This window comes from Podarcis erhardii (genome assembly GCF_964252035.2).
Source record: "Podarcis erhardii genome assembly, chromosome: 1".
Lineage (NCBI taxonomy): Eukaryota > Metazoa > Chordata > Lepidosauria > Squamata > Lacertidae > Podarcis > Podarcis erhardii.
Genome location: NC_138497.1, coordinates 84846393 through 84955118, shown reverse-complemented (window position 1 = coordinate 84955118; position 108726 = coordinate 84846393). Strand labels below are relative to the sequence as shown.

Below are 108726 nucleotides of genomic sequence, written 5' to 3'. Positions count from 1 at the left end.
GTAAACATATCCTCATGCTCCACATTTCCCTGAAAGCCACATAAATATAAGATTCACACGTCTCACCTGATTTTTCGGCCTCCTCTCCCTTTTCTCTCTGTAATCTGCTTGCAATCAACAAATTTGCTTTGCATGCATCTGCCCTATTTCTTTTGCAGTCTCAGTCAAAGTGTTCAGGTGCACATTAATCTCTGTCAGCTGTCCCTTCCATTGGAGTCATTAATTGCTTTCATGTTTCTTTTACTATTTCCCTCATGAAGAACAACCAAGCTGCACATTCACTGCAAGTTGTAGTCTATTTCCTTCTACCTCTGAGCAACAGCAGCTTGAGCAGGCAACGTATTGGACTTGGCCTTAGACAAAGTCTCCGTGTTCAGCCTGTCTTTCTCCTGCAGGTGGAAAAAATAGGAGAAATCCACCCGTTTTTGACAAGTTTGTTTTACTGACATTCCTTTATTTCAGAGACACATGCCCTGGGGAGATTAATTCCCTGAAGCTCCTGAATGATGGAAATGGTTCCAGGCACTGGAGCTCTGGAGTCAAACAGCCATTTTCTGCCTTGCTAAGCCATGTCCCCTTCTGAAAGCTGAAGATTTAGTTTTAAATGGTACCTAGTAATATCAGTATTTTTTTAGAACCCATAAATCTTGTCCTTTTGTTTTAGCCTTCAGGATGATATCCAATGAAGTTGTAGTGTAGATACTTGCCCATTGATTTCAGTGAATGTCTATTCAGAGTATAACTTTAGTCAACTAGCACCCTCAACATTTAAGTGGTGAGTTCATTAATGAAAATGCATTTTATGTTTATTCTGAAAAAAATGTAGGTCCTGTTCTTTCTTGAATAAACCTTATCTCAGTTAAAAATGTTTCCAGTGTTTCTCTGGGGATTCAGAAGTTGCAGCCAAGGCCCTCCTTCTGTAACTGGGTAATATTTGAACATGCAAATAGGGAAGTTCTTGCATTAACTGCAAGAATGGCAGTTCACCTTCTGTCAGTGCTGCTGAAGTGAACTAAAAATGTATGTCACGAACAGAAATTGCCTTCTGCAGAAAGGCCTTTGTTATCTTGTACTACAAAATAATAGCAGAAATAATACATTTCTGAGTGCAACTGTTATGTTCCTGAAATATTTGATAAAATAGTAAGAACCACAATGAATAAAGTGCCAGTATGAAAATGGGCTAGCTTATTCTTGTTCTTGTATAGTAAATCATCACTAAGTGTTAGGGGTTGGCAGAACAAGACCAGGGACTCAGCTATATAGCTGCAAATAAAATGTTTTAAGTGTGTTGTAAAGTACAATATACAAATGTCACAATAGATGGCGATGATGAGCTATGACAAATTCAAAATATTTTTCCAAAACATTTTTTTTTTTTATTTCACAGCATTTTTTATGTGTGTGTAGATTCCACCCAGGATTTGGGTCCAAGGCACTGTTGTAATACTCTCCAGAGAACAATTCTAAAGAAAAGTTGTTAGTTATTCAAGATTGCCTTGAACAACAATTTGCTTTTCAGATATGATGTGCAGAAATAAGCAGAATATGAAACACTAGGATCTACATCAGTGATGACCAAACTTGGCCCTCCAGCTGTTTTGGGACCACAGTTCCCATCATCCCTGACCACTTGTTAGCTAGGGATGATGGGAGTTGTAGTCCCAAAACAGCTGGAGCGCCAAGTTTGGCCATCATTGATCTACACAGTATCTCTGGCTTCTCTTTTATCTTTTTCTACCAAGGAGCACAGTTATTACTCCATAGGGAGAAACAAAGAAATTAGCGGCCCATTCAGTAATGTCACACACTCATGGCTTCCTGCAAAGAACCTTAGGATCTGTAGTTTTTTTAGGGTGCTGAGAGTTGTTAAGAGACCCCCCCCCCGAGAGAAAAAAAATGAGAGGCACAAATACAAGATGGGTGACACCTGGCTTGAGAGCAGTACATGTGAAAAGGATCTAGGAGTCTTGGTTGACCACAAACTTGACATGAGCCAACAGTGTGACGCGGCAGCTAAAAAAGCCAATGCAATTCTGGGCTGCATCAATAGGAGTATTGCATCTAGATCAAGGGAAGTAATAGTGCCACTGTATTCTGCTCTGGTCAGACCTCACCTTGAGTACTGTGTCCAGTTCTGGGCACCACAGTTCAAGAAGGACACGGACAAACTGGAACGTGTCCAGAGGAGGGCAACCAAAATGGTCAAAGGCCTGGAAACGATGCCTTATGAAGAACGGCTAAGGGAGCTGGGCATGTTTAGCCTGGAGAAGAGGAGGTTAAGGGGTGATATGATAGCCATGTTCAAATATATAAAAGGATGTCACATAGAGGAGGGAGAAAGGTTGTTTTCTGCTGCTCCAGAGAAGCGGACACGGAGCAATGGTTCCAAACTACAAGAAAAAAGATTCCACCTAAACATTAGGAAGAACTTCCTGACAGTAAGAGCTGTTCGACAGTGGAATTTGCTGCCAAGGAGTGTGGTGGAGTCTCCTTCTTTGGAGGTCTTTAAGCAGAGGCTTGACAACCATATGTCAGGAGTGCTCTGATGGTGTTTCCTGCTTGGCAGGGGGTTGGACTCGATGGCCCTTGTGGTCTGTTCCAACTCTATGATTCTATGATTCTATGATTCTATGAGATACAATTCTCTGCACCCTTAACTAACTACAGTTCCCAGCATTCTTTGCAGAAAGCCATGACTGTTATAGTGGTATAAGAGCGCTTTAAATGTATAGTGTGAATATAACCTAAGACAAACTATTTATCCTCACCTGTAGGTTTACACAGGAGCATGTGCCTTTGAAAAGTCAGCGAGGTCCTCATTGCCCATTCTCCATGGTGCCATAGAATATAGTGGATGTCTTCTATTGCATAATTCTGTACACTTACGGAGCTAATGCTACAGTTTTGTACATCTGCTTCTGAAGTTTTGAACTGGCTGAACTGCTAAGCTCCAATCTTAACTTCACATGCATGCAACTGGTGTGTGTTTTTAAACATCTCTTTCTCCCTCCTTTTGGAATAAATTGTTTTTTGGAAAGCCATCATCATCATCATCATAGCTTCTGCACCCAAATAACTCCCATACCATCACCTGTGAGGTTAATGATTGAGTGCATTTTTTCTTTGCACAAGTATTTATTGTTTGTTATGCTCTACCTCTGTCTCAGTAAGCATACAATCTTCTCATTTTTTTTTAACCAGAGGGCCTAGTAACAAGGCTTTCGTCTCACTGTCTATAAATGTGTCTTTGTTCCTGGCATTCTGCACTCAAGCATAAAAAGACCCTCTCATCACAAGGCTCAAAAAAACACCAGTCTTTTAACTTTTGTACTGAGCCTTAGAGTTGCTGGATCTTCTTCCAAATTGTGCTCCCCCCTTTCTCTCTGCTGCTCCCCTCAAAGGTTGCCTCCCTCTCAGTGTCATTGGCTGATCTGCTCTGATGTCACAATGGCTCTGTATTAACAAGAGTCATGGCCCCTTTAGCTACTAATCAACTTAGGCGCTGTACTGCTGCTAAGCTCAATTCTAGCTAAGAAGATCCCTAGAGACTTTAGCATCTGAATTCTATTATCTACAAAAAATAATATGCATATTGGAAGTAAATACCATAAGAGCTATTTTTTAATCCCTTTTCATTTTTCCTGTACTGTATAACAATATAAAAATTACAATCTATAGAAGCCCTGTTTGTTTGGTGTTACTATATTCATCAAGAGAATGTGAAGAGTGATGCATTGCTCCATCTCAACCAATCAAGTCTCTCCAGGAAGGTTCTTGTGAATTGGTGTCGCAGTCCCAGTTTTTGGCCATAAAATGAGGGTTTATTAATCTGGGATCCATGAATGGGCTTCAGAGGATCCATAAACTGGGCACACACATACAATTTTTTTCCAATAATAATAATAATAATAATAATTTATTATTTATACCCCGCCCATCTGGCTGAGTTTCCCCAGCCACTCTGGGCGGCTCCCAATCAGTATTAAAAACAATACAGCATTACATATTAAAAACATCCCTGAACAGGGCTGCCTTAAGATGTCTTCTGAACGTCAGGTAATTCTTTATCTCTTTGACATCTGATGGGAGGGCGTTCCACAGGGCGGGCGCCACTACCGAGAAGGCCCTCTGTCTGGTTCCCTGTAGCCTCACTTCTCGCAATGAGGGAACCGCCAGAAGGCCCTCGGCGCTGGATCTCAGTGTCCGGGCTGAACGATGGGGGTGGAGACGCTCCTTCAGGTATACAGGTATACAATGCATACATAAATTGTATGCAAAACTTTGTGTGTGTTTATGTGCATAGCTTTCTTCAGATTCTTGAAGGGGTCTGTGATCCCAAAAAAGGTAAAGAACCTCTACCACAGAATTAACCCATAACTTTGTCCTATGAAATCATCTTTCCTATTTGTTTGTCTCATCATTGCCTGTACTTTGAATGGAATGAGATTCAAACCCAATGTACACCTGCATACAAAAATCTCCACTTAAAACAGCTGCAGAAGCTTCCTGGAGCAAGGCTGGGTGATTCTTTGTGATTTTAAGTCACTATTTTTCCTTTAAAGAGCAGTTTTTAAAATCCTTATAGTAAGGGAGAAACATTTGTGAATATAATCAGATGAGGTCATTTTGTATTCAGGAAAGGTGATACAAACCATCAGCACCTTGTTTTGTTCAAGAATAATATAAAATGCTTTGAAAGCTCAAAATATATTAAAAAATAAAGAACTTGTCCAGTAGCACCTCAGAGACCTACTAAGTTTGTTCTTGGTATTAGCTTTTGTGTGCATGCACACTTCTTCAGATACCGTGCATGCACTCGAAAGCTTATACCAAGAACAAACTTAGTTGGTCTCTAAGGTACTACTGAACAATTTATTTATTTATTTTAATATATATTTCGACTGCGTCAGACCAACACTTACCTGAATCTAGTTTTGAAAGCTGCAGTTCTGGCAGTGTCCTTAAAGTCATCTTAAAGATTTCTGAACTGTTTTCTAACTCCCCCACCACAAGATACACATTGCAAGAGGATTTCACTTTAAAACACTGTTCAATTTCAAAGCCAAAAGAGTATTCTCAGATGCCTTAAAAGAGTAAAACAGCAATTCTGTGCACCCATTTACATGAGATACAGTGGGATTTGTTGTTGTTGTTTAGTCGTTTAGTTGTGTCCGACTCTTCGTGACCCTATGGACCAGAGCAGATCAGAACAGTGGGATTTACTTTCAAGTATACATGCATAGGATTTCACAGTACTTCATGAATGGCATCATTACTTCTGGTAAGCCAGACCTTACCCTTTCAGCAGATGCAAGCCTGTTTACTGGCTTAAAAAAAAATCCTGCACTAATAAATTAACCTGAAAGGTACCACAGGACTCCACTGTGACCTACTGTTTCACATCTTCCAAGTGCATGTATTTCTCCTGCTTTTATTTATATCAATAATACTGAAAATAAATAAAATAGAGGCCTATTTCTGAGCCATTCAGACTTTGAGATCAGAGCAGCACACACATTTGGGAGACTTAGCGTGGATAATTCCAGGGTACGTTTCCAAGGAGGATTCTGTGAGGCATTTACATTCCAGTCCTTGGAATTATTACTCTCCCCTACCTTTGCTCTTGCAGCTCTGTTTTTCATCAGCAGGCCACTACACAGTATAGTAAATGTCTGTTGCTCCAGCAGGAAAACCTAAAAATAACATTGCTTCAACGAACATTTTATCTGAATACAACAAGAAAAGTTTAATGAAGTTTAGAGTTGCCATATATCTGGATTTTCCTGAAGATATATGAAATACTGCAGTCGGCAAGAGTGTCCAGGTGGAAATTGGGTAAATGTCCAGGAAAATCCGGATGTTTGGTGGTAGCCCAAAAAGCTCAACAACTTTGGCCAAACAGCAACAAAAGCTCAACAACTTTTCTGTCCGGATTTTCACTGTTTGAAATATGGCAGTCCTGATGTAGTTAGGCTTCTGATCCTACACCCATATATGCACAGACTAAGCGACAGAAAGGGGCCACAAAGTTAACAAAGGTCTACCCACTCCTACTCCAGAGCAGAATTCGGAATTGTTCACACCAGCTTATTCACCTAGGGCCAGGAGGAGGAAGAGCAACTACTGTTGATCATCCTCACCCAAGTGAGACCAGCACCGCCATACAACAGAAACCGCTCTCCACCCTGGGGAAGAAGACCAATTTTTCCTGTGGAGGAGAAGCCGGCAAAATGCCATATATGTGGCCAGGAAATAATATGTTTAAAGTGATGTAAGTACTGTAGGGCTCCAGGGGAAGCCAACACACATTTCCTTATTAGGCCCTGCATAACTAGGACAGTGGTTTTCAAACTTTCTGCCTTGACTTTCCATATCAAAAGACTACTGTAGAATTCAGCCAGGTCATCATGGAAACCCTGTGTGTTGTAGAGGATATATAGGGTGGGCACACACACATGCTGAGCACTAGCAGGACCCTTTTGGTTCAGACGATGCCACTCCTCCCAAATTTAGCTTTGGGGTTGGGAGCGATGGGAAAGCTGCATTTCGGAAGATAGGAATCTGCTTTCTACCAAGTCAGACTCTCCAGCCACCTAGCACAATCCACTACACTGACTAGCACCAGCTCTTTGCAAGAGGCTCTTCCCCCATCACCCACTGCCTGATATTTTCAGGACAGCAGCAAGGAACCTTTGGTCCTCCAGATGTTGCTGCACTACAAATCCCATCAGCCCCAACAAGCTGGCCAATGGCCAGGATTGCTGGGCATTGTAGTGCAGCAGCATCTGGAGGGCCAACGGTTCCCCATGCCTGCTTTTGGAGAAGGTCCAAGGACTGATCTGGGACTCTTGCCTGCACAGCATGTGCTGTATCACCTACCAAACGCTATGGCCTTTTCACTTTCAGGTACATTTGTCTGTTGGTACTGATCTCATGGAGGAAGCTTCTGAACAGCTTCTTGAGAAGTCTTGCTAGAAAATCTCTGAACCAGAGGTTATGAACTAACCAAATGACAATGGAAGGCAGGGAGTGGAATTTCTGTCTTGCTGTATGTATCCCCTTGCTGTATATTTAAAGTATTCTGAACTGGAAAGGAATATTACCTGCTAGGCAGAAATAGAAGGGATCTGAGTAGGGGGAGAGGCCCTATACTGTAATCATGTAGCAACTTCCCCTCAATTCCGGTCTACACTGTTAAAGCTATTACCTTACTGTGAGATACAAATTACTTTGCGTCTTCAAAGTTGTAGAGGCAAAATTCATTACGAGCAACAGATAAAATCTGATAAATCTTTGAAGCATTTTACATACTATTGACAAAAGAAGAAATAAGTCTGAAGCAAAGGTGATGTAGATAAGGTGCTATTTTTAAAAAACCAATGAAATAACAATTGTTTGGGTTTTGAACACCGTTCCATGGCAAGGAAATGCTTGGGCAACTTTTTAAGCTGCAACCTCTCTTGGCTTCAGCTTTTTGGCGCTGCAGATGTGTGCACTGTTACTTGAATTCAGCTCTGTGGGGCAGAAGATAAGCTTGACTGAGAAATCAGTGGAAGATAGAACTAGGATCTTTATGACAACTTGATTGGGTTATTTCTGAAGCTGCCATTCTGACTTTTTCTAGAAAATGGCTCACTGCCCTTCTCTGGATCAAAAACCCATCTCCCCAGTCACACAGCTGCTTGTTGAACACCAGGTACCTCTTTGAGAGAAGATAGCTTAAAGCCTTCAGTCCCCTGCATGCTTGAGGATGTTTGCATGGATAGATGGCTTGACACACTCCACTCAGCTTTTATTAATGGGATCACTATGACCTTACTTGGCAGGGAAAACATTTGGTGACTGTAGCTTCCACTTTTGAAAAGCAGCATTGTGGATGAAAAAAACAACCCTCTGGAACCTCCTAGAATAGCTATTCAAGATCACTTGAATTAGGTGGTTTATTATTACATTGTAACACCACATAGGAGGGCTAGGAATGGAGAAAACACAGAATAGAGATCTTTTGAAACAGCTTATTAAAAATTAGAACCAAGCTGGTTCAGGATTTCAGGCTTAGTTCCAATAAAGACTATTGGGTTCAGGTTGGAAAATTGCTGCTTAGCTTCAGTTTAACTTGTGAGTCATCAACATAATACGAATGCCCAAGATTTTGTGACCATTTCCATATGTTAAGTTGGAAGCCAACAACAGAGTAAAACAGCAAAATTCAATCCTGTCTCCGACACTCAAGTCAAAATGTGCAAGCAAAAATCCAGATTTGTCAGCCAAATTCCACAAGTTAGTCACAAGCAGAAGTGTTTCGCAGATTATTAGATGAAGCCCACTAGTAATAACTCATATTTAATTTCTTAATACACAAAATAGCAGTCAATATCAGGAGCTGTAAGTTTGGCTCATGCCATCCATGGTGAGTCAGGTATATGACTGGTTTTTGAGCCTTTTAGCAGACTCTCCATGTGTGTGTTTCTGTGCATGCACATAACAAATTAATCTTTACCAACGAAGTGCCATTCAAAACCCGCAGTGTCTTCAGAGTACCTCTGTTAAAGACATCAACAAGTGGGGCAAGCAGAAGTCAAGGCAAAGTTGTAGGAGGTTAAGGGATGAAGAAAGACAGCAGGACAATAAGGAAAATGAAACATTTACAGCTAACCGAACAGAACAGTCCTGTAGGACAGTGGGCTCTAGGTCAGGAATCAGAGATTGCATTTTATAAGGAGGGCCATGGGATTGTGACCAAGTCCCAGTGAGGTCCTTGTCCTGGATGCTTTTATAGATGCGGTATCATTTTAAATCATCCCTCTGTATCTAGGTAGAACTATAAATTTTTTTATTTTTTTAAAATGGCAGCTAGGATATTCAGGCCTCCAGTGCACATTAGAACTTTAGTCTGGTTTGATATATGAGCTTAGATCAGGGGTCAGCAAACTTTTTCATCAGGGGGCCAGTCCACTCTCCCTCAGACCTTGTGGGGATGGATGGACTATATTTTGAAAAATATAAATACCCTGCAAGCCAGTCCTGCAGCTGCCTCCAGACCTGGAGGAACGTACTCTGCATGTGCTCAGGAGCGCGTTTCGGTGCCCCCCGCTCACTGGTGTTGTTGACAAGCAGCAGCCGCTCCATCAGCCCGTCCCTGCAGAGCTCCCAGGTGGCATGCACCATGTGCTGTGGCCAATGCATGCGGAACGCCGGGCAGGTGGCGCGCAGCTCACCCTCCAGCTGTTCCGGCGCAGCCGCCGAGCGCACCACCAGCAGGTGTGCTGAGCTGGGCGACAGGCACGGGGCCAACAGGCATGCCAAGCTCTGGCTGAAGCCCTGTCATGATGCCCATGGCGCGGCCCAGACCCGCTGCCCACCCGCCAGCCTCTCTGTTCATGGCTGCGCCAGGTTTACCTCTGCATGTGGGTGGCGAGGCTTCAGACTGGCTGCAGGAACTTCCTGCAGCCAATCCGAAGCCATGCCAGTGTCACAGAAGTCATTTCCAGTGCGGTGAGGCATCTGCGGCTTCTTTTCAAAGAAATGCCATGCTGCACCGCTTTAGCTCAGCACAGGGACTGACTGAGCAGGCGGCAGGTTCCGTGGGCTGGATTTATGAGCCTGGTGGGCCGTATCTGGGCCCTGGACCGTAGTTTGCCTGGCTTAGACCAAGAGAAAACAGCCTTTGCTGAAGGGTTTTCAAATTCTCCCAAGGGGCTTTCTCTGCTTTGTAACAATTAGAGAAGTAATATTGGGTTAAACCTCATCTGAAAAATGGTTTTTGCAGGAATGGGGACTGACAACCTTATGGAAAAGTAAGAGACAATACTAATACTACAAATGTACTCCGGAAAGCCCATTTCAAGATCTGACCCCCTTTTCCCACTATTTAATTTTCCCCACAATTTAATTTTCCCCATCCCACAGATTTCAAGCTTTCTCATGTTATGTATGTTACATCATAGAGCATTTGTAAATATAAAATTATGCAACAATGCCCTCTCTGCCTGTAAAAGCCTTGTACCAACTCACTCTACAGTTTGAGCAACTAAAATATTCTCTTAGCTACCTACAAGAAGGTTCAAGCTTGAGTAGTAAATCTATGTGGATAGAAATCTAACAGATGGTGTATGTCTATACTATCTAGTAACTTAGATCCCAAGCTATTTGCCATGCACACACAAGGTAAGTCCCATTGAATTTGCTCCCAGGTAGAGAGGATTGTAGACTTAATTATTTTCCCTCACTGGCTTGATTCAGGCATCTTAGGATACTTCGGTGGAAGAACAAAACAAAGCTAACAAATGACTAGTAAGTAAATACATAAATAAGGTAATAAAGTAAATAGAGCAAATTAACATTGTTTTAATATAGAACCTCAATACCATTCTACACCTGACCCAGGTAAGATGTTCCTTGTGTGCTCACACAGGGTGGCCAACTTTTGATATCATGGCTTTACTAATTAGGCCAGGAAAATACTGGCCAACTGGTACCAATAACTACATGGTGAACAGCATGAATATTTGAAGGGGAGATGCACATTTGCAAATAAATATGTAGAGACATATGGCCTAGCACAGCCCCCTGGTATATGGATTTATTTTTCATCCTCCAGTGACCTGGTTGTGCCAGCGTCTGCAGAGTTGTTCACCTCTTGCACTGAATGTGCTTACATGTTGTCTATACATGTGTAGAATTGCTTGTATGAAAGACTGTACTCATGTTGGTTTTTAAAATACATTGCTATTTTGCAGATACACCAAAACATATCCATGAGCGAGGGTGCAGGAGCCTTCTGTATTTTACATCAGGATGCTTCAAAATTCAAAATCTAGAACCTTGTGGGCATTTAAGTGTTAATCTTATGATCTGATCTTTCCTTAAAAACTTCCTCAGAGAACACTCAACTTCTTCCAGACCAAGCACACAGATTAAGAGGTACACAGTACATATCCTTCTCTTGTGATAAAGGGACCCCAAACATCAATTAATCTAAATCAAAAATATTTTGCCCACCTCATGGTTTGTGGATATACACAAAGAAATTGTCTGCAGAGTATCAGAACATCCAAAAGCTGCTGTTGGCTCAAGTAGCAATTTTCTGGTTTTAATCAATCCATGAATGAGGAAGAGGGTGGTATGGATTTAGGAAATTGGACTCTAGGGAGATGTTTAAAGGCCCCAAATATGGAGATTATAAATTAAGCTCAGCAGATGGTACTTTTCCTCCAAGAGGGAGGAAGCAATTTGTAGCCACAAACATTGCCCAAATTTGAGGCTTTAAGTTAAACGGTGGCAACATACACCAATGCTTGCTTTTGAAGGGTGGTGGTTGGGGTACGGGGAGTTGGGGCAATAAAAAGCACAGTTTAAATGATGCTAAAGAGAGAGAAATTAATATTTTCACAAACAGAAGTATAAAGATTTTAAAAAATCAAAGGAAATTAATTTGCTATTAATCTCGACTGTTGGTGCTCTATTATCTGACAGTTGTGCAACCAATGAGAGACAGTGTTTTCAAAGTAGCAAAGATGCTGGTGCATATAAAATATTGCCTTATATGGAGTCGGAAAACTGGTCAATTTAGGCCAGAGCTGGTGGTGGATCTGCTAGGCCACACACAGACGTCTTACTTCTGGAGATCCTTTTAACTGGGAGATGCCAGGGATTAAACCTAGGGCTGCTCAAGACAGTCCAAATGCATCACTGCATGACAGCTGCAGTCTTTGATGTTTGCTTCCACCTTCTAACATTTCTTTCGGTTTCAGTTATAAAGGATATACCATTAGCATTAACTTTTGACAGAATGAACACAAAGTATACCTCATTTCCTAAGAGAAGCTTGCAAACCAACCTGCAGAAGACACTTAGTTAATTCAATTTCTTACAAAGACTCTTTAGTTGGCTTTCATATACATACGCTAAGGAAGTGACATGTTTAACACTCTTTTACAGATCTCTGAGTATGAGCTCACATGATCTTTGCTTTCCTTATAGGCCAGCATATTTCATGCTGCATTTCCTGCATTCTCTCAGTCACTTGTTAGACTGTCAGGGCATCTTCAACAAGTGCCCCAAACACTATTCAGTAAAGGGCTCCAACGAGTTGGCCTTGCTATTATGAACTTTTTGTCTTCATGAACTAGATTTACCCGATTTGTTTTCAGCTAGCAGCTGTCATATACGTCTGCTAGATTAGCACTTGCTCCTATCAGAAGCCAATACGTAGAATGAAAACTTGTTTTTATTTGACAGCTTTATCCTATATCCTCATCACTACAGTGTTCCCAGGGCAGCTTATAATTAGAGATCTTTCCCCCATCCCCCAGGTATCTACAGTACTCATTTTCCCGAGCCTTTTCCGATTTTTTCAACGTGTTTTGAAAATTGAGTCCAGCAATTTTGGCCACAGTGCCCTGAAGTTACATTTATACCAACAGGTTGTAGCATGTGAGCCAGAAGGGACTGGATAAATAGTTCAGATATCACAGAATCTTGGAGTTGGAAGGGATCCAAGGGTCATCTAGTCTAACCCCCTGCAATGCAGGAATCTCAGCTAAAGCATCCATGACAGATGGCCATCCAACCTGTTTAAGAACCTCCAAGGAAGGAGAGTCCACCACCTCTCATTGTTGATATTCATATAGTTTGAAGAGTACCAATATATTTAGTAATATTAAGAAAGTATAAGGCGAGATATAGATGCTATAGCCTGTTAAAAATAAATGTCTGATTTTTTTAAAAAAATTTTTTGATAGCCCCTCACAACAGCCCTGAGATCTACAGGTACAGGGTGGTCTACAAATAGAATTAATTAACAAGAACAGCCAACTTAAATGACCTTGATACACCTGTACCTTGCATACAAAACAGATAAGAACTTTATGTGTTACTTTTACATTAAATTATGATAAAAACATACTCTCGTTTAGGAAAGGATTACAGTACGTTGTATCTCAGGTAGGAGCAATGCAAGAAGCCAGTAAAATTAAAAAGCTGACAGGGAAAGGGATTGGAGAAAATAAAGCACTAATTGGGCATGAGAGGAAAATGTAACAAATTGTGAATGCAAAAGAATGCCAGAAGATTGGGATATCAGTATTTGGGAGGTGGCTGTGCCTTACAAATTTGCTTAGCCAGATGTACCCAATGTGCTAGGTAAGAGTGCAAAACTAATAGCAAAACACATGATTCCTGGAAGATGGCGTTGGGAGTTTGAATCACGCGGCTATTGCAATGGAATTCTATCTCAATGTTATTTTGCTCAGTTTTTGTTATTCTGCTCTACAAGGAAATAAAGTTTCATGCCTTAGTTATCTCATAAATTTATCTTGAAACTCAATTACCATCTTGAAGTGCAACAATATCACTATCTTTTACAAATTACCAATGAGCTTACAGCCCAAAATGTCATTACAATGTTCCATCTAAGACCAAACAAGCTTAAGGGCTTCAACTATAGTAATGGGTCCTTTGACCTAGAATTGTGTGGTGGTCCTGGAAACACTCCTCTATTTGATATAAGCAGGGCTATTTATATGCTGCAATACTCTTGGCATGCAGAAAATGGTAGACAATGCAGAATTTAGCATAATTTTTAAAGAAAACTTCCTAGTCCTCGTGACTTTTAAGGTATGCTTGAAAATGTAGGTGTAATGCTTGCCAAAGTCATAAGCAGTATTTCCAAGGTTTGAGAATAGGGCTTCAAGTACCCAGTTTAGTTCAATGTCCATCTCCCATGTCTACCTAAGTTGGCATAATTATATCTTTTTTTAAAACCTACAAAGCTATGCAAAATGAACAAGGTTGTGTAACTGATGCAAGTTAAGAGAATTCAGTTTTTCTGGACACAGAATTTGGATTGCCCGAGTACAAAATTTTAATAGCATGGGATACACAATCCCTATATATAGGGAGGATAAATTACCCACTGGGTTCTCTCATTCAGACTGTAGTTACCCTTGGATATGAGCTCACATTGCAATCAATATGCAGACCCGCATGTTTTTTCTTGAAATTTTTATTCCAAAATCCACCCCATGAAACAAGGTCTCCCTTCAGAGGCTGGTATCTTCTCTTCCCCCTTTCACTTGTCTCTCATTCCTGTGGTAATATGTTTGAGGAAAGATTCTCTAAAACCATTATTGGCAAATGATTAGAAAATGAAAAAATCCCAACTAGCTCCCCTCCCTTTAGCCCCAAATATCCCCCAACCCTAAACATGTCAACCGAGAGAGCGCAAGACTTGGTTTCTTTTACCCTTAATGTTTACATTTAATTTTAAAGCACAACATTGGAGATTGACTCTAAGTTAGCAACAAAAAATATATATTTACAATTTCTTCAAAAAAACAAAAACAAAAGAACACAAAAGAACAACCAAACCCTTTTAGACAATAGTGACTTTCTTTAGGGAGATTTATTTAGGGAGCATGTTTTTGTTTTAAATCACTAAGTGATTTCATATATAATTTCTCTTTCCTTTATGTCATCACTTGCCCTCTGAGGTGGGGGCCAGTTTAGGCATTGAAGTATCACAATTTGCTTTGAAGTTTAAGCCACAGTCATTTGAGGGCCACATTTGAGAAGGCTGTAGGACAGCGAAGCCAATACCCCACCCAATCAGTCTGCTACTTGTTTTATCCCTCTTGCCGCAGGACGAGATTCTTCCCAGACTAATGCTCCTGACATGCCAACTTGCTGCATTTCAGCACTTCTCCGGCTGACCAATGCATATGGAGAGTTGTGAAGGTGCTCCCACTTTGGAAAAACAAAACAAAACACAAAATATCCAGAGCCTAGAGATCTCCGTGGGAGTTATCTGGGCTGATGCACTTGAACCTCCTATTTATGGCTATTCTCACCTTCCTCTTTTGAAAGAAAACAAAAGCAAGAGATTGATTCTACAATATTTTTTTTTCCACAGGAGCCAACACAACAAGGCAGAAGGTTTCCACTTCTAGAAGAAGATCAGTGGGCGTTTTCTGTAGAAAAATTCAATTTGCAGCAAAGCTCCTGTGTACTGAGGCACTCTGGAACTCATCACACTAGCATTGTCCTCTCGGCAAAGAAGCCTGCTCCTCATGTGGAAGTGAGGGGGAACCTCTGGGATTCAGTAGATCTAGATATTTATCCCCCACCCCCATCAGTGCAGGGGAAGCTGCTCTTCCCTGAGGCTCAGGTGCCGCAGCATTCAATGCAATCGGGCTGGGCAATTGAGAGAGCTATGGGGTGGATTCCTCCCCCTCCCTTATTGCTTCAGAAGCAGCGAGGGTGGATTGGGCTTTCCTCCAGATTCCTCCTTTCCCTTGCTGCGCAGACACTGGAGAGCTCTTTTTTGCCATGCGAGGCTCAGAGGGGGAGGCGGGGTGAAGGGCAGTCTAATTTGTGCTATCGCTATGGGGAAGAGAGCAGAGTGCAAAGTGTGCATTCAAACCCTGACAAGCTCAGACAGCTGGAAGGAGTGTCCAGTCACTCGGGCAGGGGGAAATAAAATAGGGTTCCAAAATATTACCTTTCTTTCTAAAGTGCAAAAAGCTCTCTGCTGCCCAAGAGAGAAGTTCTTTGGACCGGCCATTCATTGCAAAGAAAGAGAGGCAGCTAATGGGGCATTGACCCGTCTCCCAGCTCAAGAGCCAACAGCTATGCACCTCAAGATGGAGGCATTTCTTCGTCGGCCAGCATCTCCCAAGAATGCTCCTTTCCACAGACTATGGGACAGAGACCACTTCCGCTGGTGTAAGAAATCCCACTAGGTGCCTCCCAAGCCTCCAAGCTCTGTTGCAGCTTTCCCTCTACAAACGCCGCCATCTTTTCAGAGGATGAGCATGCTCGCTTAACTCCCCTTCTTGGGAAAGTTGACGGCAAGAACATGGTTCCCTCCGTATGAACACTTAGCCACCCCCGCTCTAGTCTCATGTTGGAAGGTGCCTGCAGGCTGACCTGGGGGCACATGGAGAGTCCCTTACCAGACAAGAGGCACTGCTGCTGTAGACATTACACTACTGCTCTGCGTAATCAGCCCAGAGCAGTTGCTGCCTGTTCAGCTGCTGAAGGGCAAGGAAAGAAAGCTTAGCAGAGTGTGGAAGGGCAGGAGAAGTGACTCCCAAGCTCAATGACATATTAAGAAATTGCATACCAAGACAGCAGGAAAACCAGGTGCAAAAGTGCACCTGTTCTACACCATCCAGGTCTGATCCTCCCCCCACAATCTGATGGGTAAGTATAGTTGTTTCTTGTGGGATATAATGGTAGAGGGGGAAGGGTTGAGAAGAAAGGAAAGGGGCACGTCCCCCTTGAAAATGCTGCTACAAAACATCAAGTTAGAGCATGTAGCTGATGAGCAAGCACCCCACAAGAGCACCCGTCCAGCAATCTCGCCACTTCCTCAAATGCCTGGTGAGATTTTCTGGTCTGCAGAAGTCCCAAGGAGAGGAGGGACATTACAGTCACAGTCAGACAGGCATCTTCCCTGCCTGTGGATGTGGGGGAAATGGGGGAGGGGAGGAAAGGGTCTGCTCTCCAAGAGGGGTTTGTCTGGGATCTTTCCTTCTCTTCAGTCTGTGTGTGGCAAATCTCTAGCTGATTTTCTGGATCAGCTTTTCATCAGACAGGCAATAGAGGCTGTTGATTGACAGGTCTGAGATGAAGTGCTCACAGGCCTTGCGGGTGATCTGCTTGCAACCACGCAGGTCTATCAGGGTGACGTTAGAGATGCGCCGCAGGTACAGCAGGGACTGGTCTGTGAGCTTATTGCAGCCTGTGGAGAAGATGACAAGTGCCATTATTTGCATAATGCCTAGCGCCACAAAGGTGTTCAGAGAACAAATGCACTGGTATAAACACTCAGAAAATACAAAGTGTCCAGACTCTTACATTACACAAATGATTCTTATGGTTTGCAAGTGTGATTCTTCTATTCAAACTCTGACTTAAGAGCACTTGCTTGTTTGAATACCAACACACCTCAACCTGATAAGCCTCGCAACTTTTGACAGCTTAATATGAACAAGTCTGACTTTTGTATTGACAAGACACACATAGGCAGCCACTCTTTGTGAATCAGGCAACAATGAACCATTAGACCCTTAGTAGCAGTTTCTTATGCTAGAGGGAGACAGAAAAGCTGGAACATGATTATTTCCCTTAAGGCTCATTTTCCATCTGGCATGATCTGTCAGCCTGTATTGCATATTGAGGTGGTATGTGTTTCTGCTACATAGGGATACTAGCTTCAAATATGTCACTACAAATACTTTTAAAGAATACAGTATTGTAGTATATCCAGATCTGAATACTTGAAGATTAAGTACAGCCTCAGATTACTATTTTGTTAACCCCACAAACAATGAGAGCTGCAGGGCGGGGAAGGCCTGTAAAAAAAGGGAAATAACACCTGCCTCATTATGAGGCTCCTGGGACTAAATCCTTCATTTATCCCTCTGGTCTGGAGCAAAAACTTCTTGGATAAATTTAGATGTATTTTCTCTTTCTTCCAGCAAAAGAGAAACCTTGGTGAGGCAAGAGGGAATACAGCCTTTACATTAGGGGTAAACTTGTAAGGTGGGCGGAATTGCCCACCTGTCAAAATCCCTTGTGCAGCTGTGCCCAATAGCCAGCTGGCTGTTGGGTGGGGTGGTGGGGTGAGGACCTCTGCACCAAGAGCTTTGCAAGCCCCTCACAGTGATGGAACAGACAGGCAGACAGCTGCCTGCTGGATCACTGCACAGGGCTTCCAAAGCTCCAGTTGAGGGGTGGTTGAGTCAAAGCCCACTTTCCCTTGCAAATGCACAATTGGGAGCACACCCTGGCAGCCACATCTTTACCTGCTTCACAGCTGAACCGCTGGTGGATCAAATGCGGCCAACAGATCAGAGGTTCCCCACCCATTTTACATGGTCCACAGCCCTTAGCATGTCGGGGGAAACGATCAAAGATGCACAAACCTGCCATGTTGATTTCAGTGAGTGAGTTTCGCGTGGAAGACCCCACAGCTGTTAATAGGTTGGTTGACTGGTCCGTAAGGTGATTGCAGTGACTAAGATCAAGTCGTGAGAGCAGAGGCATGTGGCGAATGATGAGCCGGAGTGTGGCATCAGTTATGTCCAGCCCAGCCAACCGGAAGTCTATCATGTTACGGAGTTTGCTGCGATTGTCTTGGCCTGTAGGAAGATATGCAAGTAAGTTGGAAGGCACAGTCTCGTTTCTCTAGAGCATGCAAGTAGAAATTACACCCTCTGGTCTGAATTTTTCCCTTTTAAGACCTGCATTGCATCCAACTCTTGTCAGCTTTCTCCCTTCCCCACCTGACTAGCAAGCACAACGCACTGGTATATCCAGAAGGCAAAACATACTGGGTTTATCTGATGGAGGTGTGAGCAAGTCCCGAATCTGAGGGTCCTTGATTCCTACTGCCCACCGAAGATCAAGTGTCCTGAGAAGGGGGCAGGTGGAGGTACTGAGAGCAGACACTGCTGACCAGGAGCAGCCTGCCAAGATGAGGTCTTTGAGGCCTGTAGCACAGCAAAAGATGGAAAATATTAGTGCCTTCTACTTCAGAACAGTTATGTTTCATGCAGTTAACAGCATTGAACTACCCCCAATCCATCAGAGAGTAAAACAAAACCAATGATCTATTTTGAGCCCTCATTTCAGGTTAAGTAGGAGTGACTTCTCCACCCTAAGTTTAAGAGATGTATTTGGCCCCCAAGCCAATTTTTGAGGCTCGTCAAGACTCCACTGCAGAGCTTTCCAAACTTTTCATGTTCGTGACAAACTTTTTAGACATGCATCATTTTGTGACACAGTAATTCAGTTTTACTAGCAAACCTGAGGTTAAACTAACCCCTTTCCTGCCCTGGGAGAAGCGCGGGGAGCGTTTGCACGACACACCGACACACTAACGTGTTGCAACACAGTTTGGAAAGCTCTGTTTTACTGATTCTGCTGGCAGCGGGAAAAATAAATTTAAAGAGTAGACACAGCACTGGGGGGTGGGGGTGTCCATTGCTATTACAAGGATGCAAGTTGTTCCCACCTCAGTCATCATATCAATCAACTGATGAACTGAGAGGAGTGATAACCCCCTTCCTCAGCTGACCTGCACAGGTTAGCTGAGAGGGCACTGTGGTTTCTCCTGTGTGTGGCAAGTATGTGGGTAACTATACCCACTGCTGGCAAGTGGACCCAGGAGAGTATAAGCATGTACTATTTGCTTTTCCAGGGAACCTGCATAAAAGTCTGTTTCGATAGAACATGGATGTCCAGCCAGTAGATTGTGATCTATCGGTAGATCCCCAGCTGATCCTGGTAGATCGCGGGATCCTTATCCCTCCAATGACAATGGGTAGATCACTGCCAGTTTTTTTATACTGGGAGTAGATCACAGTTTCTTGGGAGTTGGATATGCCTACAATAGAACTAATCTGTGCATTGAAAAGCACACAGAGCTGGAAGTTGAAGTGGGAGTCACTCTGCCATCTTCTGTCTTTATGCACTTTTCTGGGGGGGGGGTGTAACCACTTTCACTACCAGTAAGCTGGGGTTCAGGTAGTGGGTGCCAGGGGGGAACTTCAAGGGTACCACTGCACTCACAGGCACCACAAAGTTGACCTGTATAGTGGAATGTTCAGTTTAACTCAATAATTTTGAAACTAAAGCAAATAGTGAAGATGTACCCACCCAGCTGCCTAAAACACAAACCTGGTAGTCTGTTGATGAGCCAGGTGAGCTGTTTTCTGGAAATATTGGTCCAGCTGAGGTCAAGGCTGACTGGCTGCCTCCTGATTATGCCACCCAGTGCCAGAGGTGTGATGGACTTGTACCTGCTTAAGTCAATCTTCGTCCACAATCTCCTGTCACCACACCTAATTGAAACACACTGTATTAGACTAGAAATACACCTTTCCACAAACACTTTATACTTATTGGTTTTTGACCAATTATTTGTGACAGGATCTTTTACTGAGCAGTAGTACTTATGTCTTTTGAAACCAAGGAGAACAGAAAAGCCCCCCCTCCCCAGTCTGTGATGGGTAGGTAACCCCAATTCTTTTCTCTTGGACTTAGTCAACTCCCCTCAGCCCTTCAACAGGTGTATCTGGTACAATATTGTGTTTCCTTTGAGACACTTAAATTTATTCTTTCCACAGGGATAATAGAAATATGGTTCTTGAAGATCACTGAAAAATACCTAAGGTAACTGACTATGAAGGCTACTGCTAGACACACCTTCAAGTCTATTCTTTTCCATCTATGAAGCTTTATAGAACCAAAGAACACTTACTACACATTATATATCTAACAAAGAAAATCGGAATTAAGGTAGTAGGATGGATATATGTTCACCTTCCTAACATCATCATCCTAGATATTCTCTGTGTAAACATATTCAAGGCAGAGGTAACCCGCAAAATCTTATTTGGGAAATGAAAAAACTTGTAAGACACTTTAAAGCTATTTCATTATTCGCAGTCGTAAACGAAAATCGGGTGGAAAAGAAAACTTTTGTTGATAATAAAAAAACTTACAATATTTTCTAATTGATCCAAGACAAAATTTATTGCATTCCTTTGTGACCGAGAATTTATATTAAGGGATTCTACATCCTCACCTTTAAAAAAATGTGTGCTTTTGAGAAGTTGTTGATGAATGAATAAAGTAATGTCTTTCTGATATGTATGTTTCTCTGACTCTCACACTGCTGGTCGGAAAACACATGGGGTAAGACTGTCTTGCTGTAGGGGTGAGCAATGCCCAATGTCCTTGGAGTCCTAAGCTTCTAATTTTGAAACACCTGAGATGCTATCCTATTTATTACATTTATACCTCACCCTTCCTCCCAAACGATCCCAGGGTAGCAACATTATTTCATACCTTGAAATCTGAGGGGCTCAACTACTGATTTAAATATCTACTCCTCATAGTAGTAGGGCTCTTGCTTACCCTTGAGGGCTGGAATACTCCTCCTACGTTAAGTTATATCCAGGTATGACATTTGCATATTAATATTGGGGGGGAAATTATAATCTGGCTCGTAAAAGGCTTCCTGAATTATGAGGTTGCCATCTAAGTTTTTCTGTATCAGATTTAGGATGCCTCTGGTCTATCAGCAGAATATCCTTGAAGTTTTCAGCTTTGATTCTGTGTTCATTGCAGGTAACATGTCTTTTCTAATACAATTAATTGGCTTGAGACAGGATACTATGCCGATAACTCATAAGGCTAAGAGTTACATTTGTGTATATTGGCTGACTGAGAATAGCTATATCTTGCTCTACCTCTCCACTGCGGAATTTTTTGAATTGGGTATGCTTCATTTTTCTGACTTTTAGCCTTTGAATCACTCTTCATCTTAGAAAGTTTTTGGGGGGTGGGAGCAAGGAGTCTGAGGTTTTCTGCTCATGCTTGAAGACAGGTCCTCCTTAAAGATGGCAGCATTTAGGGAAACTGAAGCTGGGAGTTGAACTAGTATCTCTCCCTTTTTCAGAGATGGGCTTCTTAAGACACAGAGGGAGAAAGTATAATTCTGCCCAATTGTAAAATATGGCCATGTCCTCCATCTGAGGATTTTGCATCTAATCTAGGTCCGATTGTTGTATAGAATAAGTATAGAACTAGCAACTCGGGTGCATAGAGTTGCTTAAGCAAGTTCTTAGGATTTAATAGCCCCAGGCCATCATTTTGATTCCTATTGGTTACACACAGCTTTACCAGAAAGGAGCAACACATGGAGTTTGGTCAGACAATACCCAAATGATGAAAGACTAGTAGGATAATTATGTAAGAATGGCTGCACTAGATCAGATCAAGATCCCTCTACCCCATTTTGTTTTCAGCAGTGACTAGGCATGGGAACTCAAAAGCAAGATAAGAATGAGAAATCAAAAGCTTCTTTGTCTACAACATTTTCCTGGTACTTAGACATTATACTGGTACTGAAGGTGGAGATTCAATTTTTAGTAACTGTTACAATCCACCAATAGCCTTGTGTAATCCTCTTTAAAAGCCACCTGAGCTTGCAACTAACACTACATCCTGTGACGTGAATTCCACAAGTTTATGCACTGTATTATTAAATACAGTTGCTTTCTGCCTTTTGCCCAAATTGCCCCTTTTACATTTGCATATTACATATAAATTTGCAATATATAGTCCAGCACCCAGAATTGGATCTAAGAGGCTTAGGGATTCAATAAAAACATTCTGAAAAAGAGAGAACTACTATTAAAACAGGCGGCGGATCCAGTTCCGCAGTCACTTACCATTTGTACCAGGTTTTGCATACACGCATACATTCACAAAGCTCCTTGCGAGTGAGATAACGGAAGACAGACATCCACACCTCTTTTTGCATCCAGATTTCCTCACTATCTGGAGCCCTGCCTCCTTGGCCATTCAGTCTGGCTGCCCCACTCTCCTCTGCACTTTCCTCTTCCTCCTCTGCACTTTCCTCCTCCTCTTCATCCTCAGCTGCTTCTTCATCTCCACCCCGCTGGGGTGCTCTGGCTGAACTTTGGCGCATGACCACACGAGGAGAGTGCCGCAGATTAGTGGAGGAGGCAGTGATTGCCTGCAGCTTGGGCACAATGGAAGTGCCATGCATGTCTTTGGTAGGTCTTTGTAATGTGACTGTAAGATAGGAACCATGGAGCTTGGCCTTTTCTACTTCTGACAGCTCTTTCTTGCCACTAGGGTTGTTCTCTTTTTCCCGCACCACTGTGCGCTCTGTGCCTTGCAGCCGAAGTAGCTGGCGTCTCTTAAAGCGTTCATCCCGGCTAGGCCCGTGATGGTCACTAGGACCGGCCCCCGGAGAGGACCGTGTCACTATGCTTCGTGGTGACACAGGGTCATGTATTAGCTGCAGCATTGGGGTAGGCGAATGTGGTGGTGGAGTCAAAGGTTCCTCACAGCTTCGCAAAGGACGCAGAACTTTGGCTTGGACTGTGTCATCATCGCCATCATCCATTTTCCGCTTCTGCGAAGTGAGTGGCAACAAGTTACCATTTTAAAGACCAGAACAGGAGGGAGTTAGATTTTGAAATTTATATGGTAGAATGCATTCCATTTAAAAGTATAATGCATCAGGGTGGGTGATGCTCATTATTATAAGCTCTTTTACTTTCACACTGGTGTCAGTGAAGGAAGTGAAATTTACACTCTTTGCTGTCATTCCATTTATCCAATAGCCAACTCTATTAAAGTGCAGGACACCTGCATTTAAAACTGTGCTTGCTCTCCATTTGCTTCTGGACACAATGTGAAGTGCTTGTTTTGGCCTATAAAGCTCTAAGCAGCTTGGGCTGCTTAAGTATACTTCACACAGAAGCCAGCTTCCCCAGACTCACTACTGAGATGAACATGGACAGCCCTGCTCTCAATCTCATTTCCAAAAAATGATACAAAGAGAACAGTGTATCCAGCTTTATTGGCATTTAGAAGGCAAGCTTAAAACCAAAACCAACCCAACAAAAAATGAACGGTGCTTCTGTATCTTTAGGGCTGATAAAAATATTTATAAAAATATTTATGGGGTTGATTTAAAGGAAAGCAAGACAAAACTTTAAAATAAATTTAGCATGTCTTCATTTTCTTAGTTAATAAACACTATTACAGTCCTAATGTAAATAAGCTCTTCTAGTGATGGCAACAGCTTTACTAATTTTCCTACTTCAGAGATTTTAGGTTAGAAACATTGGGGTGGAGAGTAATTCAGCTAAGTTTTACTCCGAATAGACCTATTGAAATTAACGAACCTAACTTTGAAATTAATGAACATGACTAAGTTAGGTCCATTAATTTCACCAAGTCTATTCTGAGTAAAACTGAGTTGAATGCCACCCATTAATTCCCCTTTGTCTAGTCAATACAGTGTCCTGCTGGTGTTTGACTACAGTTCCCAGCATCCTTGACCACTGGCCACGCTGACTGGGGTTGATGGATGTTCAAAAACATATGGATCATATGCCTGATCTAGTTGGTATGTTAAAAGATCAGATAAAAGAATTGTAAATTTTCACCACTCCTGTAGACAAATGAACTTGCAGAAGCCAAGGAAGAACACAAACTGGGCTAACCTAAAGGCCACTTTTCTCTTAAGAAAACTCTTTAGGATGATACCATTGTTGTACTTTAGTTTATGGATTAGCTACAGCAGAGGGACAGGAAACAAAGTTTACAGTGATACAGATCAAAGACAATGTTACTCTACCACTGCAGAAGATGTCTGAAAGAAATGCTTAATGCATTATTAAAATTGTGGCTCTTTCCAAGTTGTATCCTTTTGTAAACCTCAGGCTTATCCTTTTCCCTTTGAAGCAAAATTTACATAAAATGCAGCAGCTGCACACAATCTACTGACATCAGGGTCTACAGATGTAATGCAAACACATTCTTGTCACTACATATGAACACAGATTTTCTGGCATTTATAGTTAAGCTGAATTCCTAAAATAACTGTTGAAAGCCAATGGGAGCCTGCACTGACATGAATGGAAATGATAATCATCCCCAGGGAGTCTCAAGTCCTTGGAGGAAGTATGCTCTATGTATGGCACCTACTGTCTCAAAGCAAAGTTTTCTGAAAGCAATATATCAGGGTAGCCATATTACTGTACAATTCTACAGATGATGACTCAAAAGTAAACTCCACTGAGTTCAATGGGGTTCACTCCCAGGCAAATAAAAATAGGACACCAGTCTTAATCATGACGGAGTTCCTCCCCACACTGGTCTCCTAAAACCAAAATGACAGAAGAACTACTTTGTTTTCTGTATCAGTAAAAAAAAAAGTGAACAGTATAGTGTTTTTGAAGGGACAGATTATTGCAACCAGGTTACATGAGACAAGCTAGTGGTGATGCTGTGGTTAGGAAGTTAAAGGCTGTCTTTTGCCCTTTGTTAGTACCGTGTTTTTCCATGTACCATATTGGCCTGAATATAAGCTGCCCTTTTGTTTCCAAATTCCGACTGTGAAAAGTTAAAGTGCGGCATGACTTTGTGACCTTACAAAAATTGGCTTTTACGATATCGCTATTGAAACAGACATACGGTAAAACGGAGCAGGTGTGAGTGCCTGTGGAATTTTAAGGGAGTGGCTTATATTTGGATATTGTCTTTTTTTCTCCCCCCCCCCACCGAATTTTAAAGGTGCAGCTTATATTAGGGTGCGGCTTATATTTGGGCCAATACAGTATAAGACGCTGCCATGTATAAAACAACCCCTATTTTCTTGAACACAAAATTAAGAAATTGGGCCTGAGCCCAGGCCACTTGCACCAGAGCCCGATCCTGATCCCAGGCCACCCCACCAGAGCCAGAGCGCATACACCATCCGTGTATAAGAAGACCCCTAGTTTTTGACTCAAAACAATTAGCAAAAAAGATGGACTTATATATGGAAAAATATGGTAAATTGAACCCATCTTACTTAATTTTCCTCGCTTCCCACCAGTAAAAACACACACAACCATTTTCAATAATGGGGCTAGCAAAGTAGAGAGGTGACCTGAGTATATTTTTGGATGATTTAATTAGGCTCCATTAAAAAGAATGGTGTGTCTCTTCTTTACCTAACTAGGCTATAGCCATTTATCTGGGAGTAAGTCCCACTGAACTTAATGGGACCTCTCAGTAGAAACTATGCCTGGCTAGTGGTCAAACAAAAAGTTTAGTCTAGAAAATAATTAGGTAGCAATATACTGCATGAAAGCTTGCAATTCTACAATTACTTAAAGTACGTATATAGGTAGCAGGTTGTCAGCTTATGGGTAGGCAAAAGGTCCCAACCTACATACAGTGAGTGTACTGGGCCCAGAAAATCCTATTGGCATTCCAGAGCACCTGCAAGTGAAGTTACTGGAAGTACAGTCTCTCTTCCCAGATGACTTGCTTGAAGGACATGCTGGGCCCATACCATTTGAATCCATTCATTTGGCTATAGTATGAGCTCTGTTCCAAACTGCCCGCACGTTAGCAACATTAAGGTTGAAGAAATTGGACTTTGTCACTTAGTGAAAGCTGAAGGGTTATGTAGATCTAATAAAATGTCACCAAGCAGCAGAATACAAGTGAGAACACTAGATGCACACATGCACCCAACTTTGAAGATAAGTAGCTGATGTGAGGAACAAGTCAATTGTTATACTAGACTTGAACCATGTAGTGTTTATTTGTATCCGCATCTTAATTTGCCTATTCAAGAATGTGCTGTTAAATTCAATTTTCAAACAGATGTTAAGGGAAGGGTTCAGCCAATTTCTTCACTCTGCTAGGCTATGGCTTATTTAAAAGCAGATCTCCATCACAAAACATGTAGGAGAAACATGCCCCTGACTGCCATGGTCCAAGTTCCCCAAGGCTGGAATGAAGTGCTGCAGAGCACTATTCTAACAGAATGCCAGATCGTAATAACTCCTGTGATGGTAATAAGAGATTACCAGTCCCTTGCCCCCACCCCTGCTTGCCTTCACTGGGATGCTCTTTGCTGGGGCAGCAGGTACAACTCTACGCAGGATCTTGCAATTGTATTTCTCCCAGGGCAGTCTTGTCAGTTTCTGCCATTGATAACATGTCCACTGCTTGGTTGATGGAAGTTGATTTTGCTGCCCTTCCAGGAACTGTTTCTCCAGCAGTATGTTACAGTTCATGTGCTGATGAGCTCTCTGTAGATGCCAAGAAGGTGGCGGTGGAAAAGCTGTAAAGTGGCTCCATCATGTAGTTAACATTGTATGGTGTCACCAGTGCTCATTTCCAGGTGGAACTCTTTTACTCAACAGAAGAGGCTCTCCTAGTGCTCACCTCACACTCGTGTGGCTCCTACTAAGCCTTCCCAAAGCGCACAAAGATAAACACCCAGGATACCCAAAGAACCTTCTCTCCCCAATGCCTTAGGTACAGGCTAGGTGCAAACAGTGTGCCTCTTCATTACCCAAGAGTAGCATGCAACACAGAAGGCATGTGCCAATGTTTGAAAATCCATTTCTTACCTGGCCTTTCTCCGACTCATCTCCCTTGTAGCACTTCGGACACTCCCAGCAGTTGGGCAATTCATCGTTCAGTAGCCCTTCCCCATCCATCTGCAGAGGAAAAATACACAAAGGTGATTTCCAGCAATGCATCTGTTCCTGACACTCCTGTATTGAGATGAGTCAAGTAAACCTTCTTACCTGTAGACAACCTGGGTGAACAATCTCATTGCAGATGCAGCACTCCATTAGCTTCTTCTCAAAGTCCTGCGAATCCTCATTCTTATCTACCTCCCCACAAAGTGAACATGTAACAGAGTGAGGCAGTCTGGGCTACAAAGCAAACGAAGAGTGAAACAGGAAGTTATATCACAGGCTTGTTTCTAAGCTTCAGGGGATGGTTATCCCACTTCCCCAACCCCATTTGCCTATATAGAATGCACTGAAGGACATGAACTACTTTCCAGTGCCAACCACATTTGTTCCCAAGGCTTTTCAATCAACCTCATTAGTTGCTCTTTTGCCTTTTGAGACGTACGACAGGTTTCATCCCCTACTGTTAGAACCTTCCACAGAGATAAGCAATTTTCCCACCCAATATACCACAGGACTCACCGCCAAGCACTGCCGTAGTACACAGGACTGCTTCATACGACCAGGCCCCCCAAACTTCTTCATATCCCTGCAGTAGTGGCACATGCCACATTCACCTTGCAAGCAGGCCTTGCATTTACGACATCGCACCCGCCTTCTGCGGGCACCAGACACTATAGGAGAGACTGTAGGTCTCACAGTTGCTGGCCGTGGCGCGGGTTTCATGGTGTGTGGCTTGGTGATAGGGATGGTAGGTAATCTTAACTTTGGCCGAGCCTGAAGCTTGAGCTGTCATTGGTGGGGGGGAAAAGACAGCAAATTAGGAGGCTCATATAATCAACCAAGGAAATAATAATCTGTCAGAAGAGATCCAGATGACAGATGCATGAAGTTTAAAGTCAGGAATTTGGAAAAGATTGTGTATGGAAAGAATTAGGACTTTGATCTCAGAGGCACAATGCCTAAATAATGAACTTGTGTTTTATCATTAACCAATTCTGGATCTGGGCAATCACATCTCCTAGAAAGTGAAACCATGATCATGATCCTCCTGGTTTCTTTATCCTCATATTTATACTGCACTTCATTTTAATACCTGTGATTTGTGCCCAGACCTACTCTGCTACTGCCCTTATACCTTATACTGATGTAAGGTTCTTTGGTTTAAATTATGAGGCTATTCTTGTCAACTGACAACACTTTCCAGCACAGAACTCCTGTTCCCTCCACCAAGTCTCCAAGCTATTTGAGTTAAGTCATGGATACATTATTTACCTTATCCCTCTTTGGCCACTGGACAATAGGAATTCCAGTAAGTGCCAGTTTGGGATCGCTGTTTGCGTACTCCTCCAGCAGCAGCTATAGCAGGGTTAAGAAAATAAAAATCAGTTTTTATACTTATATGGTATTTCAGAATAATTCAGTACATTTTCTTAGTAATCCTAACAACAATTCTGGAAGGCAGATCAGTGTTCTTGTCCCCATGTTACTGATGAGGGTCAAGAGATGTGGTTTGCCTAAGGATACCTAACAGAGATTAGATTTGACCAGAGACCCCTTGCCTCATGACTCACACACTTAAAGTCATTGTGTTAGGGAAAATAAAATGATGAAACATGGTCAGAAATGAAGGTCTGGGTTAAGTGTGGTCTCTTCCACAATGTAGCAAAGCCCTCCACCCAACCAGTATGTCCATATTTATCCCCGAAGTTACACTTCTCAAAACAGCACAGAAACACAGTATTCTCAGCCATACTGTTTTCTATCTCACACATGGGCTAGACAATTTCTATGCCACCAACCAATGACCAGGTTCTAGCAAATGTGGTTGCCATCCTGAGACAGCATCTCCTCCCGCCTGGCTCTTTTAGCCTTGTTCCTGATTCTGTCGTCCACCTTACCCACCCACTCTTGAATGCCATTTCAGATGTGCTTTATTTACTTGAGGTTACTATGGTTACGTTGCTGGCATCCCCGTGTGCAGGGAGTGCAGTGTCTCTAGCTGCCAAGAGGCAAAGAACACTGCATGGGCTGGGCTCACTCTCCCTGGCACTTACCAGAGAAAGGGGATGCATATTCCCATCTGAAGCTGCCTATACAGGGAAGTTGCTTTCCAGTAGGACAGATTAATTTAAAGTCACCAAGATAGGTGTCCAATTCACAATAACAATTTAAAATGAAGTTTCCAACTGTCCAATTAATGGTTCCTAAATAAGCAATGTTAGTTGGTTGCTACAAACAATTAAAACATCTGTCTACAACTAAATACAACCCAGGGAACACAGTCCAAAATACCTGGTCATGCAGCATACATGCTTTTTCTGCTGCAAACTGTATCTGCTTAAAGAAATGCATTATGATAAAGAATGTTTGGCTCTCTACCAGCATGTAAGAACACCAAGCAAAAGCATTTAAGATTAAATGTCCAGAGCTTTCCATAATCAAGGAAATCAGCCAGAATGTTTAAAAATGTGGGGGGAAAGTCAGGCATTAATAAACTGGATCATTATTTTACATAGAACAGCACCTCAATTTAAGTAAAAGGGGGGGGGGGGAGAAAGCAACTCAATGTGTTTGACTCAGGATAGATGCTAATATAATACTTATCTACCTACTGAAAAGCAAGTCCACAAAATGCAGTGGGGTCTACTCTCAAGTAAATGGGTGTGGGATTGCAGTTTAAATGTTTGTTAAGTAATTGGATTTTCCAAAAAATAAAAAAACTTAAATCCGGTTTAATTTAAAAAGAAGCACCATCAGTTTTTATCCACTCCGCTTTACAGCTGCTTCTCCACCCTTCAAGAGAAGGTTGTGGGAGGAAGGAAGTGGCTGTTCGGCTAGCCCAGCAGAATGTGCAGTCCCCAAGCCCCACCCTCTCCCTTACAGCGTCTACTTATGAGGAAAGGTCGGCATTTGAGGGCATGAAGACACATGCTTCACGGGGCAGAAGGGGAAACGCACTATATGCATCAGCCTGGGGCACTTTAGGGGTGGCTGCACAGACGTGCAAACTCCGGGGGTGGGAACACCCAGCTTCACCGACTCACGCGGATATTAGGAAAGAGTAGCCCCCCCCCCGGCCCCAAGAGTAAGAAGTCTATCACTGATCCGAAGTAGAAAACGTGCCGTTCCCAAACACCCAAAGAATGCAAACGAACTTGGGAAGGGAAGACGCGGGCTCCGACCCTGTAACAACCGATAAAAGGGAGTCCCTGCATTCCAAGCTTGTGAACTCCTCCCATGGAAAGTACCCTTCAAACAAATGCAGAGAGGAACCGTGGGAGGGGAGTCCCGGGTGATCCTATCCTGCACGGATGTGGGAAGCAGCTCTCTCCCTCCCCCACCCGCCGGCGGAACCCTGCTGAACCCCCCCAGGTTCGTGTCTGCCTGACCTTGCGTGCTTCGTTCCACGGAAGGTGCCGAGAGTCTCGGAGGAAGTTTCCGAGTCCCTTTGTTTTCTATTCTGCCAAGTTGCAGGGCTTCGGTTTCGATCCTCCCCCCACTATGTAATTTTAACTCCAGCACAATCCTCCTCCTTCACACGAGCGGCTCAGGAAGCGCGATCCCAACTCCGCCAGCACCAGCGGCTGCCCGGCGCCAGCAGCATGTTCCTTCCAGAACCCTTCAGCGGAAGCTTCCTGCGCCCGCAAACAATGCTGCTGCGTCACCCACATGCAGTTCCCAGCAATGCTTTGCAACGGAAGATGGCAGAAGAGAAAGGAGACCGAGAAAACCAAGCCAGGAACAGGACGGCAAAGCCGTTCTGCTGCAGAGTTGGGAGGGGGCCGGGCCAAGCCGCTGGCTGCTTGCTGATTGGTCGAGGCGGCAGCCGAGGCAGCCTCTCCCCCCCTCCCCCACCACTACTGCAATTGGAGAATCCGGGGCCAGCACCCGAGGGCTGGCTGGGGCAGGCTTTATAGAGAACAGCACAGAAAGCTTTTCATCCGCCCGGTGCGCTGCAGCTACGTCCCCGTTTTCCATGTCCCCCTACCTCGCTAAGCCCTCAGAAGCAACTGCCGCTTAACGACGACGCCCTCTCAACACCCACAATGACGTTTTAACTCCGAAGAAGGCATATGCCCAAGGTGTCCATGCCGTTCCTCATCAGAGAGGTGGAAATAGATACTTGGTTGCAACATATTAACCCCCTAGCTATTCAATCTATTTGAAATCTTAAGACCGCCTCCTCCAACCTAGACACCGCAACGTTCTATTTAAGCAAGACGTCTGAATTACCCTCTTCAATGCTGCAAGATCTCTAAAACACACACACACACACACACACACACACACACACACACACACCCAACATTTTTGTAGGTTTCAGAATTCAACGTGTTAGCAAACTTGAGACGGCAACTAGCAAGATAAGCAGGTGCTAGACCTGTCAAACAGGTATTACTAGGTGAACTGGCATAACTGACTAGTTGAGTACTATCTAGTTATAACCTCCGCCTACACATTAAAAGCTGAAATAAAAGTAGTTAAGCTAGATGTCAAGTATTTGTATAGCTTCTACCACAAATGGTAGAATGGTAGAGATTACACTAGATAGAATGCACTAGATTACAAGCTCTCTGGGTCTTAAAAGTGCCAGTCTCAGACATTAAAAGTGCTCACATTCACAGCTGCAATCTTCTGTGTATCACAGCTCCCAAATGGTACATCACCTTGCACCATGCCAATATGAAATATACATATATTCTTTGATATGCCTTTTCCCTCCATTTTATCCTTAAGGCCAGTTTGGAGCAGATTTCAGAGCCTACATAAATGAAATGTATGATAGGAATAGCTGTGGAACAGTGGAACAGACTCCCATGAGAGGTGGCAGGCTCTCCTTTCTTAGAGGTTTTTAAGCAGAAGTTGGATGGATATCTGTTATATATGATCTAGTTGAGAATCCTGCATTGCACGGGGTTGAACTAGATGCCCTCAGGGGCCCTTCCTGCTCTACAATTTTATGATTCTGTGAATCTGTAAAATGGTGTCCAAGCGCATTTATCTTCAAAATGGTGTTCAAGTATATCTACATTCAGAATCAGAGTCCAGCTCCTGTGTAATTTGCTGGCAAGATACGAAGTTTATACATGTGTGCACTGCTTATATGTGATGATATTTGCATGTATTTATACTTTGGAATTAAGTACCCAAGTACAAAGGGTACCTTACCTACAAAGGGTAATGTATGAAGTGGCCCCAAGTCTCATAAGTATCAGTAATTGACTGAATTCAAGGGGACATCCTATAGAAGCTATGGAGAAGTGAAATGCCTGTACATAGTATTGCCAATGAAAATGTTCAAAACTTTTCCTGCTCTAGTCTAGACATTGCTTTATCAGGCTAGAGAATTGTCATAAATGCACAAGATCAAGAAAGCAATTTTTTTTTTTACAGTCAGGTCTCAATTTTCTTACTTCTGGTGGCATTTTGAAACAGGTGGATGGGTTTCTATAACAAAGCAAGCTGTAGCAAAGTGAACAGAAGTGAAACAGTGCTGCCATGTGAGCACACAAGCTATCTGTCCTAGGCTTTTTATGACCCCAGTCAAGTTTGAGTGCTCCCTTTTCATTGGGAACCTTGGGGTTAATCACCTTTTTTCTACAGACAGGTCAGACAACAGTGTATGTACTATAGTGAAACGAAAGGTGAATAAGTGACAACTTTTATTCCCTCCAGGGAGGTAAGCAGCTCATGGTTCTACCATTTTTAGCCTTATCTATTTCTTCCAGCAAGTCTCCAATAAAGAGAACTGCATTCAATCCTGATGCCTTTTGAGTTGGATAAAGCTGTTTTGCTAGCCCATTTGGCCAAGTAAGCCCATCTTTTCCTCAATGCCACCACACCTGATAGAGAAGCGCAAGGAGAAAGAAGAGTGTGTAAACAGACTAAAGGAAGAAGATACTTATTAAAAAATGAAGCTGTGGATATACTGCTTGCCTTCTGCTTTCTTGAAGAATAAACAAACCCTTGGACAGATAGTGATTACTACCACTTCTTCTGTCAAGTTCTTTTGTGCATACTTTTGGAAATTTTGATTTAGTGAGATGTTTATGCAAGTGTGTTAGGTGTGTGTACACCTTTCTGGTACCATGGAAACAAACAAGGTCAGGAACAAATCATAGCCAAAGAAGCCATAACAAGAGGCCCAAGTTTCAGGAGAGCTTTTCAGAGCCATTTTCAAAGCACCTCATTACCATTCAGGGATTCACACAGAGAAAGCGACAAGAGGCCATATAATTACACTGTTGATCAACGTACACTGTTTCATATGGATAAAGCTTGGGAGGGCAAGTCTTTCTTCAACTCCCAATGGCATGAAACAACTTCGTATGGCCCAGGACCAGAAGTGAAGCACTAGCAAAAAATGTAATCCAGTTGATGACTGTGCTCACACACTACAGAGGTGGCAGAGCCCAACACACCCACAGAGCCATGCTAGATAACTTTACAATATTAACAGATGCATAAGCAGCTGATCAACTCTAATAGAGAAACTGGCCACAGCAACAAATCACTTAGGCTTGCACACAGCCTATGTAAACAAAAATTGGTGGGTTGTCACAGGTGCTGGGGGAAAAGTGCTACACACAAAAATGAGATAACTCTTGACTTTACAACATACCTTAACATCTGCAATAAGGGCGTCCTCATCCTCTATGCCTGTGGGTACACACTTCTTGTGTAGGGGTAAAGACTCCAGCTTGTCTACAAGACAACGCAGACCTTCAAGCTCAAATTGGGTCAGATGCACCTTGTTGCCCTTATGAGGGCTGTTGCTATGAGTGTCCCAGGCTTGGCCATTGTGAGAGCCTCGACTGGACTCTGAGTCCATGGAGAGAGTTCTCTTGAGATCTGGCAAACTCCGGCAGCCTTTATTTAGTTCTTCATAGTCTAGATTAGCACCATTGGCTACAGGGCTAGTGAGGACCGACCGCCTAGTGACAGGGCGGTGCGATTCCTTTTCTGCTGCTGCATCATCTTCATCCACAGTGCCTGACTCCAAGCCGCATAACTCCATATCTGTATGTAAAGGGTAGAACAGTGATAATTGAGCAGATCTGCCTGTGGACCAGCTTTGGAGAGAATTAAGGTGTTTCAGTATTTGTACTATTCACTCAGCCACCACAGCGGCCTGGGGAAAATGGAGTACAGCTCCCTAGCTGTTGTGCACACACACTTTGCAAGAGTGAGCATGCAAGTGTATCAGCCAATACCCTGCTGCGTTTCAAAGTTGGTAAAATACAGCACACAGCAGCTGTGACCCATTTGCCACTTGCCTATCAATGGGGAACACAAACCACTACAAATTGTAGAAATATGTAATCTGTATTCTGGCATATTCCACCAATCTTGGAGAAAACACTTAATTAAGAGGTTACTTTTGCTGAAGCCAGAAGGCATCAAAACAAGTGATTCTTTTTATTCTAATGTCAACCCAGATTAGAGTTTAGCTTGGAAGCAAAGTGTTTTTAGAAATTCACAGAAGAATGACAGCCAAATAACACGGAAATAACTCTTACCCATGCTGAGTGACTCTTTCTGAAAGTCCTTGGTTAGGTGGGAACGGTTGGTGATGCAGAAGACATAGCGTTCTAGTACGTACCAGCACATTTCATAATAAAAGGGATAGCGAAATTTATTTGGAACCTGTCAATGTGTAAGAAGTGAGAAGGCTGAGTCTAGAAAATGCTACCAGTTGCACACCCTTGTAAACCATCCCATTACCATTCACTCCCTTTTAGGGAAATAAAAATACTACTTCTCCCCTCTCAATAATGAAGTTCATCAGTTAGTTTATTATTTACTGCTGAGCGAAGCACCCCCATTCCAACCAGAAAAGCTAATCAATTTCTCAAAGTTGCCAACCTTCAATTAAGTTATCTGTTTATGTTGCCTCTCTATCATCTGCCATGGATTGCTTCGGCTTCCTCAGATGCCTGACAGAGAAATACGTTCTCTCCTGATTGTCCAAACTGCTGCTGGCTACAAGGCTTACTATAGCTTTATGAGCTGATCTTGCAAGCATCATAGCCTGATACTCCATAGCTGCATGGCAATGAACAGTGGAAAAAGCAGCTGTAGAAACCTGCTGATTTGGTGAGTGAGGATTGGACTCAAACACCAGAGACTAACTGTGGGGCACTCAAATGCCAGAAACACAAAAGGTGGAATATGGTGGAATTTTCAGCCTATTGCATTGGTGATACAACCAACAAATCAAGGTGGGGGGTCTCTGTAGGCCACAAAAAACTTTCCAGGGGCAATATGTAGTCCATGGGCTGATTATCCCTGCTATAGACACTCATTTAGATCTTCCCTTCCCTTCTACAAACAGAAGAGCCTTTATTTATTCTTTATTTACCAAAATGTATATACTGCTTGATTGCAGTTAAACTTCTCAGTGGTTTGCAAGAAATATTAAACTTATCAATAAAAACAGCCAAAACATTTAAAATTAACAGTAAAATAAAAGAGGTTTAAACATGTCCACATCTACGTGTCTGGATAAAAGGTAAAGGTACCCCTGCCCGTACAGGCCAGTCTTGACAGACTCTAGGGTTGTGCGCTTATCTCATCTAGAGGCCGGGAGCCAGCGCTGTCCGCAGACACTTCCGGATCACGTGGCCAGCGTGACGAAGCTGCTCCGGCGAACCGGCACCAGAGCAGCACATGGAATGCCATTTACCTTCCCGCTATAAAGCGGTACCTATTTATCTACTTGCACTTAAGGGTGCTTTCGAACTGCTAGGTGGGCAGGAGCTGGGACCGAACGACGGGAGCTCACCCTGCCGCGGGGATTCGAACCGCCGACCATGCGATCGGCAAGTCCTAAGCGCTGAGCTTTTACCCACAGCACCACCCGCGTCCCACGTGTCTGGATAGGCTTTCCTAAACAATTTCCTTAAAGCAGGCACCGACAAGAGTACAGTGAAGCCCCCACCTGATGTCAAAAGGCACGGAATTCCAAAGTGTCGATGCCACCACACTAAAAGATAGAATTCTTACAACTGTGGAACAAATATTATGTGCCACCTGTAACAGTACCAGCTCAGACCCTGCTCTTTCTGTTGGTGAGAGCATCCCATAAATGGAACTCTGCTTGCAGGACACTCTGCCAGTGAAAGGAGATTCAGGATCCAAGCCTATATATGTTGTCAAAAATCTTTCCTCACCAAGGCACCTAAGAAAATTTAGCAGTCATGGAATTACAAAGATGGGTCCTCTTATGGATTGAGCAAGATAGCAGCGTCAGAATAAACTGCCAGTTTTCACAGCAGAGGGGAAAAAATACTGCATATGCTCCCCAGAGATAAAAATTGCCAATTTCATTTACCAGTGAGCAAAGAAAATTCTGCGGGGAGCTAGTAGTATTGCTACTGAAATTCCTATGTTATCCAGGTTTGAAAACTTTTGGAAACCGCTTACCCGTGTGCGGTCTTCAATGCTATAGATCCGCAGCTGCATAGGGATGTTGAAGCTGTGCAGAAAGTTACCCCCAAAGACCAGGGTGTCCATAGGAGTGTACACTGCATGGATCCAACCTGATAGCGAAAAGCCCATAGGTTAATATTTTCTGGTGTTGCATAATGGAGAACCTTGTGCTACTAAAGCTGATTTCTGTATTATCCTAAGAGTTGTGCTTTTTGAAAAACAGGCCTGCTCTTAATCTCAGCTCCTGCTACTAAAAGCTACAAGATTCTTCCTCTTTTTCAGCAATGCATGCAATCTTATTTTCAAAGGAAGGATAAAAAAGGAATCGATTCCAATTGACTTGGAAAAGGGAATACTGTTTTTGGGGTCTCTGATCTACTGTTTATTCTTCTCAAGTCCTCTCCCATACATAAGATTTGCCCATGTAGCTGATAGTCTTATTGGGTCTAAGGAGCAACAATAGTTAAAGCTCAAGACCACATGGCTAACAAACAAACTGCAAGAAATAACTCTTCCAATGCTTCAATAGACACATTTATTTTTGGCAACAGAAAATTAGTTTAAGCTCTGTTCACATTACCCTACCTGAGGGTATGACAAAGGTATAGCCTTGTTTGAGCTCAATACGCTGACAATTTGACACCCTGTCACCAAGAAAGATATCCCCTTGTTTTCCCGACAGCAGCCAGTTTTCATACAACTCCAGGTTCTGGGGAGTGGGTGGAATTAACCAAAAGACCTACAAGTGGAAAAAGATAGATTTAACAAACCTTCTCTTTTGAAAACCTACTGTTTGCTGAGATCCATTTGTTGCTTTGTTATATGAGCCAGACTTAAAAGAAACCCAAGAGCAGTGCTATATAAACCATGCAACAATTGGCCGACAAAGCCCACCTTCCCAAATAAAAGCACTTCACGCTTTACTCAGTAGCTTAGGTACACTGGTGCTTACCCTGATAAATACATCAATTGTGATGGGAGAAATTCAGCACTATCTGGCGTATATTCAAACATGCAGTGAAGGCTAACCATGGATCCTTGATTTTAAGTGCAGTTCTTGGCAGGGGTGGGAAATGGGGGAAAGTATGGGTCACTCCTTGAGACTGCAGCAAATGTTGCTGGAGCAACATGGACAAAAATAACTGAAGAGGTATATTAAAACTACTTGTCCCAGAGTTGTTTCATCCTACCTTTCATCTGTGCCTTGTTGCATGCTGATTACTCTACCTAAAAACCTTTCCTCCCTAATTTTTCAGCACTCTTTCTCCAAGTAGTAGATCCTTAAGGTTAGGTTTTTGGCAAAATCTTTCAGCACTATCTGTCTTGTATGTACCACAGACTAACCTCCCCCTACATCTCTACTCTATAGCGCAGAACACATCATTTATTTTCTATATGTGCCTTCCTTGCTGCGAATGCGAATGGTTTAATGGCCAGCAGTATTCATTACCGTAAGAGGCAGCCTTAATATTTTGCATTATGTGGAAATTGCTTTTCATGTGTAGTTTAGTACGCCTGGATTGAGTGGTTAGTATTAACACACAAACTAGAATGAAACTTCAATTGCACAAACAGTGCACAGCCAACACTGCTCAGAAAAATGAGAGTCATTGCAGCAATAAGATGTGCCAAGAGCAGGCAGTGCACAAATCAGAAGGTTAAAAACCCCAAATCATAATGAAGGCTGTGAGTTGGTGAATCTTTATGGCTTGCATTTTGTAGTAGTAACCACACTATGCTTTCAGTATTAAATGAATAGAACAGGAAGTTGCAATTACAATTCAGAATCAAGTAATTTATTTTCATGCCTACAGAGACAATTTCTACTTCAGGATTCAAGAGTTCTAACAAATCACCTGCCTTTTGTACTTATTTCCACCAAAGCAAAGGTTTGTTTATATAAAGTGAATGAGGAATATTTAGTAGTCACACTTACAGAATTAGAATTATTGGAGAGCTCAGTGTTGTAGTTTTCCTCAAATTTCTTTAAAAGGTAGGAAGTTGTATGTACACAAACACTAACCACTCAAGTACACAGCACACGCCCTACTGAATATTATGAGATATAAGGTACCTAAACCACTTTGTTGTTTCTAAAAGTAATCCGTATGTATAATCCTCAGCAATGCCTCAGTTTGTGAGAGAGACCAGATTAAGCTACTGATAATTTGTCTCTATGCCTTATTTGCAACAAAAACCAAAGAATACTTCTCTAAACTGGTGAAGCTAGAGAAACAAGTACCTGTTGTCTACAAAGAAGCAGAGGTGCCAAAAATTGTATTTCTCACTACAGGGAGAAAAGGGTGGGTGGGTGGAAACATGGATTGTCTAGAAATGTGTGTTTAAATGTTCACAGCTTTTGAATGTTTTCACAGACAGGCTTGTCTCTCTCTCTCTGTGTGTGTGTGTGTGCGCGCGTGTGTGCGCGTGTGCGTGTGTGTCCATGTACACACACGTTAATTAATTCCTCATACAAGGCTGGATGGAAGGCCTGTAACCACTAATGGAAGAGAAATAGGAAGAAAAGACTATATGGACTAGGAATCTTGCAAGCTCTCCTTCCCTTTCAAGATCCCTAAATTTGCTCTGTTTGGAAACCCCTAGAGCAGATTGGAGGGTACACAAGGAGATGAAAGGGAGAGGAAGTTCAGAGAGGAAGTTCAGTTGCCTACACAGCAATTGTTACGTGCATGCAGTGATTTAGTTGGACACAACCTCCCAAATTTTAAAGCATACTAACGAATACAGTGAGCGCTTATATTTTCAATGTTATTTTTTTTAAAAAAAGATTGGATGTTATTTGATTCAAAGTATGTATATCCTGCTTTTCCAGTATAATGTTTTCAAGTTTGTTTAGCAGCGCAAATGATTTAATATACATCTGTTTCACTAATCACTCATACATCTCCCTTTCAATTTGTTCATGTTCCGTTAGTTACACACTGTATCCACCTGGGAATCTTATTCAACAGTACATTAAGCTTAGTTGTCCTGATTCTAAAGCACAGTGACCAAACACAAGCTAATGAGCTGCATGTGGCTCCCTGGGTGGTTCAAGAAAGTGAAGCAATTAATGATACAGCAGCTCTGCAGTGGGCAAGTGTTCTAGAAGCACAACAGAACCTTTCCCATGTCTCCTTCACCCTCCCTGCCCTTCCTTTTTTTTTTTTTTTTTTTTTTAGTCAGAAGCCAGACTGAAGGATTTCTGAACAAAGCAGACACAGCTTCATGATTCACAGGGTCCAGTGTTTGGGGATACCTCAGCAGGCAAATGAGAAATGGAATTCCAATTTTACTCAGTTAAGCATTTAAAAAATATATCCTTCTGCACAATCTCCCACACAAAACAGAGCAACTTGCTGGGATTGTCACAATACCTTCCCCCCTCTGTGGATGTGATACCACACTGAAGTGCCACCGAAGTCTACATGGAAGTCTGTATAGCAGCCCTTGACACTCATCAGACAGTACCTGAAATGAAATCAGCAATATGAAACTGCAACTCAAGTCCAATCAATCTTGCATTTCTATGCAGATGGAATAAATGCTTGGTATTAGAGTGCTTGCTGACAGTATTTTATGGGTGACTGGCACTTTGAATCAAAGCACTAATCACCCAGAATTTACACATTCAGGATGCTGACCCCCATGCCAATTGCTGTTGATCTAAATGACCACCATGGGGCACAGCTACTATTGCATCAGAACAGGGGCAACAGGAACTACATCCCAACAATGTTGTAACAGGAACCACCTCCACTTTATTTTTGCAATTCCTGATATTTTCAATCAAATAAAGATAACCTTTTGACAATATAGTGTGCAAGGCTGTTCTGTATCACTGTCATGTTAGGAAAAACAACCTTTAGGTTTCTGGCTTGGATGACTGAAAACAGAGTTTGGGCATTATATTAAGGAGAGGCAGCTTTAGCAGAGACCTCATTCTGAAATCTCGCCCTAGTAGATAGGTGGTTACACACAACATCTGAAACTACTTACTTCTGCACCTTGGGATACTGCATATCCAGAATAGCATTTGTTGATTCTGTCTGACTTTCCTTCAGATGCCTTGGCCACATATTATCAACCCAATCAATCAAATCCACCTGAAACCATACAGGTATTAGAGCAAAGTTTAGACAGCAGAAATACTAGGGGGCATCATTGCTACAGAACATAATTGCTAATGGTAGCCAAAATAACTTAATGAACTGAATATAAAATGCTATACTTACTTTGAGGTACATTATCAGAAATACTTACCTCATACTCTCTAGCTACAAATACAGTATTGCACTATGATCTCCATATAGTTTGCATTCCTGAAGTATCAGATATGAAATGAGTACTCAGCTTATTAATGTCTCAATTAATTATGCAACCATGGCCCTGATTCTGTAATAGCTTTCCATAGCAAAGTTGTTACTGACAGAATTTTCCAGTTGGATGACCAAGATGACAGTTTGGAATGAAGAAAATTGAGTAGACATCATGTGCTGGTCGACATAAGTCTGTGAAAGCCATTTCCCAAAGTGGGATGCTGCCAGCCATCCTCCAGCAATCTATTTCTCATGAATTATGACATCTACATCCATAAAATTTGTCAAGCTACATGTTTTGAGATGTCTCAGTTCTTCACAAGTTATATGTACATTAGTTTTATTATATTATAATGCCAATAGTAGAGGGGAAAGCAAGAATAAAGAATTAGGATTGTGCATCTCAAAATAAGCGTTGGGCCAACACAAATTATATGCCAACATCTCCAAATGAGGGTTCTCTACAAGATGACAATTGGAGGAGTGTAGTTCAGTGGTAGAGCATCTGATTGGCATACAGAAGGTGCCATGTTCTATATCTGCCAGGTATGGCTAGGAGAGTTCCCTCTCTCAAACCTTGAAGAACTGTGGTCAGTCAGCGTAGCAAATACCAAGCATGACAAGGTCTGACTTTGTATAAGACAACTTTCTATGTCCCTGTGTTATAGTGGACACTCTCCTGGAGGTGGGGATACATCATGCTAATTCATCATCTTATTGTGGAGGAACAGGCTGACCAGGGATGCATCACCAACACCTGGGTGGGCCAGATTTGGTTCAGCTTTGCCCACCTGGGTACTTGGGGCAACATCAGCCCAGACAGGTGTAGTGGGTGGGGAGCTGTTGCTGTAGTCCACAGGAATTTACTTACCACTACTGGGAAAGCCTTCTTTCTTGGAGTGGGACTGGAGGGCCTGCAATCTGGTGTTGGGCCAAAGGACAGGGATGCTGCTCATCAGCCTCCGTAGCTGAGCTGGCCAATGGTGTCTTGGGCGTGATGTTGGAGGAACCCACAACTGTGGTTTTGGGTGACTTCAACATTCATGCTGAGGATGCCTCAAGTCTTGCTTGGGAGTGCATGGCCTTCATGGCAACCATGGGCCTGTCTCAAATGATCATCGGTGCAATGCACAGAGAAGGACATACCCTTGATTTAGTCTTTGCTTCATGCTGAGCGGGGTGGTCTGGAAAAGGGGGTGGGGCATGTCATTCTCAGACCACTTCCTGGTGAGATTTGGACCTGCAGCAATGATTCTCCCCTGCAAGGGTGGGGGACCAGTTAGGGTGATCTGCCCCCTGATACTAATGGAATCTGTTGAATTCCTCACTGCTTTGGGGGTTTTCCAGTGGATAAAGTGCGTGACCCTGTTTATGTCCTAGTTTCAATAGGAAACTGAGACTCATACAGCCATTGACACAATTACTCTGGTGCTGTGGAGTCTGTTTTGCCCCTTGATATACTAAGGAGCTGCAGATGATGAAATGGACTGGGCAAGGACTGGAGTGTAAGTGACATAAATCTCGCTTTGGAGGGCTCCTAACTGGTTTACCATGTGGTTTGGGCTCCATGTGTTCAGGCTCCTAACTGGTCTACCATGAGGCAGTGAGGGCAGCAAAGACATCCTACTCCACTGCCTCAGAGTTGTTCCGTGTGGTCTGGAGGCTACTTACTTCTGAACAGAGAGTACACCTCTGGAGTACATGGTGTCTAGCTATAACTGGATGGCTGAACACTTTGAGGATAAAGTCACTTGACTCGGTAGCAATTTAGATGCCTACTGAGATGTCCAATGTAATGTCTAGCCAGTCTTTTGGTATCAGGTCTAGTAAATGCAGTCAGAGGATGTGGACAGGATACTTGCAGTGATGTGCTGATCACATGCTCATTAACTCCGTGTCCATCTTGGCTTATTAAAGCTAGCCAAGTTGGGGTGACTGAATGGGTCAGAGGTGTGGTAAATGCGCCTTTGAATGATGGAGTGGTGCTGCAAGAGCATGGCTTGTGGCCATTTTGTAAAACGGCTTCTGCAGATTTATTTCTACTTGTGTACGATGTCTATCCAATGTTTCATTCCAAGAAGTATTCTATGTCACCCAAGTTGCAATTGCCATCAGCAATAACTTTCCTATGGAAGTTTATTACAAAATCTAGACTACAACCATGACTAGAAGATGGAATCATGGTGAATGGCCTTGCATCTAAGTAGTTATTCAGGAATGAAAAAGTTCTGCTCCAGCTGCCCTTAATGTTTACATGTTTGTAAGAATCCATACCATTCTAAAAATAATAAGCCATTTCCCTCACATTTGCTAACTGCGTAACTACGACTTACTCAAGGAGCTTGGTTTGCTCTCCCTTCTTCACATCACAAAACCTGCAACATTTATATTCAATTAGGGCAGCTAGCTGAGATACTGCTAAACACTAATTTGTATTTAGATGTGTAAGCCCTTGCAAGAACCTGTGCACTGACAGCATGCAGCTTTAAAATGTTCAAAATGACTATGCAGAACTACATTATCCAATGTATACAGAACTTTGCTACTGAGCTAATGAAGGGACAAGATTCAAGTAATTAAGGCTTGGCTAGAAATTAGCCAGCACTACTTGAATTCTTCTCACAAAATTCACACTACTATAAAGTATCATCCTTAAAGTTAACTTACGCTGCCACATAGATGATTCATACTACACAAACTTAACTTCACTCACCACTGTAAACAGCATCTTTATTTCTCATTAGCACTAATGATTTTATTGAAAGTATGTGTTACATCTTGGATTCCTCTCTTACATTGATGGCTATTGGTAAATATGAGAATCTAAGTCACCCTATATGATTATGAGTATTTGAAGTGTAGTGTTACAGGTACATTTAGTTAGGAACCAGAAGGTATCTGTAAAAACTAATTGGCATCAATCAGCTGACTGGAATTTACCCAAATGGATGTGAAGTAATTCCCTTCTTCAAACAATTCAAATTAAAACTTATGAAGCCCCATATCTATTCAAATGAAATGGAAAAAGCAGGGAAATGTTGGCAGGGCAAGGGTCTCTGCTTACTGTATTTGGCCTCTGCACCAGGTTCTCGAGCCGCGTGTGGCTGAATTCCAGGCTGATGACATTATACAGCTTCTCTCGCTCCTCCTCTCGAGTTTCATAATAGCGTGCCCACTGTGCCATGGTCATCTCAATATCCCTTTGTGTGTTTACATCCATGACGTCCACCATCCTTCGACTCCCTATCAGTACACAGAAATATGTGGCTACTTGGGCTAGAAATTGTAGTAGGAAAGGTGGGAGGAACACCAGAGTATAGAAAACAGATTAAAGAATGTATGGGAGGACAGGGTATAGGTTATCCGCTCAAAGCCCCCTGATTTTCTTTTGAGGGGTGCCTTGAAGAAGTTTCAGCTATTTCCCCACAAAGTCAAGTTTTTTTTAATAAAAAAATTATGTGTAACGAAAACCAAATTCCATGTCAGATTTCAGATTGTTCATATGTTACACACAGCTGATACTCTGAGCTACTAAAAAACAGGAGTGCATAATTACCTACGTAGAGTCGTACATCATTCACACTGAAGTCTGGATCTGGCATCCTGTAAAATGGAAAAAAAAAAAAAAATTAATGCAATAAACACCCAATAGCCTTTCACCATGCAATTTTATCCTGGCCACTTCAGACACGAACTACAAAAACTTCATAGGTTTGCTTCAGCCTTCAAAGAGTAAATGTGGAAACATACAAATCCTGTGCTCCCATCTTTGTTTGCTGTCACTGCAAGTGTGGCTCACTTTCTAAAGGGCAATAATTCTCAAGCAGACAGATGGGAGAGAGCGCTATACTTACTGCCTAACATGGTCTTAGCCAGTTCTAGGGCTTATTTTCTCCAACTATAGGTGCATCTGTTTCGGTACTGCTCTAAACTGAAAAAAAATGTGCCAGCTGTAGCCCCTCCCTGATAGCCTGTCCTCAATCTGTCCACTGGCTAGCAACCTACAGATTAGACTACTGGAACGCACTGCACAAGGGCTGGACCTCTGGCTGGGAACAGTTGGTGGGAACATCTCTCACAGGTGATTAAACATCTTTGCTGGATATTGGTCCATTTCGAAGCAGAATTTAGAGTACTAGAACATACCTTTAAAGCCCCACATGAGTTAGTTCCCTAGATACACATACCTTCACATAACCCTGCCCCAGAACTGCTGTCTGGCTCTCCTAAAGAGAGGCAAGGTGAGTGGTATCTGAGAGGACCTCTCAGTTGTGGCACCCAAGCTGTGCAATTATCACCAAGTAGGTTTGCCTGGTGCATATTTTGCTGTTGTTCAGACACCAGAACTTTTTATTTTCCCCGGGCTTTTCTGCCATCTTTACTCAGTGTTTTATCTGCACTTTCCCCACACTATTGTGTGCATTTTATTGTTTTAACTCATTGTAGTTAGCCACTGTAGTAAGCAGCAGTAATATTTTATATTGGATAGCAGTGTGTATATATGTAATTGAAAAACACCTTTGCAAATGGAAAATTGCTGCAGCCATGCCAGCATCAGTGCAAGGCAGGCTGGCATCTTTGTACCAATTACTTGTGCCAGATTATCTTGGGAGGCAAATGAAGCAAGGAAGGTGCTTGTGGTCCTTGGTATCTGTTGTGTTTTAGAAATGTTGTTAGCCACTTTGAGGACTCTAGTTGAGAAGTAGGATATAAATCTAATGAATGAATGAATGAATGTTCTTTGAAAGCAGAACAAACCATGGATGTATTCTGTCCCATGATTAAAGCAGCAAGAGGGAACATTTCGGGCCCACAGCTTATGTCAATGGTTTTCAACCAGTGTGCTGTGGCACCCTGGGGTACCTTGAATGATAGTCAGTGGGCAACACTGGCCTCTGTCCCTCTTTCCTTCCCTCCTTGCGTCTCTGCCTCTCAAAAGCTTGCATAGCTGTTTGTTGCAGCAGCCCTGGCTACAAGCTCCTCTGGCAAATGGGGCCTCTGGGGCTGGCCAGGGGGTGCTTCCCAGGCCCTGTGGGGCAGTGTGAGGAGACACCTCTCTTTGGGGAAGTGGGGGCAGCAGCTCAGAGACCAGAGGCAGCAGCAGCTGCCCCTGTAACTCCCAAGGAGACGGGAGAGAAGGCTGAGGGAACATCCCACGAGGGAGGGTGTTCGAAAAAGGGTGAGAGGCTCCCAGCTCCGCAGGCAAGGGGTGACATAACTGGGTTCCTGAGCCCCACAGGGGTGCCGCAGAAAGAATGTAGCTGGTCAAGGGAGCCATGGACCGAAAAAGGTTGAAAACCTCCGGCTTAGGTCCTTATGGAAGGTACAACTTCAGAAGACTCACTACACATGCTGCGAGTCAAGGACCTTGCTGCACTATCTTTCAGTGAGTCAGAAGATTATTACTGTAGTGGGGATTAAACAAGGATGAAAATGCCAGCAAACAGGACTGGATACAATATTACTGCAGCTTCTGAGATTCAATATTTAACCCACTGGCTGGGATGGAATCCTGAATTTGAATTAGAAGCTTCACATTTAGGAGACACATTCTGAGAAATTTGCTGCATACTGAGGTCAAGCTCTGCACAGAAGGGACTGCTCTGAGGTAGGCTGGTACCCCACTGCTTTTTGCAGTGCTGGTCGTGCTGGCTTCTTCCCTCTCACTTTCCTCCTCCCTGCCTTCTCATACATTTTTAAATTTTATTTTTCTTTGCTGCTGCATTTGCAGTGCCAGCAGTTTCTCCACCCCCTTCCTATCTTGTTCAGAAGAAGAGCTGTGGGGGGGGGGGGGGCTTTTTCAGAGTGAGGCCTTCTGAGCAAGATTGCCAGGAGACTACTTGAGCTCAGTTTGTGTTGTCATCTAGAAAGACAGTTTTAAACTTAGGTTTTGATTTTTGTTCTAAAGTTACAAGCAACTTTACATTTCCGCCCAAATTTTAAAACAGCCACTGCCGCCAGCTGATGTAGGTGTCAGGCATTCTTCTGGCCATAACACCCAGAAGGCCTCACACCTTCATCCTTTCTCAGAGCAAGGCAAGGCAGGGAAGATGTGGCAGAAGAGGTGGTAAAGAGCCATGCTGGGTTGGCAGCTGGCTGCCCAAGCCAATAATTAATCAAATAAGGGGCCTGTGAGATGCCAATTAGCTATCCCTTGTGCCCACTGCCTGAGGCAATTGTCCCATTATACCTCATCATTTCACCAGTCCCGATTAGGGTTACTTTACTAGCATCAGTGAACAACTTAACTAATGGCAAACACTTTGCATCAACACTCACTTTATTCCAAGTCCATCACAATTTTTGAAGATCAATGGATCTCTTAAGCCACCACGCTGAATATATTCCACATTGAAGTCTGTTGGGAGGAGAGAAGACAACATTCGTTAAGAGGCTAGCAGCTGACAAGAAGGTACCAGGGAAAAGCTGTATTTTAAAAGGGGAGACAAAGTATAAAGGATGCTAGTGACACTGTCCAGAGCAATAGATTATTCACTTGCAACCACATGACCCTTAATTTGGCAGACATCTATGAGTATTCAGATTCATGCATACATATATAATACTGGTTAATCAAAGGGTTGAGATTGACACAAAAAGCTTTATGTTGATTCTCCGCCCAAATTATCCACTCTAGCTTTCAGATGGTCTTATGCAAGGATTTCGGCCAATTGCTACTTCAAAGTTGAAAGGCAAAACAGTATTCCAATCCTTCTCTATTCCCTTGCTCATTCACTTAAAGACATTTCAATCAGCTGCGTTCCAAAGTGGTACACTTCCAAGGAGCAGATTCAGAACTATTCCAAATCTTGGCTCCTATCTACAGCTGAGGAAATGACCAATTAAAACAAAAAACAAAAAACATTTCCATACAGAATTTCCCACAGTAATGCAAGTCATTAAGTGATAGCTGATGCTATTTTTCAAGGACAACATTGTCCAGCAGGTGCCTCAAGAAGGGACAACAAAGGAGATGCACAAGTAGTAAAAATGCAAAATTAGGTGCAATGAATTCTCTCAGAGTTAAGTCCACTTGAGTTCAGAAAGGGACATTTCTAGTTCTAAAAAGCTTTTCCTTCTATATGCTACCCTTCCCTTCTACATTCACAACAGCAGTATTCACTATGCAGCCCATTCACAGGTAACCTACTGAACACAAAAAGTTTAAAACACTCACATGAATCAAATGTTCCTCAACCCCAGGGGAATCCACCTTGTATGCAGAACTGTCTTGTCTGTGGGTGGCCCCATTTTGCTGTCTGGCTGATAGAGGTCCCATGACTAAGCCCAATATTAGAAAGGATCACAATGGGTCCGTCACAGAAAGATGCATAAAAAATGGTATCATTGCCTTTGGCTGGCTACAGTTCCTTGAGAAAATAACATCTGTACCCTACACTGCACTGGTGGGCACAATGTCAATTAGGATCACAAGGTATACTACTGACAGACCTCTAGGAGACCACCAGCTTCCTGCTCCCAGAATCTATAGCTTTTCATTTAGATGATAAATAGCTAGCAGATTTTCCCCAAGCCGCCTTATTAATATCACATAATAATCAGGATCACCATTTAGTATGGATAGTGCGTTTCAGAAGTACCTATATTTCTGGTTACTGTGAGAATAAGTGACCACAATAAATGTTTCTTAAAGGGCACTGTCTTTTTACAATATAATCTTGAATGAATATATATATATACTATCTATCTATCTATCTATCTATCTATCTATCTATGATTTTGCCTGTGGCTGACATGACTGTGGCTCCTGTTTCCTACCTGGAACCCTAAAAATTGTGATTTATTTCACAAGGCACTCTTATATTTCAAATAATGAAATGCAACTACAGTAAAAGTTCTTAAAATGCAATTTTGTAATTGTTCTTCATGCTGGGCAGGCCATGGAGTTTTGCTTAAAAACAAGGTAACACAAGCCTAAAGGAAGTCCGCCTCACCGTATTGCCATGCTTTAGTGTGAAACATGAGAGGTAGAACAACTTATTTTCAAATACTCTATGCAATCATGATGCATATCAATTTGGTTCTTTTAAAATAGGAAGCTGGAGTTCTAATACACATGGTGCTTAAGCACATCTAGAGAGTCAAAACACACTTGTTGCTTATTACTGCAATAGAAAAAAAGAGCTCACAGACATCTGAATCTTTGAAAGGTAGCTTGGCATGATGCTTACCTTTGCCTTCCATGAAGACCACAAAATCGGCATTAAATTTGTTGGTGGTAAGTTTCTCTTCGAGGTCAAATGTTCGTTTCCCCTCAATTTCATCGTCTGAGATGCCATCATCCTCATAACGCCGTCTCATAGCACCACGCTGTGGAAATAGTGACAGGTGAGAACTGGAGGAGCCATTGTATTGGATGGCAGCTAGTTTCCTGAGATATGCTCACGTGTTCTTCTTAAGCATAGGTGATTAAACCAATACAACCTTCCATAAAGAGATCCTGTTTACAATTGTATCAGTTTTAACAAACATGCAATTACTTATCTGAATACTCTTTCCATGTGACTTCATATTGATGTTGAATGATAGTCCTTTCCTACTACTAGAGTGAGCCAATGGCTATGTCTCAAGTTCCACCCTGATGCATGGCTCTCTGCAGTACCACTATCTACATATTAAAGTGGAGGCCTGAAATGGGAAGTCTACATACATCGTGTTCCCTGCCTCAGACGTCCATGCTAATGTGTGGACAGAGAAGGTAGGGTCAAAAAAAGCCATGTGTCATCAGGGTGAGCCCAGAGGAAAGGCGGCACAGCCCTTTTATTCACACAATGCCCCTTCGAGGAAAGCATGATGGGGGCTAATGGCAACACAAGATGGTAACATTCTGGTATTATACTTCCTGCTCATATCTACAGATTTTTGATAGTTCCAAAGAAATTGGATTCTTTCTATATTTCCCTTAAATTCTGCAAACACTGTACTAGAATCTGGTGCTCCCCTAAGATGTACAAGGTGAGTCTTTTAAAAGAGGCCCCGTGGAACATGTGTACTCTGTATTCATGGGGCCTCTTTTAAAGGACTCACCCTGTATTAACCAATTGCATTTCTGGAAGCACATCATTCGCTAAGTGTACCAAATCAAGCTCGGAGCTGAAAATGTAGTAAAATGAAAATTAACTATAATCCAGAAATGCCTATGTTTGCGATGAAGTCAGTCTGTTGCTGGGATGAGAAACCTATGGATCTTTAGGTTATGATGGATTACAACTCCCATCATCCCTCATCCTTGGTCATGCTGGCAGGGACTGATGGAAGTTTAGTCCAACAAAATCTGGAGTGCCACAGCTTCTCCACCCCAAGTCTATTGTCTTAGGAAGATTTGAGACACGGAAATAATTTGAGCAATTTTTGGATGAGGGTTTCCTGAAGAGGGCCTCATTTGTGTGAAGGTACAAACACTTCAACTGAAGCCGTTTATTTCCTGCAAATACCCAGTCTGGACTCAACTGTATAATATTAAAAAACAAGTGACTAATTAAGTCATAGCACCCCTTCTTGATATTCCCAGCCTAAGCCATACTCCTGCTGAAACACTGCCTTAGGCACTACCTTCCTTCCAGCAGTGCTAGACAGATACTTTACTATGTCAGCCTTGTCCATATAGGTATGTTTCCTTATTTATTTATTTCAAGTTGGGCTGTAAAAGCATTTGCTCAGTACAGTATTGTGTTGCTACTGGACCCCCTAGTGGCCACATTTATCCACAATGGCTGTACAGTGGTACCTCTAGTTATGAACTTAATTTGTTCCGGAGGTCCGTTCTTAACCTGAAACAGTTCTTAACTAGAGGCGTGCTTTCCCCTATGGGGCCTCTTGCTGCCGCTGCGCTGCTGGCACATGATTTCCGTTCTCATCCTGGAGCAAAGTTCTCAATTTGAGGTAATTCTTCCAGGTTAGCGGAGTTTGTAACCTGAAGCATTTGTAACCTGAGACGTTTGTAACTCAAGGTACCACTGTATTTTACACTGCAGTCACCTAGTTTTCCCTGAAACTTTAAAAGCTCAACATATTTTATATTAACCAAAAGGCTAATATTCGTTGGATTCTAAAGTCCAAACTAATGGAAAAATGTAGCCATCCTGGGCAACTGGTTATTTGCACACTTGTGTTTAAATGAGCATGGATCTATTTAAATATGAATTTATGTCTCCTGCAGGATTTATCAGCTTGTTAAATCATGTTTCTAATATTACCACACACTAATTTTATTTATTATATTTATTATATACCACCTTTCCCTCCAAGCAGTTCAACGTGATGTACATGGTTCTCCCCATTTTATCATCACAACTCTTTGAGATAGGTTAGGCTGAGGGACAGTGACTGGCGGTAGGTCACTCAATAAGATTCATGGTTAAGTAGGGACTCAAACCCTGGTCTCCTAGGACAATGGGCATAGTCCAAAACTAATACTTACCCCTCACTGGTTCTCATGATATACACCTTGAAATGCAAGTTTTACTACAGTTTTTGGATGTTTTCCAGATAAAACCAGGATTAGTAATTTCACATGGTAAGAGATAAAGAGGGTGAAGCTACTTCTGTGCATAAAAAGCAAAAGTAGCTGTGATGGTCTAGATGGGGGTGCAGACACGTGGTGGAGCGGCAGAGGTGGAGAAAAGGCATCTCTCGCCCCGCACTGCTGGTCGCTTAAAGGCTGCCTTCCCTCACTTGGGCGGCAGCCCCAAGTGACTTCCGGGCAGTAGTCCCGAGCAAGGGCAGGTCTATTTATTTATTTATTTATGACCTGCGTAAGCACAGTCACACATGAGTGGGATACATGTAAGCCCCCCCCCTTTCTTACAGGATGGGGAAGTCATTCCAGTTTGAAAATCTACACAGACCAGTGCTAGAAACAGATATATGAAAGCTAGGAGCTAAATGGCACCTTAAAACTAGGTTATGGGTGCAACAATGGAATGTCTAGGCGTGCCTTTTTATAACAAGAATACAAGCTGAAAATGAATGAACTGCAGCTAAAATATTATGTTCATTTTTCACATGGTCTAGTCCTTCCCCTACCCACCCACATAATATTCTTAAGAGGGTTTCTTCTCCAGTCTTCAGAGAGTAGCTAGAAGTGAGGAGGCAGAAAAGGGTCCTCCTTTCCTTCCACTCTGCAGTTTTAATCTGAAATTTTGGGCACAGTACTGCACCTGGAGCTCAGAAACTGTTCACCATTAATGATTCCCTGTCGCAAAATGCACCTAGAACAATGGGAGTTTCAAACACTCACACAGACATATCTGAAGATGCTAAGACTGAACCAGGTACTGAGGTATTTAGCAATTCTGGCCCAGAAAAGAATTGGTCAGCTCATTCTATTTTTGACAGAATTAACTGTGTCTATCTAGTATACTGCTGAGCAAAATTTCTCCTGCAGGGGAAAACTGACTAACTCCTCTGTTGCATCATCAGTTCAATTATAAACTTGCTAGGCTATTTTGAAAGAGCTGGAAATGGAAGGTTAGCAACTCAAAGCTGACCAGCCCATCCAGCTTCACGTCTCTGCAAGTCACTGTGGTGAATGGCTATTATTCAGCCAGGAAAAAAATTGCTCCAAAAAATCCACTAAATACAAGATTGGATGCAAAAGATCTTTTGCAAATTGTTATATTCTGTTTTGCATAGTCAGACATTTACTGATTTCACATACATGCAGTAATTTTAACAAAGCCAACAATGTGGAAACAAAAAAACAAAACAAGTTACAAAGCCAAATAAGCAGTCACTCCCTTGCTTAGAAGCTACGCAGGAAATGACATGGCCATTTAAAAACTGACTTGTGAACTGTAGCTTAGCTTATTGTGGCATTAAGATGTACTGGTGGGCAAAGCTTCATCTCCCAGTTTTCTGCTATTAAGAGCATTGTCCATCGCGAAAAGCTGACAAACTACACTACACGCTTAATTTCAAGTTTATCCTATTTATGGATTCTCCATACTAAATGAGGCAAAGGATATACTTGTTTGCCTGCAAACCTCTTGGTATGTCATCAAATGCTTCACCTTCTACAGTGCTTTGTATATACACAAAGTGGGACAGTCAGAAGATCGACTGACTTGCCCCATTCTACTGAAGGGTACATTCTTTATGATCAAAATGCTTTTACAACTTTTCTGCCTTCTTGGGACCCAAACAAGCAAAGTACTCTTAAAGAATAGAATGAAATGAAAAGACCTCAGGTTCACATCCGATGCTGCTGTCCTGTTAGCACAATCTTGCTTGCACAATCTTGCTTAGGCAACCCCCTGTGCAACCTCAAAATCTGCTCCAGAGGGTAGGAGGACCCTCCAGAGGAAGCCCTGTTGCATAAATAGACCTCTGTATACATAGAATCTAGAACTGTAGGACTGGAAGAGACCCCAAGGCTCCTCTAGTCCAATCCCCTGCAATACATAGCATTCGAAACAACATACAGTCATACCTCGGGTTACAGACGCTTCAAGTTGCCTTTTTTTCGTGTTACGGACTGCCGAAACCTGGAAGTACCGGAAAGGGTTACTTCCGGGTTTCGCGGTTGCGCATGAGCAGAAGCGCTAAATCGTGCTTTGCACATGCGCAGAAGCACCGAATCGCAACCCACGCGTGTGTAGATGTGCTGCTGCGGGTTGCGAACTCTGCGGATTAGAAACATGCATCCCACACGGATCACGTTCGCAACCCGAGCATCCACTGTATCTGTAAGAGTTGTACATACTAACCCAAATGACCTCTCACACATGCTTCAGTTACTTCAGAACCTATGTCAGGATTACCAGGATAAATAACATATTATCTCTGTGTGTGCGTGTGCGCGCACGTGCGCACACACACACACACACACACATATCCATGTTATATACCTATATTACCCTTGACACAGAGAGTAATATGGCACACGCAACCTAAAGCTAGAAATTACACGCCTATATTAAGACACTAGTAAGGAAGCAGTTTTCCTAAGAGAAGTTAACTGAAGGATTAGCAATCATTTCCACTGCTTGTCTTGACTTTAAGAAACACCTGCATGTCATTTCTGCATTCAAGACCTGTTCCTGATTAGGTCTGATACAGTTTAAGCAGGATTCATGCCACATTCTTGGGTCAGACTATCATCTTAGCTGCCAGCTTTCACACCTAGATAAAATAACAGGTGGCTAATTTGAGCAGACCTGTTTAATATACAATAACCACCAGTAATTAACTAAGCTTGAATACTGTCTAGGGCTTCAAGATAGACAGCATGACCTGAAAAATGAATGCTTCTACTGACAAAATTGTTCATTCCAAAAACTATCAAGTGCACCAGAATAGCATGGAATTGACAGGCCCATCTTAAAAAGGAAATTAAAACCCATGACATTTCCCCATGACAGTTCAATGCTTTCAAATAAGACATGAGACATACTTTGATTTTGCAAAGTGACCAATGTATGAAATCCTCTGTAAGTGAGACTAGCACAGTGTCCTGGCATTGGTCAAGGTAAATATAATATTTTTTACCTATTTATGGAAGTACAAATCTTTGTTGTAGACACCACATCACACTGCCTAGCATACATGAAGAGTTCAGAACTCTGCTTGGATGATTCAAACAGTATTCCTCAGCACTTTTCTGTTCACTCCATTTTCTACTGAACCTTCCTCCCCCAAATCTTTAGGTTAAGATAAGATCAGTAAAGTTTTCCAATTGTGTTCTGCTTCCAGAAAGCCCACAAACGTATTTCATTACATTAGTATGGTTTTTGCATCCTTTAAGCCCAAGCTTTTAATCAAGAATTTCGAAGTCATCTTGTTTTTGTCAAGATCTTGCAGATTCCTTAGAGATTCAAAGAATCCCTGGATAGAGAACATTTCCTTTTTTGCTATGTGGGTGCATGTTGTTGCTGTAGAAACATAACTGGATGTAAACAAAAGACCTTTAACTAAGATCTACTTTCAGCATCACACCTGAGAAAGTTTTACAAGGAGGTCCAAAAGACAGGGGACGCATTGGATTTCATCTGGTTTCGTCCTTTGAGAAATTTCCCCAAATTAAAAGTAAACAGGAATACACACATTAAGCACTCAAATCGTCTATGCTTCCAGACTTCTAGATTCTGTTTCTGAACTCCTATTTCTACAATTCTTGTGCCTAGCAATTTGAGCTTTTTATGGCAGTATAAACTGGCATAGAAAAGCTAGGAGCCAAATGGCTCCTGGGACCTGGGTTGTGGATGCCAAAACAATGTCTAGTTGCCACTGGGTGTGTGTGTCAGCAACCCTTTTTAGTTATTATTTTGATAAGCGTAAACTAATATGCAGTTCACATAAGTGACTCATTGTTAATATCACATTTTAGCAGAAATTGTTAATACATGTTTAAGTTGGTTTTTACAATAAAAATATTTGTACCAAACTTCAGTTTTCAACACACTCTACTCTTCATTATTAAACTCCTTAACAAACTCCTTACCTCCTTTATTGTCTATCCTTAACATATACGTTGAGGCTTCAAAGCACATACATTTCAGTAATGTTTGAGTGCCAGCCTCGTACAAATGACACCCAGACTTGTGGAGGGGATCGCAAATGGAGAATCTTTAGGTGCAAAATGCACCTGGCGCCCTGCTAATTATGAACCCCGAGTATAAAAGATGACATTCAGCAAGAAGACTAGATATTTTTTAGTGCCATAAACTTTAGGGGGCAATCTAAACCCCATTTGCACTGGACTGGAGGTAAGGGAATTAGGTGGTGTCCCTCTGCCGAGACCTGCCAGCCTTTGCCTGCAAAGTGCTGCCAGCATCACTTTGATGATGTGAAGTTTCCGGCTTTGTAGGTAGACAGAACTGCTGCTGCTGCTGAGATCCCCATCAACAGCAGCCAGCAGAAAGCTCCAAAATGAGCCTACCAAGACAGCCACACTGCTGACACCAAGCCCAACTGCTGCACCAGTTCCATGCTGGCCCATTGATTTGCCTTGTTCCCACCTTCTGCCATGGCTGGTGTGTGCAATAGCGATTCAAATGCACCAGTGGTAGGTAATGTTGGTTCATTAAGCCCCTCCAGGCAGCTGTCAGTTTGGATTATGCCTTTAATTGATTAATAAATGCAAATATTCAACTCCTCATTTAATCTCAGATTATCGTTTACCCACCAATTAAATGAAAGAACAGCAAAGGAAGTCTTTAGGACTTGAAACTCTTGAAAAGTCTCCACCACTTTGATCAGCTGTTTGAGAAAACTTTATGGAAAAGAAACCTTTAGGTGGTTTCTCTTATATTTTGTATTTGATGCTAGCACATAATCTTTGTTTAAACACAAAAGTTCTATTGTTTCCATACTAAAAGCTTCAGGCAAGTAAAGCTAGGACTCCTCAGCTGATAGAAAGTCAGTGGGTTGCATCCAGAGTGTCCCATTTGTGAAAGAGACTGAGATTCAGAAGAGGCTGAAGGAGAGAGGGTGACTTAAACTAATCCCCCTTTGCTCTTCAGATTGTTGTACCACCACTCACACTGTTCTTTTGAGGTTCCTTCAACCAAACTTTTCAGGGAGCATGAAGCAAAAATCACACTTCCTCTTCCTCCAGCAGGAGTGTCCTATGAGTGGAGTTCTGCTCATTGGTTGTGTTACTGAACAGAAAATATCATGCATTAGTAGTTTTTAATTCTAAAATCTAAAGACACGTCTTTCTTTTAACAGCAGTGATTAGGGTTTTCCTGAAAATTTTGAAGGACATCAGTATGTGAATGCAAACTAAATTAGCTACATTTACACCAACAGAAGAAAAAAAAAAGGGTGGGGTCCTCAATCAGGGCAGCTGAATCTTTCAGATGGAAATGCCTATGATCAAAGTTAAAGACATGTAAGACCAGTACTTGTGACCTAGGAAGCTCTGCAAGGTCCACCAATGATAAATAAGAGACTGTATCAGTAACTAAAAATGAATACATTCACTTCACCGGTGAAAGAGAATTTCCAATTCAGTTATCAAGTAGAAATGTAAAAGAAATACAAGACAATGCAGTCTCCTGCTTCTTCTATTCCACACAAAAATCTATTGTGTATAATGGAAAGGCCATAGCTCTATTTAGCGCAGTACTTTTAAATTTGACTGGCAGTTGGGTCTCAAAACCAATTCTTCAAGATGTCTGCCTATTATCCCAAACATGTATTCACTATTTCTCATCTTAGTAAGCTCAGAACTCTGACAACTGCAGTGTGTGTGTGTGTGTGTGTGTGTGTGTGTGTGTGTGTGTGGCATGTCTCAGTGATGTTGAGTGCAAAATTTTCTATTTCTAAACAGCACTGTTTCAGAAAATTAGTATTGTAACGTGATTAATGCATACATTCCCAGTAAAGAAGATCCAAAGAAAAGAAAAGAAAAGAAAAGAAAAGAAAAGAAAAGAAAAGAAAAGAAAAGAAAAGAAAAGAGAAAACCCAACCTCAAAAGTGCAAATTAGGCACAAAATTGGGTATGGTTTTTTTAAAGGGGGGCGGGCGGAGTGAATTGCCAGATGGACTAGATGGCTGACATTTGCCAAGTAGAGATCCTGTTGAAAGCCCCAGAAATATATTTGATTGAGCACTAGAAATATACCACCTTCCACATTAAACTATACAGCGGGGTCCCTCATAGAGCTTCAGTATGCTGATGACAATATAGTGTGCGCACGCTCAGAGGATGACCTCCAAACCATCCTAAATATCTTTGCAGATGCTTACGAAAAGCTTGGCCTATCACTCAACATCCAAAAAACCAAAGTGCTGCGCCAACAAGTACAACATAACCCCTCTGCAGCACCACAAATCCAACTCAATGGTGTAACGTTGGAAAATGTTGATCACTTCTTCTACCTAGGCAATTATCTTTCCACAAGGGCCAACATTGATGCTGAAACCCAGCATTGCCTGAGCTCTGCGAGTGCGGCTTTCTCCCGATTGAAGTGCAGAGTGTTTGAGGACCAGGACATTCACAGGGAAACCAAAATGCTTGTTTACAAAGCTACTGTACTACTAACCTTCCTATATACTTGTGAAACATGGACCACTTATAAACACCATCTCCAACTCCTCAAAAGATTCCATCAACAGTGTCTCCAAAAATTTTTACACATCACTTGGGAAGACAGGCGAACTAATAGTGTACTGGAGGAAGCAAAGATCACCAGTGTTGAAGCAATGATTCTTCAACATCAACTTTGTTGGGAGTGGTCATGTTGTGCGGATGCCTGATGATAGTCTTCCAAAGCAACTACTCTATTCCAAACTTAAAAATGGAAAGTGTAATGCTGGTAGTCTACATAAGAGGTTTAAAGACTGTCTCAAGACAAATCTTAAAAAATGTAGCATAAACACTGACAAATGGGAAACACTGGCCTGCGAGCGCTCCAGTTGGAGAACAGCCTTTACCAAAGGCGTCATGGGCTTTGAAGACACTCGAACTCAGGACACAAGGGAGACACTTGCTAAGAGGAAGGCATGCTTGGCAAATCCACATCGTGATCAACTCCCGCCCGGAAACCAATGTCCCCACTGTGGAAGGATGTGTGGATCCAGAATCAGCCTCCACAGTCACTTATGAACTCATTGTTCAAACTGTATTTATGGAAGACAATCTTACTCGGCTACGAGTGATCGTCAAAGAAGAAGAAGATACAGCAGGGACTGGCAGTGATCTACCCATTTGGGGGGGGTTCAGGTCAAAGTCGTTGAGTTTTTTGGGGGGAGGAAAGTCAAAATTGTTGAGCTTTTTAAGGGAGGAAAGTAAAAGGTATTAACCTTTTTTTAGAGGGGCAAGTCAAAAATGTTGGGTTTACTTTTGGGGGATAAGGAAAAAAATCGCCCATGGTCAACCCAAAGCTACCCGGTGGCCAACCAGTTAGACATCCCTGCTATACAGCTTGCGACTTAATTGTATAAAAATTCTAAGGATGAGGTAGGTCAGCTGTTTATATAAATCAGCCATATGATTTCTTTCTGGTGACAACACTGAAATTTGTACATTTATTGACCAGTAAGAAAGACCCCTTGTGGATTGAAATGCGCCTGGCCTTCAGTATTATTGCTGGTCACATGAAGCTGAAGTTCAGACATCACTTTATATGGTAGTGTCCATTATTACTGCATTCTAGTAACTTCACTTATATCTCTTATGCATATATTGTTGGAAAAATTAAATACATTCTTTATCTTTCTTTCTTTTACTTGCACAATTTTATCTCTTAGTCTACAATTCCAGTCAAACTGGCCAGTTTGAAAGTTGTAATTACCCTTTTTCAGGTGAAACATAGATAGCCAGCCATGTTGGTCCAATAAAAAGCACATATATAATGTTATACTTTTGCAGTCCCAAAGATTCGTGAGAATATTTTCAAAGAGTTTGGAGTAGGGGAGGGGAACCTTTTTGATCCAGCAAGCAAGAGCCTTATTGCCCGACTTTGACATGTCAACAGGACAACCCATTGTGAAACCAAGTGATTGATAGTTGGGTTGTCCCCCGACCTGTCCCTCACATAGTGCTTCCCAAACACCCAACAGCCAGCTGGTTGGCAAGCACTTGGGATCCATTGAGCACAGAGCTTGCAAAGTGTTTTGTGCAGTGCTTCCCATGCATTGAGCATTGACCTGCCAAAGCTGCTTTCTGCAGACATCAGCTATGCTAGTCCAGCTGCATCTCTACCTGCCCCATAACTGATGCCACATTCAATGGCAGATGGGTGTTGTTTGTGGAAAACGGCAACACTGGTAGGAACTGTGTTGGGTCAGATATGGTCCATGGGCCAAAGATATCCTTAACATGGTTTGGAGGGCTAAAAAGCAAGAGCATTTGGGGGGAGGGGCACAGGGGAAGAAAAATCACAAGGTTGGTGGGGAGGCATGGACACCTGACCAAAAAAAAAAGTAGAGGCATTTAGTAAGAATACTATAATCCATTCCATATAAAAACCAATTTCACATACTCGAAGCAAAATTGGTTCCAAGGCCAAACATGTTGAGCAAACCAAAGTTGGATTCTTTCTTCTACAGTGGTACCTCGTGTTACGTACTTACTACATTCTGGACGTCCGTTCGTAACAGGACACTGCTCGTATCATGAGGCGCGCTTTCTCTAATGGCGCCTCCCGCTGCTGCAGCGCAGCCGGAGCGCGACTTCCGCTCACATCCCGGGGCAAAGGTCGCAACAAGGGGCATCCAGGTTAGAGAAGCGCGTAACCCGCAGCATTCGTAAGGGGGACGGTACGTAATACGAGGTACCACTGCATTATCTGAAGAGCTAGGCACAACATTATTGTATGTAGCTAACTAGGTACATACTTTTCTATTTGAAAGCAGGTAAGTATTAAAAATGAGAGTCCAATTTTGCAGAAACTCAAAATTTATCTACATATTTGAAACCATCAGCTAGCTACAGTTACAAAGACCTCAACAAATGAACCTCAACTTTACAATAGTTCGACTATATCCATTACAACAATTTTATCTCTGCTGGCTAACCACTTAACAATATTCCTAACGCACACACAAAAGGATAGCTCCACTTGGTATTTGTGGAAGACAGTTTTTAGTTTCTGGCACAACTGAATGCTGAAATAAACCCTTCTTGAAAGTTATATGGAAAACTCGTCAACAACAAGTATAAAATCTAATCCCATCAATCGTCTACAGATACAAGTATTTTGACAGATACGATCAATACATTTTAATTTGCTTTCTCTAGCCTATCCTGGAGGTTCAGGACAACTTAATTTCCTTTTTCTTATTTTACCACAATACTTTTTTGAATGGTTTTCAAATGCAATGCTATGAAATTTTGTAGTTCCTAGATACATGCTAAGGATTCTTACTAAAGGACAACTAGATTACCAAAGGACAACACTCACCAAAAGAAAAGCTTGCTCAGTACTATCAATGTACTTCTTTAATGCCATGGTGCAAGTTTATGCAGCGATGTCAAATTCATTCCACAATACAATTGGTGTGGTTTGACCACTAGGGCTAACAGGAGAAACCAGTATATCAAGTGAACTAAGCTGAGCACACTAAACATATTCAGAGTGCACTAAACATATTCAGGAGTCCTTTGCCATGTATATGCTTTGTGGCATTGCTAAAGGACACCTCAGCAGACAAACCAATATAAAAAGGATTCCCTGAAGTTAGAATGTTTCAAAATTGCTGTACAGCCATCCCGTCCACTCTTTTTTTAAAAAAGGAAATGTTTGCTACCAGATCTTATTCTCATTTCTTCTTTCCTAATATGAACCCATCTCCCATAACTTGTACAATTAACACTTCCATCTCTTAATTCCACTCCTCCAGCCTACACAAACCCAGCTTTACAAACCCATAAAGACTGAGCACATATAGTTTCCCACCACCACACACATATCATAATCACAAATATGGGTGTTGAAGGTAATATAATTTGCCTATACACAAACAATGAAAGATGCCAAGAAACAAAATGCCCGATTACATTTGTAAGCTTAAACAACCAAGACAGACTTAAATACGTTACACATCAGTAAACTAAGAGTGTCTTTGAATATCTCTCAGAAGTAATTAGGTCAAATTCCAGTTCTGTAATTTCAATAATAGCTATGATGCGTTGGTTTCAGCCAAGCACCAAGTACTTCCAATTCAATTATTCTCCATTTACACTTCTTCCTTCCTATTTATACTGCATGGGGACGGTCATCCCATGTTCTTGAAGTAACAGATTATGTAGAATTTGGTATGGTGCAACCCTGCATAGAGTGCATTACAATAACCAATAACCAAGATTACCAATGCATGCATGGACCAATGTGAACCTATAACCCCTAACAGGGACGTCCTTATCTAGCCTACCAAAGCTGGTAGAATGTACTCTTAGCCAATGAGGATTCTTGTGACAAAGACTACAAATCTTCAAAGGGAGGGAAACATCCATAACCTTGTCAGGATTCAGTCAAGGTCTACTGGCATCCATTCAGCACACAACTGCATTTAGATATCAGAACTTGCCACCAGATTCAGATGTAAGAGAGAAGGAGAGTCAATTGTCATGAGCCTTACACAGCTCAAGACTGCAATACAGGCAATCCTCATTTTGCATGGGGGTTACCATTCCAGACCCCCGCATACACCGGAACATGTGTAAATCTGTTCTACCCTGCCCCTTTTTGTGTCATTTTTATGACATGTGGGGGCTACTTCGAGGTTCTGTGTACAATCACGCATCATTTGGACATGCCTAAATCAGTCATTGAATGTATCTTAAGGACCACCTTTCCCCATACGAATTGATCTGGACTCTGCATTTGTCATCAGAGGCCCTTCTCTATGCCCCTCTCCATGAGAGGTTTGGAGGATGACGACATAAGAACTGACCTTTTCTGTGGTGGCTCCCCATCTGTGGAATGCTCTCCCCAGAATGGCTCACCTGGTGTTATCACTACATGTCTTTAGATGCCAGCCTAAAACATTTGTCTTTACCAAGACCTTAGGCCATTAAATAATCTATGGCCTGTTAAAGTTGTGGGAACAGAGGGACTGTTGTTGTTGTTGTTGTTATTTTATTATGCTGCCTATAACTATGCTTTGTTTTATGTTTTCAATCTTATGCTCCATAAAATAGGTTTGTAATGTTGTACACTGCCCTGGGACCTTTTGATAAAGGGTAGTATATAAACTTAATAATTAATGATGATGATGATGATAATAAATATAATAAATATAATAATACTGAAGACATTGTGCTCTAAATCCCACGGGCTTTACTTAGATGTTAAATAGCATTGAGAACAAAGTACTGCACAGTGGTATCCAAGAGAATAACTGCTAGGGGTCAGACACAGTCTCCCAGTACTACTCTGCAATCAAGCTGGGCAGATATGCTGAACAACACCTCCAACCCCCAAACCATAGAGCTGATCCAGAAAGATACTAAGCTTAATATCAAAAGCTGCTGAGATCAAGAAAGAATAACTGGGTTGCAACCCTACTTTCCCTCACCTTATAAAGGTCACCCATCAGTGCAATTAAGGCCAACTCAGTCCCTAGGCCAGGTTGGAACCCAGACTGGTAAGGCTAAATATAATATATTTCACACAGATACACCTGTATTTAAACCACTACTACCCTCTCAAGCAAGCACCTTCCTCTGAAATAGGGTATTTTGCAATTAGGCCCAAGTTGCCACATACCATTGGATCCAAGGCAAGATTTTTCAGGAAAGACCACACCACGACCACCACCTTCAAGCAGCCGGGCAGCACCATATCACATAACTATGCATTACTCCAGGGGACTGGATCCAGCTGACAGGCCAGATCCTTACCTTCACCCCCACAGTCCAAATCTGACAGGTGCATGAGGATGTCCACCTGCCAGTAATCCTTCACAATTGCTTCTGGAGCACTGCTGGTCAGCTGATCCTCAGTACTTCAAAGCACAACACAGAGCTCTTTGCAAGGGCCTTGTGAAGGGCCCTGCTTTGAACTCCTGCTGATCAGGTGACTCTCTGCACTTCAGTAACCAGCCCTGTTTGGATGCACTGCTTCAAACACTTTGTTCATATCATCAGGCTCTCACAACTGAAACTGATCCCACAAAACCCCTCATATGGTATGTTGGACACTAATAGATTCTGCAGTAACAAGCACTGAAGCATTAGGTATACTATGCTCTATAAAACCTACTCTTCTCAGGAAATGAGCTGCAGCACAGTATACCATTTGAGAAGCTTCTGACTCATCCTCAAGGTAAGCTCCACAAAATACATTATGGTGAACTAGCCTTAAGGGTACAAACATGAACAACTCACCAGGTCCAAATTGGACTAAATACCCAAGCTTTCACATCAGATGTAGTCAATTAAAGCACTTTAACACCACCACAACCTGAGCTTCTGGACACAGTGTTAAATTCAAGATAGCACACCTGTGATAATCCAAAACTGCAAAACTGAAAGCACAATGGAGGCCAAACATGTGTGTCCACATTCTTGCTCAGTCACCTCCAGCTTTGCTAACCATCATCACCTCAGCCTTTGCTGTATTCAACTGTAGGAAACTTTTAGTAGACGTACTACACTCCTCTTCTGGAAGCACAATTTTAAAATTTATGACTAGCTTGAAGTGGCTACTAAATCACAAACTTTGAAATTGAGCCTATTAACATTACTGGGCAATTATTTACATTTTTGTTTGTTTGTTTCTTTTAGTTAGAGTGGATATAAAAAGTTATGGATAGAAACACTATGAATAAGAGTATATACTGACCAGCCTTTTGCTATAACGGACCCGCTCTTCTTCAGGTTCCATCTCAGACTCTTCTGATGAGAGCGAGAATGAGATATCAGAACTGCTGTCTTCCTCTTCTTCCTCCTAAAGATACCAGAATAAGGAAGTAGAACAGATTAGAAATTCCACTTTAACTCTTTATTGCCTTGGTTTTATCAACAATATGAAATGTCATGAATCAAGAATGGAAAATTAACAATGACTATGAAGTAACAGGATGACTAAATTTTTAGGACCTGATTAAGCCACGGCCATTTTTGAAAACTAGGGTCAATTCAAATAAAACAAAAATCCCAAGTGGTGATATGGATATTCCACAATGGAATCAGTCTCATAGTATCCACACTTTAACATCAAGCAATACTTTCATAGTTTTGTCAAGTACCCAAGTAAATATACATGCTAGGTGGCGACAGAGTATTCTATGTGGTGTCTGCTTTTTAAATGAATTGGAAAGTCAGTTAAAGAACAAACATGCTCAGTTTGGTCAGCAAATACCTATAGGAATTTTCCCAGGAAATGTTTCAAAACAATAGAGATACCATGGAATCAATACAGAGGGCTCAGTTTACTATATTACTGCATCCCACAACCAAGGACCCCTCTCAGCATTTGTTGAAACTGCAGTTTGGCTCTATGCAGAGAAGATAAAAGTATGCAATCCATTGTTAATTTGAATACTGTAAGAGTTACCCACCATTACAGAGGCAGAATTCTGCTACTGATTATGGCATAACCTAGATCTAGTCTTACCAAATGCAGTCAGACACCAACTACAGCAGTTCAACAGCATAATGTTTTAATTGGCTAGTGTAGGCACAATATATGACAGCAAGCCATCATATATGCTGTAGTCCATTCACACCTTTACTACCACTGTATCTCAGTCAGGACGTGTGTGTCAGTGTGTCACAACTATTTTATTGCTCAGTTAAGGAGAAGTTAGTGAATGGAACATTTAATTCTAGAGAAGCCTGTGTAAAGGTACTTTATGCATCAAGCAAATAAAAGAAATGATATGGATCCTGAGCATACCCCAAAATGGTGTATATAAGTTATGGTGGTACTGTTTTAGTGGTAGACGCATTACAAGACTGGGTCAGCAGTCAATCACCAGAAAACAGTCATTTCAGCACCCACTTAACATTTGCATGGGCTAAGCAAGTAGTATAAGATACAGAACACAACATAACTCGATTTCAAGCCAATACAAAATTGCCTAAATGGTCTCTGTTTACATTTTCAAGTACAGTAAGCCTGCAACTTACGAGGGGTTACATTCTGGGAATTATGCCTAAAGCCAAAATCATGTACAGTATAGTCAAAACACACTGAGTTCAATGACATGTGGGACTGCCAAAGTCAATTTCCTGGAACCCGGCCCCCTTTTAATTTTTATTTAATATTTTTGCCACACGCATAAAGCTGAATGTGCACAAGTTAAATGCGCGTAAGTTGCGGGCTTCCTGTATACAGTAGCAGGAGGGTTTTGGGTGGGGTAAGTGAAACTCAGAAGCTCCTACTTGCCACCTCCTATCCCAAATCAGCCTTGTGTGTGCCTCTCTCTTTCCAAACAGCCTCAAAAGTCCCCAAGTCAGTAAAACGCAGAGGATCGGCACCCCACACGCCAGTTCAACTCCATTCCAGCAGAAGAGAGACACAAATCAGAGCAAGCAGAAACTTTGTCTGCATTTTAAGCACTAGAATATCACTCATTGTTTGTAGTGACATAAACGCAATGAGGCACCCTGGCTCGCACAGGGCAAGAGGGAAAGAACGAGATACTGTATAGGACTGTTTGCAAAACAAAATAATAGAAATATCGCTATATCTTACCAGGTCTCTGGTTTTCCTTTGCCCCTTCCTAGGGCAGGAGAAAAGAGAAGCCGGAAAGTCAATTAATTCCCAAGTGCATTACTCTTCGACCCTGAAGGCTGGAGAACGTTAGCATCCAAAATGGGCTATAAGCCCCTCAGAAAGAAGGGACCCCGATCCCACTGTTGGGGGAAAGGGGGCGTCATCAGGTAGGCTCTGGAGGGCGCTCAGTTCCTCAGCTCCTCTCAGCGAGGCCAGCCTTGGGCGGGAGGGGGTTGCCCTGAGAACTACAGTCTCTCTTCACCCTACCCTCCAAGTTGGGAACCCAGAGCCATAACTCCTCAGGAGGGAAAGCAACTCTCTCTCCAGCTCCTGCCCTTACAGAAAGTCTCCCCCACCTCCATCCAGTCACGAAACAAATCAGCTCTCTGTCGCTGTTCTTGGGCTGCAGGTCCTGGACCCCTGTGCCCCAAATCCAGACCAGTCTCACCTACATGTCCAGCCTTCCCAGTCCCACAACTTGCCTTTCTAGGGCATCCACACACCCCTCAGCTCAGCCCACTCGGCTCACCTCAGATGCCCCCACCCAGCCCAGCCCAGCCCCCCGCTCCACCCGGGCTCAGTAACGCCGGCCCCACGCGAAGCTCCTCGCGCATTCCCCGAACTCGAACCCGAGCCCAAGCCCTAACACCCCCCTGGGACGCGACCGCAGCCTCTCAAGGCGCTGGGCCAGCAAGCACCGCCGCGCCGCCTCTTGGGGCCAAGGAGCTGCGACCCAGCACCGCGCAGCTGGGCCCCCCAACCCACCGGCGCCCGTCCGACACCGCCACCCGATCCCTCCCCACAACCCCCAGACTCTTCCCCTCACATAGAAGCAGCCGCCGCCATTTTGAACCCGTCAGACTCTCACATACACACATACAAGGCCGCCATACTGCGCCTGCGCGGCATATCCTTCTCTCGCTGACCCCCCTCCCTAAGGGCAGGCGCCTACCATGCGCAGGCGTAATTTTCCCCACCCAGAAACAAGAGCAGCCTAACTGCGCAAGCGCGAGAGCGCAGACTACCTCTTTTTGGCCTAGAGTCAGGCAGCGGAGACGCATGCGCCTTTGTGTGGGGTTTTTTTTTTTTTTTGTCACCCTTCTGGCTTGATCGGAGTCTTACGTAAAACTGTAGTTTTCTGTTGCTTTGCCTATTGGAAATACTAATACGGTTTCTGGCGCGTGCGCAGTAACGGCAGCTGTCTGCCCGGCGCTAGCGACTGTAGGCAGCGGTCCCCCTTCATGTGCTGAGAGTCAGACTGGATTAGGGCTATTGATCTCAATGGAACTAATCCAGAGTAAGAAGTTTAAGGGCCGGATTTCTTCAAAGTGTGTAGATAAAGAGGCCTCCACACTCTGTTTTGTTTTAAAGGGGACACAGGGAGTTCCCAGTTCTAGGCCCATTTAGCGATATGAGGCTTTTGGGGGGACATGCCCTGCTCAGAGTGGCTCTGCAGGGAACGGCGGGCATCAAACATCCCAAGGCTTTGTCTTTGTGTCGGCTGCAGAGAGAACAAATAGCAGATCGGCTGCAAGAATAGTTGCTTTATCTTTTATTTTTTTGCAGGGGGTGGAATGTCCTCTTATCATTTCTGGAAACGGCATCCCCACCCACCAAGCCCACAATTGCCAGAGGCTATGTTTATGCCTCTGTTTCGGACAAGGGAGTGAGTGACTTAAAAAAACTGGGTATCTGGTTTGGAGACCTGTCCGGTTTGCTGAGACTGAAGTTTTTAAACGAATCTCGCAGCAGTTCAGTTGGGCTGACCACGTGTAGGGATGTTTAGGATAGGATAGTAAAAAAAAAATCCTTCCCCGCCTTCCTCCGAGCTCACTCTGTTGCATCTAACATAACCTGCCCTGAGAATATTCTTTTTCGGCGTCTCGCCGCGGTGGTAAACAGTAAAGTGGTGCAGAAAAGGGACACAGTACTCTTATTTTCCAGAAACCGCGCGGAAAGCCCCTAAAAAAACTGAATCAAAGGGCCATGCACACTGTGAACTAAATATCAGAAACTCAATGCATCCTGGCGGCTGGCTGTTGTTAGTATATAATTACTTCAGCGTCAAAACAAAATAAAAAAATTCCTTCCAGTAGCACCTTAAAGACCAACTGAGTTAGTTCTAGGTATGAGCTTTCGTGTGCATGCACACTTCTTCAGATAGTGTGCATGCACACTTCTTCAGATTCTTCAGATACACTTCTTCAGATACAGAATTCTTCAGTATCTGAAGAAGTGTGCATGCACACGAAAGCTCATACCTAGAACTAACTCAGTTGGTCTTTAAGGTGCTACTGGAAGGAATTTTTTTATTTTGTTTTGACCATGGCAGACCAACACGGCTACCTATCTGTAACTGGTACTTCAGCGTCAGTTAATGTTGAGATAAATTTCCTCAAAGGTGTGGAGTTAACCTAATCTTTTGGAGGTTTTTCCCCCCGGCAGAAGTCAGGGGAGGAGCTGTTCAGTTTGGATTAAATCAGGCTTTTGTTAGTTTGATTAGATTACGTTTACGAAACGTAAAATATGTTGAAAAGCACAGGGGCGTGGATCTAAATTTTGAAGAAGACTGAGTATACATTAGTTTATACAATAAATAGAGTTCGGTAAAACAACAAATTATGACGACCTATTTTGTACGGAGCAAACCTCATCCTACCTGTATCTAAGTAGAAGCACGTCCCGGTGGAACTTGCTCTGGAGTAAAAGATTTTTCTTAAAAAAACCAAAAACTTTTAGACATGTGCAGATTGCACCCTACTTAAACTATGATACGCTCTATTGTTTAGTATCCCGATTTTGATCGCAATCCGTAGACTTTTGTGAAAAACATGACGACTCGGGGTTTCAGTGTGGTTGAAATGCATGAATTGACAGACGATCCCTGCGGTAATATAGAATTAACACCTCCCTCCCAACCGCAACAGAAGAAACTTTCTGTCGAAACTAACCAATGCGTTTAGGACTGTGATATAATCAATCAAATCTCATGCCCACTTAGAAAACGAGGGTCCTCGTTCGTTGAAACATTGTTTAGGTTGATCATATAACAGAATTGTTTAAAATTAACCTGGAATGTATGTCTAACGACATTTGGTTGTCTGTGCAATTCACAAATAAAGAAATTAAACGGACAGATCTCAACAGTGCCCTGTTCTTTGTGTAGAATTTCAGGTTGATGAGAAGGGCTCTTAGCATCACAAGAATGTTTAATTTGACTCTCCTTACAGTTAGTATTCTGTGAAACAATTGCCAGATTAGTATAAAGCCATTTTTGCTTTTGCCTTTAGTATCTTGGGTTCAGTGAAACTTGTAAGAAACTGGAGATACAGGTTAACTTTTTTTTTTTTAGTTTATACTGCAATCAATGTATTAATTTTTAAGATTCCCTTAAACAATTTTGGTCATTTGTGTTTTCAGAGTCTACATTTCTTTGCCACTGCTTGACTTTCAAAGGCGAATTCAGCTCTTAGGTGTGCCTACAGCCAAATGAGCTTAAATGCATCACAGGAGGCACTCCTTGGTTCTCCAGTCTGACAGGTTATGTAAAAACCAGATCCATCTTTCTGTTTCCCATTTTGTCTCCAATACCTATGCATTATTTTTTTTAAGCCCATCTGGCAGTGTTTTAGATGGATGTTGCTTCAAGTTAACATATTGCATCTATAGTGCTTAGGTTTTTCTCTTTTTAAAAAGAGTAAATAATGCTGGGTTTTAAGACTGCCTATCTCGTACACTGGGACGCGGGTGGCGCTGTGGGTAAAACCTCAGCGCCTAGGGCTTGCCGATCACATGGTTGGTGGTTCGAATCCCCGCGGCGGGGTGAGCTCCCGTCGTTCGGTCCCAGCTCCTGCCCACCTAGCAGTTCAAAAGCACTCCTCAGTGCAAGTAGATAAATAGGTACCGCTTTATAGCGGGAAGATAAACGGCGTTTCCGTGTGCTGCGCTGGTGCCGGCTCGCCAGAGCAGCTTCGTCACGCTGGCCACGTGACCCGGAAGTGTCTCCGGATAGCGCTGGCCCCCGGCCTCTTAAGTGAGATGGGCGCACAACCCTAGAGTCGGACACGACTGGCCCGTACGGGCAGGGGTACCTTTACCTTTTTATCTCATACACTGGGCCATCCAGCTCAGCCTATACTGACTAGCAGTGACTCTCCAGGCTTTCAAAGAGAGATCTCTTCTAGCCCCACCTGGAGATGCAGGGGAGTGAAATGGGGACCTTCTGCAAGCTACACAGAATCTCAGCCACTGAGCTCTGGACCTTCCCAAGCTGTAGTGCTGTTTCATTAAAAAATTTCTCTGCCTTATTCCACAGGAATGTGGGAATGACTAGGTCAGTTTACCCAGAAACAAAGGACATTGTGCACATGCTCAGATATGTTATGGGTCTCCAGGGGACAAGGATCCCCTAAAATTCCTGGGTGCCAGGTCCTCCCCATAATTTATGGCATTAAGTAAATGTGGGGTTTGATCAATGGATTTAGCAAGGCCTAAAAGATTAACATAAATCAAGCCAGGTTCCTCAGGAGATTGGCTGAGAGAGGTGCTATCAGAGAACAAAGACAGGTGATGGCGGGGTCATTACCCTGACAAAGGGTGAGCTATTCAGCGTCAGACAAAGTGGAGTGGAGTTCGTCCTCCAGCTATGTGTTAGGAAGTACTGTAAAGGACAATAGCAGTTGTGTTTGGAGCGAAACTTTTTTAGGAAGAGGAAGAGAGGGCCAGAAATTCCATGAAGCACTGGCTGAAAACAGGAGCGGACTTTGGTGATCATTTGTAATATGGTGATAGAGAACTTCTCTGTTATGGATCTTCTCAGTTTTGCACTCCCTCAGCTCAGCGCCCTGTGCAGGGGAACTGCGTGCACAGCAATGCCCTCGGTCTGGTGCTGCTAGGAGAGGCTGCACCCAGAGTCTGGGGGGCATGGCTGGCTTCTGCTCTGGAACCAAGCTTGCGTAAGGTATGAAGGGAGCGACAAGAGACATCCTTGGAGTATATTGTTCTGCACTCCCATTATAAAACTCAGGTGTACATATTTGTGAATAAACCATATTTCTTAAAGACACAACAGACTCCACCTTGCCTTGCTCCAAAGCAACAAAAACCCTGCTGAAGTGCCAAGATCCTGGAAAACTTGCTCCTGCTTAGCAAAGATTGGGGTGGCCTGTAGCAATGCCAATCCAATTAACAGATAGGTAGCCGTGTTGGTCTGCCATAGTCAAAACAAAATAAAAAAATTCCTTCCAGTAGCACCTTAAAGACCAACTAAGTTAGTTCTTGGTATGAGCTTTCGTGTGCATGCACACGTGTGTATCTGAAGAAGTGTGCATGCACACGAAAGCTCATACCAAGAACTAACTTAGTTGGTCTTTAAGGTGCTACTGGAAGGAATTTTTTTATTTTGTTTAATCCAATTAACATCACTGTTTCTACCTATTCCCAGCACTAGTATTATGTTTCCGAGCACAATGCAAAGTGCTGATGCTGACCTTTAATGCCCTAAATGGCCTCACCTGCATCGTTCAACCCGAACACTGAGGTCCAGCTTTGAGAGCCTTCTGGCAGTTCCCTCACTGCAAAGTTACAGGGAACCAGGCAGAGGGCCTTCTCGGTGGTGGCGCTTGCCTTGTGGAGCACCCTCCCATCAGATATCAAGGAAATAAGCAGCTATCTGACTTTTAGAAGATATCTGAAGGCAGTCCTGTTTAGGGAAGTTTTTAATGTTTGATGTTTTATTGTGTTTTTAATATTCAGTTGGGAGCCACAGGGTATAAATAATAAATTATTATTATTATTATTATCATCACTTTTATTATTACTAGTATTACTCTTTGTGTGTGTCTGTATAAAATGCGCCTATGTATTTGTGCATGTGGATGCAGGGGAGCCGCATCTTGCAGTCCCATCAATGTGCATGGCTTGGAATGTAGTAATGTGGCATAGGGCTTCCTCTGTGGTGGCTTCCTGCTTGTGGAATTCGTTCCCCATGAAGATAAAGCTGTTTCCCTCACTGATGCCTTTTTTTTACCTTGAAACACATCTTCAGGCAACTCTCCATTTACATGTGCTCTATTTTTGCACAACAACACACACACGTGCAGTGCCGGGAACCTGGAAGTGAATCCCAGAAATGGAGGGTTATATCTCCTTTTGCATGAATGGAAGCACTTTCCATGTGGTTTGTGTATGGTTCTATTCTCTCTGTCAATTAGAAATGATTGCAGCCTAACAAAATATATACTTAAGATAGCAGTTCCAGGCATGCAGGACCGTCTTAAGCATATCTGGCGCTGTGGTGCAAAGCTCCCTCTGGTCCCCCCCCCCCGTTTCCTAGAGTTTTTTTAGGAAGGATGACGCTGCCGGTGGGGCTGGAGGATGCAGGCAGCAGCTGGAGGGCGGCTCCTCTGGCGGGGAACGGGTGGAGGCTGGATGTGGTGTGTCCTAGCTCAACTGGCTGCTTCGTGCCATGGTGGCCACGGCAGACAGAGGCTCCGGGCGCAGTGCTGCTTCGACGCAGCATGGCGGAGGCAGGCAAGAGCGGCGAGCTGATGCCGGGACGCGCCGCGTCCAGCCTCCACGTCTTCCCTGGCACCCTCCAGAACTTGGTGCCCTGGCGCCCTGCACCACTAGCCTCTGTGGGTAAGATGCCCCTGCAGGCACGCTTTTTTAATCCATGGGACTAATTGATGACTCCTGTGCTGTTTGGACAGGATGCGGCTTGGATGCACTGTTTTGTGATGACTGCAGTCCTAACTAGGTGGGCAGGGCCCAGAAGGTGGTTTTGGGGGGCACCTGTTTGGCATGGGGTGCTATCAATAATATGCAGGAGACACTCAGGCCTATCTCTCTTTTCTATGTCATTCTAGAGATGCTGTGGAAACCAATGTCTGAGCATGGTGAGGTGCTGTTGGTCAACAGGGAAATCAGTGCAAGGTTACACGTGCAGCAGATAGAGTTGCAAAGTATTCACACTGAATGACATTTGCAGTTTGAATGTGCCCCTGTATTGTATACTCCTGGACTGTTGGGCGTGGGCTGTGGCCAGCACTACTTTTGCCCAGTTTAAGTGAGTGTGCCAACTATGCTCTTTCCTGCAAAAAAGCAGGCTTCACCACTGTGACTTATAGTGTAGCACCCTGCTTGTGGTTAACGCTTAGCTGGAATGAAATATTCAACGCAGCAATAGAGAAATTAAAATAGTAATTTATTTGTCAGACAAATAAATAAGAGGCTCAGTGGTACGTGGTTACCAAGCTCTGGCCTGGCCTCCTGCCATTCTGGCCAGCACTTATATTCCCTTAATCCAGCCCCCTTTGCTCCTCCTGTGGCTGCCTCTGTCCAATCAGCCTGGTTGAAATTCCTATTGGCTGTTTGCTAGAGCCAATCACAAAAGATACACCCACAAAAGATACACCCATTTCCTTGCCCTTATATGGGAGACAAAGAGCTATATATAAATGACAAATAAGTAATAATATATCTTACATGGAATCTTAATTACCAGCTCACCTCTTGCCCTTCTTGCCCTATTGCCTTCTAAAACAAATGTTTAATCTTACATTTTATGTTCAACAGATGTCAAGGATCTTGAGTTTCACATCAACATTGAAAGATTTCCTTCATTTAATGTTTCTAAACAAAATGCCTGACAACTATATATCAAGACTGCCCGGATGGCGTCTTCTGTCCGGCAGGGGGGCTAGGCTGGTGGCTGACTTAATTTCAGGATAAATACAACTCTTACAACCATATGAAATAAGAATCTAGCATTCCTTAAATCCTTTGCATAATTACATTTAAGCCAATATATTTAAGCTAATATATTTCATACATTTATCATAGGTAGCCTCTTAAAAGAATAAAGCTTTTCAAAGTAAAAAGGAAGGAACTCAATAAAACACAGCTTTTAAAAGAAGCCTCTTCAGTTTGCACCTCCCCCTTTCCCCCTCCTCTCCAGCCTCAAAATAAAATAGGAAGAAGCTGCTTCTTCTGCCAAGCCAGTTGCCTTTCCAACATTTAACACATTTTAACCTTTTTTAACTCTCTTAGTTTAAGAAACAGCTTTAGAAAAAGACTTCCCCCAAAAATGTTCTCTTTCCAGCTAAATGTTTCTCCCCATTGCTCCTGGCCTTTTAACCTTAGAAAGAAGATCTGGCTCATTTTACTGGGAGGCACATTGGTATTATCTTCCCCATTCCTAATGGTGTTTTCTCAGCCTTGGGGCAGCATATGTAATTCTCCCTTTTTATGACTTTGAGAATTGTTTTTCTACTATAAATCAATGGGGCCCTTCTTGTCTTAGGAGGAAAAACATCTTGCCAAGGTTCTTTTAGGCAGCTGGTCTTTTGCCTGGCATGAAACATTTGAAAATCCTTTTTTAAGCTCATTTTTAAATACAAGCCTTGATTGAAATATATAGAAGCTTTGATAAAAATGCAGGCTTATGGTTAGGTGCCTCAATAGAGCCATAGAATCACAGAATTCCAGAGTTGGAAGGGACCCCGAGAGTCATCTAGTCCAACCCCCTGCAATGCAGGAATTCTGCCCACAACTGCCCACTAACCTTCTGGTTAACAGCCAGACACACTGACTCATTGCGCCTCATGTCGTGATCATATTCAGATTAGATTAACGCAATGTGCTTTAGGTGGGGCTGCCCCTGAAAAGTGTTTGAAACTTCAGTTGGTGCAAAATGATGCAGCCAAAGTGTTGCCTGGGGTTTGCTTTTGGGAACATATTAATCTGTTTTTGTTGAATCTGCACTGGGTTCCAGTAGTAGATTAGTATCCCAGTTCCAAAACTGGGCTCAGGGTGTCTAACAACAAATTTAAAACACTTAATTGTAAAAGTAGCATAAAATACAGTATAAAAACATTAATAACAATAAAATTCAAAATTCAGAAATCAATCTAGGGGAAATAAGTATTAGATAATGCCCAGGGCAAAAACAAAGTAGTGTACAAAAACAAAGTAGTGACTTTAAAAAACAGTAACCCAGAAAAGACACACTTTTTGGTCAATATCTAGTGAAACCTTATAAGTAGCAGAGAAAACCTGTTATTTGGGTGACTTGAAATACTATCACTCATTGTGGCCAGGTGCTTGTAGTTGTTGCCAGCTACTCTGTCTGAGGATTATAGATCCCTAAATTGACTAAAGGCAAAATCAGGTCCCAGAAAGGATGAAAAAAAATGTGTGAAATTAACAACCTCTTCTGCAGCTTCTCAGGAAACATAATTTTCTGGAAAGGACAGTGTTGACAATCAACAACATGGAAGACATAAGCACTTGGGTGGATATAGTGGACAACAAATTTAGAAGGTGGGAGCCAGTGTGATGCAGTGGTTAAGAGCGGTAGACTCGTAATCTGTGGAATTGGGTTCACATCTCTGCTCCTCCACATGCAGCTGCTGGGTGACCTTGGGCTAGTCACACTTCTTTGAAGTCTCTCAGCCTCGCTTACCTCACAGAGTGTTTGTTGTCGGGGAGGAAGGGAAAGGAGAACGTTAGCCGCTTTGAGACTCCTTCGGGTAGTGATAAAGTGGGATATCAAATCCAAACTCTTCTTCTTCTTTTAAGGTTTGGTGTAAACCTGTCCTAAAGAAGCTGGTTGCAGCCTGCTTGCTACCTGTGGCATGCCAGGCACTTGACAACTCCTCCATTTGCAATCTTAGGCAGACAGCAAAAACAGGAGGCTTATTGAGTGGCTGGTAGGCTGCATTTGGCTGGTGGGGTTTACATATTTTAGGCCTGGTATAAACACAAATGGAATATGTGGAGGGAGGTCTTTACCTGATTCTCATGACATTTAGATCCAGAAGCTAAGACCATCTACTAATCTTCTCCACTTAAGCCAGCTGCTAAAAGCAAGCAGATATCGAGTCACTAGATCTTGGAGGCTTGATTTTAAGCTGGTACATTCTGGTGCCCCTAAGGTTTGGGGGGCCCTGGGCAAGAAGGTCATTTGGGGCCCCTTAAAGGAATGAAAGCAAGTCAGGCATAAAATTTCACTTGATTCTTTACATGAAACTGCAATGGAAATACAATTGTATCGTAATACATTCATTGTGGTCAATTTTTAATACAACTGGAGTGGAGAATATTATGAGTTTGTGGGTGCTAGACATCTCTAATTTGCTGGGTCTAGTAGCTGTTAGAATTTAATTAAAGCTAGGGTGTTAAAACTAGATGCCAGACACGTATGAAGTTGTGTACGAGATACTTCTAATTCCCCTAGAATTAGCAAGTGTCCAAAGCTAATTAAGCCAGGCTATTCTCCTGTGTTGAGGTGGTAGCATGGTGGATGAGCCATTAATACGACAAAGGATCAAAAGGTGCTTGGTGTGAGATGGGAAATGAGTGGGACCTTTCCCCCAACAGATAAAGCCAAAGCTTGGGAGTAGCAGTGTTGGGAGTTATGTGACCAGGAGAAGTGAAGTAGCAGGCAGGGCATTATGTCTGATGTCTGCTTGGATCCAAGGCTGCACCTATAGGAGAAGCAAGACCCTCTTGGAGTGTTAATGCTGTGAACCCCTCCATCGTAGGCTCAGTTTGTATATATGTATAAATATACTATATATCATAAAGACACCACAGTCTCTTATGTGCCTTGTTCCCAAAATGAAACATGGACCCTGGACAAAGCACCTGGAACCCCTGGAATTTTGCACAGCTCAGAGATTGGGGTGGTGTGCAACACTGGTGTCAGAAGTCAGGATTTGTGTTTTCTGGAAGAGGGCCCCTGAGTGAGGTATGCCTGAATCAAAATGGAGGGAGACTGTGTGCAAGAATACATTATCTAATACTACACTGTAAATACACAGATGCAAGTCATAAACAAAAAGAAACAAATTGCTATGTCGAGGAAACCCTAAAAATCTAAAAAAATCTAAAAGCTTATTATATAATATCATGGTATTATATAAGGAGGAACATATGGTAGTCAGATCACTGATAAATAATGGTATAATGATTGATCACTTAAAAGTAGATTCTCTAGTACCCTGTTTAATGAAATGAGCTGTTTTGAGCCTCCTTGGAAGCAAAGTCCTCAATCAATCCACTGTAATTGCAGCCTCTCCCAAGTTTATGTTCAACTGAAATCCTGCTGAGAATGACTGACCATAAAGGAGGCAAGCAGGATTTTGTACAAGACTTAGGGGCTCCCTAAAGTGTGGGGTGCTGGGCAGTTGCCAAACACCCCACCAAGCCTCCACTGTTGGTTCCATCCATCTGCTGACATGTTGATCTACTCTGGCTATCAGGAAAGCAGGCAAGTCCTTTTGGGTTTGCGCCTGCGTTTCTTCTTCTTCATGGTACTCAAGGCTGCTCTGGAAGCCTCTGTGAATATGTCGATGATGTTCTCATGGAAACGAGCTGAGCACTCAAGGTAGGCAACTGCATGGAGATTCCGGGCCAAAGTCTCTCCCTATAAAGGTGTGTGTGGAGGGGGGAAGAGGAGAATAAGAGAATGTCATCAGCATCAGCATCATAAATTTATATTTATACCCCAGCCACTCTGGGTGGCTCCCAACAGATGATGATGATGATGGTTATTATTATTACTACTACTACTATGATAAAACATCAAACATTAAAAACTTCCCTAAATAGGGCTGCCTTCAGATGTCTTCTAAAAGTCAGATAGTTGCTTTCCCCCTTGACATCTGATGGGAGAGCGTTCCACGGGGCAGGTGTCACTACCCAGAAGTCCCTCTGCCTGGTTCCCTGTAGCTTCACTTCTCGCAGTGAAGGAACTGCCAGAAGACCCTCAGAGCTGGACCTCAGTGTCTGGGCTGAACAATGCGGATAGAGATGCTCCTTCAGGTATACTGGGCCGAGGCCATTTAGGGCTTTAAAGGTCAGCATCAACACTTTGAATTGTACGTCATAGATCTTGTTAGGGAAAGGGAGGAGAGTGAAGACCCTACCAAAAGGAAAATAAGGGGTGGTCCATGACATTTTACTTCCTGAAACAGAAAATCTGCACTGAATCCCAGAGTAAGAAATTTTCTGCCCTTTTGTGACAAGACAAAAGCTGGTGCCTGGATTTGACCATCTCAGTGGTGGGGCTGCTCCTGCTCAATAAACTTCTATTAGGAAGAAATTCCTTTGCATTGCAAACACATACTTTAACTAATATTTGATTGCAACTCCTCATTACCAGCACCTGGCAAGGATGGGGCTCTGGCAAGAATGACCATGTGGGCAGAAGTAAAAACAACAACATGTCTGCTGTGTCCCAGAGACATGTCTGTGGGATTCATATTGTTTAGTGTGGAAGTCCATCGGTGCTGACTCTTGCCCGTGTGAGGCTGGTGCAGAAGAGCTATCTGCTGATTGTATTACCTTCTGATATGTGATGGGCTCTAGATGGTCCTGATGCAACCTCCTTAGCAGAACCTTGTCCTTTCTTAGGTCTGTCTTGCATCCAACAAGCAGGAGTGGAATCCCTCTGCAGAAATGGTTCACTTCAGGGTACCACTAAAAGGGGACACACACACACACACACATGCACACACAGAGAGAGAGAGAGAGAGAGAGAGAGTAAGTAAGTAAGTAACATGGTGGTGAGGGGCTGGATCCTGATATATAAATGAGCAGAGAAATTAATAGAGGTTTTTCTGAAGAACCACAACTTAAAATGTTTAGTTTGTTCACTATATTAACGAAAATGAATTGTTTCCTTAAATAAGGCACCCACATCTGCTAAATGATGCCTTTCCTATTTACTACTTCCCCTCTTTCAATGCTTCAGGAATGCTGTAGTGACCTTCTCTGGTAATGTTTGTGTGTGTGCATGCCAACTTGGCATACCAATTTGATTATACCACACACACACAGGAAATTTGTGTGCTTAATCGATGCTAGGGTACAACTGGACGCCATTTTGAATCAAGATGGTGGACTGGAGTTTTCAAGACGACACTGATTTTTTTGGTATCTTAAAATTCCTGAGCAATGTTGGGTGCAAATCTGCAGATTATATCTACATCTATCTATCTATCATATCACATTATTCTTATATCACCTATTCCATAGACTCCAGAGGCAGCTATTCTTACCGAGTTCATAGATAGCCTTGACTTAGTTACTGCATAGCCTTTTTTTTTACCTTTGTGAGAATGTTGTTGAAGCTGGCAGGGCTGGTGACATCATAGCACATGATAACAGCATGAGCCCCATTATAGGAGAGGGGGCGGAGCCTGTCGTAATCGTCCTGCCCTAGGTGGAGTGGAGACAAAGTTGTACGCATTGCTTTCACCTCTGTAGCGCAATATGCAAATGCTCCTTGCCGAGGACAAATGCTTTTTAATAAATATCCCCCTTTCATGTTGCATTTCACTGTCCAAAATATTAACAACTATGTTGGTGTAATTTTTTTTTTGGGGGGGGGAATGGGTGAAATTGCACTAAATGCTTGGGCCGTGTTCTGAACTGCACATCCTCTATGACTGGGTTCTGCTTCGGGAAGGAGCCAGGTGGTTAGAAACAGTCCTAGGATAAATGCCTAAAGCACAACTCACCCACCGTCCCTTTCTCTAAGGATTGTGTGAATGTGCAGTGGGGTGGTGTTGGTGGTATAAAGCCAAGACTGCTTTTGCTAGTGTGAGGTGTTCACTGCTCAGTGCAAAGCATCAATGTCGTGAAACTGAAGGTTACATGCTATAGCATGGTGAGCTAGCATGGCAAAGTGCTAGTGGATCTCTCTGTCAATTTGTATCTTTGAAATGCTTATTTCTAAGACCAGAATAATTGTATTTTATAGTAGATTAGTTCATGATGTACCAGCATCAGTTAACGTAGCTAGCATGTTTATGCTTGTCTTGTGCCATGAGACAATAAATGCTTTATACAGTGGTACCTCAGGTTACATACACCTCAGGTTACATACGCTTCAGGTTATAGACTCCGCTAACCCAGAAATAGTGCTTCAGGTTAAGAACTTTGCTTCAGGATGAGAACAGAAATCGGGCTCCGGCGGCGCGGCGGCAGCAGGAGGCCCCATTAGCTAAAGTGGTGCTTCAGGTTAAGAACAGTTTCAGGTTAAGTACAGACCTCTGGAAGGAATTAAGTACTTAACCTGAGGTACCACTGTACTTTGAACTGAACTGAGTGAGAAAGGAGTTGTCTTAACCGGGAACTCTGGACATGGCCGTCTACTGGAAAGCAGGAAGACTCTGAATGTTGCGCTGGAAGAATCTGCTGGAGCTGCGCATACTCTGCCGATCACACTAGTCAAAGTGTGGTGTTGTATCAACAACAGATGGTTGGACCCGAGTCTAACAGGTTAAGGGCCAACTGGCTTCTACAAGTCCATCAGGTTAGACCTTTTTTAATCAGAGGATTTCAATTCAGCCTTTCTACTGCAAGATTGCATGGTTAGCATGGAGACAGGTTCCTACTGAAAATGAAATTTTAAATGGAATGTTTGAGCCATTAACATCTGATTAATTTATATTTAAGCAAGCCAAAAAATGCCACCACTTGCATTTCCTTAGGGGAATATTGCTGCATTGCATTCTAACTTGTTAATCTTATCATCCTTATCACTTAAAAGATACCTTCATAATAAGAACATGTGCCTGAGGGCAGGGAGTGGAGTGAGGGAGGCTTTCCCTTTTGTCTTCCCTCAGAAACCTGTCTCAGATAACCCACTTAAGCACTATCAGGACCCTGCTTGGCAACTCTGGGAATTCAGAAGTTTTAAAATACGACTTCTAACAGAACAGATTTACAGTATTCACAGGAAAGTTCTCTTCCTCATATTGGGGCTGTGTACGCACTATACTTTGAAAGCACAGCCGAAGCACATTCTTTCTTTCAAAAAGTTTCAGCCGCTGTAGTTTACCCCTCGCAGAACTACAATTTCCAGCAGCTCTAAACCAACTACAATACCTAGAATTCTTTGCGGGTGTGTGTGTGTGTGTGTGTGTGTGTGTGTGTGTGTGTGTGTGTGCGTGTGTGTGTGCGCGCGCGCTTTCAATTAACAGGAGAGGTATTGTGTGTGCAAATTTGGTTGGGCTGCCACCTACTGGAAGGAAACATTTTAGTCACAAACCAGGATCCAGTCATATACAGTATTGGCACATTCAGGTTGTGCTGTTACAGCTGATTGGGAGCTCTTGCTCAAGAAACCAACTTCTCCAAAAGATTGACATTTTTGCAAGAAGAAAAGTGATCAGAAAATGCACTGGAAAGTGGGGGTGGGTGAGGTGGTGACATCTGCTTTGATGCAATGTTATTTAACCTCCCTACAAAGGAATCAGAACTGGTTGGCATCAATGGAGGGTCGAAGGCTCCTTAAATAGCCAAGGTCATCTAACCTCCCTGCAACAAATCAGGAAAATGCTCAGTAAGGTTTCCAGGAGGTTGTACCATGAAAATATGGACTTTTGGTGGTAAGTAAGTAAGTAAGTAAGTAAATAAGCCCTCCAAATATTAAGATATGTTTTATTTACAGGTTTAAGTTCAACTTCTGTTCTGTTTTCTACTCCACATTAAAAAATAGAGAATTTCTTTTGAAGAAATATTCCACATACTGTATTCTTTAACCAGAGTTTTCATCCTTATTTTCCCAATGCAGTTTCCACCTAAGTGAGTAATACTTACTACCTGTGTGACATTTTGGGGAAGGGGGTTCCACCCAAGCATTTTAACAATCTATTGATACTGCCTCTTTGAACAAAAATCTCTATCAGGGAGCTTGTAGCATCTGTAACACCCCACTCAAGTTTAATTTAGGTTTAGTTTGTTTGATGTATGTATCGCTTCACACAACCAAAAGGAGTCTCATCAGCAACACAGAAAATGTAGCGTATGATCATTTAAAAGAATGCAAATACACTGAAAGCAGGGATTTTCTGGCTGCTATGACTGGCGCTCCTATTAAAGCCCTGGCCAATCACTGGAACATCCAAATGGCTTGGGCTGTCGACACAAGTGCTTTACAGAGCTCGCTTGGCACCTTGGTATGCTCCTAAGTCGGGGTCAGGGCTTATGCCCTAAGCCCTGCCCACCCCTGTCCCCCATCTAGCCCATGGTAAGAAATGTACTATTGCAAAAGGGAAAGCACATTTTGATATAATTGTACAGTGGTACCTCGGGTTAAGTACTTAATTCGTTCCGGAGGTCTGTACTTAACCTGAAACTGTTCTTAACCTGAAGTACCACTTTAGTTAATGGGGCCTGCTGCCACCGTCGTGCCGCCGGAGCCCGATTTCTGTTCTCATCCTGAAGCAAAGTTCTTAACCTGAAGCACTATTTCTGGGTTAGCGGAGTCTGTAACCTGAAGCGTATGTAACCTGAGGTGTATGTAACCTGAGGTACCACTGTATAGTTGGCATAGCAAAATCAGTTTTTCCTTATGAAAGTGCAACCCTACTTTCCAGCCGACAGATCTCAGTGGCCACAATGAATATGCAGAAATCTGTGTCACACCTAGCTTTCTTCTGGTTGATGATGCCTCTATGACTTGACAGCATACCCATTCTCAGCATAATATGACCCGATAATATGACACCTTCCAATGTGACTGTCCGTAATCCTCCCCTTCAGCTACCCTGACGCACACACCTGCTGTATCCCAGAGACTGATATTCACTTGCTTGTCGTTGATGTGGAAGGGGGCTGAATATTTCTCAAATACTGTTGGGATGTAAACCTAGAAGAAGAGGAAGGTGAGAAAGAGATGTTTTTGCCTTGTCTGTGAGAAAGGACCGTTTTGTATTCTATCTCCATTCCAACATTTTTTCTTCAAGATGCTATTGTGCATCCTTTTCCTCAACATTTTGCTCAAATGAGCCTTTGCTCAATGTCAGGAGCAGATGGCCTGGTGGGGCACTGCCACTCACCTGACTTCTGGCCAGCCACATTGTTGCTGCTCATTGGGAGGTGCAGAGGTTAGATTGGTGCAGTGCAAATGCGCCAGCAGGCACACAAGATTGTCTCTGCTTCTGTGTTTGCACCACACTGGCTTCACTCCTCTCTTTCTACTTCCCAGTAAGCAGCATGAAAAGTCTGGTGGTCAGGTGAGCGCAGCCATCCCACCCCATCATCTGCTACCGATCCATGTACTGTGTTTGCTGCCAGGTGGTACTATGTTTGCTACCTTTTGAGAACACCAGAGGTGACTGCTCCATTAGGAAGAATGTGGCAGTGACCCATCACCCTCAGTCTCCTCTCAGTCAGTTCCCACCTGCCTCCCACCTGTGCTTACAAACAACCATCGGGGTGGACCTGGTTATCAGATTTCTCCTCCTTAGCCTCAGGGTTGCTCAGGTGCAACTCAGCAAAGAGGAGGATGGGGGCAGAACTAGAATCAGTCAGGTCTCCTGTCCTTGATTCTGGCTCCTGCCTCCCGCTCAACCACCCCTAGTGGGCACTACTGGAGAATGCACACCGGACAAATTCTTCTTTTGTATAGCAACAGTATTGGCAACTAAATAAAGGGGTTTTTTTGTGAAAGCAAGTTTGGTGACACTGACCAGTAGTACTCTTAGTCACAGCTTGAGTTTTCCCTACTGAACTTGTTCCAGAGAAGTACCAAGGGTCCCATTACCCACGACTCCAAGGAGATGGTGAGAGAAATTTGCTTGCCTTGTTTTTGTTGGTAGAATTTACCATGTTAGATCAGGGTTGGGGAAACTCAGGCCTGAGACCAAAGTTGACACCCCCAGCCTCTCTATCTGCCCCTTAGGACTCTTCCCAGGCCATATATAAATGTATAAAGCTAATAAATTTAATTAATAAATGCCCTTTCCCCAGACCCCACCCTGTCACCAGTCCCACTTTCCTTGGGTAGTTTTGCCAGACTGGAATGTGTCCTTAAGCCCTGATGATGCCTTTTCCTTGCCTGGGTAGTTGACAGAAAGAGATGGGTGAGTGTAGCCTCCTGCACAAAGCTAGTATTTACATTAATTGCTCCACCCACAATTGCCTCTGGCCCTGCCCATTTCTGTCATGTGGTGTCATGGACTGGTTGGACACAGAGTGGTGGGAGGCTCCAGCTGGGGAACCCCCAAGGGAATTCCCAAAGGACGAAGGCTCAGAGCCAGGGAATTGGTGTTGGGATGATGATTAGTGGTCAGAGGGAGAAGAGGGAGCAGACTGGAAGGAGGAGGTGCCGGAAGTTGAAGTGGTAACAGGCTTTAGTGAGCAGGAAGAGGCTGTGGCAGAGAGCAGTCTAGAGGCAGAAGTGGAGGCAGGAGAGGAGGGGGGACAAGAGGCAGAGTGGAGGCAGGCTTCTGAAGAGGCCAGGGGGTCTCCCCCTCCTGTTGTGACAAACTCCCCTCCGCCCCGGACCTCCGGAACCCACAGAGGCATGAAGAGGGTGGAGCAATGAGAGACAAGACAAATAAGCTTTAAAGAGCTTGGGAACGAACCTTGGGAGGAGGAGCCTTAAAGAGTGGTATGAAGGCAGGGACCTTTAGTCCTTGCCAGTGGCGTAGCGTGGGGGCTGCAGGGGGGGCCGGCCGCACCGGGCGCAACTTCTGGGGTTAGGGCAAATCCACGGGTTAGGGGGCGCAAATCCACAGGTTAGGGGGCGCAAATCACTTGCCTTGCCCCGGGTGCTGACAACCCACGCTACGCCACTGGTCCTTGCAACTGCCTCACTGGGGCAAGACCTACTGGGAAGGGTAGCTGTGCTCACTAGGGCTGAGCTATTTTTCTTTTAATAAAGGCTTCACTGACATCTTGTGAGTCATTGCTGACCTGACCCTGATACCCACTCATAAATGTGGCCCCTGGAAGGTTACCTAGAATGGTAAAGGGACGCGGGTGGTGCTGTAGTCTAAACCACTGAGCCTCTTGGGCTTGTGGTTTGAATCCCTGTGATGGGGTGAGCTCCCGTTGCTCTGTCCTGGCTCCTGCCACCCTAGCAGTTTGAAAGCACACCAGTGCAAGCAGATAAATAGGTACCGCTATGGCGGGAAGGTAAATGGTATTTCCATGTGCTTTGGTTTCTGTCACTGTCCCGTTCCGCCAGAAGTGGTTTAGTCATGCTGGCCACATGACCTGGAAAACTGTCTGTGGACCAACGCTGGCTCCCTTGACCTGAAAGTAAGATGAGTGCCACAACTCCATAGTCACCTTTGACTGAACTTAACCATCCAGGGGACCTTTACCTTACCTAGAATGGAATGTAACCCTTGAGTTGAAAAAGGTTTTCCCACCACCCCTATCTTAGAGGTTCACAGAACGATAACCTCAGGGCAGTAAAAACAGCAACAACCCAAACCCACTTTGAAGGTTGGACAGAATGCATGGTCAGTTTGCCTTGGACAGGATATAGTATGGCAAATCACAAGCATATTATTGGTGGTAGCAATTCTGTGGATAGACAGGGCTTACCTTGGGGAAGTCTCCTTTTGCAAAGACCATGAGCAGCGATGTCTTTCCGCAGCCTCCATCTCCTACGACAACGACTTTGATCTCAGGGATTCCTGGAGTCTCCCGGTTGGCACCTAACTGGTCTGGAGTCTCTAAGCCTCTTTGCATCTCTACCAGCCCCCAGGGCTCTACAAAGGGATATCTTTTGCAATGATCCAAGGAAACGGCAGATGAGATAACTTCTTTTCTCCGTCAGTTGTATAACAGGGCTCTTCCACGCCGAGATCTGCAGGTTGACTCTTTTCTTTGCTGTAGATTTAAATATCAAGGCTCACAGCACAAGGTCAGTGGGAGAGAGTGGCCAAGGGTGAATGTGGAACAGCAGGTGTGGCTGGAATGTGAAAGGATTGGTTGGCAGAGGGTGGAGATTGTAAACAGGGACATTTTCCCAGAAGCATCCACCCTCAGGGTGATGACGAATAGAATGGAAGATAGGGAAATTCACATATCGGCAAAGTGCTTTTCAAACAGTTCACAAAGCAAGGAAGATGGGGGCATCACCCATGTATCGATTAAACACTGTTAAATCCTGTTCATGCCCATATCTTACATACATTCAGGACTACACATGTGCACAGGTGTAGCACACAATGGTATACTCAACAAAATCCACAGAGGAGCAGAAGTGATCTAGATAAAAGCACACACTTTGTGTAGTTGTGCACCATCACATTTGATCCTTGTTCTGATGCCAGTGTAAAAATGTATGCATACTCCGTTATGGATGCAGAAACACAGCAAACAGTGCATGTGCAAATTTATATACAGACACATGTGCCACCTGCACAGAGTTAATTGAATATTCAAACTTAAATCTTCACCAGCACTTTGAGGCCACATAAGTCTTTTTATCTGCTATAAATTTGAGGGAGCATCTGGTTGCTTTCTGTTTCCCTAGGAGGGAACTTACGTTGGCAGGCTGGGCAGCAGTTAAATACACAGGCGAGACCTATGAAGGAGTCTACGGAAATGGTAGTGTGTCCATTTTCAAAGAGCTCATTCCTCTGTATGATGAAGACTGTGGCCAGAGAAGATTGGCTTCTGGTTTATACCTGCTCACTTGACTACTACTTTGAGTTGAATATGAATGAACTGCTTTGTTCAAATTAATGGGCCATTAACCATTCACCTCCTGTGCTCTTTATTGCTCTCAAGCAGTGTTTTCTTTCTCTCTAAGCACAGAGGTTCTGATCCTCCAACCTCTTCCCTTGAAGAAATGGAATAAAATAATGCTCTGTCTAAAAGTCACAGCCAATGGGTGATCACCAACTAAGTCATATTCAGAGTAAGGTAAAGGTAAAGGTAAAGGGACCCCTGATCATTAGGTCCAGTCTAAGTGCATATTCAGAATATTCAGAATATGCACTAAGTGCATATTCAGAGTAGAGCCACTGAAATCAATGCACGTCAGTTCCTTGAGCCTGTTGATTTTAGTGGCGCTCTTCTGACTGGGAGTAGCACAGAATATCACCAGGGTTTCAGAGGGAAGGAGGACTACAAAAGAAAAGGCTATCAGTCAGATTGCATCCTACTTTCCGTCCATAAGAAGCTTTACAAAGGTAAAGCTTTGTAAATTGACACCTGTCTATGAACACAATTACTTAATTCACCGATGAAATAAGGGTTGCTGAATGTGGGCTTCTATAGCAGGGGTCAGCAAACTTACTGCGCCTCAGGTCGGTGTCTCCAGCGCTGATCATGCGGCGGGCTGGAGGGTGGGGGAGCGCGTGCCCATACATGTGCACACACGCTATTTCCGGTGCACTTCCGGGTTGGAGGCACACCGGAAATAATGCTTGCGCATGCACAAATAATGCTTGTGCATGCACACAAGCTATTTCTGGTGCTCCTCCGACCCGGGAGTGGGCAGCCATGCAGCGCAGTGCCGGTAATAGCAGGCGGCAGCAGCGGGCGGCGGGGGTCGCTGCGGGCCAGATAAACGAGTCCCTTGGGCCTTATCCAGCCCGCAGACCTTAGTTTGGGGACCCCTGTTCTATAGCTTTATAGGTGCATGGAAATAGTTGTGTCTGGTGAAATTTTGTCTTTGCTGCAATTCTTACAATCATAGGTATTCTTTGAAGAATAGAACAACAAGAGAGACATTTTTACTGACCCTTGAACACCAGCTTAAGTGCACAGAAATGCAGCTGAGGAAGCTCCCTCCATTCATATCCATGGCAGATATACCTTCACTTGCTATGTTGCTGTGTGTCAGACTGTTAAGTGTGCACGCAAGGGGGGGGGGGAGGAATTAAAGTAACAGCATGGTACTCCTAAGGGGTGGGCAAAATAGGCTCGTGACCACAGCACATCCACTTGATATACATTTGAACCCCCTCCCCTTTGATTAGGTTCGCCACACCTTTTCCAGCATAGCCAATGGTCAGGGATGGATGGTCTGTTCAGAAACCATCTTTCTTATGCAGTTATGTATTCACTGGGAGGACAGATTATTCAGAATCAAGAAGGGTTGCTATACTGGGGCAGAGAGATGTTGCACTTCCCTTTGAGATAGCAGGAGATCCTGCCAATGGAGCTTCTCTTGCCTTGATCCTCCACCAGTTTTTTTGTCCACCCTCCTCCCTTGCCTTAAGTGGGACAGAAGAGGAATGCAGCTCGTAGGAGAGGAATATGATCGAGGGGAACAATGGTGAACCTGGACAATCTTGCAGCCTCTAGCCTTTGAAACAGCAACACAATACCTCCTGGTTGCAACTTGCCAAGCATACAATCGATTCATACCAGCAGTTCCTTTATAGTCACCCAAAACAATCAGGACAAACAAAGTCCAAGGTAGAATGTGCAGTGACTCACACTGGCTCAGTGTAACTTAGCTGATAGACTATGAGTCCCGCCCACCCACCACTTATTGAACGGCAAGACCAATATTTCATCTCTACTCATCAGCTTCAGAATGGGGAGAATACTAAGCTGCTCTTCAGAGTGGCAAATGAAACCTTCAGTTGAATGGCTGCGCACTCTGGAGACATTGAGGCAACACAGTCCTAAAAAGTTTTACTCATAGCTCCCAACCGAGCTGAAGATCCTTAAGAGATTCTTTCTCTGGGATGTTGCTGCCATCATGTGGTCATAAAATTCCTTGTGCTTTTTGTTATCTTGTTATCTAAAGCCCATAAGTTAAACCAAATGATGCTGAAAGGGCTAGTCATTTTTTGTTTCTGTATCTTTCAAATATTCATATTTTATATGTAATAAAATACTTAAAATTTAGCAAAATAATGTTACTACCCCCACTCCCAATACTAATAATTCTTTTTAGGGACTGTGAATGTAACAACTAAAATTTGTTTTGTATGTATGTTTAATTTTAATTCAGTTGTATTTCCTTCCTTTTTTCTTCCTTTTTTCTTATATGTTATTGAAGTGTATGTGCTTTCTAAAATAAATAAAATAAAATAAAATAAAATAAAATAAAATAAAATAAAATAAAATAAAATAAAATAAAATAAAATAAAATAAAATAAAATAAAATAAAATAGCTCTTAACAGCTTGTGACCAGTTTACTTCAGAGTGAGTTTTACTTCAGAGTGAGTTTGGCTAATATGGACTTAAAGGGAGGTTTAGACCACATTCTAGTCCTTTGGGTGGGCGTGATTTCATAGCCTATGTCGTGTTCCCATTGTTCTTTGAATCATAGAATCATAGAATCATAGAATCATAGAATCATAGAGTCATAGAATCATAGAGTTGGAAGAGACCACAAGGGCCATCGAGTCCAACCCCCTGCCAAGCAGGAAACACCATCAGAGCACTCCTGACATATGGTTGTCAAGCCTCTGCTTAAAGACCTCCAAAGAAGGAGACTCCACCACACTCCTTGGCAGCAAATTCCACTGTCGAACAGCTCTTACTGTCAGGAAGTTCTTCCTAATGTTTAGGTTTCTTGTAGTTTGGAACCATTGCTCCGTGTCCGCTTCTCTGGAGCAGCAGAAAACAACCTTTCTCCCTCCTCTATGTGACATCCTTTTATATATTTGAACATGGCTATCATATCACCCCTTAACCTCCTCTTCTCCAGGCTAAACATGCCCAACTCCCTTAGCCGTTCCTCATAAGGCATCGTTTCCAGGCCTTTGACCATTTTGGTTGCCCTCCTCTGGACACGTTCCAGTTTGTCAGTGTCCTTCTTGAACTGTGGTTTGATTGCGTCATGGGGAGTTGTGGGATTTTGGAGCAGTACTTTGTAAATTGTGGATACCATCCCTTTGCCGTGTCTCTCTGCTGTCAGGAGAAGTTTTTTGAAGGTGGTCAAGGGCCTAGTGGCTGCTGATTTTACTGCTGGATTGTTTAGGAAGGTGTGTAGTTGATGGTGTGTTAGCCAAGATATTTGGGTGTCCCTAATTTGTCTTGTATTTCTTGTGTTGGTGTGGGTTTATTGTTTTTGTAGAAGTCTTTTAGACAGTAGTTTCCCGGTACCCTCCTACCTTGCTCTCTTGGTGTTGGCAGTGGTAGTGGCTGTGGCAGCAAGCTGGTGCTTGGCTGTGTGGGGAGGAATCCTTTTTGCTTTGTGTTTTCTGTTTGGTTCCAGAGGCCTCGGAGCTCTGCTGGGCTGTCAGTGGGGTGCTCCCGGTCCCAGCACACTCAAAGCCACCGGAGGGGAGCTAGGAGCTCCACACAGCCTCCCTGGTTGTTGCGTTGGGCACCCCTGGTTCTCCACCCCAATTGCGGCGGTAGCAGTGTTGGCAGTGTGGGGACCAGCCAGCCAATGCTGTTGGTGCAGGTCATCCTCAGGAGCTCTGTGCAGACGTGGCGTTGGCCATCTTGCCTCACTGGAAGTCCCAATTGTCTCTTTCTTCAGGTTGTGTTTTCTACAGATCTGTTACATCATGTAAGCCACTTTGAAGAGTTCTGCTCATAAAAGTTGTCCATACATATTTTTAGATAAACAAAATAAAGGCTCTGCAGCAATAAATACGATCACATTTAAAGTGCTTCAACTGGTGTACCTGACGAACACAGATTTCCCCCTGGAAACTGTATAAAACAGAGCCACATGATGGCAGCAAAGGCTTGAGCATGACTGATTTCATCAGAGCTCTAGGTATACTATGGGGTATTATAGTCCCTTTTCCTCTGCAGGAGGCTTTCCAGATGTTGCTTTCAAATACCCAGCTGGCAGTCATTGGTTGTAGGGGATCCAGACATCTCTCCTGAAGGCAACACTTCTGCTGCGGAGGTATCCCATTTTCTCAGCAGTGAAATTGCAATATTTTCAGGACTATGAGCTCTCTGCCATTATTATTTATTATTTATTGAATTTATATACCACCCTATACCCGGAGGTCTCAGGGTGGTTCACAGAATAAAATCAAAATATAAAATATAAAACCACAAAATACATAATTAAAATAAAAACAACAACCCAATAACACACACCCCAAACCACATTTTAAAAGGTGGTAGGATGCTCACAACATGTAAAATAAGACAATTAACAAACCTGGACAGGAGCCACTCTTTGGAAAGACCATGATCTATGAAATGTTTGCAGCAATATTTATTGGCAACCAAATTGGTCAGGTGCCTTTCTGATACAAAGACAAAAATAGCTTTGAAATAAGAGTGGGAAGGGAAATGCCATAATCCCATGCCCTTGCACAAGTAAAGCTGAACACTGTCACCTGCAGAAACTATGCAAATTAAAATACTTAAAAATACTCCAGGAAGTAATAATGAAGGTATTCCAGGAAGTAGTTTATTGGCAGATAGATACATAGATGGACAGATAGAGAATCTCTGCAGTGACCTCGGTGGCTTTTGGTCCCATTTATTACCAGATGCTTCTGGATAATCTATGTGGGCAAGAGTGGCATGCAATGAAATTTTTCATAGGGGAACAGTTCGGGCCAGAGGCGCCAGCTTGCGATGGCTGTTGGGAAGGGGGCCAACATCATGTGCATGATCTTTGTGCCTCCCTCCCGAAGCCAGGCACAAGCTTCCAGGGCTCTGACAGGATGCTATAGCCCTTCTGCCTCCTTCCCAAAGCCAGACTTGTAGGTGCCTCCTCACACTTCCCCACAGGGCCCTGGGAAGCACCCCCTGGCCAGCCCCAGAGGCACCATTTGCCAGAGAAGCTTGTAGCCAGGGCTGCTGCAACAAACAGCTGTGCAAGCCTTTGGGAGGCAGAGACGTGAGAAGGCATCAGAGGAGGGAGGGAAGGAAAGAGGGACAGAGGCCAGTGTTGCCCGTGGCACCCCTGACCATCGTTCAAGGCACCCCACTGGTTTAGGGGATTAGCTTAGTCCTCCTGGTCCACTGGCCGCACTCCACTGGTGGGAGGTTTTCACTGGTCCTACTCCTATTTCACAGAGCTGTCTTACGAGAGTTCTCCTTTCTTTCTGTCAGTGTTCCAACTTGTAACCTCCCTTTCTTGCTTGACGTGAAACTGCTTGGAGAGGGAATGCGGGGGTTGGTGTGTGGTGTTGTTTTTATTCTGACAACACCCAGTTCCAATTTTCATTTTCTTCATAAGTAACCCCAGATGAATCAACAAGCCCATACCTCCCCTATTTCTTTCTAGACACAGATTGTTCAAACGGTCTCAGTCCCGAAACCAGGCAGGAAATCTGTTTGGAATGGGTCCAGAAAGCCTAATTCAGAAATGTCTAGAAGTAATCAGTCACTGCTCACTGTTAGAGGATTAGTTATGGGTTAATCTGTCAATCTTCGTCTCTCTCAATTTCTCATTTTTCCTATTCAGTTTTCCACATTCTCACATCAGTTTGCATTTTTTTTTAAAAAAATCCTCATGAATATTCATTTGCATTTTAGTGCAAACTAAATATACACATTTGCATGCAATTTTGCCCAACACAAACCATTTTGCAAAGCAATTTCCTGCGATATAAAACATTCCTGCATGTTATTTTCATGTATATATGCATTTCTATGCACACTTCACCCCAGTAAATGCATTTTTGTACACATTACTTTGCCGAGAAGAAAGACAGTAAGTAGGCAAAGGCTGGTTGTTAAAAAGTAATATGTGGGGGTTGGGATCCCACTGCAGATATATAATGGCAGAGGCACAAGAAACTAATGCTGGTTAAAATCATCCTGATCTGCACTGACGGATGAAGGCGGGGCAGGGGGAGCGGTCCACCCAAGCTGCCATCCCTGGGGGTGACATCGCAGCCCCCCCGCCCCTGCCCCCAGGACGCTCGGTGCTTGGCGCGCACCCTCGGGATGCTTGGCACTTGCCACTGCTGATCTGCTCTTTATTTAACAACATTTAAATACTGCTTGAATGTAACAAAACGTATAAGCAGTTTCCATGAAATATCAAAATTACAAATAAAACAATTAAAAAGCAGTAACTAACAAAGGCTGCCATCCTGTACTCACTTACATGTAAATAACCTGCATTAGACTCAATGTGTCTTAATTCTGAGTAGACAGGTATAGACTCACACTGTAACTAACTCTTATTTTAAGAGCCAAACTACACAGTGCAATCAATACACTTTTAATGTGTGTATAAACTGGCCACTTCCAGCAACAATGTGGCTCAAAACTAGAATGTCTCCAGATCAGGGCCCCATGTTGGTCTCCTGCTGAACCCCCTAATTGCTCCTCAAGGAGACATTTACTGTGACAAGCATTTTCAGGGGCAAATAGTAGGAACTTAGGCAAGGATTTTCAGTAGGAAACTGGTCCAGCCCGTCTCCCCTCCCTCAGATCAGGAGCGCATTCTGAGTGGGAATTCTTCAGATCCCTTTCCTCTCAAAATACAAGTGTCTGGTTTAAAGTTTGCTAGAAGTGCTTTGGCCCAAAGTACTTTTGCCCAAAGTGCTTCACTCTTCCATGCCAGGTGAATCAACAGCACTTTGCCAGTTGACCTGTAAGAGGCTGGTGCCGCTAAGGAACAGAAAGTCATAAAGGTGAGCACTATCCAATAATTTAAAAGATGGGAGGAAAACAGAGAGATATTGGAATGCAACATTTTATCTGTGATCTCATTTCAATTTTTCCAGGTGAATGAAGTTGCTTCTTGAGAAAATGACTAGTGTGAGAGTACCCAGAGTCTCCAGATGACACATCAAGGTATAACGTCAAGCCTTGCTCAAGAGGGACTTGTTGAATTGCCATGCCCATCATAGAAAGCATTTGAAAAGTGGATGCCTTTAAGAGCCAGAGCAACAATCCGTGCCGCCTTAATTAAAGAAAATCTTTCTCAAGCACATTCTGCTGGAGGAGGTTATAGCGACTACAAGAAATAGATCTGCTCACAGCCAGCTAGTGGATCTAAAAAACGTTTTTTGCTGCCATATTGAGGAAAAACAGAAGAGAGGAACAGGGCTTTTTTCAGCCGGAACTCTTCAGAATTTTGTTCTGGCACCACTCAGATGGGCACCATTGGCATTATATGAGAATAAGGGAGACATTCACGGTGAGTTTCAGCACCTCTTTTTCTAGAAAAAAAGCATTGGTTAAAAGACATGCTTTCTGAGAGCCAGTGTGGTGTAGTGGTTAAGAGCAGTGGACTCATAATCTGGTGAACTGGGTTCGATTCCCCGCTCCTCCACATGCAGCTGCTGGGTGACCTTGGGCTAGTCACACTTCTCTGAAGTCTCTCAGCCTTACTCACCTCACAGAGTGTTTGTTGTGGGGGAGGAAGAGAAAAGAAGATTGTTAGCCGCTTTGAGACTCCTTAGAGTAGTGATAAAGTGGGATATCAAATCCAAACTCTTCTTCTTCTAAAAAAAAAAAAAAGACATACTTTCTCTGTCCTGGGGATGGGGGAAATGGAGCTTTTAAGTGAGGACCTGTGCCTGGAAAGCACGGGGCAAAAGGTAAGTGTGGATAAGCCCACCAGGTGCTGATGCTTTGTTTTTAAGGCTCATGCAGTGGTTGTTACAATGAAATTGCCACCAACAAACCCAGAGTTTGCATGGATCTATATTCCATGGGTTCATTCTGCTGGGCTTTGGAGTGACAGGAGAGTATCATTCTGCTTTATTCTGAGATGTGAGAAGTAATTTTGTTCTGGTTGAAGTATTGCTGTGAACCAAGGTGTTTTATTTTTAAAAAAGTTTGCTTGTATATTTTATTCAGTTATGCATCTAATATTGTATATGGCACTGTGACCTGCTTGGCAACCTTTGGGTAAAAGATGGGTTACAAATACCACAAATCCATCAATGCATAAATCGCCAATGGGAGTGCAGCCTGAGTTACTTACTGATGCGCTTCTATCTTCTCTGTGCTTGCAGGTGAAAAGGGACAGGAGGGAAGAAGAAGAAGAAGAAGAAGAAGAAGAAGAAGAAGAAGTTGTAGTAGTAGAAGAAGACATCTGCCAGCCCCAGCAAAGCCTTGTGATGGCTAACACAACACAGGCACATTTGCTTATTCACAGCATTCAGACACAAACCTGTGATACTGGATACAAATGCTCTGTGCACAATTTAAGAGATGACATCATCTATTGCCTCAGTCTGTTCATCTGCGTCTTTGGCCTGCTGGGGAATGGGATTGTCCTTTGGTTTCTCCGACTAGACATCAGGAAGAATCCACTCTTCGTTTACATCCTCAGCTTAGCAGCGGCTGACTTTTTCTTTCTCTTTTTACGCCTGTTTATCACATCTTTCTTTTTTGCACAGTATTTTGCCACCCACATCCTTCAGTGGTGTGAGCTGATGACCATATTGAACAAGATGGAAGTGTCCTCATTCAGCAGCAGCATGTATTTCCTCACTGCTATCAGTGTTGAGCGGTGTCTCTGTGTGCTGTGCCCATTCTGGTACCACTCCTTCCGCCCTGCGTGGTTGTCTAGTGCTGTGGCAACCGTGCTGTGGTCTGCTGACATCCTGCTGTTTGGGCTGGACATTTGTTCTTTAAGTCACAAAACAGTATGTGATGAAATGCAGCAAAAGATCTTTCTTGTCAACCTCGCCTTCTTCACCCCTATCATGATTCTGTCTAGCCTGACTCTGTTCATAAAGGTCAGGTTTTGTTTTCTGCAGCATCCGACAGGACACCTCTGTAAAACTATCTTGCTCACAGTTCTTGTGTTTGTTGTTTTCGGTGTTCCCCTCAATGTGCACCACATAGCCCCTTTTGATGAACTCTCCAGTGTTTTTTACATGCTTGCCTGTATCAATAGCAGCATCAACCCTGCCATTTATTTCCTGGTAGGTTTCTGTAGAAAGAGATGGTTCAGGGAGCCTCTCCAGTTCATCATTCAGAGGTCCCTAAGTGAGGAGAAAGAGGCCGAGGAGGAAAGGAATGTCTGCTGCAGTACTGATAGAGACATAGCAAACAGCCAAGTCGAAACCCCTAAGGCTAGTGTAGCCAGTGTGAAGCCCGTGGGCATAACTGGGCCAGTGATGACCTCCCCAGATGCTTGTGAAATCTCTGTGTTCTCCTCACAGCTTTAAAAAGTATATACAGTGGTACCTCGGGTTACAGACGCTTCAGATTACAGACACTTCAGGTTACAGACTCCTCTAACTCAGAAATAGTACCTCAGGTTAAGAACTTTACCACAGGATGTGAGCAGAAATTGTGTGGCGGTGCGGCAGCGGCAGCAACGGGAGGCCCCATTAGTGATACCTCAGGTTAAGAATGGACCTCCAGAATGAATTAAGTACATAACCAGAGGTACCACTGTAGAGACATGGAAGGAAATGAGAAAGGCGTCACTCTTCACCCTTCCTCTCTCAACTCTGAACTTTTCAGCCCCCATCATTCAGCCCAGACACTGAGCCCCAGCTTCAAGAGCCTTCTGGCGATTCCCTCACTGTGAGAAGTGAGGTTACAGGGAACCAGGCAGAGGGCCTTCTTGGTAGTGGTGTCTGCCCTGTGGAATGTCCTCCCATCAGATGTCAAGGAAATAAACAACAATTTGACTTTTAGAAGACATCTGAAGGCAGCCCTGTTTAGGGAAGTTTTTAATGTTGAATGTCTCATTGTGCTTTTAATATTCTGTTGGGAGCCACCCAGAGTGGCTGGGGAAACCCAGACAGTAATAATAATAATAATAATAATTCTAGGCTGAGACTGAGACCATAGCTGCCACTCCTAGCCTTAAAAAGTACATTGAGGTACAGAACACCATCCATTTCCGATTGTTGAGGGTGACAGGTGATGTGGCAAGTTCTCACACGACACACAAGCTGTTTCAGAATCAATGAGAGAAATGGTAGAAGGAATAAGCCAAGGGGACTTGATTCTCCTCACCTCAAGATCAAAAATAACTCACTACTGGTCAGGGGCATTGGGACAAACTAGAAGAGGGATCTCATGAGTTCCTGAAACCAATCCTAGCATGAGAAGGAAACAGTCCCCTGGTGGCACATGACAAACCTTGCAGCTCTTCTTCCAAAATGACTGCACTCAAACATGGTTCTTGGGTAACAACATCTGCACCAAAAAGGCTGCTCAGTGAAGAGGGTCTTGCCTTCCACCCCTCCCAAGCAACCACTAGAGGTAGTGGGACAAGCACCAGTTGCTTTCTTGTGCCATCAAAAGTGATGAAAAATATCCTTCCTATTCTTCTTGCCAACTTAATGGACACCACCAGAGACTTTTCCATAGCCAGCAGAAGAGGATCAAAGAGGCAGCTATGGCAGGCATGGATGGCAGCAGGAGAATGTGAGGGAGAGAATGAGTTTTGCAGTGATATCATTTTAAGCCTCATTCCTGGTGCAATCTGCGTTTGGGCCAACCTTCCTGGCAGTGCGCAACCCAGAGAGTGGTGCGGGAACTGTAGCTGCATCTCCCCTTTGGAGTGAGATCTTATGGGATTGGATTCTCCCATGAGATCTTGCAAGAAGAGGGATGGGTGAGGCCTTTAAAAGGCCCACTTGTGAGAGTACAGGGCCATTTTGCCCTATGATCTCATAAGGAGCCTGAGGAAGGATTGGCCAAGGAGTGCCTTAAACTTGGTTACAGCCTCTGCCTGACTGGAATCTCTCTCCTGGTCCCCCAGTGAGACCCTGGCTTGTACCATACCAGGGTTCAGCACAGGATAATTCCCATGGAGGGGGGCTGGGTGTTTCCCCAACCCCAATGGAGTACTATTCCATCAGCAGGGGGTGGCTGGAATGAAGAAATGATCCTTGCCCTATTTCCATGCCAAGCCTGCTTTCCACTGTAGTCAATAAAGATTTGGCCTGATTTCACCCAATATCTATGTCCTGTGTCAATTATTTCACCAGTCTTGCAGGACCACAGCTTGCACCTGCCTGGGTATTATTATTACTATTATTAAAATTTGCATAGCACCCTATACCCACAGGTCTCAGGGCGGTTCACGCCATAAAATCTCACCATGAAACCACAAAGTACATTTTAGTATATGTGCTGTCGAAGCGAGCACTAATCACAAAATACATAATAAAAATAAATACAAGAACAACCCAACAATCAATGCACATACATTTTAATAAAATATACAAGAGATCTTCATTTTATTGAGCTGTCAGAATATGGAATTTAAGAAGACTTGCTCATGTCTTAACCCCCCCCCCCCAACTGAGAGAAAACGCTTGGAAAGCTGGTGATCAATATATTCCTTTGGATTCTAAAAATTCCCCACAATCCGTGTGCGAAATGTCTTGAAAATGGACTTGATCTGAAATGGAACTGTCTATTTTGAAACCTGGTGTGAATTTGAATTTAAAACTAGAATGTGTTCTTGGAAAGTAAGCTGATGATTCATTCATGCCTCCTCCCAATTTAAAAAGAAAAAGAATAATTTCATCGTGCAGAAACAGGAAGATGTGGTGGATTGGTTTTGTGTCCTTACCTTAACTGGAAGTTGAGTTCATAATTTCTTTTTGTTATGCTAGCGTTAACTGGCATCTTGCTTATTAACAATGTGAAAACAAGGTGGATTTCAAAATATTTTGATAATGTAACTGAATATAACAACCATGTTGATGTGTTAGTTTTAGATCAAGTTCTGTATGAGAAGAATCAAAACTATTTGCATCTCACAGAGAGTGAGAAGGACAAAAGCCAGGGCGGAGAGTTGAGAGTTTGCTTCCCAAACCAACACTGGATACAGAATAAATAAGAATTTGGACACAGCCTAAGTAAAAGAGGGGTTAGAACTGTAGCCTTGGCAAGAGTTTGACCCTGAGTCTCCCATTTCTCAGCATTCTTATTGCTGTACCAAACCAACACTGAATGCAATGCAAGACATTACATTCTGAAAAGTGGATTTTTTTTTTTGCTGTTAGCATACCTTGCAATATTTCTCCAATAAGGATGTCCCATTCCATAAGGGTAATTTTACTATTATACCCCACACATCTTCCTGGATTGCCCCAGCCACTCTGGGCAGCTTCCAACATATATAAAAACATGATAAAACATTAAACATTAAAAATTTTCCCTATACAGGATTGCCTTCAGATGGCTCAGGGTCAGATAACTTCATACCCTCCAACATTTCTCCAGTGAAAACAGGTACATCCTAAGGAAAAGTGGGGCATTCCCGGATCAAATCAGAACCCAGGATGGTTTCTCTAAATCAGGGACGTCCCTGGGAAATAGGGACACTTGGAGAGTCTATGTTAGCTGACAAACGTTGGCTAACGCCTCTCCATATCCATCTTTCTGTTTTGGGGCAAGAAACTGGAGTGGGCACTTATAGCTTCAGGTTCACCTGGTTGTTGTAACTTCAGATTACTAGTCCTTGACTGAAGAATTTGGGCTTTGCTTATAGCAATGGCTGATTGCTTAGAATCAATAGAGGAAATATACCCCTTTGATCCTTTGGCAAAAGCTGATGCCACGAACAAGGTATTATTGGAGACAACTGCAGGACCTGAGAAACCTCACCTCCTTTTCTGGTATTAAAGCCAAATATTTGTTCATTTTGAATCAAAAAATGAATCTCAGCTCTCCTGCCACCCTGTCTATCCTGCTCTCAGAGCTACTTAGATCTCCATTATCTCCCCAGTTTCTCTTCCTACTAAGTTTTCCAGGGACAGTCCTGGGTTTACAGAAGCTGTCCTGGTTTCTGATTTGATCCTGGAACATCTTGCTTTTCCTTAGGATGTCCCTATTTTTATCAGAGAAATGTTGGCGGGTATTTTAGGTGACCCCTGAGCCAAGGACATAAGTAATTATACAACTTTTAGAAGACATCTGAAGGCAGCCCTGTATAGGGAAGCTTTTTAATGTTTAATGTTTTTTTTTAAAATAGATGTTGGAAGCCACTTAGAGTGGCTGGGGCAACCCAGTCAGATGTACAAGGTATAAATAATAAGATCATTGAATCATTGACTCATAGAATCATAGAGTTGGAAGAGACCACAAGGGCCATCGAGTCCAGCCCCCTGCCATTGTTAATATTATTATTAACATCCCTATTTTCATCAGAGAAATGTTGGATGGTATAGAGTTGACTTACAACTGTTAGGCACATCGAATCTACACCACATGAATTTTTTTGTGGTCTGGCTTTGGGAAGTACACTGATAGAATAACTTTGCACAAGCACATTCAAGGCTGGGCACCAGGAGTTAAAGAGAGCATCAAAGCCTGCTGCTGCAAATACTTTTGAAAAGTGATGCACAAAGTTTAGTCCTTCTTTGGCTGGTGTCCCTCTTGTGCTTCTCGTGGCCCCTGGGATCTTATTATCCAGGTTTAGGCTATCTTGTTAGCATCAGATGTGTTTCACGTCATACTCTGCAAATTGGATAGTTGCATCACTCTGCCCTATCACTCCACCTCCCCAGAGATTCAAAGTGGGTAGATTTGATATAGTGCCACATGAAGGCTAAGGAACATCTCCATGCAACCCCTCCCACCCCCCAAAAGAGGGAAGTTGAGAAACCATTATGCTTTTCCATGACTGCATATAAAGATGTAATCATTGAAGATGCTCAGTCACCCTCCCTTTGGTACAGAATAGCTAATTTATTAATTGGGAAGGAATTCAGTTTAGAAAAGTCCTCCTTACTGTGAACTACTCTTTTGAATGAAGAAGAGAATTCTACATTTCAGGATTATTGTTTTCTTTTGCCCATTTGCCATCCAGTGCCATAAAAGTGAATGGCTCTGTATCAGGCTTCATATCCCCTAGTCTAGATGCTTTTTGTTTTCAACTCATTATGTCAAGATAGTGAGAAACTCCAAAGGCGACCTTGAAAGAACCACACAAGGCTATCAACAGCTGCAAATACAAGCAAGGTATACTGTTGCAGAAGGGATGTGCTCTCTTTTTAAGCTCTCTGTATATATGTGTATGTGTATGTGTATGTGTATGTGTATGTGTATGTGTATGTGTATGTGTATGTGTATATGTGTATGTGGACAAGTTCCTAATCAACCCCATCGTACTCAATGATACTTATAAGTGCTTAACTTTGCCTGTTATTTTAAGACATTCAAAGGGAGAAAAAGGGACTCTGTGTGTGCGCACTTTTTGTTGGGTAATCTGGCTGTTCAGCCCAGTTTCTCTTTCCAACATCTCTTAGATTCCCAAATGCACAACAGATTTATTATTTATTCAGACAGGTCATAATAATATAAAGGAACATGCTATAAGATTAGCTTTACAGGTCTATACAGCAATAACATCAGGAGTGCAGCTATGCCTGACCTTGGGGGTGAAGTCCAGAGGGGTCCCCAAATGACCACTTAGATAGTGGCAGATGATGGCAGCAGTGGCAAGTGGCATCAGTCCCTGCAATAGCATGCTGTGGTCCACCCATTTTTATTTTTTAAAATCACAATCAGGGTGCAGCTGGCTAGGCATGCATATTACAATTTTCATCCAGAATAGTGCTAATTCCCAAGTAAACTGGCTTGTCCACATCAGAGCAAATTGTGGACTTGCACTGGCCTGGCTCCCCATTAATATAGGGGCCCCACATGATGTCCTCCCCATCTCAGTGGTGTCCTGGACATTTCCCTCTTTAAATGTGGGGCTTTAGAATCCTTGGAAAGTATGAATCAGAAAAAGCCAACCGTTAAAGTGGGGAAGGTCATGAAGAACTCTGGGATGGGGACCACGTTTTGTTCCAGTTTGGAGTAGTCCTATTTGTTTTGCAGCAGTAAGTAAACTTCACTTTATTCCTACTTGCACAATCTCATGATGGTGCTATGATTTAACTGAGTTTTCAAAATGTGAAATGACATGCACAGAGTCTTTTTGTTGCAGTTCTCAGATGGGCAAAGATTTTATTTTCTCTCTCTCTCTCTAATATATCAGGAATGTAGAAGCAGCTGCAAAGCATGGAATAACAATAGTGGAGGTAGAGGAAAGAAAAATGTTAATTGTGTGCTTTGAAAGTGAAGTAATAAATGTCACTAGCGAAAGGATCCCCTCCCTTCCATGAAGCCTATTAAGTTCAGTGTCTAAAATTTTCCAGCTGCACCACCGAGTTGCATAAAAGCACAACAAAAAATCCCAGGTTAAAATCAGCATATTCTAGGGGCTTGTTCACACTAGAGAAAAATGTCTATTTGTCTGGTTTGTTTCCTCATTAATTTTTGTATGTGCACATGATGCCCTCTTCCTCCCATTTGTTGTCCTGGACCTCCCTACCTTTAAATGCAGAGGTTTTTTAATCTGTGGAAAGCCCCAAATGATCAGATAATGTGTGCTGACATTGGGTGGTGGATGCCTTGCTCTGGTTCTGTCCCAGTTCTCTTCTGACAACTCCTCTTTCCCCACCTCCTCCTCCTCAGGCTTGCCCACCCTGGAGCATAACGTGGATTTACACTTGCCTGTCTTCCCATTAATGTAGGTGCATCCACAAGACATCAGTGTTGTCTCAGACCTTTCCCTCTCTAAACCAGTGCCGGATTACGTATAAGCTAAACAAGCTATAGCTTAGGGCCCCACTCTCTTGGGACCCCCCAAAAAAATGTAAAGAAAAAAACACCTGGATGTACATTTCCAAATTATAAGATAAAAAACAAATAAAATTAAACCTACAGATAGCAAATGGCTTTAGATACTTATTAGGTCCATAAATTACCATGTAGCATATATTTAACACAAAAACAGTGACAATTTGTTGTTGACAAAGGACAGCTGGACATATAAAGGACCCCATTACCTTCAGTAGCTTAGGACCTCATCAGATCTAAATCTGGCCCTGCTCTAAACGCAGTGTTTTTCTATTCTTGGAAAGTCCAAAACATCTAAGACTGCTCCCCCCATTTAAAGGGTTGGAGGAAAGTTCCAGGACACCACTGGGATGGGCATGTGGGCACTCCTGTATGAATGGCAAGACAAGCAGGTGCAAATCCACATTTTGCTACAGTGTGAACAAGTCCTTTATTTCTTTCCCATTGCCTCTTTATTTCACTTTATTAAATAATACTGTAAACTTAAGGCACAAGGTGCGTTTGAGGATTTCTGCTCTAACCAGGGCCGTCTTACCCATAGGTGCCAGGGGTGCAGGGCACCCGGGCACTGGGCTCTCAGGGGCGCCAGGCCGAGAGTCCGGGGCCTGAGAGTTAAGTCTGGGGAAGAGCCCACCCGTCGGTCGGCTCTGCGCTGTGCTGAGAATTCGGGGGCGACCAAGCCAGCAAGATGCTGAGGCGGCTGGCCGGCTCTGCCCTTCTGCATGCCTGGGACTGGGCAACCTGGAGGGAGGGCGCCGGGCGGATCTTTGCACCCTGGCGCCACATATGCTTAAGACAGCCCTGGCTCTAACTGTATGATTTACAAATAAACGAAGAGCAGAACTGACTATTACGGATGCATTAGTTAATGGGTAACTTTAAAAAGAGAGAAGAAAAGGGGGTTTAAATCAGCTGCTTACTCAGAAAGTGAAAAATAAGCTGAAATACTGTATATACTCGAGTATAAGCATACCTTTTCAGCACATTTTTAATGCTGAAAAGTGCCCCTTGGCTTATACTCGAGTGAGGGTCCTTTCGGGCTGCTCCTTCCTCCTCCTCCTCCTTTGCTGCTGTCTGCAGCGGCGGTGGAGGAACGAACAGCCCGAAAGCAGCCCTTTTGGACTGCTTGTTCTTCATCCACCGCTGCCACCACCACCAGGTTTGTGGTGTGGTGAACCGGCTTATACTCGAGTCAATAAGTTTTCCCAGTTTTTGGTGGTCAAATTAGCTGCCTCGGCTTATATTCGGGTCGGCTTATATTCGAGTATATACGGTACCTTCCTGAGTACCTGAGAATCCTCTTTCCTTTAAAAACAACAACCCTAGTTAACTAATTTGTGTACAACTGCCATTGAGGGATGTCCGTGCTGGTTGGGAGTTGGAATCCAACAGAGGGTGACAGATTCCCCATCCCTTTAATATGGAGTTGCATGGCAAGGCTTCCTTCCTGGCATGCTAGCACTTTTTATTTGCATTGATATATATATATAGCCAGAGACTGTTATGGTTGACTTCACTCTGCTACCTCCACCATCTGATTGTCATAAAACCAGGGGGGATCCTGAAAATGACATGCCAGCTTCTGAGCATCTTCCTTACTTGTTTCTGCAGGTGATCTAGATATGGAACTCAAATCTCCAGCTGAGAACATAAACAATGTGACAGAGTTTATCTTTTTCAGCTTCACCCAAAATGAGGAGCTGGAGAAAATTTGTTTTGTGGTTTTTCTGTTCTTCTATTTAGCCATTGTGCTGGGAAACTCCCTGATCACAGTCACCATCATCTTCAGCTCCCGCTTGAATTCTCCCATGTATTTTTTCCTCAGCTACTTATCTTTTGTAGACATCTGCTACTCCTCTGTCACGGCCCCCAAAATGATTATAGACTTCCTTGTAGAAAAGAAAACCATTTCCTTCATTGGCTGCATAGCACAGCTCTTTGGGGTCCATTTCTTTGGCTGCACAGAAATCTTCATCCTCACAGTGATGGCGTACGACCGGTACATTGCAATCTGCAAACCTCTCCACTATACCACCATTATGACCAAGCGGGTTTGTGGGCAGATGATAGCAGCCTCTTGGGTTGGAGGGCTCATGCACTCATTGGTGCAGACCCTTTCCGTGACTCAGGTCACCTTTTGTGGACCCAATGAAATTGACCACTATTTCTGTGATGTCCACCCTTTACTGAAACTGGCTTGCACAGATACCTACATTATTGGCATCATCGTGGTGGCTAATAGTGGGATGATTGCATTGGGCTGCTTCATCATCCTGGTTATCTCCTACATTGTCATCTTGGTCTCCTTGAGGTCTCGCTCTTCCGAAGGGCGTCAGAAGGCTCTGTCTACCTGTGCTTCCCACATCTTGGTGGTCATTTTATTTTTTGGGCCTTGCACCTTTATGTACATACGCCCTTCCAGCGACTTTGCAGAAGACAAGTCGGTGGCTGTGTTTTACACTGTGATCACCCCGATGCTCAACCCATTGATCTACACATTACGAAATGCGGAGATGAAGAATGCCATGAGAAAACTATGGAGCAGGAAAGTGACTTCAAGTGAGAAAGCAAAAATTTGAATTTTAGCATCATTTAAGTCATTAATTTAGTTAAATAAGGTACATAGAAATCCAGTGGGGCAAAACCACTTGGACCCATGCCCCGAAAGCACAGGGCAAGTGAAAAAACTGCTTGGACCCATGCTTTCTAGGCATGGGACAAGTGGGTGTGTGGATGAGCTTGTAGTAGTAAAAACACAGCTGGTGCAGATTTTTCAGCTCTGATGTGTCAGGATTTATGATCCCCCTCTCATACCAAGAGATGGCAAGCTGGTGGTTTTCTAACATTCACATTTATTGGTATTTACACAGTAGTTTCAGTCCGAGCACACAGCTCAATCTTCCTCACTAGATGGGTCAGTTGAGCCCACTGAAGGGCGGGCTCTTCGCCAACAGGATATCCTCCATTGGCTGCCCCTCCTTCTGTTGGCCTGACGCCAAGCCTGGACTCTACTCCTCCTCCTAGTACAAGGAGACTCAGGAGCAGCTTGTCCAGTTTGCCCCTCCTCCCCTGAGAACGGGTCTGTGAGCTGTGGCCCCTCTGCCTGCCTTACACTGTCTTGGGAATTTACGACATGCATTCCAGGATGGGAGGGGCTCGTCTCATTCTCCGCATGGGAAGAAAGCAAGTCTCTGTCTCTTTCTGCTTGCCACCCCTCCTTGGTCCTCGGAGCCCTCGCTGTCACTCTGGGAAGGAATGTTCCTGACATGGTGTAATGTGTGTACAACTATGTGACTCAGTACCTTGGTAGCTGCACTTTGAACTAGTTGCAGCTTCTGAATCAGGCACATGGGTACAGTGGTACCTCGGGTTACAGACACTTCAGGTTACAGACACTTCAGGTTACAGATTCCGCTAACCCAGAAATAGTGCCTCGGGTTAAGAACTTTGCTTCAGGATGAGAACAGAAATTGTGCTCCGGTGGCGTGGCGGCAGCGGGAGGCCCCATTAGCTAAAGTGGTACCTCAGGTTAAGAACAGTTTCAGGTTAAGAACAGACCTCCAGAACGAATTAAGTTCTTAACCCGAGGTACCACTGTAGTCTAATCATGAGGTTACCAATTCATGTGCCACCCTGGCAAGACTAGCCGTGTCTAGGAATGGTTGTAGATGGTGCACAAGTAACACTCTCTCTCTCTCTCTCTCTCTCTCTGTCTGTCTTTCTGTCTGTCTCTCACCCACCATTGAAAAAGCTCTAATTCTTCCCTTAGCAGCCTCTATAAAAATGTCTCCCTGTGCTGTGTTTAGGTTTGGGGAAAAGGCATACTATTGCCTCCAATAGCAGATTTTCTCCAAACCTAACTGAGGTGCAGGATGGGAGAAAGAAGGAGGTCCTGATGAGTTCTCACCACTGTACTATGAAATAATGAAGAAGAAAATTAGTGGAGTGATGGAAGGAACCAAATCTGATTTGGTGAGCCATTCAAAATGTCACCATACTGTTTGCCAGTTCATTCCACCAATTCTGGTGTCCCCCCTCCCCCAGGTGCATAGTGTTATTGCCACACTCAGTGGCAGATTTACGTTAATCAGAGCAGGAGCATCAGCTAAGTCTGGTTGGGCACCGGAATAGAAAATCAATATGAACTAGTTTGAAAGGATTATTTGTCTAAACAAATTCCACCAGGGAGGCACGGACTTTGGTCTTTCAAATGTCAGTGGTGTCCTATGTGAGCCCAAAATTTGGCACCCCCTGCCTCCACTCTGCTCAGTTCACTACGTCATAGTTGTGATGCCCTGCGGCACCTCCTAGGCTTGGTGCCCAGTGCAGTAGAACTGGTTGTGCCCTAAATCAGCCTGTGCATCAGGCTACAAGACGAAAAGAGAGATAGGATTGCAAGGCTTTCTAGTTATTCAGTGGAAAGACCAACAAAATTGGGCTGCTCCTTTCCTTGAACTCTTTCCATTCCAGCTGGTGTTTACAAGAACTCTGTAATTAAGAAACAGTGCCTGAATCTTCCAATCCCTTTTGTGTTATGTGTTTTAGATTGTAAACTTGAGGGCAAGACTATCTTATCACTGACATTTGTAAGCTGCTCTGGGAGCCTTTTCTGGTTGAAGAGCAGGATAACAATGCTATGAATGAATGAATGAATGAATGAATGAATAAATAAATACCTTGGTTTTCACTTGCTACTTTGGCGTACTGTCTATAAATGTGTTCATTTGTAAGGGGATAACTCCATTAGATACTGAAACACCAGAAGGAAAACTTCTACACACATTTGAGATAGGATTCAATGTGTGTTTTCACTCAACTCCTCTACCAGGTTTTGGAGAGCAATGACGTCCTTCCTGTATTGCTGTGGGTTCTATAAGCCCAAATTAGTAGTCGCATTGGTCAAGCAGATGCATATAGGAAGCCTGCAAACAGGGCACAAATGCAACAGCACTGTGCTCAACAACAACAACAACAACAACAATTTATTATTTATACCCCACTCATCTGGCTGAATTTCCCCAGCCACTCTGGGTGGCTTACAGTACAGTGGTACCTCAGGTTACATATGCTTCAGGTTACATATGCTTCAGGTTACAGATTCCGCTAACCCAGAAATAGTGCCTCGGGTTAAGAACTTTGCTTCAGGATGAGAACAAAAATCGGGCTCCAGCGGTGTGGCAGCAGCAGGAGGCCCCATTAGCTAAAGTGGTGCTTCAGGTTAAGAGCAGTTTCAGGTTAAGTATGGACCTCCAGAACGAATTAAGTACTTAACCTGAGGTACCACTCTACATATAAAAACATAGTAAAACCAAGTTATTGGTGTTCAAAGGCATACTGCCTCTGACAGTGAAGCGGGAACATAGCCATCATGGCTAGTAGCCATTGATAGTCATGTCCTGCATAAATTTACCTAATCCTCTTTTGAAGCTATTCAGGTTGATGGCCATCACTGCATCCTGTAGACTCCAAAGTTTAACTGTGCACTGTCTAATCAGGCACTTTCTCTTATCTGTGCTGAATCTTCCAACATTCAGCTTCATTGGTTGTGCATGAGTTCTAGTGTTAGAAGAGAGGGAGAAAAAGCTTTCTCCACCCACTTTCTCCATGCCATGCATCATTTTATAAACGTCCATCATGTCACAAGTTGCCTTGACTTTAAACATCAGAGCAGTACCAGAGAATGAAACAAACTCTGGAATTTCTATTCTAACTTCTAAAAATGAAAAAGGGATAATGATAGAAAAAACAAAACCTTGATTGATATTTCTGTCCTGTGTCTTAAAAAAAAGTTTTGCATTGCTTCCTCATGAACGTTTTTCTCTTGGGAAACGTCTATATTCTTTTGAGAGCTTATTAACTAAATTGATGACGATGATGTGCTCTTGCAGAGCATTATCACATGCAAATATTTCAGTTCAGAAAAAGGAGAGGAGTGACAACCTTCCCAAAGATTTTGTAGAAGCAGCAGTGATTTGAGATAAATATATCGAGTCAATAGCTTCAGCTGGTCTTTTGCTCTCAGGAGGGGGATTTGGCCTGCGTCACCAGCACTGGGACAGATGTCAGTTGGTGGAATTGCAGAGCAGTTCAGTGAAGCAAAGAACAGATAAACTTGGTAGAGAGATGCAGCAACTTTGGTCACAGAAGGTATAAAGGAAACTTTGTCAGTGCTGGCAGATCGTGAAATAGGATCTCTTCCAGAGGACCAGTTTATTTTTTGCACATTTTTTTCAGGGAAGTTACACAACATTGACCTTCTATGGAATGATCATGCTGATTTCTTTGTGAGGTGCTTATCTAACATTGCATCAAGCAAACGTTATCACATACTTTCTAGCACATTTTATCACAGAAGTCTGCATTTGCGGGGTGGGCATTGGGTTTGTTGTGTACGAACTTTAATTGCACCATCTGAATTTGCTGGTATGTGGTTGAATCCCACCTGAAGATAAGCGACAGCCCAGCAGTACCCTTAAAGGACACTCCTCAGTCAAGACCACCCAGGTAAGAATGGCGAGATACAGTAATGAACCGTACAGATCACTGATTATTATTGCACTAAAAAAAAT

At 43.2% G+C, this 108726-nt stretch overlaps 4 protein-coding genes and 2 long non-coding RNA genes across 9 annotated transcripts; 4 read left to right on the top strand and 2 right to left on the bottom strand.

Annotated features, from left to right (window-relative positions):
- Nucleotides 1–5522: 5522 nt before the first annotated feature.
- Nucleotides 5523–12729, top strand: LOC309351142. Of its 2 annotated transcripts, none has more exons than XR_014160718.1 (3): nt 5523–6909; nt 10743–10926; nt 12244–12729. It is a non-coding gene; the product is annotated as an uncharacterized lncRNA (long non-coding RNA). The 2 variants fall into 2 exon arrangements; XR_014160719.1 differs by lacking the exon at nt 5523–6909 and adding an exon at nt 10241–10296.
- Nucleotides 12730–13843: 1114 nt separating this feature from the next.
- KDM2A (lysine demethylase 2A) lies at nt 13844–66859 on the bottom strand. Of its 3 annotated transcripts, none has more exons than XM_081877316.1 (22): nt 66758–66859; nt 65911–65938; nt 64054–64158; nt 48991–49129; nt 47078–47156; nt 44355–44401; nt 43863–44041; nt 40479–40585; nt 39857–39950; nt 37065–37218; nt 36474–36589; nt 34568–34694; nt 33670–34067; nt 28320–28403; nt 27567–27833; nt 27153–27284; nt 26973–27062; nt 22251–22963; nt 19690–19853; nt 18342–18500; nt 17934–18149; nt 13844–16747 (listed from the first exon to the last, which is right to left on the bottom strand). In XM_081877316.1, exons 1-22 carry the CDS (start codon nt 66775–66777, stop codon nt 16566–16568), a joined length of 3600 nt encoding a protein of 1199 aa, XP_081733442.1. In that variant the 5' UTR covers nt 66778–66859; the 3' UTR covers nt 13844–16565. The 3 variants fall into 3 exon arrangements, with proteins under 3 accessions (XP_081733442.1, XP_081733443.1, XP_081733441.1); XM_081877317.1 differs by having other exon boundaries at nt 66804–66855; XM_081877315.1 differs by having other exon boundaries at nt 66812–66835.
- On the top strand, nt 30442–32972 carry LOC309351133. The gene is made up of 2 exons (XR_014160711.1): nt 30442–31439; nt 32777–32972. It is a non-coding gene; the product is annotated as an uncharacterized lncRNA (long non-coding RNA).
- Nucleotides 66860–76922: 10063 nt separating the features above from the next.
- RHOD (ras homolog family member D) lies at nt 76923–85644 on the bottom strand. The gene is made up of 5 exons (XM_081878363.1): nt 85285–85644; nt 82507–82594; nt 79046–79155; nt 78280–78414; nt 76923–77359 (listed from the first exon to the last, which is right to left on the bottom strand). Exons 1-5 carry the CDS (start codon nt 85429–85431, stop codon nt 77192–77194), a joined length of 648 nt encoding a protein of 215 aa, XP_081734489.1. The 5' UTR covers nt 85432–85644; the 3' UTR covers nt 76923–77191.
- Nucleotides 85645–94500: 8856 nt separating this feature from the next.
- LOC309331314 (proto-oncogene Mas-like) lies at nt 94501–95721 on the top strand (the record flags this gene model as incomplete). The annotated part of the gene is made up of 1 exon (XM_081843422.1): nt 94501–95721. The coding sequence occupies one exon, from the start codon at nt 94501–94503 to the stop codon at nt 95719–95721; it is 1221 nt and encodes a 406-aa protein (XP_081699548.1).
- An 8058-nt stretch (nt 95722–103779) lies between these two features.
- On the top strand, nt 103780–104736 carry LOC309331299 (olfactory receptor 4S2-like; the record flags this gene model as incomplete). The annotated part of the gene is made up of 1 exon (XM_081843421.1): nt 103780–104736. One exon carries the CDS (start codon nt 103780–103782, stop codon nt 104734–104736), a length of 957 nt encoding a protein of 318 aa, XP_081699547.1.
- Nucleotides 104737–108726: the final 3990 nt, after the last annotated feature.

Excerpts from the sequence above, each read along its gene's own strand:
- KDM2A (XM_081877316.1), bottom strand. The coding sequence starts at position 66,777 with ATGGCGGCGGCTGCTTCTAT. Across the intron at positions 37,219-39,856 it reads ACATCCACAGAGGGGGGAAG|GTCTTTTGGTTAATTCCACC; the intron begins GTATTGTGACAA and ends TTCCACTTGTAG. Across the intron at positions 36,590-37,064 it reads TACCTTTGTCATACCCTCAG|GTTGGATCCATGCAGTGTAC; the intron begins GTAGGGTAATGT and ends TTTCGCTATCAG.
- RHOD (XM_081878363.1), bottom strand. The coding sequence starts at position 85,431 with ATGCAAAGAGGCTTAGAGACTCCAGACCAGTTAGGTGCCAACCGGGAG. Across the intron at positions 79,156-82,506 it reads CAGTCTCTGGGATACAGCAG|GGCAGGACGATTACGACAGG; the intron begins GTGTGTGCGTCA and ends CACTCCACCTAG. Across the intron at positions 77,360-78,279 it reads AGCCCATCACATATCAGAAG|GGAGAGACTTTGGCCCGGAA; the intron begins GTAATACAATCA and ends ACACCTTTATAG.